This window comes from Eleutherodactylus coqui, chromosome 1 (assembly GCF_035609145.1).
Source record: "Eleutherodactylus coqui strain aEleCoq1 chromosome 1, aEleCoq1.hap1, whole genome shotgun sequence".
NCBI lineage: Eukaryota > Metazoa > Chordata > Amphibia > Anura > Eleutherodactylidae > Eleutherodactylus > Eleutherodactylus coqui.
Window position 1 is genome coordinate 194,776,918 of NC_089837.1, and position 144,179 is coordinate 194,921,096.

Below are 144,179 nucleotides of genomic sequence, written 5' to 3' on the forward strand. Positions count from 1 at the left end.
TGATCCCAGCACCACACTCTTTGGAGGAGGCCATAGTCCTTTCATTTCACCTCAGCACAATAAGAAATAAAAGCTGTGCAGTGATTGGCTTTCTTTAAGACAGCTCTCATCAATCTGCCCCCCCATGCAACAGCGAATAGTTGTTGTGGAAGGCCTTGTGCAAAGCAGATCAAATAAGGAACCGAAAGAAGCTTTTGCAGATAAGTACCCAGGTACAAAACTATCTGCTAAACGTATTTAGAGCCTGGTTTAGAAATGGTGCCAAACTGGGTCTGTCACAAACATGAAGAAACTGTGGCCTCCAGCCATCCAAAGTCATCCGTGACATTCAGCAGTGGATTGCAAATAGTCCTCAAAGATCAACTTGGAGGCTGTCCTAACAAGTTGGTGTATCCCGAACGATATGAAATCTCTAAACCTGAAACCATACTGAATAATGTGTACAGGAACTGAAACACCTTGACAAGGCTAAACGCGGGAATTACAGTACGTGGTTTTTGACCGATTGCTTGAGACGTTTTGGATCCATTTCTGTACTTTATGATAGACAAAGCTTGATTTCATTTATTAGGTCACATGCATTCACAGAATATGAGGTAATGGACTACTGAAAATCCCCACCTGACTCACAAAACGCCACTACACGACATGAAGTTGGCGTTTGGTTCGCTGTGTCAGGAACATGATTAATGGGCCCAATTTTCTTCAATCAAGTGTGAATCTGCATACCTTGGATGAACTCAAGGAAAACATCACTAACACTATCCGCAGCTTCACCGTTGAAGAGCTGCCAGAGGAATCACCCAACGTGTTGTGACGTGCCACCAAGGTGCATAGAGGTGAACGGAGACTACTTCCAGCATTTGTTGTAACATAGGTCAATCTATAAAGCTTTGGGAAGAAAACAATCCACGTGCTTGTTCCTCCTGTCACAGTATTGTGGGAGGCAGGCTACTTTTCCGTTGTCTACCATGTATATGTAGTGTATTTGTACCAATTCTCTTTTAATAGTCCAAAAACCCTCTAATTCTTTGTGTTCAAATGAAGTCGCTTGTAGTTTGCTGTACTGGTTTCAGGGCTTGACACTGTGGAATATGCAATTATCCATACCTATTACCCACACTCTTTGATATAATTTATTTTGTCAACATCACCATCTTTTGCGTAGTATCAAAGTTTTGTACAACAGACAAATTTATCAGCAAGGGAAAGAAACATATCCAGCACTATTAGTCTATGGGATAAAAGCAAGTCTTTAGGGCTCATGCCCACGAGCGTCACAGGATACGCCCCTCGGATTTACGACGCCGGAGTACCGTGATTGAAAAAAAAAAGTTTTACGCGGTCTCCATTAATGCTATATTAGGGGGGGCCTCCCGGGGCATAAATACAACATGCCGCAAATTATGTCCCACTGCAGAATTCCGCATGTGAGCATTGACAGGCAGAAAGCTATTAGGTTCAAAAGAACCTGATAGCTGCAGAATTCACACGTGGATTTCTGCCGCGTAGAAATCTGTCTGTGGGCGTTCACTGATTCAAACAATATATAAAAAGCCTTGCATGATGAGACAAGCCAGCAGTAGCAAATAAAGCCTAGCCAACACATTTTTAACATTATGTCCTTCTTCGTGGTCATGTCTCATCATGCAAGGCTTTTAATATATCATTGGAATAAAGGCTTATCATGTGGACTATTGGTGCTGGATATATCTTTTTTTTTGCTTGCAGCTGAACTCTTTAAGTTGATTGTACTCTAAAGTTTTAATCCATAAACAGTCTACAGGAATCAGGTGAGCTGATTTAGGCCGCTTTCATTGCACAGGCGAGAAAAGATCGGGCAGGACCTATCTTCCGCAATTTTCTTTATACTCGTGCACTATGGCGCGAAGTTTAAACAACCTAAGAAAAAAAAAAACATTGTTCATGTACAACTACGATTCATACTGGCACGTACGGCTGCCTGGAACCGCCCTTATGCACGCAACGTATTACACATACATTTAAGTGAGCCCGGCCTAACTTGGTGTGAATTTAACAGGCAAATTTATGTTATGTGTAAATATTTATCGTGTGGATGCGGGAATTAGGCCCCTTGCACACGGGTGGAAATTCTGCGGTGGGATTTCCTGCGGAATTTCCGCCCCTGCCTGCCTGCATAGGATTGCATTACAAAACGTAATCCAATGCAGACGGACGCGATTTGTCCGTGTGCATATGCGCATGGAAAACATATTGCGGCATGCTCTATTTCTGTGCGGGTCTCACAGAGGCCAGCACAGAAATGTCACTCCCGGGCCACCGCCCTGCTCTGCGCATGCGCCGGCTGGCCGGCAGCCAACACATCAGGGAGCCAGAGCCGTGGGAGAGGTGAGCGCCGCACTGCTCCCTGCAGGGGCTTGGGTCAGCTCCCGCTGCGAGAATTCTCGCAACGGGATCTGACCGGGCCGTCTACAGGTGGCCTTAAAGTCAGGGAGCAGACACTGCATAGGATTTGCATACTGACCACGGATGGTTTATGAGCTTACTGCAGAAGAATGAAAGTCAATAGAAATATAAGAAATACATATATGTAATCTTTGTGTTTTTATTAATCTGTACATTAGATTAATTTGGGGAAAATATTGATAGATTATCTTTAAAAAAATCATGCTTTTAGAGTATTCTGTTCTAACTAGGTTTCATTTGTTTCATCTTTTGTGTTGAAACTTTCTAGCACATACAGCTTGCTTACAACACTGGGATGAGCGATGCTTAAAGGAACTGTGTGAGCAGAAATGACCTATTGTTAAACATACTCGTTAAAAAAATTGGGGGATATTTTCAATTTTCCATGTTATTATGTATATTAAAAATCCTAATATCTGGCAGTTTTCACACTGACCTCTATATTTAATAGTAGCTGACACTTCCTCTTCTGAAAAAACTTGAAGTTGCAAAATATTATGATTTCTTAAAATATAAATAGTGACGTGAAAATTGTAAAGAAAAAAAATACACACCAAAATACATTTACCATAAAAACTTTAAACAATTGGTCATTTTCTGATGACACATTCCCTTATTACTAGAGATGAGCGAACGTACTCGGATAGGCACTACTCGTCCGAGTAATATGCTTTATTCGAGTACCGCTGTACTCGTCTTGAAAGATTCGGGGAGCGCCGCGGAGCGGGGAGCTGCAGGGGAGAGCCGGGAGGAACGGAGGGGAGATCTTTCTCTCCTTCTCTCCCGCCCGCTCTCCCCTGCTCCCCGCTGCAACTCACCTGTCAGCAGCGGCGGAAACTAAAAAAGACATTCACTGTCATTAGTGACACTGACACCACTTTGGTGTCCATTTGACATGGTTTCTGTTTTATTTGGAGTAAAGAATAGTAGTGTACTCCAAACATAATGGAAACAGAACCCAAAGTGGTGTCCATATCACTCATAACAGCAAATGGTTCCATTCTTTTCTACTCAGAGTTTCCGGCTCAATGCTGTTGCCTAACGGTGTCATTAAACCTCCAGATGGAAACCCGCAGTGTAGTGAAAGATGCTGTAGGAACACTAGGAATTGGGAAAATAATATTGTAGCTGAGTTCACACTGTGTTTCTGCCTGCATCAAACCTTTCCATCCCAGGGTTCCATCAGGATAACCGAAAAAAGCATCCAGGTGGAACCCTGGCCAAAACCATAGGTTGGTCTCTGTTTAAGCAGGTTTTCATTTGCTACACTATTCTTCCCAGCACAAATACTGAAAATTAATGGAAATCGGCTGAAACGGAGACAGAAACATACACCACTGGTCTTCATTCTAGAAATGACATTATACGGTTTTATGCAGGGTTCTCTCTGAATGTCATTGTTGATGATCTAGATGGAACCCCAGGATGGAAAGGCTCAATGTACTCAGAAACACTGTGTAAACCCTGCCTAAGTTCAACAAGGCAAGATTAGCGGACTCTCCTACTGTACCATCAAACATATGAACATTATAATCACAGATAAAGATGTGGAAAGTGGTTCCCAGTGCCTAGTATTTCCTTCTGGCTACTATATATAAGAATTTGCTTTATCTGTATTGTTTTTGTGAAAATGTTTCTCCGATTTTTTCCCAGGGAGGAGCCAGTTTGATGCATTGGGGACTTCAGAACCAGTTACCAGTTTTCCATAGGGTTATGGTTTCAACATACAATATTTTTGAAATACACTCACCTAGAAGGAGTTATCAGAATTTTATAAAACTTTATATGTGTCAATGTAACGTTGATATAAGTAAATGATTACAATATCAGAGCAAAAGGATAATTTATTGCAGAAAACTGAACACTTGAAGGGAGGCTCTAGTGCTCTGTTTATACCGCCTCTAGCTTGGATACAAGATCTGATACGGATGAGCATTAAGGCATATAGGTTCCGTATGGTGTCCTGCTGCATATTAGGTCACATTTGCTGTAACTTCTAGATTGTGCAAACTTGTAGGCTGTCGAAGTTGGCATCCCAAATGGTCCCATACATGTTCTATTGGCGATAGATCTGGCAACCGGGCAACCACAGAAGTGTGACAATGTTGTGAAAGCTTTCTTGTGACACCCTTGCTGTGTGCAGCCGAGCATTATCCTGCTGGAAAATACCTCTTGGAAGCCGCCATGAGAGGAACACATGGGGCTTCAGGATGTCCTGAACATATAGCTGAGCTGTCATTGCCCCATATACTACTAGGGGTGACTGATTGTTGAATATGATGACTCCCCTCCCAGACCATCCCACCAGCAGTGGGGACAGTGTGCTGCTCCACAGCAAAGGTAGGATTGATGTGCTCACCTCTAGGTCTCAAAACATGAACAGATCATCATCAGTGCCCAAACTAAACCTAGATTTGTTGCTAAAGACAACCTGGTACCACTCCATAGTAATCCAGTTTCTTCATTTATGACACCCCTGAAATGGAGGTGACAGTGGGTGTCAAAGACAGTACACATAATGGGCACCATAACACCAAATATCCTTCATCCAAGCACCTGGAAATGGTTCCGACAGACACAGGTGCCTGTACTGATAGTGCCACCTGTCTCTGGATGGAGGACAACAAAACAATTGGAGCTGCTCATGCTTGTTGAGCGATCAGATGATCCTCTCTACTGGTGGTCTGTTGAGGGCATCTGTCTGCCTTGTGTGCATGCCCTCATACATTCACTGGTCCCAACACCTTTTTTGCCTTCCTTTGGTTCAGCATTGGGGGGGAAATAGGTTGAACTGGATAGACATATGTCTTTTTTCGGCCTAACATACTGTTACTATACATGCACTCACATTGACCAGCCATAACATTAAACCTGCCTGATGTTGTGTGGGTCTATCTCATGCCACTAGACCATCTCCAGACTGTTGAGTAATGGACTCTACAAGACCTCTGAAGCTGTTCAGTGGTATATGGCCCCAAGACATTACCAGCAGATCCTTAACCCCTTAACGCTACAGGACGTACAGTGATGTCCTGATGGTTCAGTCTGTGTATTGAGAGGGACGAGGAATCGATCTCGCTCCATACAACATAAATAAAAGTTTAAAAAAACTTTTGCCAAATTTATAATAAAAGAATCTAAATAAACGGAAAAAAAACATATTTGGTATCGCTGCATCCATAAAAGTCCAATCTATCAAAGTAATGCATTATTTACCTTTCACGGTGAATGTCATCACACAAAGAAATAACGCCAGAATTGTGCTTTTTTGGTCACTCTGTCTCCAAGAACAAATGTAATAAAAAGTGATCAAAAAGTCGTATGTACTTCAAAATTGTACCAATAGAAACTGCAAGACGTCCTGCAAAAATTTTAAAAAAAAAAGCCCTCACACAACTTTGTCGACAGAACACTAAAAAAGTTACGTCTGTCAGAAGATGGTGGGAGAAAATAATTAAAAATAAATAAAATTAGTACAGCAAACAAAATATATAAATTTGGTATTGTAGTAATTGTATTGACCCATAAAGTTATTGTGTCATTTTTGTTGCACTGTGTACGCTGTAGAAACAAGATGCACCCAATGATGGTGGAATTTCATTTTTTTTTTTTTTTATTTCACTCCACTTAGAATTTTTTTTACATTTTTCAGTACATTATATGGAACATTATAAAGTACAATTAAAAAATATAACTCCTTCCATAAAAAAACAGGGCTTCAGATAGCTACATTGATGGTTAACTAAAAGGGGGGGGGGGGGGGAAATGGAAAAAAAGGGCCACGTCCTTAAAGGATTAAATTCCTGTAAGGTAAAGTTGGGCCTCCATGCATTGGTCTTATTTTTCCATCATATCCCACATATACTTGATCAGATAGAGAGCTAGGGAATCTGGAATTTAAGTCAATAACTTGAATCCTTTGTTATGTTTTCCAAAGCATCCATGAACAGTTTTTGTGGTTCAGCAGGGCACATTATCCTGCTGAAAGAGACCACTACCATAAGAGGTTAATGTTCCCACAAAGCAGCGTACTTGGTCTGCAACAATTTATAGGTAGGTGGTAACATTGAATGTTAGAACACCCTAAGACATTAGCATAAACACTTAGGTCTGCCATCCTCTTGCGATTCCGGGCAGATGCGAGTATCGCTCTGCTCCTTCTGTGCGTAGGGACTCCATATATCTGTTTTCTACCAGCACTGAAAGAGTTAACCAGCTCTCTGGCTCTCAGCCCAGCTGTAGGGTTAATAGGCATTACTCTCCTATTTAAGCTGGGTTGAGGCACTTCCTCCTTGCCTGAGAATTTATGTGTGTTTAGGTTCTGGCACCCAGCTTTCCTAGGTCGCCTGTTCCTGTCTTTATGGTCCGTTTGATCCTGTACCTGTATTCTGTTTATTGGTTGCCTCCCTGTCTCTGCACCTTATCCCGTTTGTGTATTTGGCTCTGTCATCCTGCATAGCCTCCCTACTCCAGTCTTCTCAGTCTGCTCTTTGTCTTGTATGTTTTCTGCTCTGTGATGTTTTTCTATTTTAGCCTGGTGTGAGCCTGCTCCAGTCACCCAGCATTGCCATCCTGTACTTTACATTTGTCAGTTGTCAGATCGTGTCCTTGTTTGTGTTTTTGTGTATGTCTATCTGCTGCCAGGTCCGGCCTTGGTACAGCTCCCGGTTCTATGGTTTGTACAGCCCTGTCATGTAGGGCCAAAACTATATAAAAAAAAGCTTAGAAAACCCCTTTAACTTTTTCAGCAATATGTTCTACAGTAGCTCTTTTGAGGATGTAGAAAAGCCTTCACTCCCCACATACATCAATCAGTATTGATTGACCCTTCACTCCCCACATACATCAATCAGTATTGATTGACCCTGTTGTTGGTTCACTGGTTGTTCTTCCTTTGACAACTTTTGATAGGTACTAACCATTGCATATTGGGAACACCCCACAAGACCTTTTGTTTTGGAGGTGGTCTGACCCAGTCGTCTAGACATCACAATTTGGCTCTTGTTCAAAGTTACTCAGATCCTTCCCCCCAACCATTTTTCCTCGTTCCGACATATCAACTTCAAGAACTAATGGTTTACTAACTGCAGAATTTATTCCACTCGTTGATATGTGCCATTATCATGAGATCAATGTTATTGGTTTTACCTGTCAGTTGGTTTAATGTTATGGCTGATTGATGAATATCATTTGTTTCAAATATGGTCAAGTAGATTCCATATTCAACTGATTTCTTTTCAACAACTTTTAATGTAAAACAGATGAAAAACTGTTAACACTCAAAGTCAAACATGACTCATGAAGCAAACATTTACACCATAGATTACAGAAGTATCACATTACAGATTCCAAGCAATTACAATTTATTGCCAAAGGTCATTAATCTAATCCATATATGATGATGATGAAACTGTGAATCTAATTCTGCCTATGCTTTCCAAGCTAGTAAGATGAGAAAATGGAGCTGAAAACATGTGAATAAAGGGGTTCTGAGGTTAAATGAGTAGATGGGATAAAAGGAGTTAGCGGTCACCCCATGAAAGCTAGAGCTCGTGTATTATCAGCTTATATTAGTCCACGTGGTCATTACAATGTGGCTCTAAAGTTAGTGTAACAGCGAAATAACTGCCTAGTGCATAACAGAGTAAGACTTGTAAAGGGAGATGAAAATCTTTTATGTCAAAATTTAAGAGGCAAAACAATACAAGATTTGCAATAACTGCATAAACTTTCACAGAGAACCAGGGATATGTTGTAAAAGTGACCAGAAGTGGAGTGAACAAAAAAGAGATCATCACAGAGCAGAGGGAGGCTAGTGAGTAAAGGCCCATTTACATGTAACGATTCGCTCAAAATTCGTTCAGATAGCCGAAAATGAGCGATAATCGTTACATGTAAATGCACTATTCGTTTGCACAATGATTTTAAGATGGACTTAAAATCCATCGTTCATCTACTGAGAGGTAAAGCAAACTCATTTATCTGTCAGTAGACTGCAGGCTGTTATCTCCACGGGAGCCGGCAGATAACATTGCAATCTGCTGCAAATCAGAACTTCTTAGGCCTCATGTCCACGGGCAAATTCGGATTTTAAATCCGCAGCGTTTTTCCTGCACGTGGAGCCGTGCCCCATAGGGATGCATTAGACACCCGCAGGTAGTTAAATACCTGCGGATGTCATTTTTCCTTGCAGGCGCAGGTCCCGCGTGCAGGAAAAAATCCGGACATGCTCCATTTAAGTGCGGGTCTCCCGCGGGGGCGGCTCCCGCAGGCTTCTATTGAAGCGTATGGAAGCCATCCGGATCCGCAGGAGACCCGCGCCTGAATTAAACTCACCTGCTCCGGGCGATGCAGGCCTTCCTTCCTTTGCGGCCGGAAACTTCTTTCTTCGGCCCGGCGGATGTGCCCGGCATATGCGCGCGGCACGCAGACGGCGTGCCGAGCACATCAGCCGGCCGCGAACGAAGGAAGACACGCACGGACCGCAGCAGGTGTGTTTATTCTTATTTTCAGCCCTCATGTCCGGGGGGCAGGAGGGACGCGCTACGGATTCCCCATGGACATTCCCTAGCGGGCCTGGTTTATCCCCGTGGACATGAGGCCTTAGGCTGGGTTCACACAGGGCGGATTTGCCGCGGTTTTGCCGTGCGGAATTTCGCCACGGCAAATCCGCCCGCGGACGCTAATCTCGGGATTAGCCAGCCATGGGGATGAGATTTCTCAGAAATCTCGTGCACACGGGACGGGCAATCTGCTGCGGTAAGTCAGAATATGCAGCATGTCTTTTTATCTTTTCTTTCCGCCGCGGCCGCGCTCTCCTCTATGGGAGCGCCGGCCGCAGCGGAAAAGCGAGTGGCCGGCCGCTTCAAAGCCGCCGCGGTGGTTCTCCCGGCGGAAATCTCGCGGTTTTTGCTGCGGCCAAACCGCGGGATTTCCACCGGGAATACGCCCAGTGTGAACCCTGCCTTTTTTTATTGTTGAAATTATTTTTATTAACATTTTGAGAAAAAAAGAGAAACATTTTACAATAAACAAACTGCCCTCCACCCTTCTAATCTCCCTTCCCTTCATGTGATTTCCTTCTTCCAACATACAGAGGTGACAGAAACAATGTGACAAATAAAGTCTGTCATGAGGATAATAAAGTCCCTTTTGCAAAATCCACAAGTTCTGAATGTTGTCATTCTTGTACAGCAGCAATGCTGCAGTATCATGATCAAGGTTTACTACGCATACCAAATACAAGTCTACCCAAGGTACAAGAGAGTTATAGCATAGATGCAAATATCTTCACTGTCAAGGACTTCCCAAAGGTCTCCATAATGAAACACACAATATATACCCCAAGTGGTACACTATTATGGAAGTGTGAAACGTGAACTGGGGGTACAGATGATGAGTAAATGGTATCCATAAATCTTGCAGCCGTGACTCGTGTCTCACATTACTCTAAGGCCTCGGTCAGACGGGCGTTTTTTGCCGCGATTTGTGGATCGCATGACGGATGCGCATCCGCAAATCGCGTAACCGGGGCCGAAAAATCGCCGGAAAAATCTGCTCCTAGCCGCGTTTCCTTTGAAACGGGCCGGAGCACAGGAGCGCTGTCCAGCCCATTGAATTCATTGGAGCCGGCAATACAGCCGGCTCCAGTGAAAGCAATGGGCTGCCGGCGAGCGCAGGATGAATTATCGGGAAGGGCTTAAAAATATAAGCCCTTCCCTGAAAATCATCCAAAAATGTGTAAAAATAAAAAAAATATATATACTCACCTTGTCCGTGCAGCCGGAGTTCAGCCGCGGCCGGCCGGCAGTTCTCCTGAACTGCTCTGGGTAGTATTCAGCAGGCGGGGATTTAAAATCCCCGCCTGCTGAATGGGCTGCCTCTGATTGGTAACAGCCCTCACCAATCAGAGGCAGCTCTCACTCACCCATTCATGAATGGGTGAGTGAGTGCTGCCTTTGATTGGCTCAGCGCAGGGACCAATCAGGGGCAGCTCTCAGCTGTCATTCAATAGCTGTATGGCCCCAACTCTCTGTCGCCCTTATTCTGCATTGAGAGAGCTCACTACATCCCATCAAGAGCTCCGCCGCCCGGAGGTCCTCCACGCACCTTCATAGCAAAGCTGCTCAATTACAGGGACAGAGACAAAATACTGGCACTCAACGGTGAGAGAGATCCACTGAAGGTTGAAGGGCAAACAGTTCGCATTTTTCCGGATTTTTCCTTACAGGTGCAATAGAGGCGACAAAAATTTACAGAAGCAAAGAAAATGCTACATTCAAAACAGCTTGTTTACGCCATGCCAGGCTGACGGTGGTTAAGGACAACTGTTCCCATTTTTTCGAGACTCCAGGGGATGTCCTAAACTGGCTTGAGCAAAATTGAATTATGTCTTGAGACTTTCAAAAATACGTTTTTGATGCGGCTGGCCGGCCAATGTTTTTTTGCACTGTAACTGCTGAGGGTGACTTTTTCTCTCTCTCCCCCCTCTACCTCTCCCTCCCCCCCCCCCCCCCCCGCCTCTCCTTCTCTCTCTATCCCTCTCCCTCTCTCCCTCTTCGTTAGGTCTTTAGGCCGCCAACCGACGATAATATTGTTGCAAAGTGATGTGGGCTGCGGGAAAGGTTGCTGCTCCTATCTTATTTTGTGGGGGACCTGGTTGGATTGAAACAGTGGGCTTCCTGGGATGGTCTCCACCCCCCCTCCCCCTTGAGGCCTGGGGCCGGGGGATCCCTCTGAGGAACCTGCCTACATACCATCCACAGGCCACACTGGGCACCTATAATCTATGGTGGAGTAGCCCACAATCACATGACTCTGTCTCTATTTCCTCACAGGGGGATTCTGTGTCTATGACTGCTGTTGTTTTTCTTTTTCTGTCCTAGTTCTTTTGTTGGCTCTCTCTGGGGGGTAGGCCTTACACCCCTTACAAAGTTGTGAGTTCTGGGATCTAAAACTGTCCTAAGTTCGGGGGGATGGGTAGGTTGGGATGGGAGGGTTTTGGTTGGGGTTGGGGTTGGTAAACGTGAGCTTATTTTTGTTTGCTCTGTTATTTATTTTTGGCGCGGCTCTTTTTTGGATGTTTTGCGGGTAGTCTATTGGAATAATGTTCAGCTCTATAGTAATGGCTAGTATGTATCTCAAACTGGTCTCCTGGAACGTCAGGGGCCTGAATTCTAAATTTAAAAGAGCATTGGTTTTTAATTTTCTCAAAACTCACTCCCCTCATATGATACTGCTCCAGGAGACTAGCCTGCCCATGGTGAGTGATATATTCTACCTGCCCAGAGGTATATCAGACCATTCTCTGCTCCAATCGGTCCTTGACCTTGGAGTTAATTGTTGTTGCCCTATGTGGAGACTGAGTCCGCTGTGGCTGGAGCAGAGAGAAGTACATGAATATGTAGAGCAAGAGGCTGAGATGTACTGAGGGGGTCAATGAGGGGACGGCCTCGGAGCTGGTGGTATGGGACGCATTTAAGGCTTTTACCAGGGGATCCTTTACCTTTGCCATTGCTGAACATAGAAGGTCCCTGCAAGCCAGCTGTTTGGACCTGGAGTGCTGCCTTGATTTAGCAGAAGCTAAGCACATAGCAGATCCTTTCCCGGAAACTGCCTTAACTCTTAATGACCTGCGGCGGGAATATAAACCTCTGCTTATTGAATATACCAAAAAGAAACTTCTGTATTCCCGCCATCAGATCTTCGATCAGGGAGACAAGAATGGCCACTTACTGGCCTATTTGGCCAGAGAGGATCAGTCACTACCACCAATCACAGCCGTGCGGGATAACACGGGTGCCCTAATAAATGACCCTAAACTGGTTACCCAAGCGTTCGCCCAATTCTATAGAGACTTATATACCTCCAAGCTAAGCTGCTCTGATGCGCAGCTGCTGGCTTATCTCGACGACGTTCCCTTCCCCTCGCTGAGCCGGAATAGCGCGGCCTACCTGAACATAGAAGAAATAACGGAGGCAATTAAGTCGCTCCCCAACAGGAAGTCACCAGGAGTGGATGGGCTCCCTGGGGAATGGTATAAAAAGAATGTGGAACTCATAGCCCCATGACTCCTAACATTATACAATTCTATCCTGCGGGAGGGGGCTCTAATAATCATGATCCCTAAAACTGGAAAGGACCCCACAGACTGCGGCTCTTACCTCCCCATCTCGCTCCTTAATAATGATGTTAAAATTATTGCAAAAATATTGGCGACACGTATAAACTCGGTTCTTGGTGAGATCATACACACTGACCAGTCCGGCTTCATGCCTGGCAAAAGCACAGACATGAACCTGAGGAGACTTTTCAATTACTTGTCGTATAAGCACACTAACTGTGGGAAGCGCACCTTTGTGTTTATAGACCAGGCAAAGGCCTTGGACTCAGTGGAGTGGAAGTACCTGTGGGCAGTGATGTGGTGGTTTGGGTTCGGGCCAACCTTTATTAAATGGGTCGGGATTCTATATGACTCCCGGTGGCCAATATTAAGACTAATATTCATGTCTCTGCCCAGTTTTCTCTGGGTAGGGGTACGAGACAGGGCTGCCCTCTGTCCTCCGCCTTGTTTGCCTTTGCCATAGAGCCTCTCGCGATCCAGGTCCGAATGTCACCAACAGTAAAGGGGTTTAAACTGAGCAACTATGAAGAGCATATTGTGCTTTATGCAGATGACACTTTCCTCTTTCTCCAGCACCCGGAGTCTTCTCTTAACTCCGCGCTGGCTATATTCGACGCATTTGGTATACACTCTGGCATCAAGGTTAACTGGGACAAGACCCACTTGCTGGCAGTTGATCCTGCGGCCGCTGAGCATCTGCTGCCCGCTCCGCTGAGTTGGACAACTCGGACATTTTATTTGGGTATAAAGGTGTCAGCAGAGATCTCTACTTTTACAGCTCAGTCAATGTCCTCTCTGATATAGTCAGTGAGGGTGCGTTCTGCACCTTTCTGCAGCTGCGGATAACCCATAGCCTGCCTGAGAATTCCTACTTTAGATATTACCAGCTGCGGGATGTGGTCAGAGTCCAATTTGGAGGTCTATCCATTCCACTGTCCATGACGCAGCTGGAGGGCTTGGCGCAGATGTGCAACCTTGTTAAACCACTGTCGAGCTTCTATGTCCATATAGCACAACATCTCGCCCCGCTGGGTGAGAGGGCTGTACAGAAATGGGTGGCGGATATCCCTGATCTGACATCAGGGGAGGATGAGGACATACTTAGCGGTTCTGGTCCCCCTTTGGTTAGCGCTAGAGACAAACTCATTCAAGTCAAGTTTCTGCACCGCATATACTATACCCCCTCCAGACTGTGCACCATGGGTCTGCTCTCTTCTGTGTTATGCCCACGATGTCTAGTTGCAGATGGGACGGTCATGCACGTGTTTTGGGAGTGTGCAGTCTTGCAAGACTACTGGAGGGATGTTCTCGTTTTCATGGAAACACACTTGGGAGCCCTGAGGATCATGCATCCTGGAACATGCCTCTTTGGGCTTGTTGGAGACCTACCGGTAGCTGCAGCAACTCGCATACCGTATAAGTTGCTGCTGTTCTATGCCAAGAAAGTAATTTTACTTAACTGGAAACACCCTGGGAGGCCGACCAGAAATGCATGGGTCCGGGTGGTCAACTCTGAAATCCCAATGTACAAATTGACGTACATGGTCTGGGGTAGTTGGGTGAATTGTCCCGCCACAGCGATGGGAGAGTCTGTCTAGGTGATGAGAGGGGAGTGGAGGGGGAATGATACACTGAAGGACACCCGCTTAACCTGTCTTCTAAGTTAAAATTCTGCTTCATTTAAAAAAATTTTTAAAAAGAGTCGCGCCGGGGGGGTTGGGGGGAGGGTGGGGCGGTATAGGGGTTCTTGTTCATTTTTCTCTTTTTTTCGCCTTATTTCTCTTTCCTTTTAATTTTTTTTATTTGCTATATCTAATTCATTCTGAGTTTGTTTTTCTGTGATTCTGTTGATTAGAAATAACTGATAAAGATAAAATATAAAGTTCTAGCCAAGCATCATGTGTCAAAAAGAAATGTGCATGTATATATAGGTAATGATTATCTTATCCCAGTATCTATGCAATGTACCACTCTGTTGAATTCGGCACCTGCGGTGCCAGATACCTGTGCCTGTATGTTAATTAATTTCTGGCTAGATAAAAATTCCTTAAAAAAAATATATATATGTTTTCGCACACCTAATGAGTTAACACTGGTGCAATTGGGGTTAGGATTCTTTATTCACACATTCATCTGTAATAAGTAATGAACATGAATCAAACCTATGGAGACTAGGATCTACCTTCTAGTAATATGGTATTCACAGGAAAAGGACCCTAAAAAAATAACTTTTATTCATATAATTAAAAATCAGCTGTCAGTCCACCTTTAGGGCTGAAGCGGCTACGACGGCTCTACTTTATTTATCTATCTAATCATCCTATAGCTAGGGAGGATTGAGCTCCTAGTTGTTAGGGGGGTTCTGGGGAGATTGAGCTTTAGTTCTCTAGAGTAGATAGTCGCCTGTATAGTTATGCTGTCTGTGTCTAGCTAAGGAGCATCCGCTTGTACACATTTTAGGTGCCGTATAGTGCAAGCCTAGATTTATTGTAGAATCTAGGTTATCTAAAATAGGCAGTCACCAGCTTAGCTATACTGTGTGTGTCAAGCCTAGGAGCATCTGCTTGAGAACATTTCATGGGCCACATAGTGCAAGTCTAGATCTATCTTAGACTTTATATTGAAGGACAGTTTATGTTATTTGTGACTAACATGGTTCTTGAAGAAATTGAATGCCCAATCAAAATGCGTTGAACCAACCTATGTACCTATGTTAGTCTGAACTGATCCTACGATCCTATGTATGTTTTGGAGGGGTTTGTGTAGTTCCTAGGAAGCATGTTTTTCTTGTTCCTAGTGAGCAAATCATCGTAAAACTCACATATACAATATAGGAAATGCTGAGTGCAGGAGCAACTGATTGACCTGGAGTGGCCATTGAGCCTATAAAATCACTTGCTATACTCACATGATCAGTTTTTTTTTTATATAAAAATAACAGTGATCCAGCCAATACTATATTGGTTACTACGCTCTTTCTGTTTCACTGTCTATTTCCCTCTCAGAGGGACACCTACTCCTGAGTGGTGTACCCCTCACTTTGAGGTGTGTGTATCTCCTTTTTGCTTTCTGTTTCTTAGTCTTTTTTACTCTATTCAATTTTAACTATATCAATAAAAGTTATTTTTTAGGATGCCTTTCATGTGAACATCTTGTTAAAAAAGAGCTCCTTCTGTCCCTGTGAATTTTCTAGTAATATGGTGTGCATTTCAAGTTCCACCAGAAACACTCCCCTGAAGTATATGGTCCCACTCTGTGTGATATTGCAAAACCTGTACATTGCTATACTGACACATATTAACATAGAATTTTATGGGGGTGGGAAATTCTCTTTGCATATCCCACATTCTACCCTACTAAAATAAAGTCATCCTTGACATTCCACGTTTCCCCAAGAGTTCATAATCCTGGGATTGCGATTGAGGCATTTCAGTAATGTGAGAACTCCACACCAGCAATAGTATATGGTCCAAACACTCAACCTGTCCATTACCATCTATAGTCAAGACTGGGCTGCTTCTCTAATTCTCTTCCTAAATCATGATGTAACATGGCTTGAAAGATAAACTTTTGATCAAAAATCATTACATATCTTCATATTTTGTCTGCAGCAGTACTGCCAGATTTGTTTGTGGTAGCATATGCCTGTGCAAATCTAGTAAAGTGATCCATTACAACAAGGATGTACTCAACCCTCTTTATAGTTTTTCAGATACATGGACTCCTTAAGGCCTGAATGGCAGAACGGATCTGATGTATATTTGATATATTGATCCCTTGTATTATATTTATTGGTTCAAGCGGGAGACGTTTTATGGTGCTCTGTGGCCATGCTGAATAGTGTTCTCTATTGTTCTTTGTGGCTACACCAATTAGTTATTTGTCCATTCATTCACAGTTGTCAGAACTGTAACTGTGGGGTAGTCACGTGACCAGCGGTTTTCCCCCATACTTATCATAGTTTAGAACTGACTTCCTGTATTTTCTTTCAGCTAATTTTGATCATATCTATGGGACATTTTGTAAAATATAGTGGATATTATAGAGGGCAGGTTCTGCTTTTTATCTTTAATCTTTATTGCACACATATGCTTACTAATCAGCTGGCTAATTACATGCCGACCTTTCCTCTGCCTCCCCCATCTCTGCAATCAGCTGCCAATAATCACTTGTAGTTCCTTGTAAACTGCCATGAGTAATAACCTGACCTGAAGGCTTTGAAGCGTGTAGGCCATCTTTTCATGTATGCATTTATGGGTTTTTAACCATGATTTCTTAACCCCTTAAGGACCAGGTTGTTTTGTACCTTAAGGACCAGACACTTTTTAGGGATTTTACCCATGTGGCGATTTTACTGCTCCATTTTTTTTCCTTTAGCTACCAAAATTATTTTTGCTGCGTTTTTTTTCCCCTGACATATTGGACTATTTTTTTAATATCTTTTTCACTGACTTTTTTTTCCGTTTTTTAGTTTTATTGGGGGTAAAATGCTAAAAAAAATGATTTTTTTAACATTTATAGTTTTTAAAAAAATTATTTTTATATTTACACTAAAATAAAGTATGGAAATGGGTTCCTCTATTTATTTCGGACGTTTTGATATATAGTATGTATGGTTTTGGTTTACAGGGCGCATACGGCGACGGTTTTTGTTGGCGTCTGCTTTGTGTTATTCTCTTTCTTTTGTATGTATTGTTGTTTTATTCTGTTATTTTGTTTTACTGATGTGTGTAATTGTGTTTTTTACTATCTGTGTCCCCCATGACGTCATATAAGACCTCTGGGGGACACTCACTTTTTTTTTTTTTTAACTTTATTTGACATTTTCCCACTGTAGCTGGGCAGTCCATAGGACCCTCAGTTACAGGGGAAAGCAACCCCTGTGGTGACATTAGTCACCTGCAGAGCTGCCAGGGTCTAAGTCTGACCCTCCAGCTCTGTAGTAGCAGGGAATCCCGGGAGGTCACATGACCCCCCGAGGCTCCCGTAGTGAAAGAACTTCTTACTTTCACTTTGCCCCGACACTGTACATCGGGGAAGCAGAAGGCAGGAAGGGTTAAAAACCCCTCCTGCCTTCTGCTCCAGGGTATCAGCTGTCACTAACAGCTGATAACCCTTTCCTGTCTCTGACTGATTGCAGAGGCAGGAGACTTAGAGCACCGCCGTATTTTTACGATCGGTGGTCCTCAAAGCCCAGCACCAGCCGCCGTATATATACAGTGGCTGGTCCTTAATGGGTTAATTAATACAGATTTTTAATCATACTGGAATTTTTGGTGTTTCATATATGCCTTTATACTACTTTATAGTCAGTGGGATTTTCTTTTCGTACAGGAGTGAGGCAGTGCACTGTTCTTCTTTTTGCTTTATATACATTGAATTCAAGTTTCCCAGAATGCAAGTGATAGTTTTTTCTGTTACTGTAAAGGTTCATGAACTGTGACTGATAAATCTCAACTTGCCATTTTGCCTCTGAAACAGGATAGTCCCAAGTCCTTCTTGGGATGCATCACAAGGAAGTATCAATGAGCTTTGAAATCAGGATACCCCATTATTGGGGGCTGAAGTAAAGAATCAACGGGTCTTCCCAAAATTTGTTGATGATGAGCAGCCCATTTTATGAGTTGTTGGGGAGAAAGTTGACTTTTGCCTTACTGTTTAGACTTGTCTCCTTTCTTGGCTCTTTGGCATTTAATAGTGAGCTTGATCCTGCAGACAGTAGATCATACGGTGGAGCAGCAATTAAAATTCTAGTAGTAGCACACAAAAGCTATCAAATTTCTCAGTTCTCCTACTGTAGAAGGAGGTTTGCTTATCAAAGTCATTACTGGGACAATCTCCACTGCATCCATTGTGTACTGCTTGCCAGACACAATCTTACCTTGGAACGAGACTTAACTTTAGAATAGCTCACTTTTTTGGTGTTAATTTAATTAAATGCTTTTGGTAGCAGTGAAGCACAGTCCATACATGTTCACTAAAAGACTTAGACCCCATTTACACTGACAGATGCTCACTCAAAAGTTGCTCAAACGATAGTTTGAGTGACAGTTTTGAGCGATCATCTTTGCATAATCTATAGTAGCTAAGTAGCTACTTAAGAGCTATGCAGGCAAAGCTGAAAACCTCCGCTATCACTTGGTGAACAATACAGCTGTTCTGCATAAGCAAACAGCTGTATTGTTCTTTGCGATTACAGCTCGCGTCACTAGATTACAGCTCACTGTGAACTACCAGCGGGACATGAGCTGAAAGAATCTTATCAGCAGTGCTGACTGTGATAACAGCCTGCACCGCTGCTAAGAGTTTATCGCTCAATTCAAGAAAACTAGAATTGAGCGAGGAACGACTCGTGCACGAAAGCTGCACGATGTCCGTGCATTTAGACTCAACAGTTATCGCTCAAAAGATGGCTTTGATCGAGAATCATTGTGTCTAAATGGGCCTTTACTGTGAACCAGTATGGTGTGGTTGACAGACACAGACGGCCTTAACTACATATAACCCATATAGTCAAACAGGGCACTTGCCACTAGCTTGTGGAAGGGGGAGCGAGGGGGCAAAGGTAAATGTAGGTTGGTGGCAATTTCGCCATTAGGAAAGCCTACCCAGATATGGCAGCACCTTGTGGAGCTACATGAATCGCCCTCCTCCTGGCTCTGTCTTCTTCCCTCTGCAACACGATTGCTTAGTTCTGCTACTGTATTTATGTCATGAGCTTGGTTCTGGGACTGTATTTATGTTATGAGCTTACCCTGTTTTCCAGAAAATAAGACGTGTCATATTAATTTTTGCTCCCAAATATGCGCTACGTCTTATTTTCAGGGGGTGTCTTATTTCGCAGCGGCAAATCCGTCTGTGGCCGCTAATCCCTTAATTGGCCCGCTTCGTGGCCGAAATTTCTCAGAAATCTCGTCCACATGGGACAGCGAATCTGTCACGGCAAAGCTGGGAGAAGCCGGCATTGTGGCGCGGATTCACCGGCCACAGAAACTGAAAAGCGTGCGGCCAGGTCGCTTCAAACCCCGCAGCTAAGTGCCGTGGGTTTTGAAGCAGCGCTTTCCCAGTGGATATCTCGCTGTTTATCGCTGTGGCCAAACCAAGAGATTTCCGCTGGAAATATGCTCTGTGAGAACCCAGCCTTAAGAATCACACACAGGTTGCCTGACTCTCACACAGAGCCATAAAAAAATAAGGGCTGTAAAGTAACGTACCTGTCTGCAGACTTTAATTACTGGCACCGTATCACTGACAGAAGGTTCTGTACCACTTGTAATCAGGGATGGTATTGCAGCTTCCGGCCACCAGGGGGAGCTCATCACAGCAGACGTGTACAGCAGGAACAGAATGTACAGTATGGCATTTTCCGGCCAGCAGGGGGAGCTCACGACAGCACACTCGTACAGCACAGCAGAGACAGGATAACGGCGGCAGGAGAAGGGGTAACGGCAGACTGTCTGCAGATCTACCAATACATCTGGCAGTAGGAGACAACGGGGATGGCAGCAGGGGACGGGCCTCTTGACATGCCTGCACATTTACAAGCGATGGCCGTGGAAGGGAACATCAGGATCGGCGGCAGGTGACTGTATTCATGTCCTGCATTCAGCTGCTCTGCAACAGACGGTGAAGGTAGGGGACAGCGGCGGCGGGCTAAAAAGCATCACAGCTGCATGCTCTGGTGTTCTGTTCGGCAGGCATACTTACATATAAACACACTGTACTATGCCTTACTATCAGGGGGCGCCTTATATTTAGGACTTCTTCCAATGTCTTACTATGTCTTACTTTCAGGGGTGCCCTATTTTCGGGGAAACACGGTAGATATGATATTGTATCTATGTACTGAGGTTGGTTCGTGCTGTATTAATATTCTGAGTTTGGTTCTGGTGCTGTATTTATGTTATGAGCTTAGTTACAGAACAGGATATATTCCCTGAGATGTTCTGGTGTGAGTATGCTGCTATATTGCTAATGTAATTTTTTCATTGCATTTATTTCAGAAAAGTATAAATACATTGATAATAAATTGCACCATTGACTAAACAAGGGTGTATTTAATTTCATGCCTAGGGCAGCAAGAACTTTAATTATGGTCCTGGCCATTTACTATGGGTATGTAGGGACCTATGGGTGAAGAAAACTGATGTATGTGATGATGTCTTTACACTTAAATAAATCACCTACATATTTTAAATAATTAAAACCAGATAGTGCCACATATTCATTTTTTTCTAATTTGTTTTTATTTTCTGATGGTAGATTGTGTTGTTCCATTTTCTATAACTAACAATGGGGGCAGCCATCTTGCCTGAGCTGCAATTGATAGCATTTAGAGTTTTGATTTACAGCAGCCTCATGGGCCATTCACACAAAGGATAAGAGGGAACCCACTGAGTTCTATGGGATATTCTGTGATCTGTGCAGACATCATTGTGGAGGGACGGGAAGGAGGTGAGCTGTGACCATCTTCTATTGTGAATGGTGGACTGTATATACCATAGGAAACACCTTTCATTGTAATTGGGCTTGTGCTGTTAATGACATAACTAGAGACAACTGAAAAAGTGATCTATGCAGAAAGGAAATGTCAGAATATTATTAGGCTTTGTGGTCAGTATGAAAAGTGTAAGATATTAAGACTGCCCTTAGACTATAAACATCCAGACAGTCCATATCTATCTCTGTGGACATTTAAAAAAAACACCTTGTAAAGAATCCCCTTTGAGCTCCCTCCAACCCCTGCCTTCTCACTGTGCAGGAGCTCTGTAATCTGAGAGTCTAATGACAGCTCAGATCTTAGAACTTCACCTAGAGACCAATCAGCGTGGTCTCCAGCCATGTGATTGCTATTACAGCACTGCTTCGCCTTCCCTCCATTTTAGAAGTCAGGCAGCCCATCACATAAAAAACAAAGTTAAAAAATGATGCCTACATAACATGAGCATATGGTAGATGTTATTTATTAACTATTTGTGTGGTATGACACTATTTGTGTGTATTACAAGCAGAAAATGTCAAATTTTAAGAAAATGCTAATTTTTCCTAATTTTCCCTAAATTTGGGATTTCTTTTCTAAATGAACGCAAAACATACCAACCAAATTTAACAGGGTTATAAAGTAAACAACTCAGAATCACTTGAATAAGTAATAGCATTCCAAAGTTATTACCACAAAGTGAAACATGTCAGGTTTGAAAAATTGGGCTTAGCCACATAGGCAAACATTGGTTTGGGGGCAAAAGTGGTTGAATATAGATTTTGAGATCATAAATAAAAAAAATCACCACTAATTCTTATGTTTAACCCCAAATTTGATTTACACCATACAACATTTTATGATTCCACATAATCGTTAAAGAGGCAGAGATGCCTGGACATTATGGTTATCTTTACCACTCTCAAACACCCAAAGAGGAGTAAGGGAGTAAGATGGACTCCAAGATATTTAGGAATAGGGGTTTTACAGGTATATGAATAAGCTTGGGGGGAATGGAAAGAGGAAAACTATTATTGGTATTTTTTTTTTATTGAACCATAGAGCAGCAAAGGAGAGAGGGTCAACACCCAGGTACAAGAAACCTAAAGATAGAAAGCAATCTTCTCCTTCATTGTCTTAGTGAATTATTGAAATCCTGGGAGAGCTCCTTGGTTAATGCACTTTAGTATAATGCTTTTTCCACACAATCAATGTAATCCAGTCATATGCAAAAAGTATATAAGGGTGCTATCTTGGCTCAAATAAACAAAATTACTAGTAAATATAATTGCCCTTCTTCCAATCAATATGGCAGCATCAACGTAAAGAATACCAGAATCAAAATATTAGGACGGGAGTACACAGTCACATCCAGCTTGTATGACAGAAGAAAGTGTGAGGAGAAGACCAGGTGGCAGCTTTACATATATGATCAATAGAAGCGTCCTTGTACTCAGCCCAAGAGGCTGACATGGCTAACGTAGAATGGGCCCTACAGTCTGTAAGAATTGGGAGCCCTGTGTAATGATAAGCTAACAGAATGTCCTGCCTGATCCAACTGGAAATGAAAACAGTAATGTCTTTAGAGCCCTTGCTGGTACCAAAAAAAATGTATAAAGGGGTTTTGTGATTTCCTCCATTTCTTTGTTTCTTTAAATACTGAATAACATATCCCTCAAAATCTATATTGTGAAACTTCATTTCTTGTTTTGAGTATAATTTCTTAGGATCAATGAAAATGGGCCGCCACCTTGAGGAGAAAGGCTGAGTCGGGTTTCATCACAATTCTACCATCTATTAGGTAAGTGTAAGGTAATCCATGATGGCCACCAGGAACCTGATTTTAAGAGTAATCTAATTTAAGACTGAATCAATAGGTTCACTTAGTTATTAAGGAGTAATCCCAAAGGGGAGTTTTTGAAACCTCTACTTTGCACTTCAATGACCAGGTAATCTTTTTACTTCATCACGTTCCAAGCCAGAGCCATACCATTTGTCAGTACAACTTTGTAGTATATAAAATGTACTGTTATACTTTTATTTATTTATTTTTTCTTTGGGAGGGAAGGTGGGGGGATGGGAAAAAAATACCCCAAATACCATTGTTTATTTTACTTCTTACGGTGGGGTTCACTGTACATATAAAGCTATATTCACATGGTTGTGCACGATACCTCGGCATGATATCGCACTTGCAATGTGCAATTTTCACGGTGATGCATTTTGCATTACAGATCGCATTGCTTGTGAAATTGTGATCTTCATGTTCATAAAAGGATCGAAAGTGTTTCGCATAGACTTTATTGAAAAAAATTGTACTCGCATTCTATGCGATTTTTTTTTTTTTTCAAGATCCCACAGGAAAGAATGGGCGATTCTTCCCATGGGCACACCCAGAAATAGAACATGCTGCAATGTCTTATGTGAATAAATACATTCAAGAGAATGGATTTCATATTTGTGTATGTTTTCTGTGCATCACATCACACCACAAGAAACTTGAGCGACTTTCCTGTTCATGTAAATAAGCCCTTATTGAAATGTTACCTTTATTTGAGAAGGTCAATATGATTACGGCGATACCAAATTTATATAGCTGTTTCATGTTACTACTTTTCCACAATGAAAACACTTGAATATCATTGTATTTGCATTGCCGCATTCTAAGACCCATAACATTTTTATTTATCCACTGATGGAGCTGTATGAAGTCTTGCTTTTTTGCAGAATGAGTTGTAGTTTACATTAGTACCATTTTGGGGTACATGCGACTTTTTAATCACTTTGTATTTTTTTTATTTGTGAGGCAGATGAATAAAAAATAGTAATTCTGGCATTGTTTTTTTTCCCCTTGGGTCAATAAAGTCGCAGCAATACAAAATTTATATTTTTTATTCTTTTTACTACTTTTACACATTAAAAATCCTTTTCATAAGAAAAAATAATTGTATTTGCATCGCCCAGTTCAAAACCACCAAATGAACTGTGAAAGACCTTGCTTATTGAAAACCATTTCGCTGTACATGTGATTTTTTTATTGCTTTTTATTGCAATTTTGGGGGGCTGAAAAATAGCACTTTTGGCATTATTTAACAGTTTAACGCCACAGGACGTAAGGTTACATCTTGTGGATGGCATGGATTCAGAAGTGAGCCCGCGCCATATTGGCATCAGGAGCCAGATGTTACCGATAGCTGTCCTCCTGCTGCAACAGTGGGGGTGCATGAGGACAGCTGTTAACCCCCTGCGTGCTGCGATTTTTGTAGCTCACAGCATGTAAAGGATCTACAAAGGGTGGGCGTTCCTTCTGTGACGACATCAGATCCCCGTAATGTAATCGCAGAGGGCCGATACAGGCGTCCTGGCTTGCCATTGCGAAGTGATAAGGCATTGTAGAACAGAGGTCCTGCAATGCTTTATCATAGTGATCAGGGGCGTAACTATAGGGGATGTAGGGGATACGGTCGCACCCGGGCCCAGGACACTTAGGGGGCTCATAAGGCCTATTTTCTCTATAGAGGGAGCCTAGTAGTATGAATAAAGCATTATAGTTGGGGGCCCTGTTACAGATTTTGCATTGGGGCCCAGAAGCTTCAAGTTATGCCTCTGATCATAGCTGGAGATGAAAGTCCCCCCAAAATTGTTGCGTCCTCAAGACCAAAATAGACCATGTAAGGACATGGCCTATTTTGGGCTTGAGGACGCAACAATTTTTGGCAGATTTTCATCTCCAATTTTCAAAAGCCATAACTTTTTTTTATTTTTCCATCGGCACAGCCATATAAGTGCTTGTTTTTTGCGTGGCAAACTGTAGTTTTATAGGTGCCATTTTTGGGTACATTAACTATATTGTAAAACTTTTATAAATTTTTTAATCATGCAGCATAAATTACACTACATGTTTTTCTGCGGGTCGGTACGGTTACAACGATACCAAAATTCTTATATATTTTTTAGGTTTTTCCACTTTTCCGCAATAAAAACCCTTTTTTTTTTAATTATTTTTTTACTGCATTCAAAGTCCTATAACTTTTTTATTTTTCCATGGACGGAGCTCTGTTGGGGCTTATTTTTTGCAAGACGAGATGTAGTTTTTATTGATACAATTTTGGAGTACATACGGCTTTTTTGATCACTTTTATTGTGTTTTTTGGGAGGCAAAATGAAAAAAATTAGACTCAGTTTTTAAGGTTTTTTTTGTTGCCGTGCAGGATAAAAAGTGTGTTCAATTTATTGTACGTGTCGCTACAGATACAACGATACGCCTGAAGCTATCGTCCTGTTGCCATGGCAACCCGTGAGGCTCTCCACGATTGCATCGCGAGAGTTAGATGATGTCACAGAGGGAGCGCTCCCTCTGTCAATCCTTTATATGCCGTGATCTACGTAGATTGTGGTGGGGAAGGGGTTAACAGCAGGGGTCGCTGTCCTGATGCACTCCCGCTGTTGCAGCAGGAGGCCGGCTATCAGTGACAGCCAGCTCCCGCTGCCAGATAGCACGTGATCTCTTCTGATCTCGCCCTAGTCACAGGACGTAAGTCTACGTCCTTTTGCTCTAAGTGCCTCTCTGCCAGGACGTACATTTACGTCCTGTGGCGTTAAGGGGTTCAAGAGAATTTTTTTTGATGTTCAGCATGCAGGCTAGTAAATGTAATATTTTTATAGTACAGGCCATTACAAAAGCAGTGATGCCTAATATGTTTTGTTTTTTGTTTTTTTTACATCGGCGCTCGTGTTACTGCAGGAAGAAGATGGACGCACTTCAGGACGGACGTCTCTCTGCAGCGCCGGAAGAAAGAACATGTGACCGGCTTCATTGCCGGTCATGTGTTCTTTCTTCGGCGCTGCGGGGAGTCGTCTGTCCTGAAGTGCAGCTGTCTTCTTCCTGCTGCAAGGGTGCCGATGTAAAAAAAAAAAAAAAAAACATATTAGGCATCACTGCATTTGTAATGGTCTGTACTATAAAAATATTACGCTTGATAGCCGATGCGCCCGTGTGACTAAGCCCTCAAGGGAATTTTGTAAGGAAAAAAACAGTTTTTATTGTTTAACTTTTTTTTACCATATACTTTTGGTCCCTCAAAAGGACTTGTTGAAGCAATCATTTGATTGCTAGTATTCTACACTGCACAACTCTTGCAGCTCCATCCATTGCAGTACCTATAATGAAAGCTACTAAGAAGCCCTAGACACTACCCTGTGACCAGACAGTTACCAATTCCTGAGGTAGGGAGTAATTTCAGCCCAGGCTTCCTTATATTTGAAATGGACCATTATGATCCAAAGCCAGGTGAAGAGAAAAAAAAGGAAATTTATTAAACTTGGTGCAAAGGAAAAGTGGATCAGTTTCCCATAGCAGCCAGTCAGATCATTGAATTAATTTTCCAGAAGGTCTCCAACAAATGGTGGACTCTGATTAATTGCACTGAGCAATTGCTCCACCTTCTCCACTGTACTAATTTTAACATATCTTCTACAATATAATATGTAAGGGTGGCTTGGACCTTAGGAGGCAGTGATCATGCTATCCTTGAATTTTCGATAATAAGGGGAGGAGGCCCTGAGAAAACGCAGACCTCAAGGTTGAATTTCAGATTTGAATGAACCCAGAAAGAGGGTAGGAAGAATCCAATGGCTGGATGTTCTTAAGGACAGAAATGTCCAAGACGGTTAGGAAATATTGTAAAATGAGATTCTCATAGCACAATCGTTAACAATCCCTAAAAGAAGAAAGAATAGGAAGCATTTAAAAGAGACTAGGTAAAAAGAAATGTATATAAAATGGAAAGAAGGGGGGCATATCTAAAGAAGTATATAAACGCAGTCTGCAAACCTGTAGGGCAAGTGTCAGAATAGCTAGTACTGAATTGAGGCTTGCAAGAGAGGCCAAAAGCACAAAAGGTTATTTGAGGGGTATGTCAAAAATAAAATAAAAGTCTAAGATGCTATAGAATGTTTGCAGGATGAAAATTGTGAATTGGTTAGAAATAATGTTGAGAATGCAGAAATGTTAATTTCCTATTTTGTATCTGTTTTCTCGCAGAAAGTAAAAGTTTTAAACCAGACTTTTCCACCTGATATTTAGCATCGATAGCGGAGACATATGGGATATTATACTGAGTGCTGATGTTTTTATATTTTATTTATATAAAATAAAAGTTAAGTTTTAGTCTCTATCTACCTCAGAGATTTAGAAGTCAGAAAGTGATTGCAACATCAACTGATCGTCATTGTGCTATTGAAGGAATAAAAGAATGGAGGCTATCTATAAACAGAGAGATGGTGAGGGAACACTTAGTTAACTTAAATGAGTTGGAGTTTCAAGGTCCAGATGAATTACATCCTAGGATACTAAAGGAAGCAGCAGAGATAATTGCTGAACCACTTGATGGAGTCTTTGAAAATTTCTGGAGAACAGGAAAAATCCCAGAGGATTGGAGAAGGACAATTGTTGTCCCTATCTTCAAAAAAGCGAATGAGGTGGATCCAGGAAACTACAGGCCTGTGAGCCTGACTGCTATACTGGGAAAGATCTTTGAACAAATTAACAGCATGTATACAAGTACTTGGAAAAAAGGAAGTAATTAACCAGAGGCAGCATAGGTTTGTAACAAGCAAGTTATGCCAGAAAAATTTCCTTCTATGACAGAATCACTGACTGGATTAATCAGAAAAATGCGGTGAATATAGTATATCTTTACTTTAGCGAAGCAGTTGACAAAGTATCTCATTCCGTCCTTATTAAAAAATGACCAAATATGAGATCAACAAGGCAACTGTTAAGTGAATTCAGAATTGGCTTAGTGATTGTACTCAAAGCATGGCCATAGATAGCTGCACATCCAATTGAAAGGATGTCTCAAGTGCGGTTACAAGGCTCTGTCCTGGGCCCAGTGTCATTGAATGTTTTTATACATGATCTAGATGAGAAAATTGCGGGGAAAGTGATATAATTTGCCTGATGGCACAAAGCTAGGAGGGATTGCTAACACTAGAGAAAGGATTCAAACAAAAAGATCTAGACAAGCTTGAACAGTGGGCGGTAACTAACAGAATGCTATGTAACAGGGAGAAATACAAAGTCCTACATTTAGGCAAGAAAAATTAAAAAAGCACATACAGAATGGGAGGAATTTGGCTAATCAACAGCACAAGTGAACTAGACTTGGGTATACTAATACATCAAAACTGAACATGAGTCAACAATGTGATGCAGTATTAAAAACAGCAAACACAATTCTAGGATGTATCAAGAGAAGCATAGAGTCTCGATCACATGAAGTAATTATTCCCCTCATGTAGTGGCAAGTATTCAGCATGCCCAACTTATTCCCTTGCCCTGCTTCGGCAACTCAAATCTCTCTTCTTGAAACCTTTCACCTCTTGATATATACACTTAAGCATCACCGCATAACCCCAAGCCACTTAAACTTCAGGTATTAACAATCTGTTCAGTTATGAAGCATAAGCGATCGTGAATCACATTTCCCTTGCTTTGGTGTAAGTGAAAGGTCCACTGGAGAGACAACAGCAAAACCCCCAAAAGGGAATGGTTTTGCAAGTTGTGGCCATGGACAATTATTTTTCTTTCCTGACTGAGTGACCCTTCCCTTGTGTTGTGTTTTGTTAGTGCCCTTGTTAATACTGGTAGCAAGAGGTGGTACCCACAGTCGAATAAGGTTGCACCTGTAATCCTGCTCCTTCAAAAAGGTACATCCATATGTCCCATCATAAGAAGGTTTGCTGTGTCTGCCAGCATAGTCTCAAGACCATGTAGCAGATACCAGGACATGAGATATTACATGAGTAGAGTTGCACAGGGCTGTAGAAAAGCATCAACCAAGCATGAGGACCAGTATCTGCTTCTTTGTGCTAGAAGAAACAGGAGGAGCACTGCCAGAACACTATAAAATGATTTCCAGTAGACTAGGTTTTGCATATTTCTGACCAAACTGACAAGAACACACTCTATGAGCTTGGCATGAGGGTCAGACATTCTGTAGCGAGACCTATGCTCATAGCCCAACAATGTGCAGCTTCATTGGAAGTAACCAGAGAACACAAGAATTGGCAGGTCCACTAGCAGTGGCCAATAATCTTCACAGAAGCACACGTCACAAATGTGAAAAAGTCTGGAGACATTGCGGTGTCTGCAACATCAGTGTTCCCTTAGTACTGTTTTTTTTTTTTGAGCTGTGTATTAGGTTCTTAAATTTGTCGGTCTGATGTCCTCATAACTACTGTTATGTTGATATGAGTTGTTTAAACAATTTCTCGTAATAATTACACATTGGCTCTGCATCCTCTTGCCTGCTGTCTTAAAATTGTCATAGGTTTCTCAATCTAACATTTACATCTCTCCCTTCCTTATTCCTGACACTAACAAGCCAGCACATGCCCTCATATCCTGACTCCTACTCCTTCCCCTTTGGCTTCCCATCATACAGACTGGCATCACTTCAATGCATTCTGAACTCTGACAAACAACTTTCACCGCTCACTCATCTAATGACACAGCTCTTTGTCGTACTCTGCTCTAGCAAGGAAATCAAGTTTGAAATCTTAAAACTCGCTTACAAGGCTTTTTAAAGATACTTCCCCAAGTAGTACCTCCCTTTGGTACATAACCTAATCACCTTAAAAGGGAATAAATAATGTTTTGTTTTTTTAACTTCGCTTTATTCAAAGATGTTGCAACATTGGTACAAGATACATAAATGTACATGCACACAAACAGAGCAATACAAAATATGGCAATATTATAAAGAGAGTACAAAATTTCTTCACACACTCCCCCCCCCCCCCCCCCCCTGCTTCTTCTTATAAAACAGAATTACTCAGTTTTTGGTAATATATATTTTCAATAAACATTTCAATAAATGATAAACTTATTGGCCTCTGTGTGTCTTTAATCACCCACATGCATAGTACCCATCGGGTCCACTGCAGCTAATCCATCTACAATGTGTGGTTAAGCCATGGTTCCCATATTTTCCAACGTTTGTCAGGACATCCTCTGTGTTTTTCTATTATCTTTTCATATGGGATTACTACATGCACCAGCTTCCTCCAGCTCCTGACAAAGAGTGACTCCACTGCCATCCACTTCATAGCTATTGTCTTCCTGGCCAGAAACAGCACCACTCTGAGAAAAACTTGGGTATGGAATGGCCATATTCCCTCTTCCATTAAACCAAACAGCGCCATCTTCGGGTCCAAAGTAAGGGGAAGAGGTAGGAGTGGGGACAAAAAGGTGTATATATCTGCCCAAAAGTCTACAATATGCGGGCATTCCCATATTAAGTGCCAGAATCCTGCATTCAGCTGGTGACACCTATGACATGCCGATGTGGGAATCCTATTTTCTGAAGCCTGACTGGGTTAGGTAGGACAGATTAACAATGTACAGCTGTATCATCTTATTGTTAATAGCCGGGGATACTATTAAGTGCGAGTTCATCACATCCTGTCATTCCTCTGAAGATAGTGTAGGGATGTGAATTTTCCATTTGTCATATACAGCTAAGGGGTTATAACTAAGTTGGGCTGACAATAAACATGTGTATAATAAAGAAATAAAAACCCTTGGGTCCTTGAGACCTTAATATTCTCATAATAGGTAATTGGATATCCTAACTAAGGCGGGAGAAAATTGCTTGTAGAGTGCGTGGCGTAGTTGCAAATATCTGAATAGCTGAAGTTGAGGCGTTTCCAGTTTTTCGCGCAATTGAATGAATGATATTAGTACCTGCAGTCTGGCATAAATTGTAAGGAGGGTATAGCAGGATTGTACCATAACTGCAGATCTCATACTACATCAGTAAAATGTTGAATATTTTTGGAAATGCGCCAAATAGACAAGGCCAGCTTGTGTAACGGTAGTAAGGTGCATGACCTGGTCAACTCGGGGTATTCTCGGAAATTAAGCAGGTCTCTCCCTGTCACTCCCCCGCCAGGTAATGGTCTGCAAGAGGCAGACGCCCTCCCAGAAACCAGGGCCTTATATTACGTAATTGACCTGCCAGATAATAGAGTTTAAAGTCTGACAAACCATTCCTGCCTGGTTCTTGGGTCTTTGTAAAGTAGACTTTAGTTTGCAACGGGAAGAACGCCAAATAAATGCAATAATAAGAGAATTTAAAGATTGAAAAAAGTTTAACGGGACTTTGACCGGAATATGCTGTAGAATGTATAGATATTTAGGTTGTAGGACCATTTTTATCAAATTAATACGCCCTGCCACTGATAAGGGCAACCTAGCCCATAATTTAAGTTTTGTGTTAACTAGCTCTTGCAATGGCGAGATAGACTCTCCAGTTGTTCTTTCATGATCATATGTCATAATGACTCCCAAATATTTAAATTTAGATATCACCGGCAGGCCACACCTAGAGACCAAAGGGATAACTGGTGGCTCTGGAGCAGTATATAAGATTACGGTTTTAAGCCAATTAATATATAGACCTGAGAATTGAGAAAATCTGTTTATGATATGAAGGGCTTGAGGAAAGGAGCGTTCAGGGTCTTGATGAAAGTGTATCATGTCATCCGCATAGAGGCCTATAACACTTTCCCGCCCCTCCTAGTAAATGCCTGTGACTTCCTGAGCATTTCGCAGTCTTATAGTCAGCGCCTCTATCGCTATGGCAAATAATGTCGGGGACAAAGGGCAGCCCTGCCTGGTGCCTCGTGATAAGGGAAATGTAGAGGACGGTATGCTGTTCACTATTACATTTGCTGTCTGGGGTTTTATAAATGATTTGGATCCACCTCAAAAATTCTGGACCAAATCCAAAGCGGTTAAGACAAGCTTCTAAAAAACTCCACTCCAAGGAGTCAAAGGCCTTCCTAGTGTCGAGTGACGCCAGCACCCATGGCATATCATACTTTCTCTCTAGTTGGATGGTGGCTTGAACTCTACGGATATTTATAGTGGTGGATTTCCCAGGCATAAAGCCGGTCTGGTCCTGGTCAATAATGGAAAGAATGACTTGGTTTAATCTGGTAGCTAAGATTTTGGTTAGAATTTTATAATCAACGTTGAGTAATAATATTGGACAGTAGGAGTCACATTCCCTGGGTTGCTTACCTGGTTTTAATAGGACAACAATAGTGACATCATAAAAGGAGGGTGGGAGACAGCCCTCCTCATGGACTCGCCTTAGTGTCCACAGCAAAACCGGAGATGGCTGTTCTAGGTATTTTTTGTACACTTCAATTGGGCAGCCGTTTGGCCCAGGGGATTTATTTAGTGCTATATCTGTGATCGCCTGCTGGACCTCCTCTAGGTAAATAGGAGCATCCAACAAACCAACTTGCTCTGTAGATAAGGTTGGAAAGGTTAGATCCTCCAGATATGTTAGGGTATCAGATAGGGATTTATTGCTTGAGGAGCTATACAAGTTAGAGTAATAGTCTTTGAAACAATCTGTAATAGATTGTGATTCTATACGCTCCACCCTGTTAGGATCTTTTATTCTCAGGACTGAATTAGATTGACTGCTTTGCTTAATTAAATTTGCTAATAAATGGCTGGACTGGTTGCCCATCTCAAAATAATATTGTTTGGTAAAAAATAGCTTACGTTTGTTTTTTTCTGCCAACTGATGTTCATAAAGGCGGGAGAGTCCTAGCCAGCCCAGCTTGTTAACATCTGTGGGGTTAGAAACATATAAACTTTTGGCCTTCTTTACTTGTGTTTCCAGTTCTAAAACTTTCTGAGAAGTGGTACGTTTTATTAAAGAGATGGTAGATTTAATACATCCTCTAAGATACGCTTTAAATATGTCCCAGCTCAAAACGAGAGGGGTGGTGTTATAATGTATTTCCAGGACGGAGGAATTGGTCAGAGGTTGGTTGGATCATCTGGACCTACCAATTTTAACCAAAACGGATGTAATTTCCAATTTGGAACAATTTTTCGACCAGGGAATTGTAAATTTTGTATCCAAGGGCTATGGTCCAACACACTACATAGCCGATGTTCTATAGAAGAGACACAAATAGCCAACAAGTGATTACTGAACATATAATCCAATCTAGATAGAGACCCCTGGCCGGAAGAGTGACAGGTATACTCAGATATATCTGGATGGTGCAGTTGCCAGAAGTCTATTCAGCCCACCCCTTCAATCAACTGTCGCATTGGGGATATTCCTCCGTTAACAGTACGTGAGGTTGTCATAGACAATTATGTGGGGGTTAAATCGTCTGATATGCGAAAACACCGCCATTCTCTTAGCTGGGGTACCTAGGCCTCGCACGTTCCAGGTGAAACACGTCAAAGACATGAGCTGTTATCTAATGGCACTAGCTGCATATAATTCAACTGACAGCATATAGTAGTACAGTAGCTAATTATCCAACAAAGAGGCCAATATATGAAAACATTAAAAAAACATTAAACAATTCAAAACAGCTTATACAGCCAATTATGGACATCCAATAAATCCCTTCAGTAATATCTGGGATGTCCAATAAGAGAGGAGCGTTATGTCCCCTCCTGACTTTAAAATAGGTTCAGGGGGTGAAGACACGTCATCAGCGTGTGAGCAAGTCAGCTCCAGTATCTACCAAATAGTGAAAGCGGTCACACTACACATTTTACTGCATATATAAAATAGCAATATCACAAAAGTTCCCAATGTACAAGTACATGAGATCCTTGGCGATAGGCTTGTGACTAGTGAACATATACTCACTAGCTATTTGTTTACTGGTGCAGCTTTTCCTTACTGGGTCTTATTACAGCTTTCATTACCCACACGCTGAGGATCCTATGCCGATCTGCGTTTCTTTCACCAGATGTGAAATATCGGATCCTTCTGATACTGAGAAAAGAGGCAAAATTAAAGGAAGACAAGGGTGGAAAGAGAGAGAAGAGAAAATAAAAAGAAATACATTTTTTAAAAAGTGGGGTGGGAGGGGGAGAGAGAAACCAACAAAATATAGCAGTTAAGGTTAGCATTAAGTAGGTGACATCAGTCTCCATTTCATGCAGGGTGAGCTCGCAGCCACTCCAGAGCCTCAGCCAATAACATTTTTATTTACCAATTAACTTAATAAATTTTACTAAAAGTAGGAAAATATCTTTTTTTTTCCAATTGTAGAATTTTTTTTTTCATTCCTTTTTTTTCTGTACAGGATTATGGGATTAACCATCTTTTCCCAGCTGCTGATCTGCTCTGATAGCAGCATTTAAAGATATGCTTTACAGCAACCTCATGACTCATAGGAGCCTGTAGTCTCAAAATGTTCATCAGCTTTACGGGCAACTGTTCTAAGTATGTTCTGCCACCTGTGCAGAATTATTTGTGCAAGGAAAAGGGGGAGGTGAACTGTGACATCACCTATTGTGATTGGCTGATTCTACGTTATCTACCTCTAGGTTTATAACAGAAGCATGGACTTTAACGGACACCATGTCTCTGATGATGAGATGACTGCTGAGAAGCGATCTCTACAGAAAGTGTTGAAGTGACTGTAAATGCTAAAGGTACAGAAGTCCAATAAGTAATTCCAGCGCACTAAAGTAAAGTTGTCACTGATGTGGGTGTTCAATTACAAAGGGAATAGAAGTTTGGACAGTAGTGTATATGTACAAATAGGTGGGGTATGGAAGCAGGAAAAAAAGCTAACAGCTACCTCGATACTGCACAAGTTGGAAGGCTGATGGCAGTGGAAGGTAGTTGCGAGTATTATAATATAAAAGCCAGGGATTAGTGGAGAAGGGAGGGCGGATATCATGCGAAGCTTCAGGATGAAGATGGTGGTGGAGGTGTGCATTGTGAATCCCACGCCTTGGGCAACAAAAATGCTGCTCATAACAAAAAACAAATTAATAAGACTAAAGGACTGCAGATAAATAAATGTCATGAGAAACTATGTTTGGCTACAACTCAGTGCAGATGCTGTGTTTGCAACTTGCAGCGAGTAAACCTTGTAGACACAGAAAGAAGCAAGTTGACTCAGTGAAATATTTAGGCTCAAATGAAAGAAAGCTATCTAAAGATGAAAAAACTCCAAGTACACTAAGAAAGGTATTTACAATAAAACCCCTCTGTCTTCATTAATGGATGCCCAGAAGATAAACAGTACGCATGCTAGGTGTCTTCAATGTTTTAAGATATATCGGGCTTTCCATGTAAGGAACATTAATGAATCTTGATTGCAGAACTTTGCCAAAAATAGTTTTCTGCAGTTTAATAGGATTGATGTGTCATTACCAACACTTGGATAGATCACAATAATGAGTTAGGCACAAAAGCCGGAGAAATGGAAATGCTTAAAGGACAGTGTACAATTGCATGCTAGAACAAAGTTTTTAATTGCTTTCTATGACATCTTGGCATCTGAGCCATAATTTTACTGACAAGTTCAGTGGTTTCAGTATGTTCCTTTACCAATGTACAAATGCTTTTCAAATTAATGTTTTGGTTCATAGGATCCATTCAGATATCAAGCAAGAACAAATCCAGCTCTATTAGAACATGCTTTCACGACAAACACAATCTAACAATACAAACACAAGTAAAAGTAAGGTTACTGGTCATACGGAGATGTTGCAAGTAACAATTTGTGAATTAATAATGTAAATAAGGATTTGCTTTTTTCCCGTAAGAGGAAAACTGCCTTCTACCTTGGGGTTTTTTTTTGCCTTCCCCTGATTCAACATTGGGGGATAATAGGTTGAACTAGATGGACATGTCTTTTTCTTCAGCCTTACAGACTAGGTTACTATTTTTTAAACAATGAAAATGTGCCTAAAATTAAAATACAATTTAATCCTGCAACGTCATACTCAACCTCTCTCCATATTCGACATTCTCATTTGCCGTGATCTCCTCCTTCAGTCTATGAGTGACGTACCTACCTGAACTGCAACTGCTCTCCCTGCTCTGTCTCCTCTGCTAAGCTGCATGCAGCTCTCAGCCTCCTAAAGGGCCAGTAGCCCAAATTTCCAGTGACATTCTACCTTTTATCTGTTCTGAGCACTAACGTCCCTTTACCTACTACTAAGGTATTATGAATTGCTCTCTGGTACCCACCCTAATTGCTATTTGTCTATACAAAGCTCTGACTTCACAGCCTGTTTACCATTGCGAGTGTAGTCAGACAGGCAGAGGTCAGGGCAGGCAGAGTACTATTTCTGTGCCTGCTTTGAACCACAAATTCACGTCTACAGTCCATAGGGATTATCTGTACTCAATTATACTCCTTGTTGGGGGCTCTAGGCTTGAGAAATCACAATCCTTGGCTGGTTTAGCCAAACAGCAAAACTGTAGGTACAGTGTTTCCGCAAAAATAATACACTGTCTTATATTATTTTTTGCCTCAAAAGAGGCACAGTGTCTTATTTTTGGGGGAGGAGGTTGTCTTAATACTTATCTAACAGGTTCTGTCCCCGTTACTTTTGCTGCTCTACAGGTGCTGTGGCATTCCTGGTTGTCCTCAGCGCTGAAAGAGCATAATCTTCCCGGTAATAAGGGTTGAACATCCCGCCTCCAAGAAGAAAATGCTGTGAGTGGCTCAGGACCGCAGCCTGAGCCAATCACAGCGGGTGCTTGATGAGCCAATCACAGCCATTCGAGAACATCCAATAAATGGCCACTTTATTAGGGACCTCCATCTAGTAGTGTAGCAATACATTGTGGCATAGAGTCTATTAGGTGTTGAAATCATTCTACAGGAATATTGGCCCACATGGACAGGATAGATTCTTGCAGTTGCCGCTAACTACTTTGAGGTACTTACATGAGCTGAACAGCTGACAGGAAGGTTTCATTGATTCAGGCTCTTTGCACCAAATTGACCCTCCCATCAGCATAGTGTGATAGATATATGGATTCATCTGACCAGGTGACGTTTTCCACCGATCCACAGAGTTTGTGTTCCTTTTACCACTAGAGTCTTGCTTCCTGTCTCTCTCTCTCTCTTAACAATGACACTCTAACTAGTCATCTGCTCTTATAGCCCATCCATGTAACGAATGAAGAGTTGTGCTTTCAGATACGTTAGTTGGAGCACTAGCACTGTATTCGACTAAGTTTGCTTGACTGTGCACCACCTGGTTATCAGAACAATTCAAATGGGAAGATGGAATGATACCTCTGCAGCGCCACCAAGTGGAAGGCAGAATTCCTCCACGTCAATGTCAGAGGTTTTATACAAGCCTTATAACAATGACTGGGAATTGTAAGCAAAACCAGAATCCATACACAGACAGCGGTTTTGCCCTTCATTAGTGTGCAGTAGGTTTTTGGCTTGGCTAGCGATACCGTTCTTGATCAACTTGTATAGGCATCTCATTAGTCAAGCCAGACATTCACACTGACTTGCAGAAACGTAGTCTTTAAATAGGTGGCACTGCAGAGGTATTGTTCCATCTTTCATTTGCATATTTCCCAGAGGAGCATGAACGGCCTTATAAGTCTCCTCCCTCACCCTAAGGAGAAATGATACCCTTCCCGACTCAGAACGATCCTTGAACGTCTACTGTGAAGCCTTTTTGTTGACGACTAGAGTTGAGCGAACGTACTCTGTCGAGCTTGATGCTCAATCGAATATTAGTGTACTCGATGGTGCTTGTTACTCGAACGAGCATCAAATCGTGTTCGACCCTGCCCCACCTTTTGGCTCCTCCCTGCTGTGACGTGCCTGTTTTGGCCCCTCCCCACGGCGACGCAGCGCGCGTTATTTGAAGAGAGAGACAGAGGAAAAAGAAAAAAAAACTCGGGACCCGGCGTTCCACATACAAAAATGCTCGAGTCTCCCATTGTAGTCAATGGGGTTTGTTATTCGAGTAGAGCTCTCGAATTTTACGAAAAGCTCGACTCGAATAACGCGGACCCGAGCATTTGGGTGCTCGCTCATCTCTATTGACAACTTGTGTACATTCACCTGATCCTCTTCTACTGGATGATTCTCCTTGATCACACCATACTACGTATACTCCCCACACCTTTGCATGAGAAAATCCCAGAAGGTTGTCAGTTCTTGAAATACTGGCCCTACCTAGTCTAATTGCTCAGATCATTCAATTTTGCAATTCTAATGTGAACTCACAGTGACACGGAACTATGGAAAACTTGCTCACTTGATTTTACACGACACTGCTCCTAAACAAGAAAGGACAGGTGTCTCTAAAAAAGTGGCTATTCAGTATATAATGTATTGAAAACATGTTTAAATTCATATATTTTTTCAAATAATTTTTGTGTTATTCTCTGAGAGAGCCTGAATTTTTTTTTGATTCTTTAATACAGTGCATAATAAGACCTCACAGGCATAAACATATAGTAGAGCTGGGGGCTTTCTTTGGGCGTCAGAAAGTCTGTCCCCCCAGTGCATGTAGTTACTTCATTCCAAAAACAGGCCAAGGCATCAGTGGCAAGCGAGGACGTAGACACATGCCAACAACAGTGACGTTTCGGAGGAACCACTCTCTTCTTCAGGCTTCATGTTGCTGCTGTCAGTGTGCGTCTATGCAGTCTCTTGCCTTGGTCTGTATGTGGAATGATGTAACTACATATGCACTGGGGTAACAGATTTTGTTACTTCATAAATAGAGATGAGCGAACACCAAAATGCTCGGGTGTTCGTTATTCGAAACGAACTTCCCGCGATGTTCGAGGGTTCGTTTCGAATAACGAACCCCATTGAAGTCAATGGGCGACCGGAGCATTTTTGTATTTCGCCGATGCTCGCTAAGGTTTTCATGTGTGAAAATCTGGGCAATTCAAGAAAGTGATGGGAACGACACAGCAACAGATAGGGCAGGCGAGGGGCTACATGTTGGGCTGCATCGCAAGTTCACAGGTCCCACTATTAAGCCACAATACCAGCAAGAGTGGGCCCCCCCCCTCCCAACAACTTTTACTTCTGAAAAGCCCTCATTAGCATGGCATACCTTTGCTAAGCACCACACTACCTCCAACAAAGCACAATCACTGCCTGCATGACACTCCACTGACACTTCTCCTGGGTTACATGCTGTCCAACCGCACCCCCTCCCCCCCCACAGCGCACACCAAACTGTCCCTGCGCAGCCTTCAGCTGCCCTCATGCCACACCACCCTCATGTCTATTTAGAAGTGCGTCTGCCATGACGAGGGACCGCAGGCACACACTGCAGAGGTTGGCACGGCTAGGCAGCGACCCTCTTTAAAAGTGGCGGGGCGATAGCCCACAATGCTGTACAGAAGCAATGAGAAATAGAATCCAGTGCCACCGCCATCAGGAGCTGCACACGTGGGCATAGCAATGGGGAACCTATGTGCCACACACTATTCATTCTGTCAAGGTGTCTGCATGCCCCAGTCAGACCGCGGTTTTTAATTCATAGACACAGGCAGGTACAACTCCCTATTGTGAAGTCCCTGTGGACCTACAGCATGGGTGGCTCCCTGGAACCCACCGGCGGTACACAAAAATATCCCATTGCAGTGCCCAACACAGCTGAGGTAGTAATGTTGTGCGTAATACAGGTGGGCTTCGGCCCACACTGCATGCCCCAGTCAGACTGGGGTTCTTTACAAGTGGAAACACATGCATTTATAATTCCCTGTGGACCCACAGCATGGGTGGGTGCCAGGAAGCCACCGGCGGTACACAAAAATATCCCATTGCATTGCCCAACACAGCTGAGGTAACATCAGCTGTAATGCAGGTGGGCTAAAACTTAATTTGATTACACTGTAGGCGAGGGCCCACAAAAATTGCTGTATCAACAGTATTAATGTACATCCAAAAAATTGGCCATGGCCAGCCAAGAGGGCAGGTGAAACCCATTAATCGCTTTGGTTAATGTGGCTTAAGTGGTAACTAGGCCTGGAGGCAGCCCAGTGTAACGAAAAATTGGTTCAAGTTAAAGTTCCAACGCTTTTAAGCGCATTGAAACTTTTAAAAATTGTTCAGAAAAATTATTTGAGTGAGCCTTGTGGCCCTAAGAAAAATTGCCCGTTCAGCGTGATTACGTGAGGTTTCAGGAGGAGGAGGAGGAGGAATATCATACACAGATTGATGAAGCAGAAATGTCCCCGTTTTGGATGGTGAGAGAGAACGTAGCTTCCATCCGCGGGTGCAGCCTACGTATTGCTTACGTATCGCTGCTGTCCGCTGGTGGAGAAGAGAAGTCTGGGGAAATCCAGGCTTTGTTCATCTTGATGAGTGTTAGCCTGTCGGCACTGTCGGTTGACAAGCGGGTACGCTTATCTGTGATGATTCCCCCAGCCGCACTAAACACCCTCTCCGACAAGACGCTAGCCGCAGGACAAGCAAGCACCTCCAGGGCATACAGCGCTAGTTCAGGCCACGTGTCCAGCTTCGACACCCAGTAGTTGTAGGTGGCAGAGGCGTCACGGAGGACAGTCGTGCGATCGGCTACGCACTCCCTCACCATCCTTTTACAGTGCTCCCGCCGACTCAGCCTTGACTGGGGAGCGGTGACACAGTCTTGGTGGGGAGCCATAAAGCTGTCCAGGCCCTTAAAGACTGTTGCACTGCCTGGGATGTACATGCTGCTCGATCTCCGCACCTCCCCTGCTACCTTGCCCTCGGTACTGCGCCTTCTGCCACTAGCGCTGTCGGCTGGGAATTTTACCATCAGCTTGTCCGCAAGGGTCCTGTGGTATAGCAACACTCTCGAACCCCTTTCCTCTTCGGGAATGAGAGTGGGCAGGTTCTCCTTATAGCGTGGGTCGAGCAGTGTGTACACCCAGTAATCCGTTGTGGCCAGAATGCGTGCAACGCGAGGGTCACGAGAAAGGCATCCTAACATGAAGTCAGCCATGTGTGCCAGGGTACCTGTACGCAACACATGGCTGTCTTCACTAGGAAGATCACTTTCAGGATCCTCCTCCTCCTCCTCCTCCTCCTCAGGCCATACACGCTGAAAGGATGACAGGCAATCAGCCGGTGTACCGTCAGCAGCGGGCCAAGCTGTCTCTTCCCCCTCCTCCTCATGCTCCTCCTCCTCCTCCTGTACGCGCTGAGAAATAGACAGGAGGGTGCCCTGACTATCCAGCGGCATACTGTCTTCCACCTCCCCCGTTTCCGAGCGCAAAGCAGCTGCCTTTATGCTTTGCAGGGAATTTCTCAAGATGCATAACAGAGGAATGGTGACGCTAATGATTGCAGCATCGCCGCTCACCACCTGGGTAGACTCCTCAAAATTACCAAGGACATGGCAGATGTCTGCCAACCAGGCCCACTCTTCTGAAAAGAATTGAGGAGGCTGACTCCCACTGCGCCGCCCATGTTGGAGTTGGAATTCGACTATAGCTCTACGCTGTTCATAGAGCCTGGCCAACATGTGGAGCGTAGAGTTCCCCCGTGTGGGCACGTCGCACAGCAGTCGGTGCACTGGCAGCTTAAAGCGATGTTGCAGGGTGCGCAGGGTGGCAGCGTCCGTGTGGGACTTGCGGAAATGTGCGCAGAGCCGGCGCGCCTTTACGAGCAGGTCCGACAAGCGTGGGTAGCTTTTCAGAAAGCGCTGAACCACCAAATTAAAGACGTGGGCCAGGCATGGCATGTGCGTGAGGCTGCCAAGCTGCAGAGCCGCCACCAGGTTACGGCCGTTGTCACACACGACCATGCCCGGTTGGAGGCTCAGCGGCGCAAGCCAGCGGTCGGTCTGCTGTGTCAGACCCTGCAGCAGTTCGTGGGCCATGTGCCTCTTATCTCCTAAGCTGAGTAGTTTCAGCACGGCCTGCTGACGCTTGCCCACCGCTGTGCTGCCACACGGTGCGACACCGACTGCTGGCGACGTGCTGCTGCTAACACATCTTGATTGCGAGACAGAGGTTGCGGAGGAGGAGGAGGAGGAGTGTGATTTAGTGGAGGAAGCATACACCTCCGCAGATACCACCACCGAGCTGGGGCCTGCAATTCTGGGGGTGGGTAGGATGTGAGCGGTCCCAGGCTCTGACTCTGTCCCAGCCTCCACTAAATTCACCCAATGTGCCGTCAGGGAGATGTAGTGGCCCTGCCCGCCTGTGCTTGTCCACGTGTCCGTTGTTAAGTGGACCGTGGCAGTAACCGCGTTGGTGAGGGCGCGTACAATGTTGCGGGAGACGTGGTCATGCAGGGCTGGGACGGCACATCGGGAAAAGTAGTGGCGACTGGGAACTGAGTAGCGCGGGGCCGCCGCCTCCATGATACTTTTGAAGGACTCCGTTTCCACAACCCTATACGGCAGCATCTCAAGGCTGATGAATTTTGCTATGCGGACGGTTAACGTTTGAGCGTGCGGGTGCGTGGCGGCGTACTTGCGCTTGCGCTCCAACAGTTGCGCAAGCGACGGCTGGACAGTGCGCTGAACTACACTGGTGGATGGGGCCGAGGACAGCGGAGGTGAGGGTGTGGGTGCAGGCCATGAGGCGGTAGTGCCCGTGTCCTGAGAGGGGGGTTGCATCTCAGTGGCAGGTTGGGGCACAGGGGGAGAGGCAGGGGTGCAAACCGGAGGCGGTGAACGGCCTTCGTCCCACCTTGTGGGGTGCTTGGCCATCATATGTCTGCGCATGCTGGTGGTGGTGAGGCTGTTGGTGTTGGCTCCCCGGCTGAGCTTTGCGCGACAAAGGTTGCACACCACTGTTCGTCGGTCGTCAGGCGTCTCGGTGAAAAACTGCCAGACCTTAGAGCACCTCGGCCTCTGCAGGGTGGCATGGCGCGAGGGTGCGCTTTGGGAAACAGTTGGTGGATTATTCGGTCTGGCCCTGCCTCTACCCCTGGACACCGCACTGCCTCTTGCAACCTGCCCTGCTGCTGCCCCTGCCTCCCCCTCTGAAGACCTGTCCTGAGTACGCGTTGCAAACCAGGTGGGGTCAGTCACCTCATCGTCCTGCTGCTCTTCCTCCGAATCCTCTGTGCGCTGCTCCCTTGGACTTACTGCCCTCACTACTACCTGACTGCAAGACAACTGTGTCTCATCGTCATCGTCCTCCTCACCCACAGAAAGTTCTTGAGACAGTTGGCGGAATTCCCCAGCCTCATCCCCCGGACCCCGGGAACTTTCCAATGGTTGGGCATCAGTGACGATAAACTCCTCTGGTGGGAGAGGAACCACTGCTGCCCAATCTGAGCAGGGGCCAGAGAACAGTTCCTGGGAGTCTTCACGCAGCTGAGCAGGTGTCATTGGAGTGGAGTGAGGAGGCTGGGAGGAAGGAGGAGCAGCAGACAGAGGATTCGGATTTGCAGCAGTGGACGGCGCAGAACTGCGGGTGGACGATAGGTTGCTCGAAGCACTTTCTGCCATCCAGGACAGGACCTGCTCACACTGCTCATTTTCTAATAACCGTCTCCCGCGTGGACCCATTAATTGGGCGATGAATGTGGGGACGCCAGAAACGTGCCTCTCTCCTAATCGCGCAGCAGTCGGCTGCGACACACCTGGATCAGGAGCTCGGCCTGTGCCCACACCCTGACTTAGGCGTCCGCGTCCTCGGCCGCGTCCATGTCCTCTAGGCCTACCCCTACCCCTCAGCATGCTGTATTACCAGTGATTTGATTTCACAGGCAGGAAATAAATTGGCGCAAGACTGCAGGCCAAATATAATTTTTTCCCTTTTTTGAAAACGAAAGGCCCCACTGCCTCTAGTGAATGAATAATCTAAGTTTAATAACTGTGCTGTGTCCCTGCTAATGTGTCACAGAACTTGAGGGTAGCAGAGTTATGAACTCTGGCAGAGCAGGTATTTTTTTTCCCAATTAAGGAAAGCAAATGGCGAAGCCAGCAGTAAAGCGTAGCTGGGTGCGTCTGATTTTTTAACGTTGTACACGCAGCTCACACGTGTCCACAGCCCTTAGGACGGACAGAGGCAGGACAAATAGATTTGTTTTCCCTTGTTTTTACACCAAAAGGACCCACTGCGTATATTCAATGAACATGAGAAGTTTAATAACTGTGCTGTGGCCCTGCTAATGTGTCACAGAACTTGAGGGTAGCAGAGTTATTAACTCTGGCAGAGCAGGTATTTTTTTTCCCAATTAAGGAAAGCAAATGGCGAAGCCAGCAGTAAAGCGTAGCTGGGTGCGTCTGATTTTTTAACGTTGTACACGCAGCTCACACGTGTCCACAGCCCTTAGGACGGACAGAGGCAGGACAAATAGATTTGTTTTCCCTTGTTTTTACACCAAAAGGACCCACTGCGTATATTCAATGAATAATAACTGTGTTGTGGCCCTGCCTACACAATTCTTTCCCTGCAGTATTAATGCCGGGTGCAATGCTCTGCAGAGGCGATTTTGAGAAAAAAAAAATATGCAGCACAGCTAACAGCAGCCAGCACAGTACTGCACACGGTTAAATATGGCCCTAGAAAGGACCGTTGAGGTTCTTGAAGGCTACACTCACTCCTAACACTCTCCCTGCCTATCCAACACTTCTGTCCCTAATGCCGGGTGCAACGCTCTGCAGAGGCGATTTTGAGAAAAAGAAAAAAAAAGTCACTGCTAACAGCAGCCAACACACAGGTATTACTGGCCCTAATAAGGACCTTTGGGGTTCTTGAAGCCTACACTAACTGCGATTTCTCTCCCTACAGCAGCTCCGGTACCAGCAGCACTGTCCCTCATCTAACTCACAAGGCATCTGAGGCGAGCCGCGGGAGGGGCCGACTTTTATATTCGGGTGACATCTGATCTTCCCAGCCACTCACAGCAGGGGGGTGGTATAGGGCTTGAACGTCGCAGGGGGAAGTTGTAATGCCTTCCCTGTCTTTCAATTGGCCAGAAAAGCGCGCTAACGTCTCAGAGAGGAAAGTGAAAGTAACCAGAACACCGCATGGTGTTCGTTACGAATAACGAACATCCCGAACACCCTAATATTCGCACGAATATCAAGCTCGGACGAATACGTTCGCTCATCTCTATTCATAAATCTTTGACATTCAGATATAAAACCTTTCTATGCAAGTTATATGAGGTTTGCATCTTTGTGAAAAACTTCAGTGGACTGTGGGAGTTGAGATCCATTATTACACAACACCTGCGCTGAGCAGGCAATACCCTGTGGAATACATTGCCTATATGGCCATTTTTAGGCTCCTAGGTGCAACGTCAACCCTCAGCACTCTGTAATCGCATAACTCAGTGTTGCGTTCAATAAACGTTGAACCTCAATAACATAAATGAAAGGCGCAACCGTGCAAAGAAAACACAAAATAAATGGGGAAATTCTCTCCCTATACTCCCCTAGTCCGGGAGGGGGCCCTGCCTGCTCGGCAGACCGACCGCTCTGAAAAGTGCGAGCCTGCACTCGTGCCTGGGCCACTGACCTGTCCCTGTCTGGGAGCCCTAGCACAAAACAAAAGGATAAACAAAAACCAAACCAAAACAGCAAAGCACTTAGCTTTAAGATGCAGAGCTTCCACCTCTGTTTGTTGCGCCGTCGCTGTCCAGCATAGAACTGCAGTGAATTGACCAGCACAGAGGTCAAAGCTAGCACAGCTTAAATAGCAGCTGAACTAGTCAGCAGCAGGTGCTGAATGACATCACTCCTGCCTCCACCACACCCCTCAGCTCCAGGAGAGGTAGGAACGCCGCCAAACCCTGGCCCGGCCTGAAAGCAAGGTGGAAACCTCAGAACGGCTGCAACAGTACCTCCCCTTCTAGGAGGGGCCCCAGGACCCTTAGGACCAGGGTTTGATCTGTGAAAATTTTTGACTCGACGGGAGTCCAATATGTGACTTACTACCAACTGCTCCTCCCCATCCACTAGCACAGGAGTCGGGGGTGGTGGGTCATTCCCAGGATCGATGAATCTTTTAAGCAGAGATTTGTGGAAAATATTGTTAATTTTCATCGCACTGGGAATTTCTAACTGAAAAGCAACCACGTTACTCTTCTCAGTTATTTTAAATGGACCTATAAATCACGATCCAAGTAGGGCGGACGATTGTTTGGGTCTTATAACTCTGGTAGACAACCAAACCAAGTCTCCAGCACAGAATTCCGCCCCCTCTGAGCGGTGACTGTTAGCAACTCGCTTTCTCCGCCGAACTGCTCTCCGTAACTCTCTCTGGACCTCGGCAATAATAGGCCCAGAAGAATCCGGCTGCCCCAGTGCCGGAGCCATAGCAACACACTTTTTCAATTTCTGAACCCTCTCAGGATCCATCTTAAAACCCTCTTGGGTATCAGCTTTGAGCGTCAGTCTCTCAGGAGGGGGTATGCGGCTCCTGGGGAACTCGTAGTCAGGGAGAAGTTTAATAGCACAATCTCCCTGTCTGTGCGGTGGTAATTTGTCTGTCCCCACTGGGGAAAAGTCCCTCAGAGAGGTCGGCGATGACCTCCGGCAGCTCTTCTGTCTGAGTAGAAGCTATATCAACAGAAACGCAACCGGACAGACAACCAGGGCTCCATTCAACAATGTCCCCCTTCTCCCAGTCTACTATCGGGTTGTGTAGACGTAGCCAAGGCAGCCCCAAGACTACTTGCGAAGGGAGGGATTCTATGACATATAATGTTATAATCTCCCTGTGAAACAGCCCAATTTTTAAACGGACGTTGGGCACACAAAACTCAGACTTCTCTGCGATAGTGGAGCAGCATCAATGGCGGATACGGGAAACTCCAGAGCCTTCATCTCTAAGCCTAAACGTCTGACCGTCTCCCGATGTATTAAATTAATACTAGCTCCACAATCCAGAAGAACTCTTATGAGGCTGTCCACACTATCAGACAGGATCTCAGCAGGAAGCACCAGTCTGGAGGGTGATATCCAGGCAATTTGATGGCCTAGAGGGGCCCTCTCAGTAGTCTCCCGATCATCAAGTCCTGGCTGGCAATTATGACGGGGACAACACTGAGCCATGCGACCAATGCGGTTACAGGAAAAGCATCGACCTTTACACTGTACTTTGTTCCCATTCCTAGCTCTGGCAGCCACAGACCCCAACTGCATGGGCTCCTCCACATCCGCAGATAAAAAGCCAGAATCTATGGAGAGTTCCTGATGCCTCTCCCTGATCCGTCTCCCAGCTTTGATAGCCAGAGAAATGGCCTCATCTAGACTGCGGGGTACTGGATAACCTACCAGTACATTCTTGATTTTATTGGATAGACCCCAATGGAACTGGCTCTTTAAAGCAGGGTCATTCCACTGGGTTTCTGCTGCCCAACGTCGAAACCCAGCACAATAATCTTCGACAGAGGAGTCTCCCTGTCGTAAACGTCTGATAATCCCTTCAGCCACCGATATCTTGTCTGGGTCATCATAGATAAGACCCAATGCAGCAAAAAAGTCATCCACCGAGTCCAAGGCCTCAGACATTGGGGGCAATGAAAAAGCCCATGCCTGTGGTGCCCCCTGCAGTCTGGACATGACAATGCCCACCCTCTGGGCGTCGTCCCCTGACGACACAGGACGCAGTCTGAAATAGAGCTTACAGGCATCCCGAAAGGATCCGAACTTCTGCCTATCACCAGAAAAACGGTCGGGTAGCTCAATTTTTGGTTCCTTGCTGGGAACCTGCGGCGCAAGTTGTCGCTGTTTTATCTCTGCTAACTCAGCAGCCAGCGTGCCAAGCTAGTGCGACAAAACCTCAAGGGGATTCATATTAACTGTACAGAATCTCCCTGAGTAGGTAAGGGCTGGTCAATCTGTTGCGTTCAATAAACGTGCAACCTCAATAACATAAATGAAAGGCGCAACCGTGCAAAGAAAACACAAAATAAATGGGGAAATTCTCTCCCTATACTCCCCTAGTCCGGGAGGGGGCCCTGCCTGCTCGGCAGACCGACCGCGCTGAAAAGTGCGAGCCTGCACTCGTGCCTGGGCCACTGACCTGTCCCTGTCTGGGAGCCCTAGCACAAAACAAAAGGATAAACAAAAACCAAACCAAAACAGCAAAGGACTTAGCTTTAAGATGCAGAGCTTCCACCTCTGTTTGTTGCGCCGTCGCTGTCCAGCATAGAACTGCAGTGAATTGACCAGCACAGAGGTCAAAGCTAGCACAGCTTAAATAGCAGCTGAACTAGTCAGCAGCAGGTGCTGAATGACATCATTCCTGCCTCCACCACACCCCTCAGCTCCAGGAGAGGTAGGAACGCCGCCAAACCCTGGTCCGGCCTGAAAGCAAGGTGAAAAACTCAGAACGGCTGCAACACTCAGGTGCTGATGAGGTAACAAAGCTACTGAGTGCAGTATCTGAGGGGTTAAATGGCCAATATCATAGTTAATTCCATTCCCAGCCATTCCGCAGTGTGAGCTGTATTATGAAGCTGCCAACTATTGCAGATGGTGCGGGAACAATATCTGTGCACCATTCTCGTGCCACACCACTATGCCACCATGCACTACATAAATGTATCATGTGCAGCATCAAGGTGTTAAAGGAACACTCTAGCAAAAAGATACATTGTGGTATCTGTAGAGCAGAATCTGAAGGGAAAGAATAACACTTTCTTTGCGGTTTGTTGAATTCAAGTTATTCACCGACCCCCTCCCCCAACAAATGAAAGATATCTGCGGCGGGGTTGGCAATGTTGCAGAGTCTCTTGGTCTGGCAAGGGCCTAAATACTCAAATTTAGTTCATAGACTTTTCAGACAGGAATTGTTGGAAACCAAGAACAAACCACACTCTGGAAATGGACCTCAAATAGTTTCGAGCAAGAGACATATTCAGCTACATTTAACGCTTTCCAATCCACTGTCTGACGTCTGAAGACATTCTGATTAAAGGCTGTAGAGCTCCGATGTCGGAAGACCTCCGGCAGGGTATTCTTACTGTATATTACTGGCCGCTCTGTTGTTAGGGGCCTCTCCAGCATGTCCCATACCACAGTACTGGCTCTAGACAGAAGATGCCGCCATTGTATAATGGCAGAAAGAGAAAGCCCTCTAGGAAACCCCTAATCCAAAATTGGATTGCAAAGGGTTAAAAGATATATTAGAAGTATCTCTGTACGTATATGTGAGCAAAGTCAAATACCCCAATATATTTTATTGTAGAAATACAACATTGTTCATAAGAAACAGAGAAGGCAAAAACATTATTGGCAACCTCAACACCTGGCACAAGGTCGTCTGGAGTGATGAGTCACATTTCTTGCTCAATCATATGGATGGTTGGGTCCGCATCTGGCGTAAACAGCATGAAGCTGTAGCCCATGGTGTATCGTTGGGATTTAATAGCCCGGTGGTGGTGATGTCATGGTCTGGGGAGTAGTTTTCTGGCATGGCCTAGGACCATTGGTCAGCATACCACAGTCTTTGAATGGTAAATGCTACAGGGACCTGTTAGCTGACCATCTGCACTCCCTTTGTCAGAAAGTCTTTCTTAACCACAATGCAATCTTTCAACAGGACAACACATTGCATCATTGAGCTTGGATCACTACAGAGTAGTTGGAGGAACCCAATAATGAATCCTCCACACTGCCTTGACCTCAAACTCATATGCTGGAAAGTGATGCGAGATCTGCTCCCACAAACTCTACACCCACCGAGTTGCTGCAGTGGGCATGGGTCAAGATGATTATGGAGGATGTTCACCAACTTGTGGAATCTGTTTACCGATGTCTGAAAGCAGTGATCACCCAAAAAGATCGACAACCCGTTATTGAGTAGGTGTTCCTAATGCAGTGATCATTCGATGTATAATTGTCACCTATCTATAATCCCTTTAGACTATAAATTAATCAGAGCAATGCTCTCTTCTGAGATATCTGTTAAGGTGCATTTACACAGAAAGATGATCGCTCAAAATTTGTTGAAAAGATAGGGAGAATGACAATTTGAGTAATCATTTTGCATAAGCTGCTAATAGGCACTAATGCCTATTGGCAGCTTATTACCTGCATTTGCATGTAAATTAGCCTGTATGCAAAGAACAGCAGTTTGCCTGTTCTCTGCATACAGTTCCTTTGTTCTCTCATGGGGCTGCCTGCTGAACACAATGTAATCAGCGCTCCCCATGGAGAACACAGCGTGCAGTCCCTGCTATAAGCTCTCAGGCTGAAGGATGGATTTTATGCTCACCTAAAAATCACCATTCAGCTGAAGAGTGAAAGATGGGAGTATTTGCACACAACGATTATCGCTCAAACAATGGCTTTTAAGCAAATTTTGAGCGAGAATCGTTGCGTGTAAGTGGGGCTTTACTCTTATATCAAACATTTAGCTTATCTGTATTCAAATATTTGGGCATTTGTATATTCATTTCTAAATATAATTGTAATTCTTTCAATTGTTGAAAATATAGCTATAACAAACTAGATGAATATGCAAAATAAGAAATTCTGCTAATTTACTAGTCAGAGTGAATGGCATTTACCCCTTAGTGTGATCTCACACCTACTCCAAAACTTTTAATGTACATTAATTCGTATGGCACTTTCGGCGTAGATTTGATGCAGAATCTTCGATAATTCCCTATCAAATCATAGAGGGTGATCCCAAACGGCAGCTCTTGCTATGGTGGATCTAAGCTACCCATGCATTACATGGATGTTCATTCAAATTAATGGCTGTATGTAATGCCTCATTTTCCCTACATTGGCTGCTACAGGAGGAATATCATTTCTATTACTTACACAGCCACTCTGTACTTCCTGGTTGCTGCTGACCAGGGCATGTGACTGCTGCAGCCAATCACTGATCTCAGCAGTGACCTTCTGTAGCCAGTGATTGGCTGCAGCAATCACATGTCCTGGTCAGCAGCAACCAGGAAGTATTGAGATGTTGTGGAGCAATTTTAAGTCATGGCAAGATCCCTTTAAACTGAATGTGTCATCAGAAAATTGACCTATTATAGAAATCTAATTTTTGTGTTAACCCATTAAAGGCCAAGCACAGTAAATTTACAGTGCTTGGTCCTGGGCTTTAATGCTGCCCAATAGAAAAAAAGTATGGAGCGGGATTAAAGTTCCTGCAATAAAACAGGAACAGGTCGGGTCCTTGGCTGTCAGACACAGTCATGGACCCGGAGGAGAAGACAGAGGCCGTTTTTAACCACTTCTGCTTTCCAGGCTATATAGTGCAGAGAGAAAGCGGAAGTGTTACTCAGTGATCACGTGACCGTTGAGTGCCCCATGCCATGGATGAGCTGCAGGGTGCTAGCAAACCCAGATCAGCTCTGACAGTGACTACTATCACTACAGTTTACCCCTATAAGTGGGATTCCTATGAATGCCCAAGTTGCAGTGGAAAAGTGTAAAATAAAAATAAAAAAAAGACAATATGAATGTCTCCCCAGAGGTCTTACATGACATCATGGTGGACATACATGGTTAAAAAAATTACAAAAATAAATTAAAAACAAAAATTTGAATGAAATAAAAATATATACATAACAGAAGAGAATGACCCAAAGCAGACGCCAAGCAAAAGCGTTGTCATATGAGCCCTGTAATCCAAAACTATACAAATTATATATGAAAACAATATACTAATTTAAAAAACAAACTATAAAATGTTAAAAAATACATATTTATTTAGCTTTTTTTACCCCTAAAAAAAACAAAACTTAAAGATGGAAAAAAATTGCAAATTTGATAGCTGAAGTAAAAAAAAAAAAAGGCAGTAGTACCACCGCCACATGGATAAAATCCCTAAAAAGTGTCTGGTCCTTCAGGGGGTTAAACATATTTTTAAGAATTTTTTGGGATTTTCATTTTTAATAGAGATGAGCGAACGTACTCGGATAAGCACTACTCGTCCGAGTAATGTGCTTTATCCGAGTACCGCTGTACTCGTCCTGAAAGATTCGGGACACGCTGCGGAGCGGGGAGCTGCAGGGGAGAGCGGGGAGGAACGGAGGGGAGATCTTTCTCTCCTTCTCTCCCGCCCGCTCTGCCCTGCTCCCCGCTGCGACTCACCTGTCAGCAGCGGAGCGCCCCGAATCTTTCAGGACGAGCGGTGAGATACTCGGATAAAGCACATTACTCGGACGAGTAGTGCTTATCCGAGTACGTTCGCTCATCTCTAATTTTTAACTTTCGGTCACAATCTATATATAAAAAAAATAATCCTAAAATCCTGCATTTTTCACACTGACCACACAGCCTAATGCTAGTCTGTGTCTTCCTAATCTGTAGAGCAAGTTTTGCAGCAGTCATCTCACTGACATCACAGGTAGGATTACGTCGACACCTATATGTAGATAACACAGGATCCATCATTCACAAATGGTGATGAGCTGTAACAGCCTCCCATCATAATGGCCTATAGGTCACAGAACATGTCTAGAACCGTTTCCAATAGAAGTTAATGGGTCAGATCCTATCCATTGCGTGAATAGACCATAAAAAAAGCTGTGAAGCACATCTTCTAAATGCTATTAAATGCAGCTCAGGCAAGATAACCGCCCCCATTGTCATGTATAGACCACAGAAAAAAAATTCTACAATCAAAAACTAAAAATAGATTAGTAATATATTCCTCTGTGTGGTTTAAATTAGTAAAAAATATATATATAGATGGATATATTCCCTTTAAAAGGTTTCTCCCAAAGTATCTACCCTTAGGCCGGTTCCATATAAGTTAAAGCGCATTTGCACGCACATACGCACTACGATTTTGCAGAATGAACTAAGCTTTTTTGTGTGCATTGGTGTATTTCGCTGTTTTTCTTTTTGCCCCCTAAAGTAATGCCCTTTTGCGTGCGGCAAACGCACGCAGCGAATGGCTACTAGCTCCAGATGTGTTCTGTCCAGCACAATTACTCCGTGTGTTACATGCATCTCCTTGCACACTGCATGCACATTTGCACACCTCCCATAGTCTTCTATGGGGAATTTTGGTGCACAAATATGCAAAAAAAAAAAGAACATATTCTATTTTTTTTTTGTGTGTGACTGAAATAGGTTACAAAATACAGACATGTGAACAAACTCATTGACATCAATGGGTTCTATTCTTTGCGTTTAGCACGCAGAAATACGCCCATGTGAAGCCGGCCTCAGCAGCGATTACAGTATTTGTCCAAGTAAATCCACATTCATCCCAAACTAGCTTCTTTTGTTCATCTCTAAAAAACGCTCAGATTTGGTAGTTGTATTAATGAATTGTAGTGTATATATTTATTTACATATCGCACGGCAACATCACTTGTCAGAGGAAAGCCAGATCCGATCACTTGACCATCATGCCAGCTTCAATATCAACACTGGGCGCTCTTGGGAGGCAATGAAGTTATTGTTAGGAGCAGACAAAGAGGAATCATAAGACCATTATGTGTTCCATTCTTTTGAGGAGTTTATTCTTCAAAGGAGTGTTAATTTTACAGTGCAAATATTTACAAACTAATGTACAAAAACTGTTTGCTTCAACACATAGCATACCACAAAGGAGGGAGGATTCATCCGTGTAACACAAATATGTTTTGTGCCAGTGAGTGTCACCTGTAATAAAGAACACCTGGCACTCAATCTACACAATGGAAAGTGACATAAATCTGTGGAAAGCCTACAAAACAGAAACCAACTGAGGCTGCTGGGCCGCGATTCACCTACTATAATCCTTGTGCTTTTTCTTTAAATTAAAAGGCTTTAGAACTTTATGAACTTTTATGGATTCTGACCTACAAACTGTAGTGATATTTGCGACGCCCGTTATAAGCTTTCAGATGCCTTATTGGGCTTTTGTACGCGTTTCCATTCTGTAGATTAAGTACAGTAGTCAATATTACACTGCAAATTTCCAATCTTTCACAAATAGTTTAACCCCAGGCTGTTTTAGGCCTCATGTCCACGGGCTTTAAATCCGCAGCGGTTCTCCCACACACGGATCCGCGCCCCATAGGGATGCATTGGACACCCGCAGGTAGTTAAATACTTGCGGATGTCATTTTTCCCGTCAGGCACGGATCCGCGTGCGGGAAAAAAAATGGACATGCTCCATTTTAGTGCGGGTCTCCGGCAGGCTTCTATTGAAGCCTATGGAAGCCGTCCGGATCCGCGGGAGACCCGTACCAGAATTAAACTGACCTGCTCTGTGCGATGCAGTTCTTCCCTTCTTCGCGGCCGGATCTTCTTTCTTCGGCCCGGCGCATGCGCGCGGCACGCTGCCGGCGTGCTGAGCACATCCGCCGGGCCGAAGAAAGAAGATCCGGCCGCGAAGAACAGGAGACACGCATCGCCCGAAGCAGGTGAGTTTATTCTTATTTTTAGGCCACATGTCCGCGGGGCAGGAGGAACCCGCCCTGGATTCTACATATAGGATCCGCGGCGGGCCTGATTTTCCTCGTGGACATGAGGCCTTATACTTTTATTTGACCTATGTACTCATTAACTTATCTTGGTGTGTGCCAAGTGATTGTAAAAAGCTGAGCTTCTGGAAATTGCAGTCAGTCAATAACAAGTGGAAATGTATCTAAATCACAGTTGTCTCCATCACATCCAGGTCGGCAAAGATGGCAGTTCCTTTTGAGGCTAAGATAAAAGCAAGAACATTATTAGCATGCATACAAACATATAGCACTCATATCTTATCCTTGCATGGCATTATTATTTTCCATCTAGCCTTAGCTGCATTCATTTAATGATATCACCTGGCTTGAAACACTTGACTAATTAAAAGGTAATCAGTACAGACTCGCTTTACACTTTCTGTATATTATTCAATAAAATGAATACATTTCTAGTAAGTTTTAGTGGCAAATACTTCAGGCTATGCTCACACCATGTTTCAAGTATACATTCGGCGGATATGTCAGAAAATGTTTGTAATGTACAGGGGGTGGACAAAAATATGGAAACACCTACGAAATGAATGGGATTTTAATAATTAAAAATCATTAGCACTAAGCTGCCCTTTTGACCCCTGCTTGGCTGAGAGATTTCTCGACAAATTTGTGTTTACTTCGCCTCTTGCCCTGCTCTGGGTGTTTTTGGGAGTCAGCTGGTAACAGCAGCTGAGTGGCTCAAAATCCCTGACGAATGGAAGATTGTTGCTCGGGCAGATGTTCACTTCTGGCTGGCAGCATCTGTGTCATATTACCTCCATTTATAATTGGCCTTTGCATGTCTTATTGAAATAGGATTTATAATCCCATGTAATTTATAGCATGCATTTCATACAGCGTTTCCATATTTTTGTCCAGCCTGTGTATATGTAGAATGCGGTCATTAAAGAGTTCCCTTTGGCAACACCTAGTATTTGTCTTTATACTTTTGCTTCACTCTGTAATGAAAAGCAACTATGTTTTTGATACAAAGCCATAATATATTTTATAATGGGCGACATATGTAGCTGCATGGCATCCTGTTGCATATATCAAGCTGTATGTTTGGCATATGCTGTTAGCCTTAATCTTGAATATGTTGAAAGGAAAAAGACAAACCTGCTTTGAAAAAAAAACTTAAAAAGCAATTATACTTCTTTCTCACGTAAAATATGTCTTTTTTGTTCAAAAAATATTGTATCAAAGGGCTTCCTTGCCATATGCTTCAGGACTATAGTGCAGTACCCGCGTAAAGCAGATTACAATACTGGCCATTTCTCATAATTTCTTATCCCTAATCCTCCCTGCAATATAGATCCTACAAAAGAACCACTTGAGAGTATAAAAATACACCTCATGTACAGGATTAGGCGGGGCTCACATGAGTGGGTTGAATGTCGCATGCAGTAGGTCTGTAGCGCATTTTAGCTGTGAGCCCGGCCGGTGACCCTGCGTACAGCACTTTACAGTATTGTATATGATCGTGGAGGCATGCAGGTGGTAATACGCAGTACAGGGTTTTTTTGCTTGTATTTCCCGTGCAGCTGCTTAGCGATGATGCAGGTACCCACAGTTCATACACGATGTTAATTGCGTATGGGCTGCGGGTCACGTGCCTCCATTGAAATCAGTGTAGGCCGTCCGCGCAAAATCTGTGAGAAGACATGGCATGCTGCGATTTTTCTTCCTCTTGCCGAATACAAAATTTGTACCTACGAGTGTGGAGGAAAATTTGAAAATGCATGCTTTTGAATGCCCATCTTCTACCGCGGATCGTCTGCATGGACACTGATTGCGAAATCTGCAATTCAAATCTGCCCATGCAAGAGCGACCTAAGTATGACTGACTTCACTTAACTATTATGAGCACCTGTGGGGGGCATTTTTCTTTTTTTATGTAATTTAGGCTGAGAATTATGTTGGTAATAGGGTTTTATTAAGAATTTTGCACTGTTTGGCTTCTGCAGCTTCTACATACCAGTATATGTATCAAACTGCAGAAAGTATCTCCCCTCACTTCGGTCAGTGTGCTGGACTGACAGCTTAGTTTCTCTTTCTTCTCCTGAGCATTGTTATCAGATAATATAGGACCACAACTAACTTTATTGTGGTCATAAATTAGCTGATAAGAACGGTCAGTAGAGGAGAAGGAACCAGGAGAAGGAACGGTTAAAACCCAGCTGTCAGTCCAGCACAAACAGAGCAAAATATTATGCAAGTCCCAATATAATAAGGCAATCGCAGCACAACAGATGCATAGGAGAAATATACTCACTAGAGCTTAAATGGGCTGATGGGTGCCAAGCTGAAAAATGGATGCAGACCTTACATCCAAAGTGAATCAGGATATACAGCGATGTCATCAGCAGCATCCAGGGTTGTTTTGGAAAGATGCATAAACTTCCTTGAGTTTTAAAACTTCACCTTTAATCCATTTCGCATAAAAGTACAGCAACGTTTCGACTGTGCAATATACAGTCTTTATCATACATTGGCTTGATAAAGACTGTATATTGCACAGTCGAAACGTTGCTGTACTTTTATGCGAAATGGATTAAAGGTGAAGTTTTAAAACTCAAGGAAGTTTATGCATCTTTCCAAAACAACCCTGGATGCTGCTGATGACATCGCTGTATATCCAGAGCAAAATATTAAATTAACCCATTACTGCTGCAGGTCTTTGTTTTTTTTGTTTGTTTGTTTTCATTCTTCAACCGCTCACTGGTGGTGGTACGGCTCTGACAGCCCTACCCAGGCAGCCTAGCCCCCTGCCAAGGCAGGAAGCTCGGTGCTAAAAAATAAATAAATAAATAGAAAAAAAAAGTTATGATTTTTTGAAAGCCAATTCATAAATACCACCTTCACAATGTGATTGGTTCTTCAGAGTCTGCTCAGCCAATCAATGTGGAGTTGGATGAACCAATCACGGCCCTCGCATTGGTTCATCGAGCACCGTATTGATTGGTTCATCCAGCGCTACTCAGCCAATCAGAGCCATTGTTTCCTGGAAGCAGGATTTTTGAATCCCGCAACCAGGAAGTGATCTTCTGTGAGCGAACAAGGACTGCGGGACACCCAGCGAAGCTCCGGAGAGCAGCTGGAGGACCCAGACCCAGCCTTTTAGGTAAGTATTCCCTTTTTTTCAGGTAGTGTAGCTAGGGCTTATTTTAGGAGAAGGGCTTAACCTTCTTGCGATAAAATCGTATGAGTTTGGGCTGGCAGCAGCAAAGTGATGTATGATCTTTCACAAGAAAAACGCATCGCTGACGCTACAAAATCGCGGGAACACAGCTCCCATATCGCCGCGATTTTCTAGTGCTGATATTGCTGTCGCCCGTGTGAAAAAGGCCTTAATACTGATGATTACATGACTACTGTCACAGAGTTATAATAGGAGATCAGAGCTCATTCTCCTTTCTATATACTTAAAAGTCTGTAGCTAATTTAGGTAAATACTGAATACAGATGATAATGGCACTATCCTACCTGCAGATGGTACAGGCTTTCTGCTTATGTAAGGGTGTGCTGATGCATCATGGGATTGATAGCACAGAATAGCAAAAAACAAAGCAGGGACATTTGTGAGCATCAGAGATGGTGCCTGATAAGTATCAGACAGGAGGCTGTACTGCACTGAAGTGACTGCAATAAACAGAAGTGACCTTCGGATTGTGACAGGCAATCAGGTGATGGGGCAGGGATGGGAAAATGTGTTTTAGCTGAAGAGGCCTTTTAACATGTTTATGACATCCAAGGTAAAATAATGAATTTTAAGAGTACAAATATAAAAACACTGTACCTTTCCAAGCTCTGGGAATATCTCAAGGAGAACAATATCTAGCAGGACATAAGACAGCTGAAATGATAAGGTACAGTTGGTGTTAATGTACAGCTAACAGGTAGGTTCAATTCATTACAGTATTTTCCAAAATGACAATGTGAAAATCTATTAATATATTTTTTATCTTGTGATTTTTACTTCCATACTGAGAAAACTAGCTGCTATCAAGGACATTATTTAGAGAATTGAGGGAATGCCGATATTTTGTGGCATAGGCGAATCTAGACTTTATGGACAGTTCAATTGATTTAAAAAAATTTCATGGCTTTTTAAAATACTGAAAGAGATTGTTAAGTATGAGCAAGAAATACTAAATGTTCAAATAAGAACACGAGAGCAATGATGGTTGTTTGTTGCATCTTATCAGATGTCTTTCTAACTCACCTTCATTAGAACTAAGCGGTATTCATATACAATGTATATCTCTACTAACATGGAGAGATGGGGTGCCAATCTAATTATGCAGAATCACAAAAATATGTAATTTAAAGGCCCATTTAGACAACGATTATCGCTCAAAATTCGCTCAAAAGCAATCTTTTGAGTGATATAATCGTTGTGTGCATTTACAAGGCAAGATGATCAGTCAAAATTCGCTCAAACGACAGTTTGAGTGACAGTTTTAAGCGTTCACTTTGCATAAGTTCTTAAGTAGCTACTAGCTACTTAAGAGCTCATTAGTGTGTAAATGAAGGCTCCTGCTGTATACAGAAGACAGCGGGAGCAGTGTCTTCTGTATACAGCTGCTGTGTTCTCGGAGTGCTCAGCAGGTATAAAGCTGAGCGCTCCGAGCAGGGTATACAGAAGACAGCTGGAGTGCTGTCTTCTGTATACAGCTCCTTTCTTCTCCGCGCTTTCAGCTGGTGTCCCGCTGAGAACTGTCAGATATCAGTCTGCGCCACTGATAAGAGTCATCGCTCATTTTGAGAAAACTAGAAGTGAGCGATGAATGAACAGTGCACAAACCGTGCACGATGGCCGCGCTTTAGACGCAAAGCTTATCGCTCAAAAGACTGCTTTTGAGCGATAATTGTTGTGTCTAAATGGGCCTGAAGATTTAAATTTTACTTTAAAAAAAATTAAGCTAGAGGAAACAACTGCAAAGCAGACTAAAGAGACTAATCCTAAAATTAACATATGAAAACTATATGACAAAAGTCAGTAATTTTGTGACTCTATTGGAAGAGTCTAACAATGTTGACCATATGTACAAAGTTACCTGCTTGTTGAGCACAGGCTGCTGTAGACCATCAAATAGTAATCGAATTCCTTCATACTTGGCTTCATCCCCGATACATTTTCCTATTAAATCTAAAGAAATAATATGAGACATAAGATGCTGATGGGTGACAAATTAGCAGCAAACATTTTTAATTTTATTTTTGAGCAAAAGTAAAAAGGCTGATCCTATTCATAGTAACATAGTATACAAGTCAAAAATAGACTTGTGTCGGACGGGGGGCGTGGCCTGAAGGAGCTGATGGCGGCCGCATTTTGAGCTGCTCCGTGCTCTAGCCTATAATACCAGCAACTAAAAGCTTGCCGAGGAACATTTACAGCCAGCAAACAGGTGGAAACTGTCCCCGATCACAATGACATCTCGGAGGAGAGCGGGGAAAACAGCTCCGAAGCGCCTCACTGATTTCTATCCGGCGCGTGGGGCAGAAGGAGAGACAGCAGCGGAGCCGTCCTCTAGCAGCGCTGAGAGAGAAGGAGAGATGCCGGCATCAGGACAACCAGGACCAACTGAGAGCGGGAGCGGTAAGCTGAATACTCCTTACCCTGTCTCACAACTCCCAATCCGCCCCAAAAACCCCTCACACAGTAGTGTCACCCCTGCAGTTAATGACACAGTGGGAAAGGAAATGTCGGCACCTCAGAGGGAAGAGGAGGAGGGGAGTGAAGCGGGAAAGCAGACGCCATCTTCCCCTCAATCACCAATACAGCATTCACCTGCACAAAGTGCAGAAAAAAGAAGCTCCAGCTCCCCCAGCATTAGTCCAGAAAAGAGGCGCCCCAGAAGGGATTCCATTTACCCAATCCCAAACAGTCTCACACAGATTGTAAATGAGATTCCTGAAGACACAGACCCTCTCCTAAACATAACATGCTCAGACCAAACGGCCTCAGAATGTTTCATAAGAGACATGGTCTTAGCCCTGAAAGGCTCCATTAAAAAAGATTTCACAGAAATAAACGCAAAAATCTTTACCTCTTTAAATGATATAGAAGGAAGGGTCGACCATCTTGAAAACAAGACTGGGGAGATCACCAGCTCACATAATGATTTGATAGATGCCCACTACAAACTAGAAGAGGAGGTCGAGTTCCTAAAGAACAAAATGGCGGACATTGAAGATCGCAATCGACGCAATAACGTCAAATTCAGGGGAATCCCCGAATCCATTAAACCAGAGGAACTAGATGCGTTCGCACAAGATCTTATTAAAACCCTCCTTCCTACCTCCAAAAAAGAAGAACGTGTTTTAGATAGGATCCATAGGCTCCCCAAGCCAAAAAGCGTACCCGACAACGCACCAAGGGACGTGATCGCAAGAGTACACTTCTTCCTTACAAAAGACAACTTGATGAAGGCGGCAAGAAACATGAAAGACCTTCCTCCCCCATATAACCACATCAAGTTATTCGCAGATTTCTCCCAAACTACGATGCTAGCACGGAGAAAATTCCTTGAAATTACGAAAGTGTTGAGAGAAAACAACATCTCATATAGATGGGGCTTTCCTACTAAACTCTACATAAACAAAGATGGGACGACAACCACAGTCCTAACAAAAGAAGAGGGTACGCTCCTCCTGAAAAGATGGAACCTCCCAGCCCCTCAAGAACATAACCCACCACATGTTAACAGAGACTGGACCCGCAAACAAACAAATAAAACAAGCAGAGATAAAGCTCCACCTCGCTGAAAATACCCACAAGATGGAATTAAGTTTGGTTAACGCCCTCGAGCGGAAAGTTTAAGTTTTGGCCTTGAGCACAGGCTAATTTTGTACCCCAATCAAGACCTTCCTAAGGACTGAAAACCTAATCTAGGAAAGGTCCGTTCTTTCTTCCTAGTCTCACAAGTTGCGACTAACAACGGAAAATATGTGTTTACGCAACCAAGAAAATACCTTTACCCTTTGTTTATCTTACCAGTCCCACCCAAACCCCAGCCTTCTGGAAAAAAACATGAAACTTCAGTGCAGCATCCGTACTTGCCTATCCTTCGGAACAAGTAAAGAAATCTGGTCTATTAACCGAAACATCCTGTGCTTCCCAGGCCCAGCAAAGGACTCCCCAAGTTAAAATGGAACTAAAATTGATATCCTTAAATGTCAAGGGCCTAAACTCCCCCTATAAAAGATCGGCTTTATGGAGAGAGACTATCTTATCTAAAGCAGATATCTTCTGTGCCCAAGAGACCCACCTGAACAAGAACAACTCGCCGAAAATCTGCCACCCCAAGTTCTCCAGATGTTTCCAAGCCAATGCAACGAAGAAAAAAGCAGGAGTTCTGATCGCAGTGAAAAACTCGGTGGACTTCCAGCTGATAGAAGAAATCCAGGACGGCGATGGTAGATATCTGATATTGATATGTAAAATTGATGGTTTCCTTGTCACCCTGGTCAATATCTATGTTCCTAACTCCAAACAAATCAGATTTTTGAGCAGAGTGACAAGAAAAATTAAGAAGGTCCAACAGGGATCATTAATAATTTGTGGGGATTTTAATGCGGTAGCAGATAGTACCCTAGACTCCAGCCATTTGAGGAAAAATAGAGGCATAAGCCTGGCCTCTTGGATTCATGATAACGATCTGTATGACATTTTTAGGGCCCTAAACGCTGGTTCCAGGGAATATACATTCTATTCATTTAGACATGCATCTTCATCTAGAATAGACATGTTTTTGGGGGATTTCCAAATCTTAAACAAAACCCTTGAAGCCGCTATAGGAGTGACAACGTGGTCGGACCACGCTCCGATTTCATTGAAACTAAAACTAGGCCCACATGTACACTCCCCTAACTCTTGGAGGAATAACACCTTTCTCTTAAAGATCCCAAAGTTCCAAAATAAAATAAGAGAGGCTATAGAGGAATACTTTCACCACAATGACTCCCCAGATATATGCCGTTTCACACTGTGGAACGCGCATAAATCAGTTATCAGAGGCATTATGATCCAGCAGGGGTCTATATACAAAAAAGAAAAAAATAGACTTCTAAAAGACGCCACTGATAAATTAAAAAACCTAGAAAAAAACACTCATTCCAATCTTTCTCCCTCCGTGAGCAAAGATATTAGAGAAGCTAGATTAAATATCAGAAATATCCTGATTGACGAGCATGAAAAGAACCTAAAATACACCAAAACCACATATTACACAGAGGCCAACAAAAACACCAAATGGATGGCCAATAAGGTCAAGCAAAAAAGAACAAAAACAAAAATCCCCTTCCTATACGATCCCACCTCAAAATGTAAAGTTTCCAACCCCAAAGCAATAGCAGAGGAGTTTAGAAAGTTCTATGAAGAACTTTACAATCTAGGCAAAGAACAATCTAACTACTCCCCTTCCGAAACAACCATCAACACCTTTCTCGCGTCACTACAACTACCTAAAATAACAGACTCCCAACTAAAAAAATTAAATTTACCCATCACCTACCAAGAAATCTTGCAAGTCATAAATAAAGCTAAATTAGATAAGGCCCCAGGGCCCGATGGCTTCTCGAGCGAATATTTCAAAACTTATAAAAAGCAACTCATCCCCCATATGGAAAATATCTACAACAAAGCTATGCAAACAGGTACCCTACCGCCTGAAACGCTTCAGGCTACTATTGTCACCATCCCAAAGCCTGGTAAAGAACCGTCGAAGCCCGCAAATTTTAGACCCATATCTCTCCTAAACAATGATGCTAAAATGTACGCAAAAATTTTATCTCTAAGACTGCTTGAGGTTACCCCGGACCTCATTCATAGTGATCAGGTGGGTTTCGTCAAAGGCAGGCAGGCGTCAGACGCAACGCGTCGATTACTGGATATAATTTGGGAGGTGGAGAGCTCTCGAATGCCTTGTCTGCTCCTCACTTTGGACGCAGAGAAGGCATTCGACAGAATTCATTGGGGGTATGCCTTTTCCGCGCTGGAAAGCTTTGGCTTGGGAGGTAATATAATGTCGGCCATAAAGGCTCTTTACAGCTCGCCTTCGGCCCGAGTATTTACTAATGGTGTTATGTCTGATCCGTTCACTATTTCCAATGGAACCAGACAAGGGTGCCCTTTATCGCCGACACTGTTTATCCTTATTATAGAACCCTTGGCAGAAGCAATACGCTTATGCAACGAAATAAGAGGAGTCCCCATTGCAGGCAGAGAACAAAAAATAGGACTGTTTGCAGATGATATAGTGTTGATGCTCACGTCCCCTCTGGGATCCCTTAGAAAGGTCTCTCAGCTCCTGGAATTCTTTGGAGCTGTTTCCTACTACAAAATAAATCCAACAAAATCCAAAGTCCTCCCCATTAATATACACCCCAAACTACAAAACCTAATAAAGGAAGAGTTCCCATTTGAGTGGGACCCACTAGGTATCCAATACCTAGGCACGACAATCAACCTACCTCTAAACAAGGTATTGGAACAAAACTTGACGCAACTAAAAGAAAATATACAACAAGACATCTTCAGCTTCAACAAAACCGAATTAACATGGATGGGCAGGGTAGTGGTATACAAAATGATGATCTTGCCAAGGCTTCTATACTTGTTCAGAACGATCCCTCTAAAATGCAGCCCCAAGCTCTTAAAAGAATTGCAAAAATAATTAATGACATTTATCTGGAACAACAAGAGACCTAGGGTAGCAGCATCTATACTTTACTCCTCTAGGAAAGATGGAGGGCTAGGGGTGCCCAACATTATGGCTTACTACAATGCAAACATCATTCAACAACTGAGAGCCTGGAGCATCCCACAACCAGGTATCAGCTGGCCGTCCATAGAGCAAAACTCCTTAGGAAATAAAAAATTAATAAACTTACTATTAGCCTCAAGTTTAAAAATAAAATCAGTCCCGATCCAGAGCCCGGTAATACGAAATTCTATTGAGATCTGGAAAGGACTGCTCCACTCCTTAGCAGACCAGTCCCCCAAAATAGAAGTCCCCCTTCCTCTTGAGGTCATTGACTTCGACCCAGATATTCACAACACAAAGAACTGGAGAGCAAAAGGCATCAAGGCCATCTCTGACTTAGCTGAAGGGAAGAGCATGAGTTCTTTCAATTATCTCCAAAATAAATTTGGGCTACAAAGCGGAGATTTTCTTTTATATTCCCAGCTGAAAAGCAGATGGCCAATTCTAGCCGAAGGCACCATTTTCTTACCCAGATTTTTACACAACCTCCTCTTCAACTCTGCTCACCGAAAAATCCCGTTAAGGGAAATATACGACATTTTCTGCAGAGTAAAAAGTATGGGATTGAACCAAAATAAGAAGGCCCACATCCTTAACTGGGAAAGAGATACGGGGACATCATTTACACTACAACAATGGTCGCAGGCCCTGATTTGGGCAAATAAGGCATCTATGTGTGCACCCCTATTAGAGGTACACTACAAACTAATCACACGCTGGTATAGGTCCCCGGTGAGGCTAGCGGACTTCTTCCCAGAGACGTCTGACAGCTGTTGGAGGAGCTGTGGAGGGAGAGGTACACTTCTCCATATCTTTTGGAGCTGCCCCAAAATCAAGACATTGTGGAGAGACTTCCTGAGCCTTGTAAAAAAGATTACAGGGATCAGGATCCCCCCTAAACCGGAAAATACCATATTATTATTAGGTTTAGAAAAAATACCGCAAGGAATAAGAAAATTAATAATTCACGGTCTTTTAGTTATTAAACTTCTAATTGCAAGGAACTGGCGATCCCATATAATCCCCTCTCTCTCATCTATAACCCAACTAATGTCTGATCATATGTCCATGGAAAGGATTCATGCGATTAGACAGAACAGATTACCAAGCTTTACAGAAACATGGGAACCCTGGAGAACACACTTTCACCCAGACCAGACAATGATAAATCTGATCTCATAAACACAGGGAAATCGGTCGCTAATTTGTTCTGAAGGAGAGTAAATATCAATGTATGTAGTATTTGAAGTAATTCTGAAGACAATGGAATTCATAAGCATCCTTATCCCCTCAACCCAACCCCTCTCCCTAAACCCCCCCCCCCACCTACCCTCCCTGATCTACCCTTGATCTCTCAATTCCCCCAGTTTGATACTAAACAGTTTAAGTTATATGCAGTCTATCCAATTGAACTTATGTATGTTTGCTAAACAAGACACTCATGATTGCTGTTATCTTGTTGTACAAGTGCAAAAAAAAAAGGAAGAACAACAGATGTTTGAATGTTATTTTTTTTTTTTTTTTGTATAGAAACTGTATAACTATTCTCTAATAAAAACTTATTGAACAATAAAAATAGACTTGTGTCCACCCAGTTCAACTTATTATTCTGCAATATTGATCCAGAGGAAGACAAAAAAAAAACATGAAGTAGAAGCCACTTTTCCTCCCAATTTTAAGGAAATATTTTCTTCCCAATTCCAAATCTGGCAATGGGAATAATCTCTGGATCAACAACATTTCTGAAGTAATCAGTGACTATAACATATAATACTGTATCGCTCATGAAAGGTGTCCAGGCCCCCCTTGTACTCTTTTAGTGAGTTCGCCATCACAACGTCCTCAGGCAGAGAGTTCCATAGTCTCACTGCTCTTGCAGTAAAGAACCCCTTTCTACATCGGTGTAGAAACCTTCTTTCCTCTAGACATAGAGGGTGCCCCCTCCTTTACAGTCACAGTCCTGGGTGTAAATAGATGATGGGAGAGATCTCTGTATTATCCCAGATATATTTATACACAGTTAGGTCGCCCCTCGGCAGTCTTTTTTCTATAGTCAATAATCCCAATTTTGATAACCTCTCTGGGTATTGTAGACCATCCATTCCATTTATTACTTTAGTTGCCCGCCTTTGTACCTGCTCAAGCTCTGATATGTTGTTCTTGAGTACCGGTGCCCAAAACTGTCCACAATATCCCATGTGTTGTCTGACCAGTGACTTGTAAAGAGGAAGAACAATGTGCCCCAAGACCTCTATTCATGCATCCTATGAATCTATCTGCTTTGACAGCAGCTGCCTGACACTTGTTGCCAGACGTAAACGTTTCCATAAATCCAATTAATTTCTATGGGAGCTCAACTGTTCTTGTAATCCTGGCCACCTCTGCATTCAATTGCAGTGGCCAGAGGTCACCTTACAATGCAGGATGGGGTCAGGAAACCTCAATTCTCAAAATAAGTGAGAGTCTCAGAGGTGAGACCTGCACCCATTTGACTTTTATGGCATATCCTGTGGCTATGCTATAAATGACCAAGGTGGAAATACTACTTAAGGCTGGCTGTCCATGGGCGATATTTCATAGCGTGATCCGCGGCGATAAATCGTATGCGGATCACACTTGAAATGCGTTCCATAGGATAACTATGGAAAGTGCAGCCTGATGTACACGAGCGGGAAATCCATAGCAATTTTCCACTTGAATTTAAAAATTGCGGCATGACGCGATGAACCTATTATTAAGATAGGCTCATCGCGGTGACCTTTAGCGCTCTCCCGCGGCGGAAAACGGCTCGCGATATTCCATCGTGGCCGTGGACAGGCAGCCTTAACCTTAGATTATTCCAAATCATATGGATTAGTCCAGTTTATACATACTGACATCTAGGACATAGAGTATCCCCTTTTAAGCTGATCTAGCAAATCTACACTGGGATGCAATACATCCTATATGTCTAGCATATATCTGACTACTAGACAGTATGGGAATCACTCGCAAGATTTCTGTCCATACCTCATCACTGATAGTATTAATATCCCTTGCCCATTTCTCTTAGCTTGTAGAACGAAAGGCAGGAGGCCGATTCCTCCTTCTCAACGAAACAGAGTGGCAGCTGTAATTTGTTGGATAGTAAGACTGGCTTGTTGTTCAGCGGTGTGCTATAGATATTAGTACATATTATGGATTATCAATAGGAAATATCCTAACATTATGACCAGTGAGGTTGGAACTCTGTTGTGATTGGCAAGGCTCCCAAAGGGATTGAAGTGTGACAAACAAAGATCTAAAAAACAAAAGCTGTGCCCTCTATGAATTTGAAGTCGTCGGGCACTTTTTTGAGTTAAAATTTTTTTTTTTTAAATCATGTTTGCAGCTAAAAGACCGGCCCAAGTAGAGTCTTATGGGATGTTCACGGGGCACATTTAATTTCTGTGATTGTTCCATACAGCGTGAGGTCTATAGTGATCCAGGCACATGCTGCAGAAACAACCTGATTCACACATATAGAACAGATTTCTGCATCAAATCTACATACCACCTTCCAAAAAAAGTTCATAAATGCCCCTTATGCTTGTCTAAATGCACAAATTGCCAGAAAACCACCATGAAATGTGATTTCAAGACCCATATACATTTTCTGCAAACAAATAACCGTAAATAGTCCTACTGAGTAGTTCACATTTATGCCCACCTTCATACAACTTTAAGACTACCAAAACTTTAAAAGAAAAATAGGAAAACAATTACAAAATGTGTTGAAAAAATAAAAGATGAAGATGTAAAGATCTGTGGTATATATGAACACTGCATCAAGGGGACTTAGTCCACTTAAAGACAGCAGACACTCAACATTGGCTTGATACTGGACAAACTGAAAAAAAAAAATTGGGAACGTGACCAAAAGAGCTACTGTACAATCCAAATCTACGTTTTTAAAGACGGAACAAAACAGCACCATAATGGACACAATTAGCTTCATGCATCAGTCAGACCAGATTCACACCTCCACTAAACATTCCATGTGTGGTCGGATAAGCACCGACAGACAGCTCCGTCTGTAACCAACCGCACCCAATAGGCTCCACTGACTATTATGGGGTCTGTCAGGTTCCGTCATGGTGTCTATCATTTTACTGGGAAAAAGTAGCACGAAAACCTATGTACTTAAAACTTGTTTATGGCAAAAGCACGTACAAGTGTCACAAACCTGGAATGTAAGCCATCATTTCTTCGAAGGTCTGTTTTGCCCGCTTGTGTTTCACTGCTGCAGAGCGTGGTTCAGTGGTTTCACAAAACACAGCATCTGCAAAGAAAACAATTCTCTATGGATATATATCTTTAAGTACAATGAGACAATATTAAAATCCACTGTACAAAAATGCAGAATAAGAATTAACCCCTTCCTGCCATAGGGCGTACATTTACATCCTGTGGGGGTTCAAGGTATGTATGAAGGGAGGGAGATACGGCGCGGGCGTCTTACAGCCGACACCCTGTGGCCACAGCTCCACTCAGCCGTGTGACTGAGCGGAGCTATTAAGCCTTTAAATGTTAAATTTGGACAGCAGCAATAAAATCCACCGAACGGTGTTCGGGGGTCCTGTACGGCCCCCTGCAAGAAATTGCAGGGAGCCGTGTGGGTGTCATGGCAGCTGGAGCCTTCTGAAAGGCCCCGGGACTGTCTTAGCAGAATGCCTATTAAGCCATCCTCGTGGGGTGGCTTGACAGACTGCCTGTCCGATTGCAGTATGATGTAATGCTATGGCATTACATCATACTGCAGGAGCGATCAAAGCTTGGCTAGTTGCTGTCCCCTGTAGAGACAGAAAAAAAAAAAAAAAAAAAGAGTAAAAATGAGAATAATTAAGTTTTAGTAATTGTTGAAAAAAAACAAACACCTTTTGCCATATTTACAATAAAATAATCTAAATAATAAAACAAAAATAAATATTTGGTATCGCTGCGTCCGTAAAAGTCTGATCTGTGAAAGTAATGTATTATTTATCCAGCACGATGGATGCAGTCCAGAAAAAAAGCACGCCAGAAATGCGCTTTTTTGGTCACCCCGTCTCCAAGAAAAAATGCAGTAAATAGCGATTAAAAAGTTGTATGCATTTTAAAATGGTACCAACGCAAATTACAGGACAGCCCACAAAAATGAGCTTTCACACAACTATGTTGATGGAAAAATAAAAAGTTATTGTGCGCAGAAGATAGCATTAAAAAATAATTGAAAAAAAAAATGTCTTTGAGAAAAAAAAAAATAAAAGTAGTACAGCAGAGACAGAGTCAAGTAAATGCCCGTTTACATGCAACGATTGTCGCTCAAAATTCGTTCAAACGGTCGAAAATGAGCGATAATCGTTACATGTAAACGGGGGCTTTTGTTTGAATGATGCATTTTAGTTCACTTAAAATCCATCCTTGAGCCGCTGAGAGTCTGAGCAAATACATTTCCATTTGAATTTATTTAATCTTTCAATAGACTGCAGGATGTTCTCCTGGAGGGATGTTTACACTAGCCACAAGACAACAATGGAATGTGTCAGCAGCTGTTTACACAGCTGGGAATGTATTTAAACAGAACTGGGCTCTGCAAACAGCTCCTGCAGGTCCTTTTACAAACAAATGAAGATGATAAAGTGTTAATGCTCATTAACACTTTATGCAAATATATCACTAATTCTTCAGTCCTTTGAAAGATTATTTTTGCGTGTAAAAGGGTTTGTGTCTAAACCAATCAAATATGCATATCAGAAGAGAAGTCACCTTTATGTTTAAGTAAATCAAGTGTGCATATCAAGGGAGGGGAAGTCAACATGATGGACTTTTGAGATGCATCTTATTTTGGGCAGAAAGTAATGTTTAGTTCTGGGAGGATATATTTTTAGAGTAGAGTCTACGAGGAAAAAAGCCAAACACTGCAGCCGAGCATTATTTCCGTAGCGCTCATTGAAGTGAATAGAGGCTAAGGAAACAGCGCTTTATGCAAGTTAGGCAAACTGCATAGCACGCTGTGCTGTGACATCTCTATAGCTTCTATTCACTTCAGTGAGAGCTACGGAAACAGTGCTCAACTGAGGTTGTCTGCTCTTTCTGACAAGTGGTCGGGACAGAAAACTGGATTTTTACCTCTTTGAAGAAAAGTTTGAGGGAATGATTAAAAAAATCTTGAGTGTTTCAAGTACTGTCAAAACGGTGTGATGTAATATAATATACATACCTCTAAGAAGTGTAATTAGGGATACCAGTCGATGCTCTTGACTAAGCTGTTCAAGTTTACATTGCAGGCAGTAGTCTGTATAGGTCTCAAGGCTGTTTTTTAAAAGGATTCGACCTCCCATTAACAGGTGATGAAACCAGTCAGGAATATGGAAAACAACACGTCCTGTTTTTAATCAAAAAATAATTCAAAATTAACATTTCTGAGACCCATTCTTGGAAATTGAAGAAAGAAGAATGTTTGGATTTTATGGTAAATTACTTTCTTTAAATTCATACAGCCATTCATGCGTCGTGCAGCCGCCATGTGGCATTTATGCGTCTTATTGCCGCCATGCGGCTTTTGTACATCGTATTGCCACCATGCGGCTTTTGTGCATTGTATAGCCGCCATATAACCTACCTGCATGTGGTTCCGGATCCACTACAATGACGACTTTGATTGGCATTTTTATCGTTAGCGGTTTGTCACAATAGGCTGACTTCGCTTCGCATCAGTATAGGTTACTGTGCCAAGGTTATCTTGTCTACAGACCGTGTTACAGTGTATGTGACGCGGGCAGGTGGACCTCGAAGAAAGCTCCAACCCCTTGGGCACTGCTCTGGAATGCCCCTAGGTCTTGCTGTGTCCCCCAATGATAGACAAAAAAAATAGATTTTCTTAAGAACTTACCATAAAATCTCTTTCTCGTCTTGTTCATTGGGGAACACAGCACCCACCGAGTCTGGTATTAGGACTGTAACATATACTCCTCTTGGTTGGAGTGTCCTCAATGCAGTCGCACACGGTGTTTGAATGAGTTACAGTTATTGAGCATGGTTATTTATTAACAATTGTTGTCGTATCCTACTTAGCTGCTTCTACTGCTTGCATACCAAAAATGAGCTAGCTTGGTGCTTGCAGGAGGGGTATAGCTAGTGGGAGGAGTTAACACTTTTATGCTTAGTGTTGCCTCCTAGTGGCAGAAGTTATACCCAAGGTCTTGCTGTGTCCCCAAAGATCCGTCTGAGAAAGAGATTTTATCATAAGTTCTTACAAAAATCTTGTTTTTAACTCTACACATGCAGCACACTTGAAGCTTCTTCTGCATCAGAAAAACAAAATCGTAGCTACATTCAGATGGCCATATGCAAGATGTGCCCAATGTTCTAGGACACGCCTCGCATCAGACCGCACATAGACACACGTTGCATGTCCAAGTCTCGTACATGCTGTGGACCAGAATAGGGCATGCTATAATTTCTTTTTTTCACATGGATCATTGGTCCGTGTGAAAGCTCACACATATGAATAGCCTAATAAGCTACAACGGGTCCGTGTGTCATCCATGAAATACACAGACAGCACATGGATGAGAAATACACACATCTGAATGGGCCTTAATTTGCTATAAAGCTTACTTAATGATTATTATCAAGGGAGGGAAGTTGGTGAGCAGCATTAGAAAAGTTCTGCAGAGACAACAGCAAATACCATGTGACAAGAATTTACAGTAGTGTAGACAGCATTTTTGGAAGTCGTTAAATATATAATCTACACAATATTTTTCCTTCCTTACCTATATACATAAGATAGTCATAGACACCTTCAACAGTCATGACCTCCATGAAATAATTCTGGTTATACCTCCTCTCTATATTCTCAGAGCGGTTGGCATTGTTCTTGTACAAGTCATTGAAAAGCTACATTTGAAACAAGTAGCAGAGGAGAAATGAGTTAGAATTGTTAACAACGTGCATTACATGTAGTCATAATGATTAACAACGTTAAGTCTTGTGCCAAACCTTTTTGTCATTTTCTGAAGTAGGACTAAGTATCGTTAATTCAGGTCTGCTTGGTTTAGGTTTTGGAGATTCACAAGAGTTGATGAAATTCATGATAAAGGGCTCCAGATGTTGGCCTTTCTGCAAGTAAAAACACGGTATAACTTGGGAACGCAGTGGATAAAGCTTGTAAGACTACAGAGTAAATAGAAAATCACCTCCTTAATTAATTTGCTTGGCACAGACTTGATCATTTTGCCTGCAAGTTAGAACACAAAGACAAGAAATATTTACATTGTTAGTTTTATTAAGACGGTCATTTGCCAAAGCAGCTGGTCTGATATTCTATTCCTTCCATATAAAGATGCTTTTTGGCAGCTGACCCATCACATTGGTGAGCGCATTAAACATCTGCAACTTTTTTTGAACTGTTTTAGTTCTCCAAAACATGATATTTCAGTAAAAAAAAGTGGCTTTACACAGACCGATATCGTGAAGATGAGTGCTTATGTACATATATAACGCTGAAGATAGCTCATCACATACCAAGGTTGACATCTGGAAGGATTTTGTCATGAAACTGGGTTTCCAAACTATTAGGCGACAAAAAATCAGCCAACAATTGGCTATTACTCAGCTCTGGGTGCTGCAGCAGTTTCTAAAGGAAAAGAACACAAAATAATCACGTAACTTTCAATATTTCAAAGTATTTGTGCCGCAGTAGGACATATAGATGTCATGTAGGAGCTTCCCCTGCTCTCTGATGGATCAAACATGAATGGCTGGGATGCAGCTCTACACTTACCCTGCCAAAAACAGCTTCCAGCCACAATCACAGACTTTCACACAAGACTTTCCAGTGTTTGCAAATGTGTTTTAAAGCTGGAGTGGCTTATGCAAATAGTGACTGAAATTACTACTTTAAAGCTCAGAATAAGGCCTCCTGCACACGGGTGGAAATTCCATGGCAGGATTTCCCGCAGAATTTCCACCTGTGCCCACTGCCATAGGATTGCATTAGATAATGCAATCCTATGCATACAGCCGCGATTTGATCACGTGAGAACTTGGCGGGAAACAAATTGCGGCATGTCCTATTTCTGAGCGAGCCTCGCAGAGACCCACACAGAAACGTCACAGCTGACGAGCTAGCTCTGGTCTGCGCATGTGCCGGCTGGACGGCAGCCGGCACATAGCAAAGCGGAGGAGGTGGCATAGCAGGTGAGCTGCAGGGGTCACGGCTCGCATCCTGCTGCGAGGATTCTCGCAGCGTGATCCGACCCGGCCGTCTGCAGGAGGCCTAAGGGCTTCACACGGCCATGATTTTGGCATGTATTACGCGTGACACGCGGTGCACGGCCACCAAAAGCGTGAATGAAGTACATGGATTTTCATTGATCCATTCACATTAGTGGGTAAACACTGCACGTAGATATGCGCATGACAAAAATCACAGCATGCTCTATTTCATTGCTTATCACGCAGCGTGATCCTATTCTTTTGTATGGATAGCGTATTGGTGATTATACATAGGCAACATCACTAGGAGACAAAGCTAGAAATTAGAAAGAAAAAAAAGACAAACCTTATACTGCACATGACCGCGTGCATGAGAAATGTGGCAATAGTCGGCTCATGAGCCCTTACATAGACAGGTAAAACATTGCATGACCCATGCAGCCTTTTACACATATGGTCGTGGTAATGTGCCCTAAAATGCTGCCTTTTTGTTGTAATCTATAAAGATATAGTCCCTATGTGTGTTATCCGGGCCAGGGATTTAAAAAAAATAAATAGAAAAGCCATGTATACAGTAATCAGCTTTAGAGGACCCCTTTATCACATGTAACTGGTAATGCTAGATACATAGATAATTAGGGGTGCAATATTATTTTTTTAATACCAACATTTCATATATTATAGATTGATAGGAAAAAAAAAAGTCATACCTGTAAATATTCCTGAAATTCTTCCCTTTTGGATTTTAGAAATTCATAATTTTTGGGCCCAATAATCCGTTTTGATGGGAGCTGGGTATCAGGAAAGGTACCTACATATGAAACTCACTTATTTAACCAAAGTAAGCGCTAAATCTAATAGAAAGTATAACATTTTTTTAATCCATAGAGATTGTATTTTCACTTTACTGTACGTAGATGACAAATTACAGTTAACAGAAAGTTCAATTTATACACGTGTGGATATTACACTGGGGAACAATTTTTGCTGCATGAGGTTTTAGAACTATTTCTATGTATTTCTGCATCGCTGATTCCAAATCTAAAATCAGTTTTTTGTGAATGCTCTAGTTTTCATGCAATTTAATTTTTTTTGTTACAGTTAATGGCACTCATTGGTTTTTAAATTGGAGTTAAAGGGCAATGATGCTTAGATTGAACATAACTACAAGGTGATTAATGTTTTACAAACATCACTTTTACATAATTGTAGTCGTTTTTAAATGTAAAAAATTATTATCTGATAAAAACACTGCTATTTTGTTGTTTTTTTTAGATTGAGTCATGGCTTCTTCGAGTAGGCATAAATGTAAGAATAGTCCTGACACCTTCTATGTGGCTGCTGCACATTTCAACGTCAAAGGCGCAATATTTCATCATTTGTGACACGTGCATATATTGTCTATTTTCAAGTTCCTCTTGGCGATCAAGACAAGAATTGGGCTCCTCATATTGTGTGTCATAATTGTGAAGAAATGCTTTGTGACTGGACAAAAGGAAAATGCAAAGGCATGCCTTTTGGTGTTCCCATAGTGTGGCGTGAACCCAAGGACCACAGCAGTGACCGTTATTTCTGCCTGACCAATACAAAGGGCATCGGCAAGAAAAACCGGCATATGATCATATATGCTAATATTCCTTCAGCAGTACGACCTATCCCACACTCTGAGACAACCCCGGGTCCAGTTTTAAATGGTTTTGGCTCTTCTATGGACGCAGAATGTGAACATGGTCATCAAGGGGATTTTGATAAGATGCATGAGAAAATGATTATAGAATCTGAAGGATCTTGTAATGCCAAGCAGTCATTAACCCCTCAGCAGTTCAGCCAACCGGAATTGAATGACTTAGTAAGAGATTTGGGCCTTTCAAAGAAATCAGCTGAGTTATTAGCCTCTAGGCTTCAAGAAAAGAATGTACTTCACCTGTCAGCTAAAGTATCCCATTTCAGGAAGTGTGAACAAATTTTTGTGGACTTCTTTCCCGAAGACAAACAATTTGTTTACGGTCATGATATCAGTAGTCTTCTCAGCCAGTTAGGTGTTACCACTTACAGTCCCACAGAATGACGGCTATTTCTTGATAGCTCTAAATGGAGTCTGAAATGTGTTCTCTTACACAATGGGAATGTTTATGCAGCGGTTCCAATTGGTCATTAAGTTCATCTGCGAGAAGATTATAAGGACATAAAAATTGTCCTCGACTTACTGAAGTATGAGGAGCATAACTGCATCATTTGTGTGGATCTTAACCCCTTCCCGCTCCAGGACGTACCGTTACGTCCCGGGAGCCTGGTACTTCCCGCAAAAGGACGTACCGGTACGTCCTGGGGATAGCACGGGATCACATAAGATCCCGCGCTATCCCGCAGCGGGAGCCGGCTGTCAGTCACAGCCGGCGTCCCGCTCCAACAGCGGGGGGACATCGGAGATGCGCCCGCCGCTGTTAACCCCTTCCCTGCCGCGATTCAAGTAGATCGCGGCAGGGAAAGAGTTCACAGAGGGATCGCGATCCCTGTGTGTCTCCGGCCGGAACTCGCGATGTCATCGCGAGAGCCCGGCCTGTCACCATGGCAACAGGACGCCAGACACTGGCGTCCTGTATTGCCTGTGCCTATAATCGCTGTACAAGCGATAAGACATGGCAGAGCAGTAGCTCTGCTATGCCTTATGACAGCGATCATAGGCACAGTGCTGCAAGTCCCTCAGAGGGACTCAAATAGTATAAAAAAAAGAAAAGAAAAGTGTAAAAAAAAGAAAAATGTAAAATAAAAAATGTAAAAAAAACCCCTTTTTTATGCTTTTTCTAATATTAGCATAAAAAAAGGGGAAAAAAAACTAAAGCCCCACATATTGGATATTGACGCGTCCGTAACGACGTGTACAAAAAGTTGAACACGCTTTTTATTTTGTACGACAAAAAGCGTAAAAAAACCCGCTAAAAAACAGAGGCAAAATGCTAATTTTTAGCATTTTGCCTCACAAAAAATGCAATAAAAGTGATCAAAAAAGCCGTACATTTCCCAAAATGGTACCAATAAAAACTACAGCTCGTCTCGCAAAAAATAAGCCCTTAAAGAGCTCCGTACATAGAAAAATAAAAAAGTTACATGACTTTGAATGCAGCTATAGAGGAAAAAAAAGATTTCCAAAAAAAAGGGGGTTTTATTGCAAAAAAGTGTAAAAACCTAAAGAAAATATAACAATTTTGGTATCGTTGTTACCGTACCGACCCGCAGAAAAAATTTAGTGTGTCATTTATGCTGCATGATTAACGCTGTAAAAAAAAATAAAAAAATCTATGGCAGAATTGATGCGTTTTCTCTCCCTGTTATCATTAAAAAAAAAAAAAAAAATTTTACGATATTGTCTATATACCCAAAAGTGGCACCGATAAAAACTACAGATCGCCACACAAAAAACAAGCCCTTATACGGCCGCGTCCACGGAAAAATAAAAAAGTTATGGCTTTTGAAAAATGGAGATGGAAAAATACCAAAAAAATCGCTTGGTCCTCAACGCCAAAATAGGCCGTGTCATTAAGGGGTTAAAATGGTAGATTTCCTCCTTGGACAACAGAGGTTCCACAAAGTATCTTTACTTTCTGTGTTTGTGGGACAGCCAAGCTGGGAGAAACACTGGACACAGAAAGAGTGTCCGAAACGGGAAGCTCTGGAAGTAGGGATGCCAAAGATTGTGAATAAACCTAACGTTAGTCGAGACAGGATCATTCCCCCCCCCCCTTCCCCCTTCACATCAAACTTGGCTTAATGAAGCAGTTTGTTAAGGTTTTGAATAGAGAAAGTGAGTGCTTTCTACATATTGTTTCTGCTTTTCCTGCCTTGTCTTTCGAGAAGATAAAAGCAGGTGTGTTCGATGGACCTCAAATTCGAACAGTCATACGTGACGAAGAAATTGCCAGGAAGATGAATAAGGAGGAGAAAGCATCATGGCTGACTTTTGTGGCAGTTACAAAAAACTTCCTTGGCAACAAAAAAGCAGAAAACTATGTACTTCTGATTCAAAGGATGCGGTTGGCTTTCCGCGACATTGGATGTAACATAAGCGTTAAGATTCCTTTCCTGAAGTTTCCCGTGAATTCTTGGAGCGGTTGGTGATGAGCAGGGAGAACGCTTTCATCAAAATCTGTAGACGATGGAAGAGCGTTATCAGGGGCGATGGGACAGGAATATGATGGCAGGCTACTGCTGGAGCATGAAATGGGATAGTCCTCGCAAGTACACAAAAGCAAGAGCTACAAACGCCAGTTCTTGGCTGAATAGAATCTGAATGAGTTTGTGCAAATTTTATGCTTAAAATAAGTGTTTTTAATTTTTATTTCAAAATTGTAGACAAATTCTGATGCAAGCATATGTTTTAGTGTATTTACTGTGTTATATAAATTATTATATTCTCACCAGGAGGATGCCCAAGAAGACATTCTACTTCATTATGTTCAACTAAATGTTGAAAATTTTACATTAAGATGAAAACCTAAAATCTTGAGTTCCAAAAAACTGTATCCAACAGAGAAAAACTAATTTCAGATTTGAGATCAGCACACTCAAATGAAGTAAGACCCAGTGTTTTTTATGGATGCAACAAAAACGTTGTTCCCCAGTGTTATTTTTAAACAGATTACTTCCCCAAACAATACAGAATGCTGGTACAGTCAGCAATATACATGTAACATTTAGTTGTGTGAATGACAAGGGTTAAATAGCTATATAACTGAGGTTCCCACAATTTCTATACAGAGGCAAAATGCCACTTGATGCTACACAATCTTGCAAAGTTTGCAGTGTTCGGAATGTATTCTTCATGATTTGTACTTTTAAAAATTCTGAACTATTTCAGAAAAAAAGCTTTAAAAGTAGTCTGAGCGTACTATATAATGTGTGATAAATCCCTCCAAATTGTTGTTTGTAGTAATCTGATGCAATTGTTACAGACCGAGTACGCTAGTTTGTTTACATCTTGATCTTCCAGTCTGCAGCTATTTCCTGACATCATAGTCTACAATTCCCAAACTACACAGTATTAACTTCTCAGACAGCACAATGTCCTGTCAGTACCTCTCCTTGTTATCGGACACAGCCATTCCACTCCACTTGAGTGAAGGACAAGTCACATAGGTGCAGTGAAAGCTAGCACGGAGAAAAGTTCATGTGTTTGAGCCACATGCTCAGAATATGGTTGAGAGGATGCAATCACCCATAGTAACATAGTAGGCTAGGCTAAAAAAAGGCAAATATCCATCCAGTTCAGCTTGTTTACACCCCCCCCCCCCCCTTTATACTCCCATGTTGATCCAGAGGAAAACAATGAGGCAGGAGCCAATTTACCCAATTTGGGGGGGGAAAAATTCCTTCCTGACTCCATAATGGCAGTCAGAATAATCCCTGGATCAACACTCTTCAGAGAAAAGTTCCTTCCTGACTCCCAAGCTCAGCAGTCGGCAGATCCCTGAATCAACAACCCTTCGGGCTATTGATGTACACAACATCGTTAATGATGATCCAATGGATTGAGGCCACCAGAAGAGCATGCATGACACGTAAGAGCAAGATGCGCATGTCACACACAGCTCTGCCCCATGTTACGTCCATCCTGTTCCCCAGACATCACACACACAGCTCTACTACATCCATCCTGATCCGCACACATTACACACACAGCTCTGCTACATTCTGATTCCTTTAGCTCATCCAGCAGGGATCACAACCAGCACAGCAGACTCCTGCATACACAAATCAGCCCCTGGTCATGTGACCCCTGACTCCAGCCACAAAGGTGACTGATCACATGACGGTGACATCATCACAAGTCCTGTTAGCTGCTGTCCAGCTCTGTAGGTGGCTCTTTGGGTTGGTGCTTATCCAGTATACAGTGCTCTCTACCAAACTCCAGAATGGCTCCTCCCACAGCAGCGCTGGTCAGGTGGGAGCGATGTCACCGCAGGTCCTTTAGCCCACCGGATCTCTGTGGTTGCGGTAGGTCAGTGTCTCCTGTCAGGACTGCTGAGTTGTGTCTGAGATAATAACTGCTTAGTTGTATTCTCTTTTTGTTATCTTTGTCCTCCCCTGCCAAGAGCCCTAACTTTGTTCTTCTCCTCTTAGCCTACGTCACGAGATGAAGAACCTGTGATGACGTCACAGGCATGTGACCAGGGGTGGAGCATGTGAAGCACTCACTCACGTACAAATGGTTGTTAGCACTTTGATGTACATGCAAACATTTCACTTATACTTGTTTTTTACACTTTGCCCTTGTTCACACAGTGCAGTTTCATGGCTTCATACAATAGTTTAAGCTGCTATTTAACAAACTAGGAGCGGATCAAAAAAAGAAAATAACTCCTTATTAACCTTTGAGGACGAAGAGCAGTTACTTTATGGCCCATGGTCCTGGGTTTTAATCTCGCCTGATAGCAAATGAACAGTGTGGGATTAAAGCTCCTGCAATCAAGCAGGAGCAGGTTGGTTGCTCAGCTGTCAGATACAACTGAGGACCTGGAGGACAAGCTAGAAGCGTTGTTTACCGTTTCTGCTTTCAAAGCTACATAGCGCTCAATGAGGGCTATGTATTAAATAGAGATATTGGAAGTGTCACTTAGGTTATTCGATGTGGTGATTAAAAATACAGCAAACAATGCCCCAGAGAGGTCGTATGTGTCGTCATGGGGGACACAGATATTAAAAAAAAATAATAAATACGTAAAAAACAAAATGACTCAAGGCCAAGCAAAACCATTGCCATATGTGCCCTGTAATTCAAAAAATTATATATCAAACTGTCTGAAACAAAATGGGGAAATCATTTCTGTACTTTTAGCATAAATATACTAAATTTTAAAAACAAAAACTATAAATAATTTTGTTTTTTACCTCTAATAAAACTAAGGCCACTCTCACACACAACGCTTTTTACAGTGTTTAAACGCTGTACAGTGCCTCCATTGATTTCAATGAGGCTATGCAGACCAGCGTTTGAACGCAGTGTTTCTAACATCGCGATTTTCGAGGTCTGTCTGCTCTATTTTCATGTGTTTAAGTGATTTTAATGCACCTCACCACCCATTACAATGATGGGGTACGTTAAAAATTGCTGTTGAACGCTGTACAATGTGTTTGAAAACTCTGCTTAAAATCACAGTAAAATGCGGTGTTTTACCGTCAGTGTGTGTAAGAGTGGGCTAAAACAAACAAACAAAAAAAAAACTGGAAAAAATGTCAGTGAAAAACAGATATTAAAAAATAGCCCTGTATGTCATAGAAAAAAACTGCAAAAATAATTTTGGTAGCTGGAGAAAAAAAAAGGGCAATTAAAAACACCACGTGTCTGGTCCTTTAAGACCAAAACACTTTGGTCCTTGAAGAGTTAAACAAAAAAAAAAGACCAAAACTCATGAGTAACTGCACCAAATATCTAGACAACAGGGTGCAAAGAGCGAACAGAAATGAGGAATTGAGCAGTCATGATATTTTTAAAGGCAAAGTCTAAAAGCTAGCACTAAATAAGAGTCTTAAGAACAGAACATACCGTGGAATTCAGTGAGTTTTGACTCCAAAACATAAAATTCTATATATTTCCTGTAAACGGACCAATGTTCAGCTTCATGTCCGACTATAAAAAGAAAATCAGAATTGTTAAAAAAATTTAAAAATTTGTAACACAGACTTTACATAAGAATTGAACAACTACCATGCATGTTCACAGCACTTAATACCTGCTTTTCTGTCATTTCTCTCTACATCTATACAAAACACAGGGATCCTTTCTTTTCGATCTCTTTTTTCAAGACATGCATCTTCAAAAAAATCTACAAATGGAATGCTGATATTCCATGCAGAGAGGTTACGGGGTGTGTTTGGAGTGGATGCAGTGAGCACCTCCACAGGAGAGTCGTCTTCTAATACCATAATGCCTTCCTCAATCTGGAAGAAGAAATATTCAGTGACGTCCAAATAAATGTATTTCCAGATCACACGATGACATCATATTCTCTATAACAGACTGTTAATAAACTTTATTGTTGATTAAATGCATGCTTCTAGCTCCTCACCTTCTTAAGGGACCTTCTTTAAAAGGGATTTTGTCATCAGGTTCATGCTGCCTAAACCATAGGCAACATGAACCCGGGACAGGGATGGCTGTTGGGCCTTCAGTGTTTTATTCTGAAATGCTGTAACATTTCATAATGAATACACTTTGAAGCGGATCCCCCAAGTCACAGCGATGGGCTGTGCCAGGACTCTTCCCACCCATTGCATGTAGAGTGACAGCTTACTTCCTACACAGAAAAGGGGAAAGAGTTGTCACTCTGCCTGATACAGGAGGGGAGACGCCGGTGTGGTCCGCCCTCATGACTCGGAACGCCGCTCTGAGTCAAACACTGCAGCGTTCCAGAATAAAAAACAGTTGGTTGCTATGCAAAAGTTTGTCAGTACTAACTGCTTCAATGTATTAGTCTCATAACTGCCACTGGGTCAAACTGCAGCTAAAAAATATTTTTACACTGCCATCTTTGGTAGAACAAAAGTCTACTACAAATGTTCTCACTTTTAGGTCTCCCCAGAACTAAACAGTTGCTCAGTAGGAGTCCGCTGCTTGGGATCCCTGCCAATGATTGAAGAGACAGCACAACTCAGGTGAGCGCTGCAGCCTCTTCTCAGACATGTGACGTCATGCTCATCAGTCACATGGCTTGACAGCAGCTCAGTCCCGTTCAAGTGAATGGACTGAGCTGCTATACTAAGGAAAGCTACTATACAGTGTACAGCATTGTGCCTGGTATGGACTGAAAAAGCCGCGGCACTCAGCCAAATGCTGCTGTAACTTCACTCAACTCAACGGTGAGAACAACAATTAGTGGACCCCACCAATCAACTATTGATCATCTATCCTGAGGATAGTTCATTAGTAGTGTAGTCCTAGAAAACCCTATTAACCAGCTGGTTAGGTAAAAAGAGTACATTTTAAAGCTGATATGTAAGTTCTCCTATGCTACCCAAACTGAAAAAGGATAGATGGGGAGATGTAGAGTTCAGAAATATCGTTTTCTGCTATTTAGTTAGTTTTATGTTAAAAACTTTTATATGCTGCCAGAACTCAGAGAAAACGCTCACAAACAGAATCTTTGACAGCTCTTAAATCCATTCATAAAAGAAAAAGCAGTCAATCAGCAGTGGATGGAGGGGAGCAGGATTCACAGGACTTCTCTAGAAGTATACTAAACATTAGGGGGGGAGCATGGGCTGCACATCCACGTATTATGCATTAATCTATTGCCAAATCGATTAATGCATAATATGTAAAATTTATAAACATGAGGTTCTTCGCACTCAGTTTGATCAAGCTGTATAAGCCCACTAGCCATTTCATGGGAAAACTCTTTAATAGCTCCCTATTCTCTGGGATGCAGTAATGTACATAGCACAACGTAGCGTCAGGAGGGAGAGTACCCCAGTAGCACAACAGTGCTGCGGCCAGACAGGAGACTGAAACCAAGTAGGTTATTACCCGACAGACGTTATTCTTGCAGTGGTCACCATGCATGAACCCAACAGAGTAAGAACACACTGAAAAGAGTTTGCTGTAAAGTACTTCATGGTCTTGATGAGTTTGGCCTTTTTCTATGACGTCTGACAGCATATGTGGGAGTATAAACAATATACAGTATTCCAGGAGAAGCCTTTACGTACAGCATACTCATCTCCCTCTGCCATCCCATAATTAGGCAGCATTGCTCCCTCCATTGTGGTGCTCTTAAATACTCCTTTTAGTCTGCTGCCAATCTTCCCAATTCCTGAAGGCTCACCTCCTCTTTTCTGTGTTGTTCTGAGACAAAAAAATATGTACTTACAAAAAGAAATTTCAGCAATGCAGGTTAGAATCTACTCTCACATCAACCCTTGTCCCCCAAGGGGCTCACAATCTACTCACTCCTAAAGATGAAGAAAAGGAGGTCAAGAATGACTTGTGGACTGCCACGTAATAGTATATTACAAAGTCTACAGCATAGAGCACTCTTCGCCAAACTTCTACTGGGCACTCGGAAACCCTTTAGGCCCCCTGTCCACAGGGGAGGTGGAATATCACTAGCGATATTCCGCCGCTGGAGAGCAGGGGAGAGAAATGACAGTTTTCTGCGGTGAGCCTATCTGACAGATAGGCTCACCGCGGAGAATCGTGGCATGCCGTGATTTGAGTCCCGCGAGCGGAGAATCGCTATGACTCTCTGCTCGTGGAAAGGGGGCTGCGCTATCCATAGCAACGCTATGAAAAGCGTGCACTACGTTATTTGCGGCCGGATTTTCGCTGCAAATAACGCAATGGAAGATTGTCTGTGGACAGGAGCCCTCAGGCTTCATGCCCACTAGAAAAATACAATCCGCGCAGAATCTGCTGCAGATTTCCGCAGCAGATTCCGCATGGATTTGCTTTAAATGGTATTTTTTTAATGAGGATATCCGCACCTATTGCTAGCATTGTGATAGCAATGTGGCCGATCCGGGATAAAATGGAGCATGCTGCATTTTTTTCTCCCGCGCATGAAAAATGCAAATCTATTAAAATGCCATCTGCGGGTGCAAAATTTAATTTAATTGACCGCAGATGGCCAATGATTCCCTATGGGCAAAATTGAATGCGGATTCCGCAATTCAATTTTGCTAGTGGACAGGAGCCCTTAAGGTGTAAGATTTGTGGGTTTTTTAAAGAACTCTCAAAAAGATACATTTGCTTTCCAAAGTGATCTAGAAATTAAATAAAAAAAACAAGCAAACCCTGGGGGGAAATGTATCCAAACCAATGAAAGGGAAAGTGGAGCAGGATCTATTTCATTTTCCAAAGCTGCTTGGAATCTGCAATATCCGTACACCGCTCTACTTTATCTTTGCACCAGTTTCAATACATTTCCGACTGCTGTTATATACCGAACACAATTATTTCTGCCCAAAATTATGAAAACTGTACTGTATTACATACATAGATTTTGGTGCATTTAGACGAGCAATGCAAGAATCTTCCACACATTTGAAGACGGATGAGCCCTTACCTGGTGTACAGAGTATGGCCAATAATAGGTAGGAAAAACAAAAAATAAAATCCAACGCACTGAAAAAGCCAGCAATTAGTATGAAAAGGGGCACAGCAGAATGTGGTAATATAGTCAAAGTGACAGACATAATTTCGGAGCACAATCTGGAGCATGTATATACAGCTATGTTATGTGATAACTGGGTCATCCAGACAGCCATGTTAATACGAACAGATGCATTACTGGGCACGGCATCCACTCACTGGTCATGCATTCAGTGTAATGATGCAAGAGTCAGACATACTGCCTTCACAAAGGGGTCAAATGTTTAACTCTGTGCTGATTAGATTACATATACGGCACCGCATTTATCAAAACGGTCTAAAAACAAATACTCTGTTGCCTGGGGTAACCAATAAGCTAACAAAAACTGCCAATTGGCAGGAAAAGCTATAATAAATATATATTATATGACCCTTACTGCAATTTAAAACAGACTGTCCGCTCACCATGTTTCCCAAGATAACGTGCCTCATCAGGAGGGATGGGGCTTATTCAGCGTAGCAGGATTGCGTATGAAAACGCTACCCATACGCAATGTATTGCGCATGGACAGTGTTGCATACACTACCTATACAAGGGTAGAGGGATCATGCTGCGTGGTATGCAGAGAAATAGAGCATGCTGCAATCCATTTTTCCTGCTTGTATCAATGAAAGTACAGTGACTTTCCTTGACTCCATTCACCGCATATCCCTCTCTCATTCTTCATTAATGTACTACCGTGGGTTGCAAAGTATAGGCATAATGATCACTCATCAGTCATTATGAGAGCCTGGAGAGATCAATATGCTTTTTAAGAGCCCTTAGTTAGTTGCCAATATTACTAATAAAGTTGGCACAGTGGTCAGGAACGTTGTACATGGGGCTTTTTCTGCCAATTGGCAGTATTCATTAGCATACTTGATATGCCATGACCTCCCTAGGGTCTTGATCTATTTTTTTTATATTGCAACCAATCACTTCTGAAACTGCTCTGGTACAATAAAAGCTGCACTGTGATTGGTAGCTATGCAAAAAGTTTTTCTATTTAGACAGTTTTGATAAATGCGGCCAATTATGCTTAATAGTCATTTTTTCAAATATAATCAGTGCTGCAAAGAAAAAGTTTCTCCCTCCTGGGTAATTCTACGCAAAGGCAGTATATTGCTGCTTAAAGGGAAGCTGTATCCCATTTCTACCTTTGGTAGCATACTGTACATGACATGATCTTTAAAAAACTAAAAATCAAACAGAAAAAAAAAAAAAGTTTACTCTCTTCACACTAAGCATTACATAAACATTTTTCTTCAAAGAACTAGCCTGTTTGTGTCATTAAAGGGTTGTCTGGTCTTTTTTTTTCAAACTGATGACTTAGCCTCTGGATAAGTCATCAATAGTTGATGGAAGGGGAGTCTGAGGCTCCTGACACCATCCATCAGCTGATCATCCAGGCCGCGGTCAGTGCAGCGCGCCAGACATCATCATCACTAATCAGAGGATATGCTAAGGAATTTGGTGTGGATCCACACAAAATTCGCTATGTTTGAATGTACCGTACCTTTATAAATTTAATTTCTTTCTAGGTAAGTTATTAAAAATGAACCGAACACTATATAATCACCCACACTAACTAAATCATCCAGGTAATTGTAACTGAAGTTACTTTGGGGTTAATGTGTGGTTTTTACACAGTATACTTTGCTTCTCCCTCCTCTGATCTCACAATCAGGTGGAAGGGGGAGAGCAATGGGAAGAGAGGCTTTTAGAATGCTGAAATGCCAGGAAAGTTTGTTACTACAATAAACTTTCAAAGCCAGTGCTGTGATTGGCTGTCACTCTAATGTGATCATTGAGACCTGATTAGTTCAGGTCTTAATGACTGCATCCGAACCCACAGGCTGTTTCAGGTGTTTCACCCACTCGGGGGAGTGTAGAACATAAATTTACGTCACTGCATACAGGCCCCTGCAAGTAGCGACATAAATTCACTGTGAAGGGGTTAACAGAATTTCAGAGAGTATATAGTCATTACAAATATCTCGTATATTTTTTTTTCTGTTCTAAGGCTTGTATCAGTCTGATAAATGTTGGGAAATTTTACAAGGTTCAAATTCACTACTTGCACCCGTTGAAGAGATTAAAAAAGGCCTTATAACATTATATGATGGAAACACCACTTTTTCACTAAAATCAACCATAAGATAAAAGCCTCTGGGTCTCCGCCACATCCAAGAATCAAAGGCGCTGCAGCCCCTTCATTCTGATGAGAGAGTGGGTATAAGCAATTGGATCCCCACCAGTCAATAAGGGATAGCCTAGCGCCATAGAATGAAGCCTGCTAGATCGCTCTTACTATTCATCTCTTGATGTTACCGGTGTCATGAATGCTCCAACCAGGAAAGGTAGAAAATAAGACACAATTTCCAATGAAGACAAAGGAATTCACACAAAGGCTATAGCACAAAAATGCAACATCATAACTACACAGTGAAGCAATTCCAACATGCGGTGTGGAAACTCACCGTATATCATCCAAACTGAGGCTATTTCTGCAATAAGTATATATAATTCATAATCAATATGTTAGAAATACTGCTTCCTCATGTATCACTAGGAGGAACTGCACAACGCTCTACCAGATACAAGAACTGGGGTCTTTCCTGTTATATGCACCCCAGAACTTTTAACTTTCAAGTTGACCATGCCGGTTTCTACAAAAGTGTGAAGGTCCAGCTTGATCACCTCTGAAAGTGGAGGCCATTGCTAGATACTAAGCACCTCTTCAGTGCTGCATGCCAAGTTCAATGTTCGCAATGTTTATTCAATAGTTTTCCTTTAACTGGTTGAATTTAAAGGCATTGTATCACCAATTTTTTACTAATTAACACTAGATCAGAGAACATTTTCCATTCTCCTATTCTGTTTTTATTTTAGGATTATAGAATTTTTTATTCTATTGTCTGTACATGACTGCGGGGCAGCCATTTTGCCTCAGCTGCAGGTAACAGCATTTAGAAATAAGCTGCACGGCAGCTTCATGGACTGAAGACACAATGGATAGGAGAAGACCCATTGACTTATCGCAATGTTGTGGGTATGCTCTACAAACAGGTCATTGTGTAGGGAGTGGTTGGGGGTGGAGGGGGGCTGTGGCATAACCAATTGTGATATATATACCTGTCTGGTGATCCGTTCCCCCTTGCTGTGAGGAAAGAATGGTTATTGCTGTAGAAACTATTTTGCATTGATTAACCCCTTGTTGCGAGTAGACTACACCAGTGCTGTGCACAACATTAATTCACCGTTTGAAATAAAAGTTTGTTGGAGTAAGTTGGCATACAGTGATAAGTCTCTCTACGCAAAACACCAAGTGCCTGCTTCCAGCCAGGTGATCGGCAGTATTATGTTAGCCCTCCAGCAGTAGCCCTCCTGCAGGAAATACTTGAGGAACAGTGGTTTCCCACCAGTCAGCCGGCCCCCTAGTGCCCACCTGTCCTGTTGCATTAAACATTCCTGAGGGTCCCTTTTACGTTCTCCACCATCAACCCAGGGGCCCTACACATGCTCAATCATTCATTGCAGGACACTTGGGACCCCTGATCTGTTGATTAGTGGGGGTGCCAGCAGTAGGCCCCCACAATCAGACAGTTATCTACTTAAGGCCCTTTTACACAGAATGACTATCGGTTAAAAAATTAAATGATAATGAGCAACAATCATTCAGTGTAAACGCAGCCACCGATCGAACGATAAATCGGTCATTTTATGCAGCCACAAAAATCATGGTCGGCTCGTTCACTGTTTGGTTTAAATACCGATCATTTAGTTGGTCTCGGACACATATACAGTGAATATGAACGACCTAACGATAGGCAATATATTAAAATGATCCAGAAATGTTATTTGTAAATAAACTAGTGTACATCACGTATTACATACATGTTCAAAATGAGTATTCCACAAGTAACTGGCAATCTACAACTTACCTGTTGAATTTTGAACTGCGTGTAGGAGACTCTGCACCTTCAAGCAGCTGCCTAAAATACTAGGAAAAAGCATTACAGAATTAAAAGGTTTAGCAAAAAAAAAAAACACATGATAGAAAACCGCATGAGTTAAGCTGGGCACACATCAGGTAAGAATCAGAGGACCCCTCCACAAATCTACTATGTATTGGGAAGGACTGTGTCCAAGGCTGGAAGCACACATGCCTTTTTATTGAGCCCTATCCCAATATGATGCCCCTTGCGATTGTCATGCCTCATGGATGGTGCACTCCTGCCAGGGGCAGTTAGGAGGCATTAGCAGTTGCAACTCACTTAATCAATTGCTGAAAATAGAGTAACACTTTGAATGAATCCAGCTCAAGTTTCATTCTCTTTTTATGTACTGACTGTATAACAGTAACTTCCAGGAGGTCAACCAAGGACAGAGACAGACCGAAAACCATTAGCGGAGAGGCACCTTACACTTTGCTGGCAGCTACATTATTTATACTTGTGCCTCCGACTGGTTGAGTACATCAACAGTACGCCAGCAGCTAATCTCAGCAGAACCCGACTCTGCATGCTGCACAGCTTAAGTATGAATGGTATTTTGAGCCTCAATGACCAGAACATTTATATCAAAAGTGTTCATTAGCCAGCTTTTTTTAATTATTTTTTTTTCCTTCGACAAATAGGGCTGTTTTTCTTTTACGAAGTGTTTTTTAAAATTAATATTAATGTTTCATTAGGTGAAAAAAAAAAAAATATTGTTCCCCTAAGCTAAAATAGTATAATATATCATATAATAAAATCATTATCAAAATAGATTATATGGGCTAGATTTTTCACCCCCATAGGCTATTCTTTATTGTCTGTGACATCATGTGACAGTTGTCACTATCAGGGTAGTGCTAGGTCTAGTTCAGTTACTTCTTTATTCCTGGCCACAGGAGTCTACAGCATTCGGACAGCTATTCCCATGTCCGCCATGTTAAGTGTGTTTTTTAACACACTATGCGACAACGCTCAGCCGTCCTAATGACTGCAGAAAACCTACGCTGCGACGAAATCCCTGAACTAAAACAAACGGAGCCGTTCACTTGAATTGTGAAACAATCACCTCTTTGGTCTCCGTTTTACAAGGTTCCCGTGATTCTTTTATATAGCTGAAACAAATCGGGAACCTTGTAAACTGGACACCGAAGCGGTGTCTGTATCACAATAGAAGTGAACAGCTCTGTTTTTTTCTACACGGGATTCCATCACAACGCTGTTTTCATCAGCTGTTATGGAACCACCGAGCGTAGTCACATAACGTGTATAATAACGCTGTGGAAGCGCTTCCTAAGAGAGAAATACTACTTTTTACAGCAGTCATTAAAGGAGCATCATTGTACTGATCAACCTTTAGACTAATGACGAAAGCAATTTTAACGGTACGGTACCTGATATCTGTGACAAATGCCATTACTTACCTCATCGCTGTGACAAAACATAGGCGTAAACACATTCTCAAGGAGGGAGAGGACATGTTCATAAGCCTCAAACAGGCATCTCATTGTTTGCAGCTTCACCACTTCATTGTAGGGGCCGTCTGCAACTAGAACAGGAGGATAAAGTTTACAATCTCATGAAGAAACAAAAAGAGGACCAAACTTAAAGATCTGACAGGGCAACCATTCAACATCCTATTAATTGACATTTTTGCATTACATCATTACATAGATTGAAAAGAAGAAAAAAAGACACCGGTCCAGCAAGTCCAACATCTTTTGATCCTTTAGGAACGCAAAAATGATCCAAGGCAGCATCAAGTGGTCAGTTTAGAAATTGTCCATAATGGATAAAACTTTAATTAACCACCACAACCAGCAGCAACATTGTGACCCCTAAGATGGCAGGGTCTTTGTCAAGCCACCATACAGCAGACGTTACATGCATTAAAGAAAAACACTTATCCAATAGAACACCAACAGTAACAAATCTCTGGTGTGTAATAAATACCTGGTGTGTATACTTCCTTCGGTGAGAGTGGAGGCAGAAATACAGCCCGTTGGCAACAACACAGTCTTCAGAATCAACCTGATGTATGGCCATAAGTTGCCACCCAACAGTTATAGTGCATGTAAGTTCCTAAACGTGCGGCGTCTATCCCGAGCACATCATTTGCTGGATTAACCCCTTAAGGACATGGCCTATTTTGTTTTTTTGCGTAGTGAACTATGTTTTTTATTGGTACCATTTTTGGGTACATATGAAGTATTGTAAAACTTTTATTTATTTATTTTTTGAGAGCAGGGAAAAAAAACAAAACACATTAATCCTGCCAGTGTTGTTTAATTTTTTTTACAGCGTCAATCATACAGCATAAATGACATTGCAGGGCAGTACGATTACCAAACATAATTTTTTTTTAGGTTTTTTAACTTTTTCACAATAAAACACCTTTTATTTGGAAATAATTATATTTGCACTGTTGCATTTAAAGCTGCATAACTGTTATTTCTCCATGGTCGGAGCTCTGTGAGAGCTTGTTTTTTGCGTCACAAGCTGTAGGTTTTATTTGTACCATTTTCGGGTGCATAAGTTGTTACGGACATGATGATACTACATGTGGGATTTTTCTTCAATTTTTATTTTTTTTCATACAAATAAGGGAAAATGAGAAAACATTTTTTTTTCTTCTTTTAAATACTATTTTTTTTTGTTTTCTTACACTGTTTATGTGCCTCAAGAGAACCTGAACTATAGCAACTGTGATCGCTATGGTAACGCATTGCAGGACTCCTGTACTGCAATGCCTTATAGCTTGTAATAGTGATCTTAGGCAATGGCAAAGCAGGACGCTTGTATCTGGTGTCCTGTCGCCATGGCAACCCGTCGGCCCTCCGCGATTGCATCGCAGGGGTCCGATGACGTCACAGAGGGAGGACGCTCCCTCTGTGAACCCTTACACACCGCGATCTACATAGATCGTTGCATATAAAGGGTTAACAGCAGGCGTCACTGTCCTTCTGCACCCCCGCTGTTGCAGACGGCTCCCGCTAACGGATAGTGCAGGCTCACTTTAGATACCGCGCCATCCAAATGATGTCATGTTGTGTTAAGTACTCCGATGCCATGACGTAACCTAACATCATGTGGCGTCAAGAGGTTAATTACAACAATCAATGCAATTCATTATTAGATAAACATCCAATCCTTTTTATAAGCGGTCATTGTTTCTGCTACTGCTAGCTCTTAGTGTAGGGCATTCCATAGTTTAAATACTCTAATTGTAAAGAATCCCTTCATATAGACACCAAAATCCCCTATCCTCCACACCTAATGAATGTCTCCATGTTCTTTGTACAGTCCTTGGGAAGAATAAATCAGGTGCCAATTCTTTGTACTGACCACACATACACTGAAGTGCCAAGAGTTGTATGGGAATGGAACTGATGATACATAAGACCCCATAAGCCCAGCAAAAGTGCAACAACTCGACATTGCATTGTTTTACAAGTGGACAGAAGACATCTGCAGGTATGTTGAGCCATACTGTCTGGATAGTCATTCACAGCTCCATGGTATTGGCCTCTCCACCACATTGGGCTTATGCAGGCCATACCACTCGTAGAACTCTACAGAATGCTCCTCAAAATAGTTTTAGAAAACTTTGGCTTGATAGCACAGGGCATTATCCTGCTGTAAAATGCCATCATTGTGGGGGTACATGAAGTACACGAACAGCTGTAAATGGTCACTAAGCAGTGAAAAGTAGCGAGTGCCAGTTAAGGACATGTTAAGGAGAACCGGTGGACCCAACCCATGCCATGAGAGCACACCAGTATGGAACAGTGATCAGCAAGCACAGTGCCTTGTTGACAACTGGGGTCCATGACTTCATTGTGGTGTCTGCATCACACAGACACCCTACCATATGAAGCAACTGCTACCGTGACTCACTGGATGAAGTCGAACAACTGAAATCAGCCAGACCGCAGGGCAGAAATGTGAATGGAGACCAACACAGTATACTTCTATAATTTCAGACCTGTTGTCATCTCTGTCCTTCTTGAATCGGTTAGGCCGCCTTCACACATAGCAAAAATGCAGTGGAATTTCCACTGCAGGAATCAGGCAGAAATTCTGTAGCATTTGCAGTACGAGCCACATGGAGGAGATTTCAAAAATCTCTTTTATATGAAAAATTTCTGCAACGAATCCAACAGCGTTTTCGAAAGATGCTGCGGATTCTAAATACATAGTATGTCTATTTATACTGGTCTTTCAATCCTGGAAATACAATCCACAGCATCTGCAAGTAAATCTGTGGTGTGGACTTGGCCACTGCGGATTAACAGTGTAATTGCTGCAGATTTTCCATTCCAGAATGCCTACAGCGATTACATGCTGTGTGAAAGCAGTCTTCGTGCATTCAGGCTTTCACCTCTTCTAGGAGCCTCTTCCTAATTTTTTTCTGCCCCTCCCCCTTGATCAGGAAGTGTATATAAGGAGGGCTGGGGTACAGTGTATTTAGAAAAGGCAGTCAGAACTACAGAAATACTGACTTTTACCCAGTTCTCACAGTACAGTATATGGCATGCTGGAAAGTTGGGACTGCTATCTGTGACATATAATAATGCTGCCCATTGGTCCAAACTTCCCTGCATGCCATATACTGTAATGTGTACAACTGGGTACAAGTAGAGTATTCATGTAGACATGACGGCACCCCTGTCCTCCATGCACCCGACCGCTGCAGGCTTCACTGTGGCTGCAGCGCAACCAATGCAGCATGTGGCAGAGTATGTTCCCTTCCTGTACAGAGTATACTGTGCAGGAAAGTCAGCAGTGATAGGTGGCACATATCAGCTACAATAGTAGCTGCAAAAAACTGCCATAGTTACCTCCTAGGAGAGCCGCTGTGCACTGGCAGCTAGACTAGGAGCAGCAACAGCTCACATCGGAACACCAAAAGTGCAGCAAGTCATCTAGGTCAGAAGAATGGCCTGAACCACAACTGGGGACCGTGACACTAGATGCTGTCGGTGCACATAGCGCTCTACTTCTATTGCTGTCTTGAAGCAACATCCCATCGCCTGATATTAGCCCTGCCCACGCGGAGCAGGGCTATTGATTTCATGATTTTAACTAAAATGGGGATAATAAGGCGCTATGATGGCAAATTAAGTCAATAGCCCATCCCTACCTCATGCACAAGATAACACTTGACAACTTATACAGGGGTGGGCGTTCCTAAGCCATCAACTGAGGTACTGCCACTTCATAATCAATTTACATATTGCTATCCCATGACTTTTGGCATGTTAATGTATATTCCCACATGCAAATAAAATCACCTCTGAGTCGCCTCCTTTCCAAATTGAACAAGTCAAAATTTTCTAGCCTTTCATTACAACATAGACCACCCATCCCATTTAATAATCCAGCTGCCCTCCTTTGAATCTTCTTCAGCTCTCCTATATCGTTTTAAAGATGTGGGGCCCAAAACTAAATCCCATAATTGAGATGTGGTCTTACAAGGGATTTATAGAAGACTAATATTGCATGGGGATCACAGGCTTTTACGTCTCTTTTTAGTTACCCCCAAATCTTACTTGCTTTTGCAGCTGCTGCTCTGCATTGAGTACTCTGCTTGATTGGGTTACAACTATCAATTCAGAAGATGAACAGGTTATTAGAGAACCACTATTACTTAATGGAAGCATCAAAAGTAAAACAGAACTTATGGGAGCGCTCCCCACACTTGACAGAAGATAATGGTTGCTGTTGTTTTGCTACAAGCCTATTACATTATGGCTAGAGGTCGCGCTGCAACAACTATACTTACTTCTTTGGATTTCATCCACGATAAATGGATCAAATCTGATTTTATCGATGCTTTCTTCCAAGCAGTAAGTCACATAGATCTTCTTCACTTCTTCATGAAGGGCGAGCATTTCATTATCCATCAGCTCTGGTCTTAAAATCTTGTCATTAAATTCCTCTACACAGAAAAAAAAACAAAACACATCAATCCTGCTATTTTCCTAAAACTGTGTTCATGATCATTTTTTTTCTGTGGTATGGCATGATTATGATAGTGCCAAAATTATATGTATATTTTTAAGGTTTTACCAATTTACCACAATAATAATAATTTACCTTGGTATCACTGCAAAGACCCACACTTTTTACATTTTTCCATCGACACCAATAAGAGGGCTTGTTTTTTGCATGACTAATTGTAGTTTTAATTGGGACCATTCTAAAAGGTATAAATGACCTTTTTGATCACTTTTATTGTGTTTTTGAAAGGTGAAATAAATAAAAACAGAATTTTTTTTTTTAATATGTAGATATACATGGTTTGCTGTGCACGATAAAAAAAATGTGTGCAATTTATCATACGGGTCATTTACAAAAAAAGAAAAAAGTGCACAAGAATTTTTTTTCCAGCTGTATGATTTTTGACCATTTTCATTTTTTTAACCTTGTATGTGGACTTGAGCCTGCAATCCTATTATCGCTCAGATAATACAGAAGTACTGTAGTGTACTGTCCCATTACTATGAAAATACCAGCCATGGCAGATCCATAGGCCACTGCTAGGCATTTAGTTGCATATACAAACCATTGGTCCTCCATGTCAAACCAATCTGATCAGCTTCTACAATGAAGCTCTAGGCTAGAAGTGGGAGATTCTATTGATCTCGTATATCTGGTTTCTCTAAAGCATCTGACACCGTGCCGCATAATAGGCTGATATATAAAATGAGACAGCTCGGATTGGGCGAAAATGTGTGTATCTGGGTGAACAACTGGCTCAGAGATAGAAAGCAGAGGGAGGTAATAAATGGGTCGCACTCTGCTTGGCCCTTCGCTAGTAGAGTGCCACAGGGCTCAGTATTAGGCCCCATTCTGTTTAATATATTTATCAACAACCTGATAAGAGGGGCTGCACAGTAAAATATCAATATTTGCAGATGACACAAAATTATACAATATAATCAATGCAACGGAGGACAATGTGCGGCTACAAATGGACCTAGATAAGCTGGGGGCTTGGGCAGAAAAATGGCAAATGAAGTTCAATGTTGATAAATGTAAGGTTATGCACATGGGCAGGAGAAACGGATGTCACCAATATACACTAAATGGGGTACTGCTAGGGAAAAGTCATATGGAAAAAGACCTGGGGGTACTAGTGGATTGTAGACTAAACTGGAGTAACCAATGCCAGTCAGCTGCTGCAAAGCTAATAGTCTTGGGGTGCATTAAAAGAGGTATAGGAGCGAAGGACGAGAACATTATTCTTCCACTATATAAGGCACTTGTCAGGCCCCACATGGAATACTGTGCACAGTTCTGGACACCGGTGCTCAGGAAAGATGCTGCAGTACTTGAGGGGGTTCAAAGAAGGGCAACTAAATTAATAAACAGAATGAGAGGACTGGAATACCCACAGAGGCTATCAAAATTGGGATTCTTCACCCTGGAAAGAAAATGGTTAAGGGGCGACCAAATAGCCATGTATATACATTAGGGGACAATACAAGGATCTTTCCTATGCTCTGTTTATTCCCAGGACTGCGTCGGTAACAAGAGGGCATTCGCTACGTCTAGAAGAAAGCAGGTTTCATCACCAACACAGAAGGGGGTTCTTTACTGTAAGAGCAGTGAGACTGTGGAACTTGCTGCCTGAGGACGTGGCGATGGCAAAATCCATAGAGGAGTTTAAGAGGGGACTAGATGTCTTTTAAGAGCGCTATGATATTACAGGATATAGATATTAAGTGACCAGCAGAGTTATTGATCCGGGTATTGGAGTCAGGAACTCACGTTGATCAAGGAATTATTCTGGCTGCTATTATGGAGTCGGGAAGGGGGTGGGGGTTGGAGGTGGAAACAGGCTGAACTAGATGGACAGTGTCTTTAATCAGCTAAACATACTACGTTACTATGATTGGATGGCGGAGAGATGATGTTCTGTTACGTGCTTACAGGCTGCGATCAACATTGTTCATGGCAAGCAAGAGGTTAAGGGTGGATATTAGAAATATACATGATTCCTGGCTGCTAGTTACAGCTGGTTCCTGCTATGGAGAGCTCGCACTAGCACCATCTACATGGACATTCACGCTAACTGCTTCCCTCCCATAATGTAGATTTATATTATATGGTGGTGGGTGGAAAGGGTTTAATGATGTTCGGTTTTAGGCTAAGCACACCATCAATGCAATCCTTGTAAACAAACTGGGAGAGACAGTGAGGAGCTAAATTTTTTATTTTTTTAATATCAGGCCCCACAAGAAGATAATCACCAGTTTGTAAGAGATCACAAAAAAATGGATTATACCTACCTGATAATCAGGTTTCCAGGAGTCTCCACGACAGCACCAATTGAGATTGCCTCCTCCTGATAGGACAGGAAGACACTGAGAGGTTAAAAGCTCCCCCCCTTCCCCACTTTCCTCAGTGGATTCTAACGAATTGCCGGGGTAGGAGCTCAACTTAAATTTCTTCCCTTAACCGGGGTTTTTTTGTTGATTATAAAATTATATTATATATTTATTTATTTATTTTTTATATTATATTCTATAGTTTCTTTCTATCCATTTAGGGGGGGAAGGTACGGGTGCTGTCGTGGAGACTCCTGGAAACCTGATTATCAGGTAGGTATAATCCATTTTTTCCCCCAGTCGTCTCCACGACAGCACCAATTGAGACGTACCAACTAAAGTTTATTAGGGTGGGATTGCTGCCGAGAGGACTTTGCGGCCGAAGGCCATGTCCTCGTCCTGCTGCACTTTTACCCTATAGTGTTTAATGAACGTGTGGGTTTTTTTCCAGACTGCGGCCTTGCATATCTGCTCGACCGAAGCTGAGCTATGTTCGGCCCATGAGGATGCTACTGCCCTTGTAGAATGGACTTTAAGAGCTAAGGGGATTTCCTTCCCGAGGGCCTTATAGGACTCTAGGATGGCCAGGCGGATCCACCTGGCTATGGAGCTTTTTGCTGCTTTGCTCCCTTTATTTGGGCCACTGAACTGGATGAACAGGTTGTCGTCCCGTCTCCAGTGGCTTGTCGCATCTATGTAGCCTAGGACTGCTCTACTGACGTCCAGGCAGCTTAGGGTTTTTTCTTCTTCGTTTTTAGGTTTGCTAAAAAATGAGGGAATTATTACGTCCTGGGACCTATGAAAATGTGATACCCCCTTTGGCATGAAGGCAGGGTCCGTTTTAAATACTAATTTGGAGTCCGAGATTTTTAGAAATGGGTGGCGAATGGACAAAGCCTGCAGCTCGCTAACCCTCCTCACAGACGTGATGGCTACTAGAAAAACGGTCTTGATCGTAAGCATTTTTATCGGTAGTGCTTCGATCGGCTCGAATGGTTCTGCTGACATGGCCCTTAGAACCCAATTAAGGTTCCAGTCTGGAACAAGTTTTATGGGTCTAGGTCGTAATCTAGCTGCTGCTGTCAGGAACCTGTTGACCCATCTATTGTCCGCGAACTTTGTGTCGCATATGGCGCTAAGGGCTGCGACCTGGACCTTCAGGGTACTTGGAGAGAGGCCCATCTCTAGGCCCTCCTGCAAGAATTCTAAGATCAAAGGGATGCTCGGGATAGAATCCCCGGAATCCCTTCCCTGTCTCCAAGAGGAGAACCTTCTCCAAACCTTCTGGTAGATAAGGTGGGTCGTCTTTTTTCTGCTGGACATTAACGTTTCTACCACTCTTTGTGAGAATCCCTTCCCCCTTAGTGAGGATTCCTCAAGAGCCATGCTGTTAAGTGGAGTCTGTCTAAGCCCGGGTGGTTCAGTGGCCCCTATGATAGCAGATCTGTCCAGGTCGGAAAGGTGACTGGGTCCTGGACACTCAATGTTGTCAGAAGACCGAACCAACTTCTCTTGGGCCAGAAGGGGGTCACCAGGATTAGCGTGCATACCTGGGTTCTGAAATGTTGTAAGACCCTGGGGATCAGCGGTATCGGAGGAAACGCGTACGCCAGTCCTGGCCTAGGGCGTCTATTGCTGTAGGACGATCTCCTGGCCGGAGGGAGAAGAAATTGCCTACTTTGGCGTTCTCCCTGGTTGCAAATAGGTCCAATTGTGGGGACCCCCACCGGTTGGTCAGGATTCTGAATGCCTCCAGGGAGAGAGACCATTCTCCTGGGTCTATCTGCCTCCTGCTGAGGAAGTCCGCTTTTTGGTTTAGCGTCCCTTTCAAGTGTGTTGCCGTGATCGAAAGGATCCGGCCCTCTGCCCAGTGGAAGATTTTCTGCGAGATGTTTTGCAGGGCAGGAGACCTTGTGCCCCCCTGGTGCCGAATATGGGCGACCGTGGTGGTATTGTCCGACAGTATCTTTATATGCTGGTTCCGTAGCGAGCTTCCTAACTGCTGTAGGACCCACCATACGGCCTGTAGCTCTCTGTAATTGGAGGATTGTTCTTTTATCCTTTGGGACCACGGGCCCTGAAAGAACTCGTTCCCCACATGCGCTCCCCATCCCCAGGCGCTTGCGTCCGTTGTGATGTGCGTGGCTGGGTTTTGTAGCCAATGGACCCCTTCCTGCAGGTTCGCTGGGGATGTCCACCAATGCAGGGATGTGTTCACTGTGTTTGGGATATACATTTTTGTCCCTAGCAAGGACTGCTTTTTGTCCCATGTGGATAGGACGGAGGCCTGTAGAGCTCTGGTGTGAGCCTGGGCCCATGCTACTCCGGGAATGCAGGATGTTAGGCTTCCCAGGAGAGACATGGCTTCCCGAATTGTGCATGATCGTTTCTGTAGGAAGGATCTGACCAGCCTTTGGATTTTTTGTATTTTTTCCTCAGGCAGGCAGGAGCATTGTAATTCTGAGTTGAGCGTTATGCCCAAAACGTCTTCTTCCTGTCGGGGTCTAAGCTGGATTTTTCCCAGTTTATGATCCATCCTAGAGACTGGAAGAGTTCTAGCACTATCTCTAGGTGCTTCGTTAGTAGTTCCCTGGACTCTGCTATTATTAAAATATCGTCCAGGTAGGGTATTAGGATCGACTTTTTCCTCAGGTAGGCAGCTACCTCTGCCATAATTTTGGTAAAAATTCTGGGTGCTGAGGAGATCCCGAAAGGCAGGCATCTGAATTGGTGTTGCTCTATTCCTTTGCCCATATCCACTGCGAACTTTAGGTACCTTTGGGACCCCTCGTGGATCGGTACGTGGAAATAAGCGTCCTTCAGATCGATGGATGCCATGTAGGCCCCTTTGGGAATCAACTTTATCGTTGAAGAGATGGACTCCATTTTGAATTTTCTGTACTTGACACAGGTGTTCAAGGGCTTCAGATTCACTATCATCCGCTGTTTCCCGCAGGGTTTTCTTACTAGGAAGAGCCTGGAATAATGGCCCTGAGTTTCCTCGTTTTGCGGTATGGGGGATATTGCGTTTAGATGTTGCAGGTCCCGAACGCTCTGCCTTAGTAAGTGTAACTGTTGCCCTGAGCCTCCAGTGATAATGAATTTCCTTCTGGGGAGGGACACCAGTTCTATCCGGTATCCCTGCTGTAGGATCTTTGGGATCCATGGGCCTTCGCCAATTGCGGCCCATTGGTCCACAAAGTTCCCCAGCCGTGCCCCTACGGAGATGGCGTCAGGGTCTCTGCTTGGGCTCCCCCTGGTGGGGATTAAAGAGGATATTTCTCCCTCTGCCCCCCTTGGGGTAACTCCAGCGGCCTGTCTTGCCCTTGCCTCGGTAGGCCTCGGGCTGTTGCCCTGGGGTTCGGAAGAAGGTCTTCCCTCTCTGAGGCTTTTCTTCCGGGAATCCCTTCTTTTTGTCGGCCGCCTTCTCCAGGATTTTGTCTAGGTCTGGTCCGAACAAAAACTGACCGTAGAACGGGAGGGCGCATAGTTTATTTTTTGAGGCTAAGTCGCCTGACCATGATTTCAGCCATAGTACTCTACTGGCTGAGTTAGATCGGGCTGTAGCTTTTGCCGAGAGTTTAACCGTTTCGGCCGCGGCATCCGCTAGGAAATTTGTTGCCATACGCAGGATAGGTAGGGAATTTAGGATCTGTTCCCTTGGCGTTTTATTGGTTAAGTGTAGCTCCAGCTGTTCGAGCCATACCCCCAGAGTGCGCGCCACACAAGTGGCTGCGATCCCTGGCCTAAGTATGTTTGCTGCTGCCTCCCATGATTTTTTTAGAAGGCCTTCGGCTTTGCGATCCATGGGATCTTTTAACTGTGCGGCGTCCTCAAAGGGCAGGATCGTCCTCCTGGCTACTTTGGCCACTGGGACGTCTACCTTGGGTATTTCTTCCCAGCTTGCGCAAACTTCCTCCTCGAATGGGTACCTTCTTTTTACCCCTCTAGCGGAGAAGGAACCTGCGTCTGGTTTCTTCCACTCCTTTTGGATAATTTTTAATGATGTTTTTGTGGACAGGGAAGGTATGTTTACGCCTCTCCCCTAGTCCCCCGAATATCTCATCTTGCAGGGTGCGTGGTTCTCTGGGCTCTTCCATTTTTAATGTAGCCCTGACTGACTTAATCAATTCCGTTAAGTCGTCTTGATGAAATAAGTATCTTTTGTGGCCCTCATCATCTGAGGACTCCTCGGCCGCCTGTTCCTCTTGCTCCGACCAGATAGAACTCTCGGAGTCGGAAGGCTCGTCGGGAACATACGCCTTTTTCTGGCGTTTGTCTGGCGGCGCCAGCTGTGACGTTAGGGCTGATTGAACCTCCTCCTTCACCAGCTTCCTAACGTCATCCATGAATCCCCCCGATTCCTCTTTGACTAGCCTAGCTACGCATGCCTTGCATAGAGGCCTCTGGTACGTAGCTGGCAGTCTCGTCCCACACTCCACACATTTTTTGGGTTTTGTTCTGGGGGAGTTGTCTTTTTTATCCCCCTGACAAAAAAGGGAAAGTATTTTTTGCGGGTAAATATGCAATTTTTCCATATACAATACATTGGATTTTGCGTTTTTGCCGCACTGGCTACTTACGGCCGCTGAGGCTGAGGTTTCAGCTATCTCTGGGGCTGGAGCACTCATTACTGTACCGGTGCTGCAGACACCCTGCGACCTGTAGTGCTGGTCCACCTTCTGGCTTCTCTCAGGTTCCTTATTTTGAATTTTCGCGCTCTTGCGCTAAGCCCCGCCCCCTCCGTGCGGCTCCTGATGCGAGCGTGATGACGTCACCACGCTGGACACGTGACGCCCCGCGAAAGGGCTTCCTGGAGCGCCGTGCTGTGACTATACGAGGAGGAGGAGGGGGACTGAGGCTCCCGCTTTGTACCCCCCATGGCCCGCTGCGGGAGGAACCTGGCCCGGGGGTTACCACCCCATGTGGCGTCCCGGGAGTCGTCTGGCTGGGAAGGGAGGACAGGCTGACCCACTGCCCTCTGATCCGCCCGTGAGTATGCTTTGGCTGGCTTCTCCACCAGCCCCTCTCAGAGATCCTGCCTCCTGGCAGGACAGGAAGACACTGAGGAAAGTGGGGAAGGGGGGGGGGGCTTTTAACCTCTCAGTGTGTTCCTGTCCTATCAGTAGGAGGCACTCTCAATTGGTGCTGTCGTGGAGACGACTGGGAGAAAATGATATTTTAAAGTTAATTTGTGTGTTGACAGATATATTAGGGTGCTTTCTCACCTGCGCCAGGGATTCCACTTTTCAGCTGCATTCGGGGAGCAGGAAGACAAAACCCCCATCTCCATCTATGGACGGAACCAAACAGTGCCAGGCAGACCCCACTGACTATAATGGGGTCCAACCTGCTTTCCGCCCAGCTGTCCGGTTTTCAGTAAAGACAAAAGGATGCACCCGCAGTACCACACAGATACCCACTCTAGGCAGGGCAGATGAATACACAAAGCCAAGTCAGGGATCTAAAACAAAGTCCCCGCAGACAGTCCAAGGGAAAAATACTTTGCAGCATAGATTGGTGCAAAACAGTAAAGACTCTTTATTCTCCATAACGTGATGACAAGCTACGTTTTGACCTCCACGGTCTTTTTTAAGCTTGAAAAAGGCCGTGGAGGGCGAAACGTAGCTTGTCATCTCGTTATGGGAGGATAAAGCGTCTCTTGCTGTTTTGCACCAATCTATGCTGCCAAGTAGTTATTTTTCCTTCAGCCTTCCGATTTTGGGACAGAAGAAAAAACCCCTGAATGCAGTGTTCTCTCTTCCAGTATTTGCAGTTGAATCTGGAATGGAACCTCCACACGGTGGTTGCGACATAGATGTGAAACCGGCGTTAAACATTCAGAATTTAACATTTCTAGCTTATCAGCCTAAATGGAGACATCTTGCTAACAAGGCCTTTACAAGGCGCCTCAATGACTTACCCACTGTCAAACAAAACTGTAAGACATGTACAGCTCCCTCTTGTTTCAGAAAATTCATGAAACGGAAAAGAAGGTCCTGCTCTGCTCTGATCTCCTTCAGTTCCAGTTTCAGAACCTTGAAGACAAAACAAATACACTAAAACATTAGAAAGCTTGTCCCAAAACACATTATGGAGATAATGGAGAAGCAAAGCAAAGAACTACAATCTTAAAGGGAGGATGAAATAAATCAGCAAAGGTATTTAAATCACTGAAAAAATGGATTTGTATTTTTCATTTTGAAGCTGTTCTTCATTTTTTCCTCCTAATGCTAATGTCCAGAACAGAACAGCAAAGTTTAAAGCCCATTTAGACGCAACGATTATCGCTCAAAATTCGCTCAAAAGCCGTCTTTTGAGCGATAATCGTTGTGTGTTTCTGCACACACATGGTGCAGTTTCTGTTATCCCGTCGCTCATCATTGCCTTTCAGCGTGCATTGTTTCAGCTGTATCCCGCTTCCTGATGACAGGCTGGGTATGAAGAACAGAGCGGTCCAGCTCTGTTCTCCATAACCTGCTTGGAGCGTTCGGCTGTATAACAGCCGGGCGCTCCGTGCAGAAAACATCTGGATTCAGAAGACAAACGGGGACACCCCGCTTGTCTTCTGCATCCTCCGCTCCAAGTGCTGGGCTGTATAACAGCCGGGCGATCGGAGCAGAGGAACAGCTGGATGCAGAAGACAAGCAGGGACACCCCGCTTGTCTTCTGCATCCTCCGCTGGCAGCGCAAGGTGATCGCTCAACTTGAACCATCATCTTGCACTGTAAATGACACAACGATGATCGCTCAAAAGTCGCTTGAGCGACATCTTTTGAGCGATTATCGTTGCGTTTAAACCAGCCTTAAGTGTAAGTTTATATTGATTTGTTACAAGATAGATAGATTAGATAGCAAGTGCAAAAAAGACAACAGTATCTAATATGTTTTAAATTATTCTTGATTTCAAAAACCCCTTTTTACTTTGTGTTCTTTTTAAGTAATTCAAAGCATGGTAATTACCGAAGGATTCTTGTTTTTAGGCTCTGCAAATTTTTGGAGGAATGGTACTAAATTGGAAGTTGGCTCCGTTGCTTGCTCAGGCTGAAACATAATTAAATGAACACATGTTAAAAGGGAGAATACAGAAAACTAGAAGAGTAAATTGTATTACAAAAGAATACTCACAGGGTTATCATCAATGAAAAGGAGCAGCAAGCGGTTAACATTATCCTAGGAAAGGGAATATATTCAAGAACTTCACAAACACATTATATAAAATAACTATTAATAGTTCATGCACTATTAGCTCATGCATTTCAAATCCAAAGGAACCAATCCAGAAACTAAAGTCTTAGAGAAAAATTATTATTCACTCATTTTATTACATTTAATGAGAAACAAGTGAAAGTATCCCGCTGCTCTCACCTGGAGAACAGACAGTACAGCTGGACTCATTCAGCCAAGCCACGTCCCCCTGTGGTAGCCAATTGTCACACTATGTACCAGTGAAATTATGCGTCCAAATAGCCAAAGGAGTCCGCTCCAATTTATGCAACTTTTTCACCAATATTAAGACTGGCTTCACGTGTGTAGTTTTGACCTGCATTTACTAGAGTCAGGAGAAAAGGAGTAATGGCCCATTTACACAGGACGAGCTGTTGGGCAAACGATGCCTGACAGTGCATCCCAGTGGTGCTCATTCTTGCACTATTACACAGGAGCAAGTATTGCTGCTATCGCCCACAGGCGGAGGTGGCCAAGGAGTGTTCTTTCTCTGCCCGCCTCCATTCACTGTAAGCAGACAGTCGTTCAGAACTGAATGGCTCTTCATTCAGTTTTCTGCATTGAGAACGGAACCACTGAACAATTCTCGATCAGTTGCTGCATGCGTTTACATGGGACGATTATCGTTCAAATTCCCATGGGAGCGCGAGAATTTGAACAACTCTGAACGATAATTGTCCACTGTAACTGGCCCTTAACTATGGACCATAGTGGTTTATTTGCACAATTCCAAATAAGTGCAACATTTGAGCATATCATTTCATAATATTTGTATATTGTCTATTTTTCTATTGTCTTTGCACCAACAAATATTGGTGCAAAGATCTATTTTATTATGACAGTATACATTCTTAAAGTACACCACCTACATAGTTATAAATCTGAAACACAGTCATAGAAACCTACTGGATCAGCCAAGAAGTCCATTGAAGGGAGGAACACAGAACCAGAAAGAATCTCTCTCAAAAGCAGTGTTAGAGGTCTGCAAAAATGAACATACAAATACAAAATTGTGCTTTAAATCAATAGACACTTGTTCTGCATATTCTGACAAAAAGAAGATTCTTCAGTAATCTTATACTTTTATTTACGGTTATTAAAAGAAGTCTGATCAACTTGTGACATGCATACAACTCCTGCAAATGTGGTCTATTACTTTATACGGAAGTGACAGAGGCAAGGGAGAAATCCAAGAGTAAAACGGCAGTTCCGGCTATGGCAGACTGGCCCATACATGCATCATATGCAAAGTAATTGTATGCATCTTAAGCCCCGTTTACACGCAACGATTACCGCCCAAACAATGTCTTTTGAGAGATAATTGTTGCGTGTAAGTGCCACCATCATTTGCTTTTCGTCCGATTTTTATTTGAGTTTAAAATCCATCGTTCGGCTGGAGAGCTGATAGCAGGGACCGCGTGCTGTGATTCTCCACGGGAGAGCTGATAACAATGTTTTCAGCTGCAGTTCTGCAGCAAAACAAAGGAGCTGTATGCAGATAACAGACTACCTGTTATCTGCATACAGCGAAGGGAGGCTCGTTTACATGCAAATGAAGCTAATAAGCTACTAATGGGATTACTGTCCATTAGCAGTTTATGCAAAATGAGCGCTTAAACTGTCATTCTCCATATCTATTGAATGAATTTTGAGCAATCATCTTTGCGTGTAACTGGGGCTTAATACTATATTTCCACAGCAGCAGGCAGGAAAAAACTATGGATAGCGTCTGCTTCAAAAGTCGGACAGCCAGATGAACGGAAAACAGTAAAACACCAAGCAGTTGTCCACTAGTCAACCCTTTAATGAGCCTCGTGTGGTGCAGAGTGTAAGGTCTCGCCTACGACCTGAAGGTTGCAAGTTCGATCCCCGCATGAATCAGGTAGCCAGCTCAAGGTTGACTCAGCCTTCCATCCTTCCGAGGTCGGTAAAATGAGAACCCAGCTTGGTGGGGGGTAATAAGTAATAATTACCTGAAAGCGCTGCGGAATAAGTTGGCGCTATACAAATACCATGATTTGATTTTGATTTTAATGCCACATGAATTGACAACAAAAAGTACTGAAACTTTGTCATTTACATTCTGCAAGCTGTGATTCTTTATCATAAGTAATAAACATAAATTTAAAGTGAATGCTGTCATTAAGGATAAATACGAAACAGAAAATGTGCAATTCACCTGCTATCTGTTGCTTTTGGTGGTAGAATAAATGGAAAAAGTAGCTCAGTAAGTTTTCGAAGGTAGCAAAGTTCATCTCTGCGACTTCTCACTGCAACATGAAGATCAGGTCCATATTCCTCTAGTGCAGCTTGTTGAAGATATTCAGAGTTTTTAACTAATTAGAAAGAAATAATAAAAATATTTATAGGTGATAAAACATTGATCGTTGTGGGTTTCACTACTAAAACTCCTACCAATCTGGAGAACTGGGGTGCCGTGTCCTCCTCTCTTCCTCCTCCCTGCAATCTCACTACTCCCTTCTGTGAGGAGGAGATTGAATGGAGTGGCAGTCATTTATGTGCAGTGCAACTCCATGCATCCTCAATGGGACTTCTAGAGATAGGCTATTTCCATCAGCCCCATTGAAGATGAATGGAGGATCATCGCGCATGCATGACTACTGCTTCATTCAATCTTTTCCTCATTGTAGGAATATGGTGATTCTGCAGTGAGAAGAAGAGGGAGACATAGAACCCCTGTTCTCAGGATCAAAGTTAGATTTTGGTACAACCCCTTTCATGTCCATGATTAGAGCTAACCCCAATCACAGCAGCTGCCGGTGGCTGTCAGCTTTTGAAATCAGCTCGAGCCTGCTCCATACACTCTTAGCAACTGCATTACGTATATTTATGGTTTACTGTCGGGAAGGAGTGAAAGGACATTGGGCATGCATGGATAATGCATTCTAGTTCCTCCCCAAAATGCTCTTAACACTACGTTCTGTATGACATGATGCTCGGTCATGTTGGTAGAGAAACGCAGCAGTACCAAAGTATTGCCACAGGGTAGGTAATGACACATTGTCCACTACGTCTCTGTACCCAGTGGCATTGAGTGTCGACTTCAATATAGCCATTACCTGGTGCATTCTTTTATTCCAATACAGTCATCGATTCGTCAGTTTCTGGTCCCAGTCTGGTAATCCAAGATGACCTTGGTGCTAGTTACTAATCAATGCATGCTGTGTGTCAGTAATCACCCAAGGCATACTGCTTTCTGATAGGCCAGTGCTTCTTATGTGAACAATAATTATTGTTTTATGGACTATGGATGCACCACCAGTGCTCAGTGTGGATCTAATAGACTAAGAAGCTGCATGGCCATCTTGGATCACACAAGTAGGACCACAGTAATCAGCAGATTAGCAGCTATATAGGACTAAAAAAGGGGGCATCAGGTAATATTCACCTGCCCTCCCGGTCTAGGAGTAGAGAGTTGTATTAATATATGCTGTAGAGGGTTTTGTATTTTATTAAAAAGCAACCTTCTGAAAAACAGCTGGAACGAAGAGCACATCTTAAAAATGCACCTGTTCAGAGTCTGTCTCTCTGCACCAATTTAGGACTTCTTTCCAAATCGTAAAAAACTAGCCCCTCAGCAAGCCCCGATACATCCCAGGTGACGTCCACAGATTTTTAAAGATTTTGATGTGCATATAAAACATCTTAATCATTAAGACAAAGAAAACACAGGCCAAGACTGTAGAAAGTGTTGTAGTGGCAAGAGGGCTGAATTTACCTTTTTGTCTGGCTTTTGAAATAATTTCAATATGCTTCATAGCAGCTTTCAATAGTTTTCTTGTTATAACAGATGGAATATCCACCTAAAAATGAGAAAATATAATTTTTTACGATCTGCACTCTTAAAAGTACCATCCAGCTATTGCTCCTGACTCCCCCATATACATGCATGCTCCGCTCAGGCAAGTGTGCATGTGTTTTCAATAGAGAGAGGAGAACAGTGTCTAGCAGTGATGCATCTCCTCTGGAAACATGCAGATGCCAATATCCAACAAGCTTATCCTTATTTCTCCCAACATCCAGGCGAGTCAGGACATACATGATAATTATCGGCCAATTGTGCTGAAATCAGTCACTTCTACTCTAAATCAGTATGACCACCTTAACTGCTAAAATTAATTACGCAAATTGTTAATTAGTAAAGGGTTATAGAAGCAGCCACATCCTTAGCAGGGTAGAGGTTCTTACCAGGCTAGGGACTGATTAAATTTAAGCATTATACTAGTTTTTAATGCATTAAGCTATTTCAGGCCTTAAAGAGATGTTCTAATCTTGGAAATCATATTTCAGTATATTCATTTGTCCTCTTTATGGATTTATGGAATATTAAATGGTTATTCAAAAAGCCTTGAGTGAATTACTAAGGCGAGACAATAGCTATGTGGCATTTAGACTGGCCAGCAGGTTAAACGGACATGTTCCTAGCGGTTCACATTCGTTCCCAAACATTCTCTCTAAACAACTTATTGTTTAGATTTACTGTTACAAGAAGTTAGTTATGTATGATTATTTCTGCGCTTGCGTGCGTTTGCCTGGCATTATAGATGTTAAATTCCTTATCTTGCATATTCATATTTTGTTTAATCGACCAATGGTAATAAACAAATTATAATAGATTTGAATTATTGTAATTGAAGTATGTGCCTCTATAAAAACTACTGACTGTCAATCAATAAAACGATGACTTTGATCACGCTAAGTGTTGTTGTGGTAAGAGTCATTCTCCCGAGCTCGGCTTAACCTCTAACTAAGAATTTGGATCCCAAAAGCATATCGTATAGCAAATAGTTTTGTTTGCACTAACACAGACGACCTCTTCTATGGAAAGAAATAGCAGAGGAGCAGAAGAGGTCGGCGCTTGCGCACTTCTATCATCTAAATCTAATGGACGGGGTCTCAGAAAAGCATGTTTGGTGTGACCACCAGCTACCGTCGTACTCTGCTCTTTCTTTCCATAGAAGGGGTGGTCTGTTTCCCTGGCAAGAGCAGAAAACAACAAGAGGGCAGAGGAATCAATAGCTGCAATATCTGGGGAACAAATCATTTTGGAAATAAAGATCCTATGAGTGAATGCATTGTTTTGCTATTTCAAACATATTGAAATAGGATACCCAAAATGGGAATAACCCTTTAAGCACACAGTGATATTTTCATCACAGCATTTCAAGATACCATATGAGGTCTTTCTTTTCAGGACATGATCTCTTTTTAACAGCACTATATTGAGCCACATATAGTGTAGCAGAGGACTTCATTTCTTTGGAGGTGTGGGAAGGGAGGGAATAGAAAATATATCACAATTCTGCAAATTTGTTTTTTTTGCTTTTGTTTTACAGTGCTCAGTCTGCAAGTTCTTACAATTACAGTGACATCACATATGAAGGTTATAAATATACTGTCAATTTTATTATAACACAATAGTACTGTTAAAATACGGCAACATGATCACCTTCTGTATTCTTCGCACAAGCACGGATGCAAAGAATCTCAATGCCAACCTCAATTCATCCACGGAAGATTCATCTTCGGTTATGTCACTGCCAGGAGTTAGAACAAATAAATGCAATACTGTAAAGTTTGCAATAAAATATTCCACATGTGAAAAACAATTACGTTAAAAGAGTGACAGGAGCGACTCTCCATTTCTGGGATTGTTCTAGTATCGCTTGCTAGTTTGTCTTATAGGGTATATAAGGGATGATTACAAAGGCAACTGATATTATACATTATATCACATACTGGTGAAGAGAATGCCACGATAAAGAGATGTTGCTAAAAAATTGTCAATAAAAGTAAAAGGGAAAAAATGTATTGAGCATTCTAACATCATCCTTAGGGTGCATTCAGACGACCGTATATCGGCTGGGTTTTCACGCCCAGCTGATATACGGCGTCCCTCTCTGCAGGGGGAGGAGGCTGGAAGAGCTGGGAGCAGTGCTCTGAGCTCCCGCCCCCTCTCTGCTTCCTTTCCACCCCCCTGCACTATTTTCAATGAGGAGAGGCGGAACAGGGGCGAAGCTAATCCCCAAAAAAACCCACCCAACTTAGCTCCGCCACCTCTCATTGCAAATAGTGCAGAGGGGCGGAGAGGGGGTGGAGAGGAGGCAGAGAGGGGGTGGGAGCTCAGAGCACTGCTCCCGGCTCTTTCAGCCTCCTCCCCCGGCAGAGAGAGACGCCGTATTTCGGCCGGCGTGAATACCCAGCCGATATACGGTCGTCTGAATACACCCTTAAGTGAATAAGAACTGATGGCAGTGTTGGAGTTACAATAATGTGAAGTAAAGGGCACAAACATTTGAACATTTGTGATTATTGACTCATAGGGTTGCACTATAAAATATTGCCAAGACAATTTGCATCAAAACATGTGTTTTCATGTGTGTGAAAAGGGGCTACCCGTTTTTGAAAAAAAAAGGTTTAAATTGATTGTGTAAAATAAAAGATTCTGTACCGAAAGGCTATGGAGACATTTTTTTTTTTTAACTTAAATGAATGTATTTTGGTTGGAAGTTAATTTTTCAAGTGGGCTTAATTAAATATTTTGCATCACTTGCCTTCTGCAGCTTCTACATATATAGCAAACTGCCGAAAGCATCTCCTGTCAGATCTGTCAGTGCGCTGGACTGGCAGCTTAGTCTCTCTCTTCTCTCTTATCACCTAATTCATGAACACAACGTTTCTCTTTGTTTAACTCATAAACAAGCTGCTAAACACATTTGGGAGATGAGAGATAAGTGGAAAACCAAGCCGTCAGTCCATTGTCGCTGACAGATTTGATGGGAGATGCTTTCAGCAGCTTGCCACATATAGAGATATGCAAATGGTACAAAATATTTAATTAAACTAGATAAATGAGTTTCAGACTAAAATAAATTCATTAAAGTAATAAAAAATACTTTGTTGTCAATGTGACGGCATTGAGGCAGACTAGTAAACAAAGACCGGTATGGACCGCTGGAACAGCGGGGGATTCTAAAAGTTCAGCCTCTTATTTAATACAATTGCTCCCTTAGGCCACAGTCAGAAGAGCGTGTTTTTTTCCGCGCCTGTGCGCAAAAAAAAAAAAATGCGCTCCATGATGTGCAAAACGCGCATAAACTGGTGCATTAGCACTTGCATTATATTTTGCAGGTACAAGTATTTTGTGCCTCTTAAAAACGGACATGTGAACACTTCATAGAAAACCAATGGTTCTACTAGACGTGATTTTTTTTCACGTGCTAGGCAGCTCGTCTGGCGGAGGCCTTAACCAATTTTTAACACACAACCCCTTTACATTAGCCATAGGTTCATTATGTAATGAATAGATATATCTACATACCGATACCAGGGGTACACAAAGTTTTCCAGCACTAGTTCAAATACCTATAAAGAAAAAAATGGATAACATTAGAGATGAGCGAGCGTACTCGGATAAGCACTACTCGCTCGAGTAATTGGCTTTATCCGAGTATCGCTGTGCTCGGGGCTAAAGATTCGGGTGCCGTCACGGAGCGGGGAGCTGCAGGGGAGAGCGGGGAGGAATGGAGGTAAGATCTTTCTCTCCTTCTCTCCCGCCCGCTCTCCCCTGCTCCCCGCTGCGACTCACCTGTCAGCCGCAGCGGCACCCGAATCTTTAGACCCGAGCACAGCGATACTCGGATAAAGCCAATTACTCGAGCGAGTAGTGCTTATCCGAGTACGCTCGCTCATCTCTAGATAACATATAAAACAGTCATAGCAACATAACTTGCATGCATTTAATTGCAGTAAAGGCCTGACAAAGCATCTCAAGGGAGGAAACTCAGCATTTGGTGATGTTCATGTGTTCCAGACCTCAGGGGATCAGTGACTGTAAAGTATGTGGGCATTAAAAATAATCCTTAGGCCGGTCTCACACAACCGGATTGAATGGTGGATTCTGTGCTTGCCATCTGCGTGGACAATCTGCTGAAAAACGCGGGCACTGAATGGCATGTATTTTCAATTTTTCCGAATTCCGCGAGTGGAATAAAAAAAAACAAAAAACGCAGAATGCTCCATTTTGCCGTGGAGTCAATGGGGGCCGTCTAACCAGCAGCCCATACGCAATGCGGGTACCCATGTCATCGCCAAGCGACGACACAGGAAATACAAAGAAAAAAAAAAACTAATGCGAATTTCGGCCTGCAAAAATTGAGGTACTTTATTCAGTCGTTATTCAGATGCCTCTGCATTATGCCAGTCGCTGCATTGGCTGCCCATCCACTGCAGAACTAAATTTAAACTCCTCTACCTCACTCACAAAGCTCTGCATGGCGCTGCGCCACCATACATCGCCTCCCTCCTGTCAGTATACCACCCAGCCCGCTCACTCCGATCGGCTAACACACTCAGACTAAATACCCCTGTAATACGAACCTCACATGCTCGCTTACAGGACTTCACCAGAGCAGCACCCATCCTCTGGAATGCTCTACCCCAAGGCATCCGGACAATTCCCGATGCACGAAATTTCAGACGTGCTTTAAAAATGCACCTCTTCAGGGAAGCATACCAAATCTCCTGACCTAGTCCCTCGCCCCTCCCTATGGTGCTCCACCCTGTTTGCCTTCTAATAAATGATCTGCACATGAAATTTCCTATTGCCTATTTTCCCCAACCCCTGCACCTCCTGTACACCCAACCCATTTGTGTCTAACCCAATGTATCTCACATTGTAATTGTTGCAATTGTTGTATTGTTTTGCATTTATCCATGCCTGAAAGCGCTGCGGAATAAGTTGGCGCTATACAAATAAAGATTATTATTATTTTTAAGAAATGACTAATTCCTAAACAGTTAATGCAATATTTCTGTTAAACCCCCTTGAATTAACGCTGAAAGTCTACGCTTAAATCACATATTGATGACTTGGTTGGAAGTCCATTGTGGTTGTCTACAGTGTAAATTATGACACTTTTGGCCTTGTCCATATACTTGTGGATCCAACTGCATGTGTTTTTACTGTCCTGCTCCTTCAAGCATTATATGAGGCATAACACAGTTAATTGCCTAGCTCAGTTTTCAGTCGCAAAGAGCTAAAAACTAAATAAGACAAAAAAGGGAAATACTTCCCTTTTCTAGAAAACCTCAACTGCACTTTGTAAGTATTCCTTACCTTATAAAAGTAAGCCTACACAGAAACTAGTAATACCTCAGAAAGTGATGCATCAACTTTGGAAGAAACCTTCAAGTCCAGCCACGGCTGATAGTTTTCCAGCTGCAGCGTTGGTCTGAAATTATTACAACATTTCATTGTAGAAAAACATTGTAAATTGTGGATAAGCTTCATTTGCCCTCACTTTTAAACTCACCTATGTCTTTTACACTTAACTTTACCACATACTGCACAGCTATGGCCTTGTGGGAAAAGTTCTTGTAGTTCCGTCTGCCAAAGTGATAAGAGTAAGAAGAAGAGAGAGAAGACAAATATATTATCCAACAACCAAATCAACTATTACTGAAATTGAATCATAACTATTCAATCATAACCCTTCCCAGAGATATGTAAAAGGCAATAAGCCACTATATACCGTATATACTCGAGTATTAGCCGACCCGAGTATAAGCTGAGACAATACGTTTCACCACAAAAAACTGGGAAAACTTATTGACTCGAGTATAAGCTGACCTATACTCGAGTATATACTAAGTAAAAGAAAAACCCTTCATACTCACCTCCCAGCCGGTGTCTGTGTGACAAGCTGCTTGAATTCTCCACGCTGTTATCCCCTGCCGTCCTCTCTGCTCGGCTCGTTTCAGTGCTGTGTAAGTAAGTGCTGTGATTGGATTGAGCGCCAGCCAATCACAGCTGGCGCTCGATCCAATCACCGCGCTTAATTACACAGCACTGACAGCAGGGTATTTGAAAGCTGAGCAGGGAGAGGACAGCAGACAGAATTCTAAATCAGTTTGATTGGCTGTGAATGATCGAGCACCGGCTGTGATTGGCTGACGCTCGATCCAATCACAACTCTTACTTACAAAGCGCTGACGGCAGGGCATGACAAAGCCGAGCAAAGAGGACGGTGAGGGATAACAGCGGAGAAAATTCAAGCAGCCTGCTGCACCGCCGCCAGAGACACAGACGCCGGCTGGGAGGAGAGTATAGAGGTTTTTTTTTTTAAGCCTTCCCTGACTCGAGTAAAAGCCGCGGGGGGGGCTTTTTCAGCACAAAAAAAAATTCTGAAAAACTAGGCTTATACAGTTATAAAGAAAGTTATAAAAACTGTTAAAAAATCTAATTTTACATAAAAGAACAAATTAAAAAAACTAAACATAATTGGTATAGTCTCATCGGGAAGAATCCAAATGATCAAAACACTGTTAAGAAAAATTTTTTTTGTTAAAATTTCTTTTTGTTATCCCATCTTCCAAAAAACTAAATAAAAAGTGCTAAAATCAAAAAGGATTTTTGTACACAAGGCGGTTACCTAACAGATGAGTGCTCATTCACTGGCTGAGCATTGGCACATTGAGAAGGCTCAATCAGACAGACAAACGTTTGTGTCCAATATTCGAGCTGGGTAGAAGGTGCGTTTAGACAGAACTATTTTTACTTGAAATACGTTCAAAAGAACGAAAGTGAACACAGCTAATGACTGAACGATAAACGAAAATAATGCGCTTCTCATTTGCGGTTCGGTTTCAGCCGCCAGAAAAATCTTCTGGACCGCTTGATCTATTTTTAGCTTCAAACAGTAGATTTGAGAGCTATTCCATTTTTTGGGCTCTTAAATAATTAATCATACCCCCCAAAAAACTAGAAAATAGTTGTTTGAGACAATACATCTAACGCCTAAAAGAAAGGGGTCATTTTTCTGGGATTTTTTTTTTTTAAGGGGTGGAGGGGGAGGGGGGGGGGGTGTTGAAAAGACATATGGAACTCTGGAAACCTATTTAGATTATAGCCACCTTTTCACGTAATAGTGGTTATCTCTTTAGTATCCATATACTGACGTTAGTTTTTGTTGTTTATGTTTAGGCGTTTTCTGTACCCTCTGCTTTTTTTAACCATTTCCTAAAAAAATTATTTTAGCTAGTCTGTGAAAGGGTTAAATAGGTTCTAGACTACTTCTGCTTCAGTGAAAGTGTCCATAAAAATCATCAGGGCGTTGGCTTATTGTTGCATTTAAACACTGAACAAGAAGTGAACAAAAAGTTCATGATTCCCAACAAGCCTGCCTGTCTAAACAGGCTGCACCAGTGCGGATGACATGATGATGACGTCACCAGCTAGTTCGCTTGGCAAAAAATAAAATCGTGATGTTCTCGTTTGGTGTAAAATCAGCATAAAAGACCCTTTACACAGACAACATGCTGATGTGAATGGGAACTGTGTGATGCTCAACATCCCATGTAGTGTCCATGCAGACAAAAAGCATTTACCGCTGGGCCCCACAGATTACGGCTGATCGTTGGAGGTCCCAGAAAGGAGACATTTTGGGATCTGCTTATTATCAAGGGACCCTTCTAGCAAGTAGGGATTATTCAAAGCAGAGAACCCCTTTTATGACCCCACCTAGCCATACGTGGCAGTCTCTGATGCATCTGCACTTCCCATGAAAGATTTCAAATATCCCAAATTTCCCGACAGGTCTGAAGATCTGCTTGTGTAATAACAGAAGTATTATAGATTGTCGGAACTGCTGTGAGATTGTTGAGTAGTTACTGGGATGGGCTGTTAGAGCCTGGCTGCCTCAATAGGCTACTATAGTACAACCATGCTTCTGAGGTCGGTAAAACGAGGACCCAGCTTGCTGGGGGGAAATAAATAAATTGCCTGAAAGCACTGCGGAATAAGTTGGCATTATACAAATAGGATTTACTTATTTTATATCTTTAGTAAAAGCTTAATAGTGCAATAGAAATGTCATTAAATACCGTACCTTCGGTTTAGGTTTTATATTAAAAAGAATATTAGGTAGGAGAGATTCAGGTTCCAGAGTGCAATATAACGTAACCACTCCAGCCAGGAAAGACCAGAAGATCATGAGAATATGGAGGTATCTGCAAAAGGGAAAAACAAACTATTAGATTGCAGTAATTAAAAATCCCCACTGCTTTAACCCCTTAACGCCACAGGACGTAAATGTACGTCCTGGCTGTGAGGTACTTAACGCAACAAGACGTACATTTAGGTCCTGTGGACAGGGCAAGATCAAAAGAGATCCCAGACTATCCAGCTGTTACCAATAGCCGGCCTCCTGCTGCAACAGCGGGGGTGCCTCGGGACAGCGACACCCGCTGTTAACTCCTTACACGCTGCAATCTATGTAGATCACGGCGTGTAAAGGGTTTACAGAGGGAGGGCGCACCCTCTGTGACGTCATCGAACTCTAGCAATGAGGGCCAACGGGTAGCCATGGCAACAGGATGCCAGTTACAGGCGACCTGCTTTGGCAATGCCTATGATACAAGCAATAAGGCATTGAAGAACAGAAGTCCTGCAGTGCTTTATCATAGCGATCATAACAGCTATGGTACAAATCCCCAACAGGGATATGAAAAGTGTAAAAATAAGTTAGAAATTGTGTAAAAAAAATAAAATAAAATAAGAAAAGTGTAAATAAGAATAAAAAATTATTAAAAACCCCTTTTTTTTGTACTTTTTTTCTCTATTAGTATAAAAACAAAAACAAATATTTGGTATCGCCGTAACGACCCGTACAAGAAAATTGAACACACTTTTTATCCTGCAAAAAATGCTTATTTTTTTTCTTTTTGTCTCCCAAAAACCACAATAAAAGTGATCATAATAAGCTGCACATTTTTGTTGTGTATGTGCAGTTTGTATGTCCTTGAGCCACGTGGCACAGATCGGGCAAAAAATGCCAGAAGAAAAACCATTGCATGCAGCGCTTTCTCTTCCAGCTATAAGCCAGGCAGCTGAGCGGAAACCAAACAGACCCCATAATAGTCAATGCAGTCTGTTCAGTACCGTCCTGAGATATAGCCATTCAGCCACAGGGATTCCCCTTTCCTACTCCCCAAACAGAGCAGGACAGCAGAATCCCCACCGCAGATGTGAAGACACCCCAAGTTGTTTCAAAAGTCGGCAAACATTTAAAGGGCAGCTGTCAACTCCAATAAACCCCAAAAACTAAAGTCATGGGCCTAAAGGAGAGTGGGCACCAAATATGTGGGGGTGATTTTTATACACACTTAACCGTTACCTGTCTGATTCATGCAGAAGATTCCTTGAGCTCAAAAAGTCTCTGCACGCACCAAGCTGCGGCTTTGTAGGTGGACAGTGAGAATTAAAATTACACCCCCAAACTCAGCACCCCCTCTCCGATAAGATTTAGGTTAGGGGCTCACAGGTTCCCTTTAAATACTATTTGAGTTTTGAAGAAAGATATAGCACAGGGCACTGAAAACCAAGGACGGCTGTGCCAAATCTATTATTGACTTCAATCATTTCTTTTTACAGCTGTGATTGGACATTTTATTAAAGGGTTGTCTATTAAGATACATGGATATCACAGAGGAGCGGCTCCTGCCCAGGACCCCATCTACGAGGACAGGACAGAAAGCCACTGTAGTAATGGCTCACTGTGATAGACTCTGTTTATGAGGATAGCCATTCATCTGAATGAACACCATGTAATATTACATTGATGCAGCTTCCACCAGCAAGATGAGCAATTTGCCCGGGGTGCTGGAAGAGGGACCTTGGACAATTACTTCTTGGCCCTAGTGGCAGCATTTTGAAAATGGTATAGATGCTGTGACCCCAATGATTGGCAGAACAAAGCAGCATTGATGTTAGGAAAGCACTTGCCACTGTAGCTCTGTAGATGGTACAGACAGCCCTTTGGGCAACCAAGCAGAGAATGGTGCGACGGACAGCCAGGAATAGAAAGGGCCCATCCTTTACCTACTGCTACATGATTCTAGAGACATTGGGGTCCCAGTATTTAGCGAGGATAAGCCACTAATCTCTTACCATGTGTACTCTGCTGCCCGTTCACCCTCTCTGAGAGCAGCATGAAGTGGCAGACACACCAAGGTGCACAGGGAGGAGTCAGTCAATCAGCACATATATACAGCAGACGCCAGCTTCTTGGTACTGCAGCTAATAAAAATGGGAGTTTCAGAAAAACTGTCCCATAGTCAGACATAAATGACACTGCAGCTATCCCACCTTCGCGCAGCCCTGGAGACCACTCTAACCTGCACTGGGGTTATCTTTATTAATATTCACTATGGTCACTCTGCTACAGTGTATGCATGTATTTATATAAATGCGAAACCTATCTCCAATTCACTAACTGACTCGCCACTAATTCTCTAACTTCCCGCTGTCGTACAAACATGAAATTCGGCAGGAGCATTCCTTAGGTCCTAAATAGGAAAAGTAAAGGAGTTGATTATGTACCTCACCCCTCCGCACGTGTGTACACACCGGGGAGAATCTACCTCACCCCTCCGCGCGTGTGTACACACCGGGGAGAATCTACCTCACCCCTCCGCGCGTGTGTACACACCGGGGAGAATCTACCTCACCCCTTCGCGCGTGTGTACACACCGGGGAGAATCTACCTCACCCCTTCGCGCGTGTGTACACACCGGGGAGAATCTACCTCACCCCTCCGCGCGTGTGTACACACCGGGGAGAATCTACCTCACCCCTCCGCGCGTGTGTACACACCGGGGAGAATCTACCTCACCCCTCCGCGCGTGTGTACACACCGGGGAGAATCTACCTCACCCCTCCGCGCGTGTACACACACCGGGGAGAATCTACCTCACCCCTCCGCGCGTGTGTACACACCGGGGAGAATCTACCTCACCCCTCCGCGCGTGTGTACACACCGGGGAGAATCTACCTCACCCCTCCGCGCGTGTGTACACACCGGGGAGAATCTACCTCACCCCTCCGCGCGTGTGTACACACCGGGGAGAATCTACCTCACCCCTCCGCGCGTGTGTACACACCGGGGAGAATCTACCTCACCCCTCCGCGCGTGTGTACACACCGGGGAGAATCTACCTCACCCCTCCGCGCGTGTGTACACACCGGGGAGAATCTACCTCACCCCTCCGCGCGTGTGTACACACCGGGGAGAATCTACCTCACCCCTCCGCGCGTGTGTACACACCGGGGAGAATCTACCTCACCCCTCCGCGCGTGTGTACACACCGGGGAGAATCTACCTCCCCCCTCCGCGCGTGTGTACACACCGGGGAGAATCTACCTCCCCTCTGTGCGTATATACTGAGGAGAACCTACCTCACTACTACGTGTATATACTGAAGAGAATCTACCTCACCTCTGTGTGTATATACTGAGGAGAATCTACCTCACCTCTGTGTGTATATACTGAGGAGAATCTACCTCACCTCTGTGTGTATATACTGAGGAGAATCTACCTCACCTCTGTGTGTATATACTGAGGAGAATCTACCTCACCTCTGTGTGTATATACTGAGGAGAATCTACCTCACCTCTGTGTGTATATACTGAGGAGAATCTACCTCACCTCTGTGTGTATATACTGAGGAGAATCTACCTCACCTCTGTGTGTGTATATACTGAGGAGAATCTACCTCACCTCTGTGTGTGTATATACTGAGGAGAATCTACCTCACCTCTGTGTGTGTATATACTGAGGAGAATCTACCTCACCTCTGTGTGTGTATACTGAGGAGAATCTACCACAGCTCTATGTGTATATACTGAGGAGAATCTACCACAGCTCTATGTGTATATACTGAGGGGAATCTACCTCACCTCTGTGCGTATATACTGAGGAGAATCTACCACAGCTCTATGTGTATATAATGAGGAGAATCTACCCCCCATTTCTGTGTATACTAGCTGATATACCCGGCTTCCCCAGAGTTAATTTGGTGCAGGTGTTTACCTGTTTGTAAGGAAAATTTTATGAATTCATGGTTACTTCAGAGATACCGAGGAATAAAATATGTGCACTATGGGCAACACGAAGAACCATGCAAAACGGTGAACATACACATACGGTCAAAAATAAATCCATCCTCTAGAAGGATTTGTCAGAACTAAACGGTCAGACGTTCCTCTCTACTGGTGGTCTGTCGGGGGTCCTGAGCCCGGTCACCTTGTGTGCCCTCATCTACTGGTCCCAACACCTCCCAACAGTCTGGTCAGAGCGGCCCGGTGGGGGACAATTCATCGATACGACCATCCAGCTTCTCACACCCCAATAATGCGCCCCCCTCAGACTCTGGTAACGGGGTGACATCTCTTCTCTGCATCGTAGAGGCGTCTAGTGGCCAAGAAGCTCTACAAGCGGAAGAAGAGGTCACTACACAAGGAGCCTCCGAAAGCCTCTTATAGGCCAATGGAGGGGTGGTGGGGAACCATTTTTAGGGCCTCTGGTGACAAGACTGTTCATCTAATCACCACAGCGCTAATCATTTGTATATCTGCCTGAGATGGAACTGCAGGGCGGGTTGTACAGCAGAAAACACCTTCTTGTAGGGGGCGGGATGTTTATTGCCAGTGTACAGCCCCATGTTGTGTGCTGACCGCCCCCTATAGGACGTCTGCCCCCTTCTACACAGTACTATACACTAGGCTGCTATCCCCCGCACTACAGCAGGTGCAGCGCACTGCTGACATGGCCAAGAACAGACCCCATCACAGCTCGGTCCCCGTTACCTGAGGAGCAGGACGGTGGACACTGCGAGGCCGAGGAGAATGAAGCACAGCACCGGGTACTGCCGACAGATCTCCCGCAGCGCGCCCGTCCGCAGCCGCTGCCGCACAGACAGCCACATCTTCCAGAGCGCGGACATAGCGGCCCCTCTCGGCTCCCGTCCGAGCGTCTTCTTCCTGGTCTGTGACAGCCGACGTCACCGCACGAGGCCCCGCCCCTCGCCGGCACGTGCTAGTGGTCTGAGCGGCGGCCGTTCTATCACTTGGAAACCTGGCTGGTTCCAGATGCAGAAGTGTTCGCGGCCGGCCGGAGAAGGACCGTCCAGATGGGCGCATGTGCTGCAGAACATTTCACTCTTTCAATTGAATTAAAACTGAAGAGGTGAAATCTGCTGCAGATCTGCACCAAATGAGTGATATGTGACTGCACGGAGAGGGGGGCCACACAGAGCTGCAGCACATCCATCCATGTGGATTAAGACTTAAAATCAGCTGTGGATTAACAGCAACAATTCCCCCCCCCATTCGCAATTGATGGTGCTGTCAGCGCACCCCTTCACCTGGTGGCTTCCTCGGAACGCATCGCCCATCGTTTTCAATGGGATAGTCAAACCCATCGCATGCCGTGCGATGCAGCCATCCCCATAGAAATGGGAACCACTTGTGATCCTCAGACTCACATGAAATGCGCGCCTGAGGATGGCACTTTCACAGAGACGCAGCCTACGATGCTGCTTGTCAATGTGCATTTTACCTGCAGATGCGAGACATTTTTCCTGCAAAGCTGTCACGCATCATTCTGCTGCTTTGGCGCTCGCTTCACCCCTGATCGACAAGTGTGTCCCATTGTTTTTGCACAGCATGCAACAGGTGGCACTGTCCCTTTGAAAATAATGTTTGATGGGTGCTGAGGCACACAAGAGAATAGGACATGCAGTGATTTTTTTTTTTTTTTGCCTTGCAGCATCGCTCATGTGTGTGCTTCCATTTAGGTCCAATGCCCAGGGGCGGAGTATCACTGCAGACTTCACGGTCAGACACCCGCCGCAAATTTTACAGCAATGTTTATCGCTAGACAGGCCATGTTAAATCAACTGCAATTTCCGCTAGTGGGGAAGAATCACTACATGCTCTATTTTGTGCGGGGGGTTGGAGGGGGAACGCACAGACAGCTTTCATTGCAGTCAATGGAAGCTATCCGATCCACAGCGATTCCAAAATGTGAATTTTGAAGTCACCGTGAATTTGCGTCATCGCCAGCAGCATTATGCCCTGCACACGCATGCCGGCCGAGACACTCTGGTGAGAATAGAGTCTCTCTGGGGGCACCAGGTCAGATTCTGCTTTGAGATGGCACAGTCAAAGGCAGGAGTTTATATTTGCTCGAGATTTGTATGTCTCGCAATGCCATGTGACTGTAGCCTAAGGCAGTGTGCCCAGGGTTTTTCACTCCACTTTGGAATTACATCTGGGGGTTCTGTCAGCATCATGACAGAAGCCCTGAATGGAAATGAACTGAACCATTCACTGACATTTGTGCAACAGCCACCACTTTGGTGTCCCTTTGACAAGGGTGCCAATGCTTTCCATTAGATTTGGAATATAGAATGTCAAGGCTCCTAGGCATGCTACTGCTGCTGACCTATTAACCTCTGCCTGCAGCAGGGCTTAATAGGGTGCTGGTAAAAACTAAATATTAAATTATTGCAGTATATTGTACAAGTCGCTACACGATCATAAATTAAAGGAATTTTCTCTTTACTACAAAAACTTTTCCAGCAGCTAGGCCCGCTATAACAGAAAAGAGAATACTCACTTAAGCATCTGACAATGCCTGAGATCGACTTCTGGTCAGAAATACAAGACCGCTGTAGCCAACCAGAGGCCTCATCATCGCCTTCAGTGCTCCGGGCATTAGCACTCATATTCTAGGCGCTATGATCCCAGGAGCTTGGGGACAGGATGCTGCATTCCTCCGATTGGTTGCAGTGGTCACATACTTCCGCCCAGCCATCTAGGCGGAAGGCAGTGCAGAGTGAGCCGCTCCGCTCTGCTTTAGAGTCCAAGGAGAGGGGAGTATTATCTATTCTTTTTTATTTTATAGTAGGCCCAGCTATTGGAAAAGTTTTTATAGTAATGATAAACCACTTATAAGGATCCTGCAAATAAAATTAAAAATTGAATAAAAAGTGATCAAGACGACAGCAGGTTGCCCCACAAAAGGACCCCAAATCATTTGGGGTATTTAAATGGGGCTGTCAGAATTGACAGCAGCATTTAAAGAGTTAATAGTGCTGCAGGATGAAAAATGTACGTCCTAGAGCGTTAAGGGGTTAAAGAGGTTCCAATCATTTGTACAGTGCAAACAATCAGCACTAACTGTCACTAATCGCATCATTTATGCTAGCCTAAAATGGTTTGTTGGTCGTACATTCACTCATGTAAACTGGTGTCTGCCGGACATTTGAGACGAGCCTGGGAGGAGGAAAGAAGCAATCAAAATTGCAAAATATACAATAATCATGTATCAGATAAAAGTACAAGTCTTGTAGTAGTTAGAATAATTTTGTACAAGGGCCCTAGAGATCGCAATATATTGATAATTGCTGGACTGCACCTGGACCAGCAACTTCAGCCTGGCAATTAGCCCTAGGGCTCTTTCACATGAGTCTATACGTTTTTTACATACGTTTGCTCGTGCGCGCTGTTAATTCACTTGGACGATTTTCCATGCTCAAGTTCTGAGCTTAATTAGCATTTTCTCATCCATACGGCTGGGGGCAATGTATTAGCGAAAAAACATGCAGCAGCCAGGAAATTCCTCTCTCGGCATAAATCTTCAGAATGGACTTCAAATGCCTAAACAGAGGCACTTGTAAGCTTTTTCCAGCTCCCATGGGTGTCTATGGGAGCCGCCAGCATATAGCGGTCGAAAGATAGAACCAGAACTATCTTTTCCAGCTGCGCGTAAAAGCACCCGGCAGAATTGGCAGCGTATGTGCTACTTTTCCACACCGGATGATTGCTCACGGCAAAAAATTGCCCATGTGACCGAAGGCATTGGAATCCAATGCCTCAAGTAGTCACATTTCTTGGTCAGGACGTGAAAATGCTCGTATGAGTAAAGCCTTAACAGCAGACCATTAGCACTGACCGTCCAATAGCGTCCTTGCATTGAACAGTCAGCACTCCAACCTTTTATCTGCTTATATTAAAGGAGCTTTACATGGTCTGCAGTAACAGATCACAATAAAAGGACATATCAAGACCCCATATCCTTCAGCATGCAGACGGACAAATTGCTATATGGAGGAGCATTGGATAGGTGCAAAATACTGATTAAAAACTTACCACATATTGGGGGTAGTGGCTGCTTAGTATTGTACTTGCACATAGATAAAAGGGTGCCGGTTCCACTGTTATGTGTAGTACACCATGCAGGCTTACAATCCATTAATGAAGCCTATACAATTCAGTCCAGTGGGTTGCCCTACAGCTCAAAGATGAACTTCACTTGCTCTGACACTAAAGTCTCTCCCAGCATTCCCTACACCAACATTAGAAACCGCAGAAAAGAGTATGGCCGGCTGCAGACGGGCGGAAATTCCACGGCGGGATTTCCCGCGGAATTTCCACCCTTGGAAGCTGCCATAGGATTGCGTTGGCAAAAGCAATCCTAGGCAGATGGCCGCGGTTTGTCCACGTGAAATCTTGCGCGGCATGCTCTATTTCTGTGCGGGGCGAAACATCGCTGCCCAGCCGCCGGCTCTGGTCTGCGCATGCGCCGGCTGGCCGGCAAATCAAACAGCCGGAGCCACGGGTGAGTACGCGCCGCTCTCTGCAGGCGCTCGGGTCGGGTCCCGCGGTGAGACTCCTCGCAGCCGGATCTGACCCGCCAGTCTGCAGGCGGTCTTAATCAATTTAAAAAAATCATAGGAGGTAGTCATACTTAGGCCTCATGTCCACAGGCACACAGTGTTTCCCAGTGCAGAATCCCGCACCGGATTCCACCTGTGCCTGCAGCCATGAGGCCAAAAATGACATTTTGCTCGCCTGTCCGGACACAGGTCTCCTCCAGCGTGGCCGGAACTTCTTTCTTATGCATGGCAGATGCATTCAGGCCGGCGGTGGTGTGCCACGCACATGTCCCATGCCTTCTTTCAAACTCCTGCTTTCCCACGGCACAGCCACAGTGTCACGCTCAGCTGTGTCGCGGCTCGGACAGCTTCAATGGAAGCCGTCCGTGCGGGAAAACCGCAAAAAAATGGAGCATGGTGCAGGTGTTTTCCGACGCTGGGGTAAAATGACATCCACAGGCATTTAATTACCTGCGGGTGCCCAATGATTCCCTAGGGGCATGGATCACACACGCAGGAGACCCCCCCGCAGATTTTTTTTTAAATTCCATTTTCCCCGTGGACATGAGGCCTTACTGGTATACCGATTCAAACTATGAGGGAAAGTACAGACACCATATCCCTCACCATGCAGATGGACAAAGTGCCTAGCAGCAATGGTGTTACTGGGTTGCTCCTCCACAGGGGTCATCCTCTGTACTGTGGCCAGTAGCTTAAGAACTCACTGAAAATAGGTCACTTTATAGTAGCTAGTGGGCTTATACAACTTGATCAAAATGTAACAAAGAACGGGTTGCTAAATATTGCTAGACTGATGTATAATATATGGATATGCGATCATGACTTTTTTTCCAACTATGTTGATCTACTATGCACAGATATAATGTATGCAAACACACTCCATGAAGAGCTCACAGAATGTCATGAATAAATGCCCCCTACAGGCAAACAAGAAAAAGTTATTCACAGTGAAAAAAAAGTTTGCTATTCACAGAGGTAGGTACTGTAGTCTTAGTTCAAAATAAAATAATCAAATATATAAATAACCTAAATTGTACCTGACAATGTCCCAAACTATAATATCTAGATGAGCAAAAAGAGTAACTGCCCCCAAAAGTGGAACCTGACCTGCCTCAATATTTCCCCAACCAGAAAAATAAGGAGAAGGTAAGAAGAGCAGGAGGTATTAGATACCCAGGTCAGGAAAAAAGGAGACCTGATGCAGAAAATACAACCACAAAACGAAAAAATACAGGGAAAGGCTTCTTTCCCACGAGTGCATATTATCCGTCTGTTTTCACGGCCGCCTGATATACGCTATGATCTGATGCATTGGATTCCAATGCATCAGATCACATGGCCGTATTCCTCAGATGTAAAAGTGCCCGGCCGGCCAATATAGCGCCAGGCATTTTTTACGTCGGGCCCAAAAGACAGTCCTGGAACTATCTTTTTGGCCGGAATACGTCGGCCGCTGCACGGGCTCCTATGGCGCTGCCCATAGCAGCGGCCGCACGTGGGAGGGAGTTTAGCAGCGTGGCTGCTAAACTCCCTACCTCTGCTCTCCTTTCCCCATGCAGGCTCACCTGTTCTCTCCTCCCCGCTGGCTCTCTGCAATGTGAGGGGGTGGGACAGGGCGGACCTAAGCACTGTCTCTCCTCCTCCCATTGCTGGCTGTGGACAAGGGGTGGGATGTGGGCAGAGCTAATATTCCACCCTCTCCCCACCCCTTCTCCAAAGCTATCAATGGGAGGAGGCTGGAATGGACGGCAGTTAGCTCTGCCCCCGTCCCACACCCTCCCATTGCAAAGAAAGGGAGGAGAGGACAAGTGAGCCTGTGATGGGGAAGGAGGAAAAAAGGGGCGACGGCATGGTAGTCTCAATGCATATGCGCCGGGACCCATGCCGTCTGAACGGGCGCACAAACGCTTGATTTGTGCACCCGTTCACCAGTTTTAGCTCTCCCAACGTAGCATATATCGTCCGGCTGTGGAAACGGCAACAGATATACACTCGTGGGAAAGAAGCCAAAGAGATATAAAAAATATATACTTATCAAATACTCATGACAAACGATAGATTGCTTTCCTATCCTGCCCTGCATGTTTCACCCTTAAATTCAAAGGGATCACTCAGTAACTAATGTCACGAACGGATAGCATTTATAATATATAGCTAGGTCCCCTATCGTACTCAACAGGGGCAGGAGAGGATGGAATGGGGAAAGTGCGGGAGAGGGAGGACAGTTGGGCCAGACAGAATTCTAGGGTTGATCTTTGAACACGTCACCTCTTTCTGTATGCACCTACTCCTGTATTACTACAAACCAGGTCTTCTTTTAGAGGGAGTAGCTTGCAGCCATCAGGGATATTTGGAACCTGGGGTTTAGAATCAACCACATGTGACAGAACGCAGAGTATTGTTAATTTATCTAAATATACTGTCTAGTTTGTGCGGTAGACTACTACTGGATAAAAGCCTGTATTTTGTCCAAAAGAGTAATCAGTTTAAAGGTATTTGACTGGATTAAGAATATGCATCTGGTTTCCTAGGAAGCTAAAGTTTTATATTTTTTGTCTTTTTGTCTTTTTTTTATTTTAGTGGTGATAATTTTTGCTATTTTTGTAATTTCTATTTTTTTGGATTAGATCTTTTTCCCTAATTAGACATTCCTCCCTCCTCCCACCTTCTCCCCATTTCGTTCTTAAGAAAACACTGGGAGGGGCAGGATCAGTGTGTGGGGCAGTTAATGTGCTTGCTCATCTAAATATTACAGTTTGGGATGTTGTAGGTATGCAGTTGGGTTATTCATATTATTTGAGTACTACAAATGTTGATTCGAATTAAAAATACAGTACATATTTCTGTGAATCTCAAATACTCTTCATGCAAGATTTACATGACCCATACCAAAAAGCAGATGAATCTTAATAAACTCATACATTAATTGAATAATGCAGTCTGATCAATCCATCATGCTATATCTAGCACTGCATAATCAACTAAATATAACCCAAGTCAATAAAAGAAATTTAGACCAGTAATTCCCTAAAGAGTCTTTGTATGATCAAGCCAATATATGCCCCAAGAGGATTACAGCGATCTTGTGAGGTGCTGCCTGGCACAAGAAAGAGAAGAACCACCAATGTGCTTTAACTTTACAAAGCTGTCAGGAGGCAGTTTCAAAATGAAAAATTAGGGCATATATTATAGATCGATAACCATCCAAACACACATGGACAGGGGATTTCCTGGTGTGCAACCACCATAGCATGATTTGAAATGCACACGCATCCACGTTAACCCTTTCCAATCCACTGTCTGACGTCTAAAGACATTATGATTTAAGGCTGTACAGCTCCGATGTTGGAAGACGCCCGTCGGGGTTCTCTTACTGTATATTGCCAGCCTCTCTGCTGTTGGAGCCTATCCAACGTGTCACCCCATGCAGTACTGGCTTTAGCCAGCAGATAGCGCCGTTGTATAACGGCAGAAAAAGAGTAAGCCCCCTAGGAAAACCAGGATACAAAATGGATTGGAAAGGGTTAAAGTGACAGTGCACACAATCAATTGTATCATGCTCTCCCAAGCATTTCATCAACATTAGTAAGATCAAGTTTATAAGAAAATATTAAGTACTAGACCACTATTGCAGCACCATATCAAGCCAAGTAAATCAACTAAAAACTAAGAGTGCAAAAACATCTACAGCAAAGTGCTCAAAGAAAATTCACAAAATGTACTCAAATGCTAAATGTTTCTTTCTGCACTAAAGATAAACGGGAGCCTGCTCAAAAAAAAGTGGTGTGTAATACTGTAGAAGGAAACAGACCAATAAAGTGCAAAGCATCTACAACAAAGTGCTGAAAAATAACGTTCACAGTATAAGACTAATTGGTGCTTTTTGCATTGCAGATATCCAGCGGCTTGTTTCCAATCTTGTTTTGCTGAATATCCATATAGTAAGTCCATGTCACAGAATCCACAACTGAATTGATAGCAACAGGGAAACCTTGGGATTGGGGGACTCTGAAGACTTATGTGGATATCTACAGACATGCATTGAAACGCTTCCATTTTTGTTTGCGATATGACAGATGTGCCAAAACAGTTGAATGGGATTCATCTTGATAGTTACATGTATCTTGTAAACTGTGATATGGACTCTCTGTATACATCTATAGGTTATGACCATGCAAAACAGGCTTCAAAAACCAAATTGTAAAATTTATCAGGGAATTTCTAATACCCCATTTACACTGACAGATGATCGCTCAAACGACCGTTTGAGTGATCATCTTTGCATAATTTATAGTAGCTAATTAGCTACTATAGCATATGCAACTGGAGTGCGACACAGCCGCGGACCCTAAAAGAACAATACAGCTACTTTGCATAAGCAAACAGCTGTAGTGTTCTCTGTGCTTACAGCCCGTGCTCCGCTGTGAATTCACAGCAGAACACAGGCAAAGAGAATCTTATCAGTGCAGCCGGCTGATAACAGCTGATCTCTCAATTCTAGCAAGCTAGAATTCAGTGATCAACGACTCATGCACGAATTCAGTGCATTTATACAGAACAAGAATCGCTCAAAAGATTCTTTTGAGCAATTCCCGTTGTATATAAATCAGCCTTTAGACTTTATGGAACAGCATGTATTAACCAGAACGCCCAATCAACATCACTGAGAAAAGCCAATTTCTCTTTATTTACACAGAATGTTGACAAATGGCTGAGGCACATTAGTGGAAAGTAGTACCCCCATACGAGTCAGGGGCTTAGCTAGATGTGGAGACCTAAAGTGGTCTTCCATTGTGGAGGCTGGTAAATCTGAGAGTCAAACTGCGTACTAACTGCAGAAAGGAGGGGGGGGGGCACTAATACATATCTGCTGGGCTTGCCCGATAATAGAGACCTAATCGATGACTCCTTCAGTTTGCTTCCAGAGTATGTAATCTTAGCCAAACCCTGCGCAGTCTATAGACCCTCCAAAGTCTAACCTCGTCACTCACCTTATTACTGCGGCAAAATCTTTAATCCCACCAAAGTAAATGAAATACACAGATTTGAGGAGCCAACAAGCTGGTCTGAGAGATCGCATGAGAAATTTAGGAAAACTTGGTATCCATTCTTTCCCATTGCTTAGCTGTTAGGAATGTCTGAAAACATATCCTTTCAATGTCATATTCATTATATATATTATACACACACACACACACACACACACGTTTTCATGCTTGTTTCATTTGCATTTTATGGTTTCCTGGTACTTTTGGCTATGCCTCCTAGAGAGGCCTCTTTCAATATTCAAGCTGTAAGACATCTAGCTTTTGATAGTTGTCCTAGGCCCAGTGTTTAACATTTTTATAAAATGATCTGGAGAAGGGACTTGATGGGAAACTGATCAAATTTGCTGAAACAAAGCTAGGAGGGATAGCTAACACTAGGGGAGAGAGTATTCAAAAAGATCTAGAAAAAAAATTGAACAGTGGGCAGAGACCAACAGAATGGTATTTAACAAGGAGAAATGCGAAGTCCTACATCTGGGCAAGAAATTTTTTTTAAAAAAGCACATACAGAATGGGAGGAATTGGGCTAAGCAGCACATGTGAAAGACTTATACTAATAGATCATAGACTGAACATGAGTCAACAATGTGATGCAGCAGCCAAAAAGGCAAACAATTCAGGGATGTATTAGGAGAAGCAGAGTCTAGATCACGTGAGGTAATTATTCCCCTCTACTCTTCCTTAGTCAGGCCTCATCTGGAATACTGTGTCCAGTACTGGGCACCCAACTTTAAAAAAGACAAACTGCAGCAAGTTTAGAGAAGAGTTACCAAGATGGTGAGAGGTCTGCAAATCATGTCCTATGAAGAATGGTTAAAGAATATAGGAATCTTTAGCTTGCAAAGAAGGCTGAGAGGAAACTTTATAGCTGTGACAGTGCAGAGGGATCAGTCCTATTCTCATTTACATAAGGGAAGACCAGAAGCAATGGGATGAAACTGAAAGGGAGAAGACAAAAATTAGCTATTAGAAAAAAACTTGACAGTAAGGGTAATCAAGGAGTGGAACAGGTTACCACGGGAGGTGGTGAGTTCTCCTTCAATGGAAGTGTTCAAACAAAGGCTGAACAAATATCTGTCTGGGATGATTTATTGAATCCTGCACCGAGCAGGGGGTTGGACCGGATGACCCTGGAGGTCCCTTCTAACGCTACCATTCTGATTCCTTTGCTTATACCTTCTGTACTTGTGCAGATAGTAGGTGCTTGTATTGAGGCTAGTCTACCACATGCTAATAGAATTAACACCACTCAGTTTAAAAAATAGAATAAAATCACAGGAAGGGGGTGGATTGGACGGGGACGGAAAAGCTATGGGAATTAGGCCCAATCTTAAAAATTCTACCTATTAAAAGGTAAGGAGATAAAGTCTTTAATTTAGTCCATGTGGCATCAACAAAAAGGGTCCAAGTTTAGCTAACAACCTCTCCAGACTGGGAAACCTTCACCCCCAGATATTAAACTGATGAATACATTGAGGAATGCTTCATGTATTGATGAATGGAGAGAGCTCTACTCCCAAGTGGCATTAAAGGGGTTCCCCAGTTACTGGACAACATTGCCCCTATAGCTCCAACTGGTACTGGTGCAATACATCTCCACCAGATGAATGGGTGGAGACATGGGTTGGCCGGCCTGCGTTCGAGGGTACGCCTAGGTGATGGGCAAAGCTGTTGCTTGGCTGCTGCACACACACACCTCTACAGAAACACATGTACCGCCGCCCATCCCCCTGTAAAACAGCTCCCTGCTGGACTCTTATCTGCGCTCACAAATCTCCCTGCCAGACTGCCATGCCGGCTCCCATCGCCCTGCTGGGCCCACTGTCACTCTCCTCATTAGGCTCCATTCCCGTCCACCACTGCCACCAACCCCGCTCTCACAATCCATGGCGCTGCTGCCAAACCCTGCTCTCACGGTCCATGGCTTCCCGCCGCCACAGCAGCAGGCCTCACTGTCACTGTCCTGGTTGGGCTCCCTGTGTGCAGGAGCATGGAGGCGCTGCCAAGACACAGACACTGACAGGTGAGGATGAGGCATGGAGCCGCTGCCGAGACAGAGACACTGACAGGGGAGGATGGCCGGTACCCAACGTGCATTGTGCTCTCTGAGTGGAGCAAGGACACCCACAGCCCATTTGTCATAATGTGTGCGGGTAGTACTCCAGCAGCGGCACCAGCTAATCCACATCTGTGGGCGTTACTTGTTACTAACCCCAGCCAACCCGTGGCTCCACCCATAGTTCCGGTGGAGACATATTGCACCAGTACCACTCCAACTCTATTAAAGTAAACTTACCTATCCTCTGTCCCAGAGAATTAGTAACTTGACAACCCCTTCAAAGTTTATATGCAACAGCAGGAATAGCAGATTATTGTACAATTTACAGAAGCTGTGGGATCCTATGGACAATTTATTGTTCAATATGTTGGAGTCTAAGTCAGATTAGTCAGGCATCTTCCATAAGGGTGAATTAGAAAGAAAATCAGCTGTAGCACTAGAGCCTGGATTGCATTTAGAGGCAAATAAATTAGACTAATAGAGTCAAAAACATTAACGGCAATTAGATCACTGTGCAAAGCCAGTGTAAGGAACCCACCTCGGAAAACTGAGGACACAACTTGATTTGTTGAGGGCAGCAGCAGAGAGCCAGAGCGACTGATGAATGGCACCTGAGAGGTAGTGTTGCGAGGTTAGACCAAGTCCACTCGTGACTGGTACGTCCCATGGACTAGCAGCTATTGTAAACCAAAGTCTTCATTGACGTGGATCCTGATACTACCATGCCATGAGGTAACCATGCAACAGGTCGATAACGACCTTCTGCTGACAAAGAAACTTCTGTCCGATAGAGTCTCATGCTCGGAAGGGAAAGCAAGTAGCCAAGGCGAGCCAGTCGTGACGTCAGCACCAGTGATAACGGAGCAGAACTTCAAAGTGCTAGGGTCCCTCTAGCCGTCGACCTAGATTAACGGCAGGGTTCACTGTGTAAGCACAGGAAGACCGCAGCGTGCCTTTGGATCAGTCCAGTGTAAATGGCCTGGCTCCTGGACAGTGCTCTAGAAGGCGTATTCCAAAATTAAACCAGACATGTGAAAGGGAAAAAAACTGCTGACGCCTTGCATCTAAAAGGGAAGCATGCTGGCCATAGTGAATTAACTCATCAAAACGAGGCACACGGAGATGCATGACGTCCCACTCTGTGGCTTAGCGAAACAGTCATCCAGGCTCCAAGTTGGACCAGCACCTTACGCCCTTTACCTGCAGTGGAAGGATCCGTGGAGAAGAAACACTCAAAGAGCGAAGGTGAAGACTGCTCTGATTTCAGAGTACTCCTTACGGTCACTGTCTAGCCATCCACAATAGATAATTTATAGACCGTTCTGCAGACAAATCAGGGTCAGCAACGGAGTTTCTCTCCATCACAGATGACTTGAGTGACCCAAGTCCACTTGGACACGGCTGACAGAGCTAGCCGTCCAGTTTTCCTAGAAAACACTAGATGTCGGATTAGTTCCGAGACAGTCTCAAGAAGGATCGGACCCATAGTGGTTCGGCGAGTTAAGAGTTGATGAGAGGGGATGTGGTAGACTGATCTACAGCCTCAGGCTCCCTGTCAGTACTACCAATATACTAGGACAGAACAAGTCGAGAAGCTCGTACTTTGGTGGGAGGGCGCATAGTATACGGCTCTGGACTGCAGCCTGCGTCTCATTCTGCTAGCCGATAGATAAGGCTCACCCGTCCCGGAGATGGGGAATGCTGTGTCCCCAGACTTTCTGTGCAGAGTACTCTTTTCCCATGGAAAGTACCACAGGTGTCAGCAAAACTGGAGAAATGCTGACCACCAGTTCGAATAATGCTGTTCGTAAGAGAGATATTCTCCGGCTGGATGTAATCTTGTACTGTAACAAGAGCGTATGTGACTCTAGCTGTCACTGTCCTATCCTGGACTCTGACACTGCGGTAAGGCTGCCTGCAGGGAACTGCAGGAGGGGCAACTGGAGAGCTACTGACAAGCAAAGCTCAACCCGGAGCGGAGCAGACACGAGTGAAAAAGGTCTGAGCAAGTACTCTATCCAGTGGAAGGTACCACAGGTCTCGGCAAGTCTCAAACACTTGTCTGTAAGATGAGATATCCTCTACCAGATGTAAATCTCGTATTATAGCGAAAGCACACGCGGCTCTGGCCAACCCCCCTCCGTGTATCATCCTGGACACTGTACTAAGGCTGCCCTAGAAAAACTGCAAAAGGGGCAACAGGGGAGCTACTAACCAGCAATGTGTTCGGACAATCCCTGCACAAGTACTCTGTCCAGTATGGAAGGTACCCCAGGTCTCGGCAAGCCAGGAGTAAAGCTGCCAATAGTCTGAACTATATTGTTCATGAGTCAAGAGAATCTCTGCTGGATGTAAATCTCATTGTAGCGAGCGCGCACTTGGTACATGGCTCTGGCCGGCCCTGTGCACGGGTCATCCTGAACACTGCAGTACATCTAGCTGCAGGAGGGGCAACAAGGGAACTACAGATAGATAAGGCTCAACCTGATGCGAAGCAGATATGAGGGCGATGAGTCTAGGGTATTCCTGTGCAAGTACTCTTTATATGGAGGGTACCACAGGTCTCAGCATGCCCAATCAGTTTGAACACTTGTTCGTGAGACGAGATAATCTCTGCAGGATGTAATCTCACTATGCACGCTCTCGCTACAGTACATGTGGCTCTGGCCGGCCCCTGTCCGTGTGTCTTCCTGGACTCTTGACACTGCGGTACAGCTGCCTGCAGGGAACTGCAGGAGGGGCAACAGCAGAGCTACCGACAGACAAGGCTCAACCCGGTGAGGAGCGATGAGTCCATACAATCCCTGTGTGAGTACTCATTCCAGTGTAGAAGGTCTCAGCCAACACATAATCACACTGAGGTTAGTTGGGCAAGGAAAAGGAGAGACTATGGCACCTAGGATTAGGGCCTATAGCATTCAGGTGTGGGAGAGGATGAGGTGTGCAGACGTCTATAGCTTAGGCCCAAGACTGGTGCTTAATCAGCACTACCTCCCACGGGGCGGTGCCCGCCACTGGCCGCTTGTGATGCTTAGTGCGCATTTCCACACAAAGGCCGCCTGCCTGTCACCGCCATTAACCGCAACTGCACAGCAGCAATATACAGAAAAGGTGCAGCAAAAATATCAAGCTGCACAGCGTAATCAACACAAGTAGCAGGGAGGACCTATACATAGGCTCCACTGTGGAAAATGCTTCGGCCTCGCAGGTTGGAAATGCCATGTGGCAGCAAAAGGCATATGGTGCACCCAGCTGCACGCCAACAGATCTCACAGGTTGCGCAGCGACTACCATGCCCGATAAACAAAAACGACGGCGCACAGCAGTGGCAATGGAAACATGGCACGCATCGGCACCATAAAAAATGGATGAAGGCCGGACCTCGGCATACATGTCTGGCGACAACAGCACAGGCTGCGCAGAGAAATATACCATGTTGGTCTGTGGCAATTGCTGGCTCACAGCCATATTGCCAGTCCAAGGTCACGTAAACCTGTGGCCTGCGCATATAAACATGCCGTCCGACAGCTACAGCAAAATACTCGTGGGCAACAAACATGCCGGCCAGCAGCAATACATGGCGACGGCGTCATACATCCCCCCAGCGTGCTGGTTACTACACAGATCGCACCTTGCTCCACAAGTAGACCCAAGGAACCAGGAGCTAGATTACCGCAGCTGCAACTATTCTGCGGGTTAAGTAGTTCGGGAAGCTGCAGACTAAATTTTCAGCCCCGCCGGGCGCGGTGCAAGGCGGAGCAGCAGCACTGGGACTTCCCACTACGCCGCAGAAATGCCTGCCCGCTGCAGCGGCTATTATAGACAACGCAGACCAAGAAAGTCATAGCTGCAGACCCGTAGGCCCGAAAAGCTGCAGACTAAATTTTCAGCCACACAGGCGGAGTAGCAGTGCCATCGCTGCCCACTCTGCCCGTAGAGATCCTCGACCGCCGTGGGGGCAACAAAAAAAAAAAAGCCCAGGCGGATTAACAGATCGGGGCTCAAAGTATCGGCCGCTGATCAGTGGCCCTGTACACATGCTGGCGAAAAAGCCTAACGCCAGCGGCATTGACCCAGCCACCGCATTGCGGTCTTCCCCCTAATAAAATGGAGTAGCCGCATGGCCACAGGTAACACAGTCGCTGCAATGGCGGCAAATCAAAGCAGCTACTGCAATGGCGGCAAATCAAAGCAGCCACCGCAATGGCGACAAATCAGAGTGGCCACCAAAAAAGCAGCTGCTGTGTAATTAAAGTCAGCATGCACAAATACACCGCAGGCGCAAAAGATACACCTTTTGTACACAGAGTGACACAGAAGGGGGCTCCTGTAACAGGGCAGCAAGGGGAGAACACTCACCTAATTTACTTACCTACTCCCAGGTGTTCTGATGCTGGGAGATGCACCCTCAATTCCAACAGTGAGCCCCGTCTGTGCGCTGTCGCTTTGGAGATGATGGGGAGCGCTCTGGGACGGGAACACTATGGCTGGCGGGTCACTATCAATTTTTAGTGAATGGATGTGCCCGCTTTTTTTTTCTTGGAGAAGGACAGACACCTGCCATCTGCCCTCCTTGTGGGGAATAGGGAGAGTCCTGCCTGCCCTCTTGCCCACATCCTTGTAGTCCTGGAGGACCTTGATTGATAGACATCTGTCTCCTACAGACACTAAGCAAAAACTGAGCTTGCATATGCCTGCAGAGGGGATGTAGCTAGTGGGAGGAGTTAACCTTTTTATGCTTCGTGTCACTTCCTAGTGGCAGAGGCTATACCCAAGATCTTTGCTGTGTCCCCCAATGATACAGATGAGAATTATCAATATTTGCAGGTGACAAAACTATGTAGAAATATTAATACAAGAGAGGACACAAGGAGATTGCAAGTGGATCTGGATAAGTTGGGGCTTGGGCAGAAAAGTGGCAAATGGGGCTTAACACTAATAAATGTAAGGTTATGCACACGGGCAGGGGAAATACATGTCACTATTACATGCTAAGTGGGAAATCGCAGACATGGAAAAGAACTTGGGGTGTTGTAGTAAATTATTAGCTTAATTGGCGCAAACAGTGTCAGGCAGATGCTGCCAAGGCAAATAGGATCCTGGGGTTTGTCCACCTATAGAAATCACAATAGGTGCACTGACTATAACTATACAGGAATTGTATATTTACTGTAGGGAAAAAAAGGGCCCCACTGCTTTACAGGACATTATGCAGTTAGGCATTTATCCAATTGTCAAGCTTGTAGGTAGTTTTCAGTCTCAAAAAGAATTGTGAATGTAGCTCTGGACTAGAACACAAGTTGTAACAGAAAGGCAATGTATTTACAAAGCTACTCAAAGTTATGTAGATTATATAAAATATTTGTGTATATAAAATTCTAAAATTGTGTACATGCAAGATCAATTTCTCATTAACGGTATAGATCTTTTTAAAGGCCTGACCGAATTGTTTTATCATGCATACATAAAACATATGAGCCATTTAAGGGCGATTGTTTTTGGAAATTTATAAATCTAATGCATAAGTGCAAACTTTACGTTTACTGTAACTTACACTCTTATTATGAAAAAAAAACATACAGGGAAATAGGACTTGTTTTTGTAAATCATTTTATTTATATACATTTAAAAATATGTATGGAAAATTCAAAGCCAGTAAAATGCAAATCACTGGTGCAATCCCAAAACCAAATGAAAGTTATAAAGTTGTACAACCCTACTGGCAAAAGGCAGCTAATAAAAATCTTTCAAAGTTGGTATTTCTCATGAAATTCTGCCAAACCACTATATGTATATATTATAGTAAATGGAGGAGTTCAGGGCGACAACCCCACCACCCACCCCAAAAGAGGGAGAAGAAACTCTTAAGTGTAATAGCAATGTAAAAGATTTTGTCTTGGACATTTTTATCAGCAGATGTTCATATATCGGATTAATAAACCACGAGTTCCAAACGCTTGATTTTTGTACTAGTGGATGCAGGAAGATAACTTGAAACACTAACTTCAATACTGAGTTCAGTCGAGAATTCTAGTTTTCCCAATTGTAGCATGTGGTTCGGTATAATGCACAGAAGTGAAAAAGCTGGCAAGCACAAATAAACCAAAACTAAAATTTCACAAAGAAAAATAACTGCAATGCAACAGGTTTTGCAGCACATGTAGCTTTACAGGACGTGGCAATATTTGCTTTCTAAAGATTTTCAGGTCTGTATTACTCTACAATCCATTTCTTTTTCCAAAGTGGTAACTGTGTACTTTGAGGGAAGAAAAAAAAAAGCAAAGTGACAAAATCCCTACTTCAGACTTTGGAAAATTCTTGGCAGTTGTACTGATTTTTACTAAAAACGTTAGCTATAATTTCATGTAATACTATAGGTACTTGAAAAAATACATTTCCATAAGGTTGTTCGCGACAGTTAATCCTTGTCCTCAGCTTTTAACTTTTTAAAAACCCCATATCCTGTAAATGAGCACAGTAGAAAGATGGCCCAACATTGAGAAGCTGTGGCAGTATTAAGACAGACATCAAACACATGCTTTGACATCAAATACATCACACAACTAGTATATAATAGAATATCACAAAAGTGAGCTTTTTTTTTTTTTTTTTAGAACCTCAAAATTAATACTTTATTATAGTAAATATAAAAGATCTCCATCAAAACTGTAATTCTAAGAGTTAAAGGGTGGGAGAGGAAGGATAACAGTCTCTCCATCCTCATCTAGTAGTTCCCCAAAGTGTAAAGCGTATTCCTGGTTTGATCCATCTTGAATCGTGGTTTAGGGACATTTCACACAGGTGGAATTAGCCCAAAGGCCACAACACAAGCAACTGTAAATTCCACACCAAAATCCGTAGGCTACCTGCAGACTGTGATGCGGAATTGAAAATGGCTTAAATCTGCTTGTGGATCTTGGTGCGGAATTCCATAGCTCTGCGTCTTGGTGGAATAACTCCGCCCCTGTAAAAGGTCCCTTAAAAAGCAAAAAAAACAGAACAGATCTACACCTCAGCTTAAAATGTTACACTTCAAGGAACTCCCTGCCACCGGAATAGGGCTGCATATTTTTTTTACCATTAATTTTAACCAACAATTGTATAACACCCCCCCCCCCCAACGAAAAACGCCTTGTGAAGTACTTAAATGGAAAAAAAAAGGTGAGAAAAAAATTTGAAATTGCCAGAAGAGCAACATTTTTAAAATGTTACAGAAAAAGGTTCTGCAACCAAGTGTGTTGATGAACATTGTAGAGTTTTAGGAGCCATTGTATTTAATTATGTGTGTCACTGATTGTTTGGCCTAACAGTTTTACTTTTGCAGACTAACTGGCAACCACTATAGTAAACAAAACAAAAACAAAAAAAAAGTACAGGTAAACATAATGCTGTGAGATTATAAAGCAAAAACAATCTCTGGACTAACATACATTTATATTAATGACACTTAAAAAAAAAATAAAAACTTTTATTACAAAAATAAGTTACACTCGCCTCCAGCTTACAGTATAAAACAATTTTATTTGCAGGAATGCAAAAAAATGATTGTTTGTCATGAGCATTTTGAACAGATGACATATCTATTTATGCTGCTTAAAAATTTCATTTGCTGGGGAAATAAACTACTATTGGGTAACAGGATTTATCAACTATTGTGGTGCCTAATGAATATGTAGTTGAACTGCAGTATCCCTTTGAGGTGAAGTGTTTTATACAGCGGAAACTGTGCTTCATTAAAAGATGTAATCACCATGTTTCCCCTTATCAAGGTGCTTAAGAAAAAGTAGATAAAAAAGGCTACAAAGATCTGTACTGCACAGTATTTCTATGGCCCATTTTCAGAAAAATAGATGGCGTGTCCACAAATAGCCAGTAAAGAGGTGAAGGAGTGCATGAAGGTAAAACACTTCATTTTGCTGACCGGACATTGTGACAGCCAATACGCTTTCTCTGATCATTTAGGAAAACCATATTAAATATCCAAAAAAGGTTAAGAGTTAAGAGCGTGTTCAGCTTAACCCCCGACTGACTAAAAGGGACACTGCAGTGTTTAGAACAAGTTGCCGATGCACTTTTTTTTGGAACATTTGATGTCTTAGAAAAAAGTAACATCTTGCTAAACTATTTTACATCCAAATAACTACAATATATCTGAAAGAGCAAAGGCTGCTTTTTCAGCCACAAAATACGACAAAAGCTAGGCTTGTTGTGGGGCTCATGACGAGGTCTCGAAAGCCTTTAAACACTAAAGGCTGGAGAACGTTACATTTGGTACATTTCAAAAGTGACTTCCTCATGGCACGCTGAACAAGTCTGGCTTTCATCAACAAAGATTTTCTATATACAGTACACACAGGGTATAGTTCAATCCTCTGCTACTGAGGTAGTTAACCAACCCTTTAAAAAAGGTTCTGAAAAGAACCACTATCTGGAATGCCTGACTAACCGGCTCTGATGATTACACCCGAAACTTCAATATTTCAACACAATTCATGTGGCACATTCATTATTAACCTTTGGAGCATCAACATATATAAAAATGATAAAGAAATGAAATGGGTACACCAATGGTGATACACGTATAGAAGTAGTTAACCTGGCTTCCCACACCGTTTTAAGCGTTTTTATTGAAAAGGAACAAAAACAGACATCCTAAACCTTTAAAAAAAAAAAAAAAAAATGTCAAGTACTATGCCATTTTTAATCAAGAAGTTCCATTAAACGTCAGCTTTATATACCTGCATATCTGCAGTACATCAGCCCTAAGACTGCAGGGTCTGGGTCGCAATGTAGTGTTCACATTGGACAGTAGTCCCACAGCTACAACCATTGAAGCATAAGAAAAGGCAGGATTCCTGCAGGCTTAGAAACACAATCAAATGTTGATTAAGATGCTCAGATTGAAATGGTCAAAGCAAGCAGAATGGACGAGTTGCTTAAAAATGGCAAAGTAAGCACCATTGGGACCCTGTATTAAGAAAACGGAAAATCTACTGTATGCAGACTTCTTGATTAGATGATAGAATTTTTACCAATATACCATGCCATAGGCCATGAAGCAACTCTGTTGAACACATGAAGATTTAGGGTAACTTAAATTTAATAACTTGCACTGCAAAAAATGTTAAAAGGAATTCATATCAAAGTCCACATATTAGTTCAAAAGTCCAATATCAGAATCCATGATTTTTGCTTGAAGGTCTTCTGCGACAATGTTCCTATACATCTCAGACATTTTAAAAGGTTTCTTCATTTCCTTACCAGTACTCCACTGCAAGCTTCTGGTGTAATCCCACATAGCAAGTCAGTCTTCATTGTAACAGGTCAGGACCGGCCTCGACCCCTTTTCCCTGCTAGCCAGGTAACAAAAGGCATCAATTAGACATAGAGCACATTAAATAAATAGAAAAAAATAAAAAGTATTAGAAGAATTAAAAAAGAGTTCAACATCAACAAAAACATATACCCATGCATGGAATAACACAATATTGAAATTAAAGCATGCATTTAAAATATGATTGCCACTAGCTTTCTAATTTGGAATTTGTTTTTGTTTTTCTCTTTGGTAAATTTATATAAATTTGAAGTTAAAACTTTTATGTTAGCTCACAAACTGATTTTATTTTTTAAGATATAAAAAGTAAAATCTACAACTACACCTCATACTGCAAAACTAGCATACATCCACAGCATAGTTAAATCGTTCAATTATGAGTCAAAAAATTTATGGAGCAACTGAAAAATGTTCAACAAACTAAATGCACTTGTAATAGCATGCCTACGACAGCCGTTCACCTGGAATGAGGGGGGAGACTATACTGTAGGTGCGCCTACATCGCACACGCTCCTTCACCTAGAGATTACCTATTGCAATATTTCTATTTACACATTACTGGATTTCTGCTTCTACGATGCAAATGTACCAAAAACACTGGACAACAAACGATGTTCTGGATCACATAACGGACATGTATATATCCCACATAAAGTAGCTGCCCGAACCGACTACCAGGTATGTAAAGCATGCCATTCGCACAACCACCATACGAACTACAGCACCGTCACCATGCTTTCCTCAACTAAACTGACTTCACTTCATAACAACTGAAAACCAATAACTTGTACTACTGCGAAAATAAAGTGCCAGAAACTTTATGAAAGCTTTTCTAAACAGGACTATAAAAGGGTCTATAATTTTTGCTTAGCCTACAATATAAACAAAAAGGGTATGGGCCTTAAATATCAAAATTAACACTGAAGGGTGTTTCACAAGTAGCAGAAAATCTGCATAAAAAAAAATATATAAAAAATTTTGCACTATAAGGCTGGGTTCACATGGGCGAGAAGGTAGTGCGAGAATTGTGCACCATAAGATGCACAAATCTGAACCCTAATTTTTTGAATGGGGTCACACACGAGCGATGTTTCCCCACATCACGGCACACCCCATCTTGAAGTGTGGTCTGGCATCGCATCTCCTATTGTGTTCAATGGTGCCGGCGGCATCGCAACACAAGTTAGGTGCAGGAAGTGCGATGTTTACCAACTGAAAACCAAGAAACTTTGTGGCAGAGGATCGCTGCTTCTCCGAAATGATGCAAGGCCATTGTGACATAAAAACTCCTTGCGTACGCGGGGAAATTGCATATTGGAGAGCACGATATCGGGCTGTCAATCACAGCCCGATATTGTGCTCGCCCATGTGAAGTTAACCTCAAGCAAGTGCAATATTGTGCTTGGCAAGGCAAGTTTTTCACTCTGATGTGAGGCGTTTTTAGGCGTGTCAGAGGATCGCAAGAGCTTCTCGTTTAGTTCAATGGGAATCATTGCATCACGCGGCATGCAAGGTTTTTTAAGGTCCCATTGGACTAGCTGTGATCTTTATCCTCGCAGCATTGCTGCAAAGGAGAAAAAAAACACCCCCAAAAAACTCATGTGAATAAGTCCATTCAAAAAATGGAGTTTAAATTGGTGCAAGTTTTGTGTCTCATAAGGCAAAAAAAAAAAAAAAAAAAAAAAAAAAAAAAAGATTCTGACCGGTGTGAATAAGCCCTTAGTGAGGATCTCGGTGCCAATCCACATCAGACTTCACTCCTATTGGAAACATGAAATCAGCTGTGGAACAGCATCAAAATCTGCACCACTGGAGCACCTTTTGACACAGAAGTGATGCTCATTTGGGGGCAGAGTTACCACTCTGCTAAATGTCTGCGCTATGGAAAGTATACGAAGACAAAACGAAAGACTGGGACAACAGCTACTCTGCAACACAACCTTATGGATGACATGAAGAAATCTCAAACATTGCACCCTGATCCAAAAAGTTTGCCACACATACATGTTAGCAGTTTACACTACAGATAGGAGATAATCAATAAGTGTGTTCACACAGATTTGGCTGCATATCTGCAGCGGATTTCACCACTTCAGTATGAACTCATTTATAGGGGTGAAATCGGCGGCAGATCTGCAGCAAATAAGCAATGTGTGAACACACCCCAAGTCTAATAATAAATAGTTCTAATAGAATAGTAAGCATTCAGCTGAAATAAATATCTGGCCTGGAGCAATTAAGACATCACAGGACCATTATTAGAAATACTCTTCATACTCAATCAGAATCTTAAAATTAAGGTCTACACTTTAATACTTAAAGAGCCACTCCAGCGATAATCACTTTTGAGTCTCCTCCTCTTGATGATGAGACAGCTATAATGTAGGAGATCACAACTCACTCTCCTCTCTGTACAGTTATGGCCAGTAACGTATTTAGAGGAATACATAATGACAGATGTACAGGCTGTAGCTGATCGTGTAATGCTGTGCTCATGCACAATGGGATCGATGGGAAAGCAATATCAAAAAGGTGCCTGATAAGCATCAGACAGGGGCTGCATGGAAGTGACTGCAATACACAGAGGAGACCTCAAAAATGCGACCAACAATGTGAAGAAATGTAAAAATGTGTTTTGGCTGGAGTGGCCCTTTAAAATTAAGTGCTGATTAATTTCTTAATTCAGTTTTATAAGTCAGGCCTCTTTCTTATACAAAAGTCCAAATTTCTGACAGTTCTAAACTAAAGTTGGCCTGTATCCCGAGGCGTGCATCTCCAACTACATAGGCATTGTAGCATACATAAACCACTAACCCCCATTGTAAAAGACGACAAAACGAACACATAGTGCGCACTATACATTCTTTTCTTTACTGTGTTCCTCTATATAGAAAAGCGTAGTGGCTACACTTTCCTGCATGAGTTGTAAAGGAGACGCTTAAACTGAAGGACATGGCCTATTTTAGGTTTTAGGATGCAATGATTTATTTTTTTTGGGGGGGAGATTTATAATCCCCAAAAAAGTCCAATCTTATCTTTAAAAGGCATATTTTTTTCCCCTTTTGACATAGCCATATAAGGGCTTGTTTATTGAGTGAAGAACTGTAGTTTTTATTGGTACCATTTTAGGGGTACATACAGCCTTTTTAAACTTTTTTTTGCAAGGCAAAATGAACAAAATAAGCATTTTGGCTTAGTTTTTAACTTTTTTCCATGCAGGATAAACAGTGTACTATTCATTGTACAGGTGTTATGGTTGCGGTGATACCAAACATGCGTTATTTTTTTTTAAAAACATGAACATTTTTGCAA

General features: G+C 43.2%; 2 protein-coding genes across 10 annotated transcripts in view; both read right to left on the reverse strand.

Moving 5' to 3' along the window:
- Nucleotides 1–53,220: 53,220 nt before the first annotated feature.
- SNX14 (sorting nexin 14) lies at nucleotides 53,221–120,726 on the reverse strand. Of its 2 annotated transcripts, XM_066605179.1 has the most exons (29): nucleotides 120,552–120,726; nucleotides 115,795–115,915; nucleotides 113,221–113,294; nucleotides 113,061–113,139; nucleotides 111,228–111,271; nucleotides 109,356–109,443; nucleotides 107,625–107,709; nucleotides 106,065–106,221; nucleotides 104,792–104,867; nucleotides 103,787–103,831; nucleotides 103,622–103,702; nucleotides 102,582–102,696; nucleotides 94,108–94,263; nucleotides 89,747–89,871; nucleotides 88,272–88,330; nucleotides 86,808–86,834; nucleotides 82,907–83,042; nucleotides 80,932–81,139; nucleotides 80,745–80,828; nucleotides 73,915–74,015; nucleotides 72,512–72,623; nucleotides 72,184–72,224; nucleotides 71,987–72,106; nucleotides 71,761–71,884; nucleotides 70,203–70,367; nucleotides 68,187–68,282; nucleotides 59,273–59,364; nucleotides 58,012–58,068; nucleotides 53,221–54,420 (listed from the first exon to the last, which is right to left on the reverse strand). In XM_066605179.1, exons 1-29 carry the CDS (start codon nucleotides 120,686–120,688, stop codon nucleotides 54,382–54,384), a joined length of 2,844 nt encoding a protein of 947 aa, XP_066461276.1. In that variant the 5' UTR covers nucleotides 120,689–120,726; the 3' UTR covers nucleotides 53,221–54,381. The 2 variants fall into 2 exon arrangements, with proteins under 2 accessions (XP_066461276.1, XP_066461282.1); XM_066605185.1 differs by lacking the exon at nucleotides 86,808–86,834.
- Nucleotides 120,727–137,126: 16,400 nt separating this feature from the next.
- The window catches only part of SYNCRIP (synaptotagmin binding cytoplasmic RNA interacting protein), a 36,247-nt gene continuing 29,194 nt past the window's right edge, over nucleotides 137,127–144,179 (reverse strand). For 3 of the 8 annotated variants that reach the window (XM_066605051.1, XM_066605042.1, XM_066605035.1), the window contains exon 12: nucleotides 137,127–140,883. In XM_066605051.1, the coding sequence (XP_066461148.1) occupies nucleotides 140,845–140,883 (39 nt within the window). In that variant the 3' untranslated portion in view covers nucleotides 137,127–140,844. The other 5 variants (XM_066605046.1, XM_066605040.1, XM_066605031.1 and 2 more) reach the window with 2 other exon arrangements.

Coding starts and splice junctions, on each gene's coding strand:
- SNX14 (XM_066605179.1), bottom strand. CDS start 120,688: ATGTCCGCGCTCTGGAAGATGTGGCTGTCTGTGCGGCAGCGGCTGCGG. Junction 115,916..120,551: donor TCCACCGTCCTGCTCCTCAG/GTAACGGGGACC, acceptor TCCCTTTTGCAG/ATACCTCCATATTCTCATGA. Junction 86,835..88,271: donor CGCAGTTCAAAATTCAACAG/GTAAGTTGTAGA, acceptor TACTTATTGCAG/AAATAGCCTCAGTTTGGATG.